This window comes from Phyllobates terribilis, unplaced genomic scaffold (genome assembly GCF_046119375.1).
Source record: "Phyllobates terribilis strain yellow unplaced genomic scaffold, ASM4611937v1 Scaffold_4__5_contigs__length_816908805, whole genome shotgun sequence".
Classification (NCBI taxonomy): domain Eukaryota; kingdom Metazoa; phylum Chordata; class Amphibia; order Anura; family Dendrobatidae; genus Phyllobates; species Phyllobates terribilis.
The window spans coordinates 380,573,269-380,717,447 of record NW_027362764.1 but is presented as its reverse complement, the minus strand read 5'-3'; the positions used below and the strand labels follow the sequence as shown (position 1 = coordinate 380,717,447).

The 144,179-nt window shown below is 47.1% G+C and overlaps 1 long non-coding RNA gene across 1 annotated transcript; it reads left to right on the top strand.

The window, feature by feature from the left end:
* The first annotated feature begins 53,532 nt into the window (after positions 1 to 53,532).
* Positions 53,533 to 128,285, top strand: LOC141264341 (uncharacterized). The gene is made up of 4 exons (XR_012319893.1): positions 53,533 to 53,634; positions 83,367 to 83,528; positions 84,372 to 84,508; positions 127,613 to 128,285. It is a non-coding gene; the product is annotated as an uncharacterized lncRNA (long non-coding RNA).
* The last annotated feature ends 15,894 nt before the right edge of the window (positions 128,286 to 144,179 follow it).

The following is a 144,179-nucleotide window of genomic DNA, read 5'->3' as shown; positions in this document are numbered from 1 at the left end:
TTACCATTGCCAACAAGGGTACCTTTGCACCTTTGCTAACAAAGCTCAGTAAGGAGCAGGGGAGAGGTTGCACTGGGTACCAGGGGCTTCACCATATAAATAATGCTTATTTTGTGATATTAAAGCAGAGGCACTGACAGCTTTGGCCCCAATTTTTCAAGGAGAATCTTTAAAGAAATAGACTCATAAACAGCATCTATCACTTACCCACATAGGGTCCTAAAGTCTTCTGTGTGTATGAAGCAATAGTGAACATGTGTGATCCCTGCTCTATTCACTGTCTGTAGAAGTAATGGTCACACATGCTCTCTGCTGCTTCAATAACACACGGTACTTTTCATAACCACTGGGTGTCTCAGCAGCACATCTGCACTGCTCATACAAGATAGGCAATTTGAGGTTTGGATTCTAGGCACCCATTAATCCATATTTTCAGATGTAAAAATCTACATATTAGATTTTACAATATAAAAACATTGCTGAAAAATATCAATGAATGCCTCTGTGATGACAATCTCAAGCTGCTGTGGTCACATGTGATGAGATGTCATCATAGCTGGATGAGTTTCGGTATGTGCACACGTTCAGGATTTGAAGCAAAAATTTCCTGAGCATTTTTGCCTCTCCCTGGCAGAAAAAGCGCATGTGGTTTTTACATGCGTCTTTTTAAGCGTTTTTGTACATCAATGAATGCTTTTTGGAGCTAAATAAAGCTATTTGGTGGGACATTGCTTAAACCCTTGGATTACCATAGAACTGGGGTGAGTATATTGGTTCATTTAAATGATTAAAGAATGTGTCTGCTGTAATTCAAATAAAGTGTTTACACTGTGTCTTTGTGTTTATTTAACTCTTTACTTTAAGATAGGTCATGAAAAGGTCTATTTGACACCTTGACATAATCAAAAAAAAGAGCTAGGTGTCAGCTAGTCCCATTCACCCAATCTTCTTTAGCATTTCTATTCAGGTAATTTATGCGACTGCTGTGAGCTGTTAATTTTAGCCTGGGAAGGTGCCATTAGGCAAACATTTTCCCTGGTCATAATTAACAGTTCACAGCTGGTTCGCTAGCCACTATAGCCCCCGATCAGCACTCAGCAGCGCTTTGGATACAACGTATTTATTTTGCGTCCAAAACGCGGTGTTCAAATGCCGCACTTTTGTTGTCGGTACATGTTAATCCACCGCATATAATGACACATCAATCGGTGAAATCTGCAGCAGAGACTAGCATGTCCGCTACAGAAATTGACACGCTGCGGGTGAGTTTGGGTTCATGGCCATGGTCAGGAGCCGCTGCACATTTGACGCTGCGTGTTTATACAGCGTCAAACCCACAGCATCCAGATGTTACAGCATAGTGGATGGGATCTCTAGAAATCCCATGTCCACTGTGCATGCATCAGGACCGCAGCATGTCAAATTCTCTTGCAGAGACGCTAGTCTGCGCAACAGAAATTTGACCACTAGAAAGCATTGAATGCTGTAAATACGCATGGTTCAGTGAACACATCTGGATTTACCTGCGTTCAATAGAATGCAATGTTTTGGACGCAGAAAAAAATTGCGTCCAAAGTGCTGCTATGTTCGGATCATGGGCACAGAGCCTAAAATTAAAAAAAAAAATGGCGTGGTCTTCCGCATCATTTTCATAACCAGCAGAGCGAAAGCCGACCGCTGAGGGCTGATATTAGTAGCCGCAGAAGGGGCCATTAGCACAAAATGTTCCCTGTCTATTAATATCAGCCCACAGCTGTTTGTTTAGCCTTTACTGGCTAGATTACAGGGGGACCCCAGAAAAAAATTGACGTGGGCTCCCTATAAAATCTAACCAGCAAAGGCTAGATAGCTGCGGGCTGATATTAATAGCCAGGGAAGGGGCCATGGATATGTAGCGCCCTGAGGGTTCGGTCGCTACAGAGCTATTGCATCTCACCCAGAGGTGTGATATCTCACTCTCAGGTAAGGATGGAGTATGGCTCAGGACCCTAACACCTGCATGCACTACACCACATTTCCGGGGGACAGGGCGACAATGCTCCCTGAGAGAGCACAACTGTCCCTGATCCCTGGCTGGAGTGGGGAGGGACCACCTAGGGTAAGGGGAACCAAGTAGTATGTGGGTGGAGAACATAGATCCTGGGTGCACTGATGAGAGAGGTATAAAAGGTGGGAACCATCTTAGAGACAGTGTTCAGTCAGAGGGAAGAAGTGACAGAGCAGGGCCTCTGTGGAGCTCTGCTCCGGAGGTGGGCCTAGCCTGTGAGGCCCTGCCAGGGCTGAGAGAGAAGAGGGAGAAGAGGGAGAAGAGAGAGAAGAAGACTGGGAGCAGGGGCTCTGTACGAGTTCTGCTCCGCGGGCAGGCCAAGTCACAAGGCCTGGGCCTGGAGGAGAAGAAAGGAGAGGAGAGGAACGGAGGAGGCTCCAGGAGTGGAGTGAAGGGACCCCAGGGGTGCGGACCGGCCAGTCGCCACCGTACGCCTGCCACTACCAGAGTAGAGGGGTCAGGCCAAGAAAGGGAAACGGATCCCTCATCTAGTGGAGGAGAGCAACTACCCTCAGCTAGTAACCGGAGGCCGTGGCATTGCAAGTGTTATGGCCCCTCACTACACCCGTTAGGAAGGCACCATATAGGGCCCAGGGAAACGGAACATACGTTTGCCCGCCAAGGCCCGAGGCAGCTGGATAGAAGCGTGGTCAATTGTGGGGTACGAAGGGCCAGAGAAAGGACACATGTAGGGGGTCCTGATAAGTACTCCAGAATTACTTGGGAGTCGGCCGAGCCCCTCACTTGGTGAACGCAGAGCGGCGCGGGAAGTTATGATCAGGTGAAGTAACGTGGATTAACAACTGTGAGTAAAGACCCTGGACTGCACCACAGGACTCTGTGTCGTTACTGCCGCTCCCGCGCACCATCACCACCAACATCCACACTCACTGCCCTGAGGCTATACTCCTCCCGTGGGGAGTTATACTACCCTTGCTGCACACACCATCAGCCTCAGTGGTTTGCTCCGCAGCGGCGGTTCCTAATAACCGCAATCCACGGGTGGCGTAGTCGGACATTTAATCCTAAAAACGACATAAACAGATCCGCCACTGGTTTGACCCCCCTGAGCCACGGGACCGGGTCGCCGCCACGGAGACTACAAACCCCCCAGCATTACACAGAGACCCGGCTCCGGGTATTCCCCCACACACGGCCCAGGGGGCGCGTCAACTTTGGCGTAGTCGGCAGGATTACGTGCCCGCTACCACCGGGTACTGCGTGCCTAAAGACTGTTTCACTGTATTAAATGTGGCGCCCCCCCCCAGGAGAACGGACGCCATTATGTGCGCGCAAAAAGACAACGAGAAGTTACCTCCCATCGTGGGCTGGGTCCCAGAATGGCGCCAAAAGCGGAGCCCGCCCCAAGCAGCAATGATCACGTATTTGGATGTGTCCATCAACATGGGGGGTCTGCCTCTGAGAGTGATCGGCAGCAGGCTGCCACGGGACCGCTCCCAACGAGGGAGGGGAAGAAAGAAAACTGGAGAACAGGGTGTGGCCTGGATCAGTCCTGGCAGACCGCACCCGGAGGGCAAGATGGAGGATGTCAGCCCTAGAGCCCCAGCCAGCGACCTGCTGCAGCCGGCAGCACCTTACACCGTGGAGGAGCTTGTGGCAAAGCTGCCCCAGGAGGATTTGGAATTCCTCCGCTCCGGGATGGAGGACCTAGGCCGGAGGATGGAGAAGGCCCAGCGTGACGCCATTGCCGGATGGAAGCGGGAAATGGAGAAGAGGCTGGCAGACCGGCAGCAGACTAAGCTGCCCAGCATCGGCAGTGCCCCAGCTGTCTCGGATCCCGACCAGCGCCAGGAGAAGACACGTGACGCAGGAGCAGTCGCGGGAGCAGGTAGGAGGAGTCTCCCTGTCCCGGACGCTGCCAGCATCAGACTGCTTCCGGGCCCCCTGGTGGAGCCGCCGATACTGGGCGTTACCGATACCGACCTGCTCCAGACCCCGCAGCAAGCCCCGCAGGCGAGCCCTCCAGCCCTGGGCACTACCACCACCAGCCCGCGCCCAGGCCCAAAGCCGCGTCCTCTGACCCCGGGCGTCATCAACAGCGGCCCTCTCCACGCCCCGCCACAAGGCCTACTGCACCGCGACGCAAGGGGCTCGTATGCCCTCAACATCCACAGGGTGGGATCACCGAGTCACCCTCCGCGCTGCTGCGCTGAAGACCCGGACGGGTCAGCCTATTATGGGCAAGAGCCTCCCCGGAGGGAGCACTCTTACTAAAGCATAGTAAGAGGGACTGAACTGTATATAGTTACCCGTAGGGTGAAGACAAAGTTGAAGAAAGAAAGCTGTACCCTGTTTAAAAAGGATTGTTACCTGTTCACCTAGTTACCCGTGAGGGTATAAAGACATTGGGGCAGAGGACAGTGATCTCCCTGAAAACTTTCCTTTGTAGATAGTTGCACTTCCTTAAGTGCCCCCCCCCATTGGTTCTATACATATACACCTCACCTTACCACAGAAGAAAAATCTGTCCGGCGTGGCCCCCTTGTGGTCCAAAGTAGTTAGTTGAGCCTTGCCGCCACGCCCAAGGCTAGGAACTTGGGGTTATGTTGGGACAGATCCCCGCAACGTTTGAAAGTTTGCACCTTGTTATGCTGCACTTTGTTATAGTAATGTGGACAACTGGTCGCAGCATGAACTGTGACCCGTTAGAGAGACTGCGTCGCAAGAATGCTGCTGAAAGAGTTTTATGTTTTCTACTTGAAAATCTGTTTTAAATTTGTATGCTGAAAGTCATATTGAAAGTGAAAAGTTTTCTATGATGACCGTAACTTCTAAAAGAAAAATTGCCTCCCATAAAGGGATGAGTTATTATGGTTTATAATCTTATATGTTGATGCATTCTAAAAATTTGCATGTTTTGAACTGTCTTTTACTCTGTTCCAGCCCGCGGACATGCTGTGATTTACCAAGGGAGAGTGTAGCACCCTGAGGGTTCGGTCGCTACAGAGCTATTGCATCTCACCCAGAGGTGTGATATCTCACTCTCAGGTAAGGATGGAGTATGGCTCAGGACCCTAACACCTGCATGCACTACACCACATTTCCGGGGGACAGGGCGACAATGCTCCCATGAGAGAGCACAACTGTCCCTGATCCCTGGCTGGAGTGGGGAGGGACCACCTAGGGTAAGGGGAACCAAGTAGTATGTGGGTGGAGAACATAGATCCTGGGTGCACTGATGAGAGAGGTATAAAAGGTGGGAACCATCTTAGAGACAGTGTTCAGTCAGAGGGAAGAAGTGACAGAGCAGGGCCTCTGTGGAGCTCTGCTCCGGAGGCGGGCCTAGCCTGTGAGGCCCTGCCAGGGCTGAGAGAGAAGAGGGAGAAGAGGGAGAAGAGAGAGAAGAAGACTGGGAGCAGGGGCTCTGTACGAGTTCTGCTCCGCGGGCAGGCCAAGTCACAAGGCCTGGGCCTGGAGGAGAAGAAAGGAGAGGAGAGGAACGGAGGAGGCTCCAGGAGTGGAGTGAAGGGACCCCAGGGGTGCGGACCGGCCAGTCGCCACCGTACGCCTGCCACTACCAGAGTAGAGGGGTCAGGCCAAGAAAGGGAAACGGATCCCTCATCTAGTGGAGGAGAGCAACTACCCTCAGCTAGTAACCGGAGGCCGTGGCATTGCACGTGTTACGGCCCCTCACTACACCCGTTAGGAAGGCACCATATAGGGCCCAGGGAAACGGAACATACGTTTGCCCGCCAAGGCCCGAGGCAGCTGGATAGAATCGTGGTCAATTGTGGGGTACGAAGGGCCAGAGAAAGGACACATGTAGGGGGTCCTGATAAGTACTCCAGAATTACTTGGGAGTCGGCCGAGCCCCTCACTTGGTGAACGCAGAGCGGCGCGGGAAGTTATGATCAGGTGAAGTAACGTGGATTAACAACTGTGAGTAAAGACCCTGGACTGCACCACAGGACTCTGTGTCGTTACTGCCGCTCCCGCGCACCATCACCACCAACATCCACACTCACTGCCCTGAGGCTATACTCCTCCCGTGGGGAGTTATACTACCCTTGCTGCACACACCATCAGCCTCAGTGGTTTGCTCCGCAGCGGCGGTTCCTAATAACCGCAATCCACGGGTGGCGTAGTCGGACATTTAATCCTAAAAACGACATAAACAGATCCGCCACTGGTTTGACCCCCCTGAGCCACGGGACCGGGTCGCCGCCACGGAGACTACAAACCCCCCAGCATTACACAGAGACCCGGCTCCGGGTATTCCCCCACACACGGCCCAGGGGGCGCGTCAACTTTGGCGTAGTCGGCAGGATTACGTGCCCGCTACCACCGGGTACTGCGTGCCTAAAGACTGTTTCACTGTATTAAATGTGGCGCCCCCCCCCAGGAGAACGGACGCCATTATGTGCGCGCAAAAAGACAACGAGAAGTTACCTCCCATCGTGGGCTGGGTCCCAGAATGGCGCCAAAAGCGGAGCCCGCCCCAAGCAGCAATGATCACGTATTTGGATGTGTCCATCAACATGGGGGGTCTGCCTCTGAGAGTGATCGGCAGCAGGCTGCCACGGGACCGCTCCCAACGAGGGAGGGGAAGAAAGAAAACTGGAGAACAGGGTGTGGCCTGGATCAGTCCTGGCAGACCGCACCCGGAGGGCAAGATGGAGGATGTCAGCCCTAGAGCCCCAGCCAGCGACCTGCTGCAGCCGGCAGCACCTTACACCGTGGAGGAGCTTGTGGCAAAGCTGCCCCAGGAGGATTTGGAATTCCTCCGCTCCGGGATGGAGGACCTAGGCCGGAGGATGGAGAAGGCCCAGCGTGACGCCATTGCCGGATGGAAGCGGGAAATGGAGAAGAGGCTGGCAGACCGGCAGCAGACTAAGCTGCCCAGCATCGGCAGTGCCCCAGCTGTCTCGGATCCCGACCAGCGCCAGGAGAAGACACGTGACGCAGGAGCAGTCGCGGGAGCAGGTAGGAGGAGTCTCCCTGTCCCGGACGCTGCCAGCATCAGACTGCTTCCGGGCCCCCTGGTGGAGCCGCCGATACTGGGCGTTACCGATACCGACCTGCTCCAGACCCCGCAGCAAGCCCCGCAGGCGAGCCCTCCAGCCCTGGGCACTACCACCACCAGCCCGCGCCCAGGCCCAAAGCCGCGTCCTCTGACCCCGGGCGTCATCAACAGCGGCCCTCTCCACGCCCCGCCACAAGGCCTACTGCACCGCGACGCAAGGGGCTCGTATGCCCTCAACATCCACAGGGTGGGATCACCGAGTCACCCTCCGCGCTGCTGCGCTGAAGACCCGGACGGGTCAGCCTATTATGGGCAAGAGCCTCCCCGGAGGGAGCACTCTTACTAAAGCATAGTAAGAGGGACTGAACTGTATATAGTTACCCGTAGGGTGAAGACAAAGTTGAAGAAAGAAAGCTGTACCCTGTTTAAAAAGGATTGTTACCTGTTCACCTAGTTACCCGTGAGGGTATAAAGACATTGGGGCAGAGGACAGTGATCTCCCTGAAAACTTTCCTTTGTAGATAGTTGCACTTCCTTAAGTGCCCCCCCCCATTGGTTCTATACATATACACCTCACCTTACCACAGAAGAAAAATCTGTCCGGCGTGGCCCCCTTGTGGTCCAAAGTAGTTAGTTGAGCCTTGCCGCCACGCCCAAGGCTAGGAACTTGGGGTTATGTTGGGACAGATCCCCGCAACGTTTGAAAGTTTGCACCTTGTTATGCTGCACTTTGTTATAGTAATGTGGACAACTGGTCGCAGCATGAACTGTGACCCGTTAGAGAGACTGCGTCGCAAGAATGCTGCTGAAAGAGTTTTATGTTTTCTACTTGAAAATCTGTTTTAAATTTGTATGCTGAAAGTCATATTGAAAGTGAAAAGTTTTCTATGATGACCGTAACTTCTAAAAGAAAAATTGCCTCCCATAAAGGGATGAGTTATTATGGTTTATAATCTTATATGTTGATGCATTCTAAAAATTTGCATGTTTTGAACTGTCTTTTACTCTGTTCCAGCCCGCGGACATGCTGTGATTTACCAAGGGAGAGTGTAGCACCCTGAGGGTTCGGTCGCTACAGAGCTATTGCATCTCACCCAGAGGTGTGATATCTCACTCTCAGGTAAGGATGGAGTATGGCTCAGGACCCTAACACCTGCATGCACTACACCACATTTCCGGGGGACAGGGCGACAATGCTCCCATGAGAGAGCACAACTGTCCCTGATCCCTGGCTGGAGTGGGGAGGGACCACCTAGGGTAAGGGGAACCAAGTAGTATGTGGGTGGAGAACATAGATCCTGGGTGCACTGATGAGAGAGGTATAAAAGGTGGGAACCATCTTAGAGACAGTGTTCAGTCAGAGGGAAGAAGTGACAGAGCAGGGCCTCTGTGGAGCTCTGCTCCGGAGGCGGGCCTAGCCTGTGAGGCCCTGCCAGGGCTGAGAGAGAAGAGGGAGAAGAGGGAGAAGAGAGAGAAGAAGACTGGGAGCAGGGGCTCTGTACGAGTTCTGCTCCGCGGGCAGGCCAAGTCACAAGGCCTGGGCCTGGAGGAGAAGAAAGGAGAGGAGAGGAACGGAGGAGGCTCCAGGAGTGGAGTGAAGGGACCCCAGGGGTGCGGACCGGCCAGTCGCCACCGTACGCCTGCCACTACCAGAGTAGAGGGGTCAGGCCAAGAAAGGGAAACGGATCCCTCATCTAGTGGAGGAGAGCAACTACCCTCAGCTAGTAACCGGAGGCCGTGGCATTGCACGTGTTACGGCCCCTCACTACACCCGTTAGGAAGGCACCATATAGGGCCCAGGGAAACGGAACATACGTTTGCCCGCCAAGGCCCGAGGCAGCTGGATAGAATCGTGGTCAATTGTGGGGTACGAAGGGCCAGAGAAAGGACACATGTAGGGGGTCCTGATAAGTACTCCAGAATTACTTGGGAGTCGGCCGAGCCCCTCACTTGGTGAACGCAGAGCGGCGCGGGAAGTTATGATCAGGTGAAGTAACGTGGATTAACAACTGTGAGTAAAGACCCTGGACTGCACCACAGGACTCTGTGTCGTTACTGCCGCTCCCGCGCACCATCACCACCAACATCCACACTCACTGCCCTGAGGCTATACTCCTCCCGTGGGGAGTTATACTACCCTTGCTGCACACACCATCAGCCTCAGTGGTTTGCTCCGCAGCGGCGGTTCCTAATAACCGCAATCCACGGGTGGCGTAGTCGGACATTTAATCCTAAAAACGACATAAACAGATCCGCCACTGGTTTGACCCCCCTGAGCCACGGGACCGGGTCGCCGCCACGGAGACTACAAACCCCCCAGCATTACACAGAGACCCGGCTCCGGGTATTCCCCCACACACGGCCCAGGGGGCGCGTCAACTTTGGCGTAGTCGGCAGGATTACGTGCCCGCTACCACCGGGTACTGCGTGCCTAAAGACTGTTTCACTGTATTAAATGTGGCGCCCCCCCCCCAGGAGAACGGACGCCATTATGTGCGCGCAAAAAGACAACGAGAAGTTACCTCCCATCGTGGGCTGGGTCCCAGAATGGCGCCAAAAGCGGAGCCCGCCCCAAGCAGCAATGATCACGTATTTGGATGTGTCCATCAACATGGGGGGTCTGCCTCTGAGAGTGATCGGCAGCAGGCTGCCACGGGACCGCTCCCAACGAGGGAGGGGAAGAAAGAAAACTGGAGAACAGGGTGTGGCCTGGATCAGTCCTGGCAGACCGCACCCGGAGGGCAAGATGGAGGATGTCAGCCCTAGAGCCCCAGCCAGCGACCTGCTGCAGCCGGCAGCACCTTACACCGTGGAGGAGCTTGTGGCAAAGCTGCCCCAGGAGGATTTGGAATTCCTCCGCTCCGGGATGGAGGACCTAGGCCGGAGGATGGAGAAGGCCCAGCGTGACGCCATTGCCGGATGGAAGCGGGAAATGGAGAAGAGGCTGGCAGACCGGCAGCAGACTAAGCTGCCCAGCATCGGCAGTGCCCCAGCTGTCTCGGATCCCGACCAGCGCCAGGAGAAGACACGTGACGCAGGAGCAGTCGCGGGAGCAGGTAGGAGGAGTCTCCCTGTCCCGGACGCTGCCAGCATCAGACTGCTTCCGGGCCCCCTGGTGGAGCCGCCGATACTGGGCGCTACCGACACCGACCTGCTCCAGACCCCGCAGCAAGCCCCGCAGCCGAGCCCTCCAGCCCTGGGCACTACCACCACCAGCCCGCGCCCAGGCCCAAAGCCGCGTCCTCTGACCCCGGGCGTCATCAACAGCGGCCCTCTCCACACCCCGCCACAAGGCCTACTGCACCGCGACGCAAGGGGCTCGTATGCCCTCAACATCCACAGGGTGGGATCACCGAGTCACCCTCCGCGCTGCTGCGCTGAAGACCCGGACGGGTCAGCCTATTATGGGCAAGAGCCTCCCCGGAGGGAGCACTCTTACTAAAGCATAGTAAGAGGGACTGAACTGTATATAGTTACCCGTAGGGTGAAGACAAAGTTGAAGAAAGAAAGCTGTACCCTGTTTAAAAAGGATTGTTACCTGTTCACCTAGTTACCCGTGAGGGTATAAAGACATTGGGGCAGAGGACAGTGATCTCCCTGAAAACTTTCCTTTGTAGATAGTTGCACTTCCTTAAGTGCCCCCCCCCCATTGGTTCTATACATATACACCTCACCTTACCACAGAAGAAAAATCTGTCCGGCGTGGCCCCCTTGTGGTCCAAAGTAGTTAGTTGAGCCTTGCCGCCACGCCCAAGGCTAGGAACTTGGGGTTATGTTGGGACAGATCCCCGCAACGTTTGAAAGTTTGCACCTTGTTATGCTGCACTTTGTTATAGTAATGTGGACAACTGGTCGCAGCATGAACTGTGACCCGTTAGAGAGACTGCGTCGCAAGAATGCTGCTGAAAGAGTTTTATGTTTTCTACTTGAAAATCTGTTTTAAATTTGTATGCTGAAAGTCATATTGAAAGTGAAAAGTTTTCTATGATGACCGTAACTTCTAAAAGAAAAATTGCCTCCCATAAAGGGATGAGTTATTATGGTTTATAATCTTATATGTTGATGCATTCTAAAAATTTGCATGTTTTGAACTGTCTTTTACTCTGTTCCAGCCCGCGGACATGCTGTGATTTACCAAGGGAGAGTGTAGCACCCTGAGGGTTCGGTCGCTACAGAGCTATTGCATCTCACCCAGAGGTGTGATATCTCACTCTCAGGTAAGGATGGAGTATGGCTCAGGACCCTAACACCTGCATGCACTACACCACATTTCCGGGGGACAGGGCGACAATGCTCCCATGAGAGAGCACAACTGTCCCTGATCCCTGGCTGGAGTGGGGAGGGACCACCTAGAGTAAGGGGAACCAAGTAGTATGTGGGTGGAGAACGTAGATCCTGGGTGCACTGATGAGAGAGGTATAAAAGGTGGGAGCCATCTTAGAGACAGTGTTCAGTCAGAGGGAAGAAGTGACAGAGCAGGGCCTCTGTGGAGCTCTGCTCCGGAGGCGGGCCTAGCCTGTGAGGCCCTGCCAGGGCTGAGAGAGAAGAGGGAGAAGAGAGAGAAGAAGACTGGGAGCAGGGGCTCTGTACGAGCTCTGCTCCGTGGGCAGGCCAAGTCACAAGGCCTGGGCCTGGAGGAGAAGAAAGGAGAGGAGAGGAATGGAGGAGGCTCCAGGAGTGGAGTGAAGGGACCCCAGGGGTGCGGACCGGCTAGTCGCCACCGTACGCCCGCCGCTACCAGAGTAGGGGGGTCGGGCCAAGAAAGGGAAACGGATCCCTCATCTAGTGGAGGAGAGCAACTACCCTCAGCTAGTAACCGGAGGCCGTGGCATTGCACGTGTTACGGCCCCTCACTACACCTGTTAGGAAGGCACCATATAGGGCCCAGGGAAACGGAACATATGTTTGCCCACCAAGGCCCGAGGCAGCTGGACAGAAACGTGGTCAATTGTGGGGTACGAAGGGCCAGAGAAAGGACACATGAAGGGGGTCCTGATAAGTACTCTAGAATTACTTGGGAGTCGGCCGAGCCCCTCACTTGGTGAACGCAGAGCGGCGCGGGAAGTTATGATCAGCTGAAGTAACGTGGATTAACAACTGTGAGCAAAGACCCTGGACTGCACCACAGAACTCTGTGTCGTTACTGCCGCTCCCGCGCACCATCACCACCAACATCCACACTCACTGCCCTGAGGCTATACTCCTCCCGTGGGGAGTTATACTACCCTTGCTGCACACACCATCAGCTTCAGTGGTCTGCTGTGCAGCGGCGGTTCCTAATAACCGCAATCCACGGGTGGCGTAGTCGGACATTTAATCATAAAAACCACATGAACAGATCCGCCACAGAGACTACAAACCCCCAGCATTGCACAGAGACCCGGCTCCGGGTATTCCCCAACACACGGCCCAGGGGGCGCGTCAGATACTAGTCCCCTCCACGGCTATTAATATCACTCCTCAACAGTCCCAGAAATGGCACATCCATAAGATGCGCCAAATCTGGCGCTTAGCCTCGCTCTTCCCACTGTCCTGTAGCGGTGGCAGTGGGGTAATGGGGTTGGGGTTCACGTCAGCCTTGTATTAGAGGCTGACGTGAAGCCAAAGTTAGTAATGGAGGGTGTCTATAAGACGCCCCCATTACTAGCCGCATAGTAAAATAGTCGGCACTTTTTCAATAAAAGACACAGCCAGAATAAATTATTTTAATTAAATAAAACACACACGGTTCTACAATTTTTTTTATTACACGTCTCCGCAAAGCCTTTGATCTCCTGAAAAAAACATAAAAAAACAAACAAACATATCCCTCAGCAATATTCACTGACAGGGGTGTGAAATCACCCCGTCAGTGTACATTGTTTCAGGAGGACACTGGGGTTGGTAATCAGCTGATAGTCACGTGACTATCAGCTGATGCTGTCGGCACTGATCACTGAGTTATGGTGGCACCACAGAAGGAAATTGCAAAGTCAGCCATAGGTAGGTTAGTAGAGAGAAGAAAAACAAGGAGGTCATTTTTGGAGAGATTCAGTTTTAGGTAGAGGGAGGACATGAAGTTAGAGACAGCAGAAAGACAAGCACTGGTATTTTGTATTAGAGTGGGGGTGATGTCAGGTGAAGAGGTGAATAGTTGGGTGTCCTCAGTATAGAGATGATACTGGAAACCAAATCTGTCAATGGTTTCTACAAAAAGGGGCAGTATACAAAGAGAAGAGGAAGGGACCTAGGACTTAGCCTTGTGGAACCCCGATAGTAAGGGGAAGGTTAGAGGAAGAAGAGCCAGCAAAAGATACTGTGAAAGAGCGGCCATAGAGATAGGAGGAGAATCAGGAGAAAACAGTGTCCTTGAGGCCTATAGAGTGAAGCATAGTGAGGAGGAGCTGCTGATCCACAGTGTCAAAAGTGGCAGAGAGATCCACTAGAAACAGCAGGGAGTAGTGACCATTAGATTTAGCTGTTAGTAGATCATTAGAGACTTTAGTGATGGCAGTTTTGGTAGAGTGTGAGGAGTAGAAACTGGATTGCAAAGGGTCAAGAAGAGAGTTATCTGAGAAATAGCAGATTAGAGAGGAGTGGACCAAGCGTTCCAGGAGTTTAGAGATGAAGGGAAGATTAGAGACCGGTCTGTAGTTAACAGCGCAGTTCTGGTCCAGGGATGGCTTTTTGACTAAAGGGGTTATGATGGCATGTTTGAATGAAGAGGGAAAGATACCCGAAGAAAGAGAGGTTAAATATTTTAGTTAGGTGTGTAGTGACAGCTGGGGAAAGGGACTGAAGGAGATGTGAGGGAAGAGGGTCACTGTTGCAGGTTGTAGGGTGAGAAGAAGCGAGGAGTCTGGTCACTTCTTCTGTGACCGGCTCAAAGATGGAAAGAGCACTACAGGTGCTGGAGGGAAGGGGATCCAGACTCTGAGGGGATTGTGCAAAAATGTCTTGACGGATACAATTGATTTTTTTGTAGGAAGTAAGTGGCCAGAACGTCAGCGCTTAGGTTGGTGACGGGGGTCTGTACTTTAGGGCTCAGGAGGGAGTGTAAGGTTTCAAAGAGTCATTTAGGATTGTTGGATAGAGATGTGATGAGGGGGTCAAGTAGACTTATTTAGCCAGATGGAGAGCATAGTTATACGTTTTGAGCGTGAACTTACAGTGGATGAAGTCTTCTGCTGAAAGTGACTTTCTCCACAGATGCTCAGCACACCTTGAGCAGCACTGGAGAAAACGTGTTTGCATCGTGTGCCAGGGTTGCTGTCGATGCCAGGTCATTCTGCATGTAGCATGTGCTACTTCATCAAGGGCACTCTGCAATGTGTTGTTATAGTGTGACAATGCTGAGTCTGGACAGGGGAGGGAGAGGATGGGAGCCAAGGATGACTGTACATTGTTCATAAGCTGCTGGATATTGAAGGCACGTAGATTTCTGTGTGTATAGTAAGTGGAGATGTCCAGGGTGAGGAGACAGTCCTTGACAGAGAAGGAAAGAAGGTTGTGGTCAGAGAGTGGTAGAGGGGAGTTAGTAAAGTCATGCAGCGAGCAGAGTCGTGAGAAGACCAGGTCCAAAGTATTCCCATCTTCATGTGTTAGTAAGCTGTGAGACGCCGAATGAGGTGGTTATAGAAAGAAGATGAGAGGCAGATGGGGAAAGTGGCTTATCAATTGATATGTTGAAGTCCCCCATGATGAGAGGGGGAATATCACAGGATAGGAAGTGTGGAAGCTAAGTGGCAAAGTGATCCAGAAACTGACTGGAGGAGCCTAGAGGGTGATACACAACCACCACTTGCAGGGAGAAGGGTTTGAAGAGACTAAGGCTATGTGCCCTCGATGCAGAAATGAAGCAGAACATTTCTGCAGCATTTCTGCATCTCCCTGGCAGAAAAAAAGCATGCAGATTGTGCATGCGTTTTTCCTGCAGAATACAAGCGGAATACATGCGGATTCACATGCGTATCCACATGCGTTAACGCATGTGTTTCCGCATGCGGACTGACAAGCACTTTCCAGGCGATAGCATCACTTGGAAAGTGCTTGACAACTAGGTCACACTGTATAAATCCATGCAAACGGCATGGATTTATATAGAGTGACCGTAAAAATAAAAAAATAAAGCTATACTTACCTCCGATGCCCTGCCGCGTGTGCTGTCGCGCTTGTCCTGGCTTCTTCCTGGTTGCCGGGCTCTCGTGAGACAGCCTGCGGTCACATGACCGCGACGTCATCTCAGGTCCTGGAAGCTAAGCGCTGCCGGCAAGCAGAGAGAAGCCGCCGGACAGGTGAATATAAACTTTATTTATTATTTTATTCTTTTTTTTACAGGTACAATGGTACCCAGGTCTGGATGAGAGTCTTCTCTCCTCCAGAACTGGGTACCATCCGCACATTGAGACGCATATAATCCGCGTGTACAAATGTACAGACACGGATTATATACGTCTCAATGCAAGTTAATGGCGGCGCTTCCGCAAAATTAATTAACATGCTGCGGATTTATGAGCGCTGCAGAAACGCTGCGGAAAAATCCGCAGCATGTGCATTGACATTGCGGTATGCCATTGGGGACCATGGGGTGCGGATTACCAAGCGTTTTTGATGCGTTTCTGCTGCGGAAATTCCGCAGCGGAAACGCATGAAAAACGCATCGTGGGCACACAACCTAATGGTGTGGACTTCGCAGGAAGGAAACACAAGTGAGGGAAATGGGTGGATGACCTGGAAAGCACATTGTGGTGAAAGGAGCAAACCAACACCTCCACCTTGTCTGCTCTCAGGTCTGGGGGTAAGTGAAAATTGTAGCCCGTCGCACAAGAGAGCAGCTGCGGCGGTTGTGTCAGAATGCTGGATCCATGTTTCAGTGATAGCCAGAAGGTTAAGGGAATTTGAAAGGAAAAAATCTTGGATGTAGAGGAGTTTATTGCATGGTGAGAGTGAGTTCCAAAAGGGCACAGTTAAAGAGACAAGAGAAGGCAAGCAGCGAATGTTTATAAGATTGGCAGGGCTTCTATGTGCAGCAGGATGAGAGTTATGTATACTAGTGTGTGGAGGCCCAGGGTTGAGAGAGATGTCGCTAGTGACTAGGAGGAGGAGGCAGAAGAGAAAGAGCAGGTGGTTCAGGGATTTGTGTGAGCGTTTTGTGCACTGTATGGTGATAGTGGATGGTTTTGAGTGATTGAGAAAACTCAGTAAGGCCGCAGTGTTGTACATGGGAGAGGGCAGGAGAGAGGGACTGATGTAGAGAGACTGTGTAGAATATGTCAAATGGCGGTAGAAATGAAAGGAAACAGCAGTCAGGACATATATGAAGCAAAGAGATATGGAAATTAGATATCGCAATGCAACTGAACAAAGACCATGTTTGTTTGAATATCTGGCATAGCTGACCCGTCTCCTGCTCTGTCCACTTGCCATGTTTATCTGGAGAGATGCTTTGAATATTTTGGACATAGAATCAGTTTCACAAGTGCCCCAGCACACATGTTCTCTTTAAGCCAGATCTGGATATATTGGAAGTGTGTGCTGGGATGTAGGACCAGTTTGCCTTCTTGAATAAGCAATTAGCAAGAGATCGCAGCAGGCATTACTATGCAAGACATACAAACATCCACACTGGACAGACAGACCAGAAATCATCAAGTGAAATAAAACTGAAAAGTTGCAAGCCTCTTAGTGAATAATCCCTTCTGGTCACTTCTGGGACATTTCCAGGATATTTCTATTAGCTACTTTGGAAACTGCTACTTAGGATAACTGGTCAGAGACCAGGACCTCTAAATTTATACCTCTTAACTAGTAATGAGCAAACATGCTCGTCACTGCTCGGTACTCTCCCAAGCATCATGGTGCTCGACAAGCTTGGCGCATATTTCCGGGTTGCTCGGGTGGGAACTCGGGTCCCCGCCCTGCATGTTTGGCACTCTTTAGAGAGCGAATGAACATGCAGGGATTGCTTGCCATGCACTGCAATGCTGTAGCCATGTTGGTTGTGGGCATTACAGTGATTGGCTGGCAGTACAGCGTCATCAGTTCTATATAAAACCTGACGCCGCTATGCTCATCACAGTCTACCCCGGAACCAGGCAGAGTAGGGAGAGCTGCTGCTGAGTTGGGGACAGATTTGCTTGTTTATAGTTAGTATAGGTATTCCACAACATATATATATACAGTTCTGCTCAAAAGTTTACATACCCCGGCAGAATGTTTCCTTTCTTGACCTTGTTTCAGAGAATATGAATGATAACAAAAAAACTTTTTCTCCACTCTAGGTTATTGGTTGGGTGAAGTCATTTATTGTCAAACTACTGTGTTTTCTCTTTTTAAATCTTAATGACAACCAAAGACATCCAAATGACCCTGATCAAAAGTTCACATACCCTGGTGATTTTGGCCTGATAACATGCACAGAATTTGACACAAATTGGTTTGAATGGCTACTAAAGGTAACATCCTCACCTGTGACCTGTTTTCTTGTAATCAGTGGGTGTGCATAAAAGCTGAGTGAGTTTCTGGGATCCAGAAAGACTCTTGCATGTTTCATCCAGCCACTGACGTTTCTGGATTGTAAGTCATGGGGAAAGCAAATGAATAGTCAACAGATCTACGAGAAAAGGTTGTTGAACTGTAAAACAGAGGAAAGGGATACAAAAAGATATCCAAGGAATTGATAATGCCAGTCAGCAGCGTTCAAACTGTGAATAACAAATGGAAAATCAGGGGCTCTGTAAAAACCAAATCACAGTCAGGTAGACCAACAAAAATTATGACCACAACTGCCAGGAAAATTGTTCGAGATGCAAAGAAAAAACCACAAATAACATCAGCTGAAATTCAGGACTCTCTGAAAACTAGCGGTGTGGCTGTTTCAAGATACACAATAAGGAGGCACTTGAAGAAAAATGGGCTGCATGGTCGAGTCGCCAGAAGAAAGCCATTACTACGCAAATGCCACAAAGTATCTCGCCTACAATACACCAAATAGCACAGAAACAAGCCTCAAAACTTCTGGAACAAGGTAATTTGGAGAAATGAGACCAAAATGTAACTTTTTGGCCACAACCATAAACGTTGCATTTGGAGAGAGGTCAACAAGGCCTATGATGAAAGGGACACCATTCCTACTGTAAAGCACGGAGGTGGATCGCTGATGTTTTGGGGACGTGTGAGCCACAAAGGCACAGGAAACTTGGTAAAAGTTGAAGGAAAGATGAATGCAGCACGTTATCAACAAATACTGGTGGCAAATTTGCACTCATCAGCCCGGAAGCTGCACATGAGACGAACTTGGACGTTCCAATATGACAACGATCCAAAACACAAGGCCAAGTCGACCTGTCATTGGCTACAGCGGAACAAAGTGAAGGTTCTGGAGTGGCCACCTCAGTCTTCTGACCTCAATATCATTGAGCCACTCTTGGGAGATCTCAAGCACATAGTTCATGCTAGACAGCCCTGGAATTTACAGGAACTGGAGGCTTTTTGCCAAGAAGAATGGGCAGTTTTGCCATCTGAGAAAATAAAGAACCTCATCCACAACTACCACAAAAGACTTCAAGCTGTCATTGATGTTAGAGGGGGCAATACACGGTATTAAGAATTGGGGTATGTGAACTTTTGATCAGGGTCATTTGGATGTTTTTGGTTAACATTAAGATTTAAAAAGAGAAAACACAGTAGTTTGACAATAAATGGCTTCACCCAACCAATAACCATGAGTGGAGAAAAAGTTTTTTTGTTATCATTCATATTCTCAGAAACAAGGTCAAGAAAGGAAAAATTCTGCCGGGGTATGTAAACTTTTAAGCACAACTGTATATCCATCTGAACTAACAGTCTTTCTGAGGACTAATCCAGCTGCATATATTCAGTGGTGATAGCAGGAGTTAGGCAGGCAGGCATTGTATATGGCAGACTGCAGTGCATGATACAGCACAAGAGGGTCCATTGAACGTTCTGTCTGCTGCTGCTGTTCTTACAGATATTTGTAGACATAGCCCCAGGTATCAGGGGCCAGGGCAATTTTTTTTTATCTTAATCTTGGCTAATTGCTTAAAAAGCAATCCAGAGTACACCATTTTCTGCTCCATTTGCTTGTTAGCATTGCAGAATACAGCCAGATCTTTTCCACATTACAGCGATAAAAATTCAGAAATTTGAACTGGACGTGGACTATATTGGCCTCCTTTTCCATTTTGTTGCAGTGTGTCGGACAAGCTATTCACACTAGGTCTGTGTGAAAAATAGTATTAGTAAACTACAGGCCTGCTATTTAAAACCGTGGTTCTCTGTCAGACGTATCACATATAACAGCATTCCAAAATCAGCCATTTCTGCTTTCCATTTCCATTTCGTTGCAGTGCGTCGGTCAAGCTATTCACACTAGGTCTCTGTGAAGAATAGTATTAGTAAACTATAAGCCTACTATTTAAAACCGTAGTTCTCTGTCAGATGTATCACATATAACAGCATTTCAAAATCAGCCATTTCTGCCTTCCATTTCTTTGTAGTGTGTCGGTCAAGCTATTCACAGTAGGTCTCTGTGAAAAATAGCATTTGTAAAATACAGGTCTGCTATTTAAAACCGTGGTTCTCTGTCAGACGTATCACATATAATTGTGTTCCAAAATCAGCTATTTTTCGAGAACGTGGAAAATATTGTCCTCCATTTAAAATTGGCAAGGGACAGGGAAGTGAAAGTGATGGTGCATGCAGAGGCCGAGGACGTGGGCAAGCTGAAATTGTGCCACAACAAACACCCACATCTTGTCGCTTGACCTTCCTGTCCCAATTACTAGGGGACCGCAGCACACCACTATTGAACCCAGAGCAGTGTGAAAAGGCTGTTGGTTGGATAGCAGATAATGCTTCCAGTCACTTTGCCACCACCACCACCACCCTGTCTTCCACACGGTCAAGTCTCAGTAGATGTGAATCTGGACCGCATATTCTCACCCTGATCCTCCTTCCTCCCACCATGCTAAGTGCCCAGAGACAAGTGATCCTACACTTGGACACTCAGAAGAGCTGATCACTTTTTCATTTGTACATTTGGGCCTCTCGCCCGGTCCAGCTTCAAGCGAGTCAAGAGGAGAACGTGTGTAGCGATGCCCAAATATTTGAGCAGTGAGCACACGAAGGCAATGGTGGGAAAGTGCAATTACTGTCGCAAGAGGTGGATGATGATGAGACACAACTGCCAGAAATTCAGGAGGAGGACCAGGGTGCAAAAGTGGAAGATGATGTGGTGGATGATATAGAAACTGACCCAACCTAGCAAAAGGACATGTAGAGCGAGGACAGCAGCACACAGGGGGAGGGAGGCATAGCACCACAACAGGCAGGAAGAAGCATTGTGGTGGTGGCAGAAACAAGGCAGGAAAGCGTTCCCAGTAAAACCAACAAGACGGAAGTTGCCAGTACAACTGTTAGGTCTTCCTGAGTCTGGTTGTTTTTTAAAGACTCTGCAGATAACCCCAAAAAGGCCATTTGCACCACCTGCCAGGCCAGCATAAGCAGGGTTAGCAAAACTAGCAGCCTAACCACCACCAGCATGATCAGGTGTGACACCCCAGGGGTCTGGTTGCCACAGTGATAGAGATATTATGTCTGAGAGCAGGTGGGAGGTCCTTTGGTCAGGGATCCTGTGCATGCCACACCTCCTGCCCAGTCTTGGGAGGGGAAGAACTTCCCCTGTATAAACCCGGGGCTGAGGCAGGATGAGTCAGACAAGGAGAGTGGAGAAGAGAAGCAGCATAGGAAACAGCAGAGTTACAAGGAGTCAGGGGCTGGCAGCTACAGAGCTCGCCCTGACTAAGAAGATTCTTTACCGGACCCGGAGTCCGAGGCTGTGGGGACTAACTCCTACCCAGCAGCAGAATCCGTCGGGCAGGGGATTTCAGGTCCTCTGGCCCAGAAGCCCGAAGGCACGGTCACACGCGTGGGACCAGCACCGCCATCGTGGAGCGGAAGCCATTAGAAGGCCCCGAGTCACCGGCCATACGGGTGAGCACCACACGGTACACTCAGGGACGTGGGCTACTTACATCAGCTTCTAGCAAGGTAGCCAGAAGAGTACAGTCAGTTTGGGAGGCCTACAACTACGCCTGGCCAGGGGAGATCCCATCTGCTCAAAGACTGACCAGGCCCCGTTTGCTAGCAAGTACTCCGGGAGGGTCTGTCGTTGTTACCAGTAAAGACCCTGAACTACACCGTACCGTCTCTGAGTGGTTCCTGCTACCCCCATCATCCACGTCGGCTGCCCTGAGGCCATACCCCTCCCGTTGGGGGTTATACTATCACGCTGCACAATCCTACCACCGGCCTCAGCGGTCTGCCCTGCAGCAGCAGCTTCCTGGCTGCACTCAACGGGTGGCGTAGTCATCAACTATTTACTACTAATAGACTGCCGTCTAGTTTGACTCCCTGGGCACGGACCGGGTCACCGCCACGAGATTACAACCCTCCACGGATCCGGCTCCGGGTAAGCTCCCGCGTGCGCACCGCAGCGCGACACAGGCCCAGGGGCGCGTCAACTTTGGCGTAGTCGGCAGGATTTCGTGCCCGCAACCACCGGGTACTGCGTGCCTGAAAAGCAAAGACTGTTCAAACTTACCAGTGGTGAAGGTTTCCCGCCATCCGGCGCCATCTTCTACCTTCTTCCCACCATCCGCGAAGTTTTCCCGCCATCCGGCGCCATCTTCGACCTTCTTCCCGCCATCCGTGGAGTTTTCCCGCCATTGGACGCCATCTTGAGGACGCCGCGCGGGAAGAAGAGGGGCGTGGACTCCGAAAGCGCGCGAGAACTGAAGCCCCGCCTCACGTCCGGACGTTGCGTAAGGTCCTGGAAGGAGCCCAGCAGACGCCGACGTCACAGGAGCGCGACGGAAGGTCCTCAACCCTGACGATCCACTGTGGAGCCGCGGCCTACGGAAGAGGATCATCGCAAGGTAGGCCACGGTCCACTAGGGGGGAGGAAGATGTCGGATACGGAGGAGAGCTTCACTGCCTCAACCCCCGCCAGCGCTACCGCTGCTGCAGTTATGCCCTTCACCATGCCCTATATCCCGGGAGCAGCTTGGCTACCCCAGTACTCAGGGGAGTCACATACCCTGCATGACTTTAGAGAAAAGCTGGATAGCCTCTTCCAGGTGTACCCCCTCACAGAAGAGCAAAAAGTGAGCATCCTGGTGGCCCAACTAACCGGGGCAGCCAAAAGGGAAGTAAAATCCTGGCCACCTGGGAGGAAGACTGTCGCAGGGATACTAACCCGGCTGAAGGACACCTTTGATACCCGCACCTCAGCCGAGATTAAGCTTAGATTCTACGGGTGCAAGCAGCGAGCGCATGAGAGTATAAGGGACTATGCACTAAACCTACAAGAGGCCCTGAGGGCCATAAAGCAGACCGACCCTGATGGGGTGGGAAACGAGGACAGGCTGTTGACTGAACAATTTATAGAGGGTTTATATTGCAATGCCCACCGAACCCAGTTGCGGGCAATGGCCTTACAGGATCCCCATCTGGACTTTGCACAGTTCAAGGACAGAGCCATCCGGGTGCTCCGAGAACCGGCACCAGGTGGCGTTGTGACCCACAGACGCCCCACTACCACTTACTACCAGGAGGCGGCGCCCTTGTCAGCAGGGCCTGTGGGAGCTGATGCGCAGGCTTTGGACAATGACCCGGCTCCAGACCTACACCATCAGGTCCAAGAGCTAGCTAAGAGCGTTGCTGCGCTAACCCGAACTGTGCAGTCTTTACAGGTTTCCACCCCAGGGAAGATCCAGCTGGCATCCGGACCGGAGGACATCCCGTGGCGTCGACCAAGGAGGACCCCACCGGCCAGAGGAAGACCCAGTGACCGATACAGTGAGGACGGACGACCCATCTGCCGCCGCTGCAATCAACCCGGACATATGGCAAGGTACTGTTCTTTAAACGGGCACAACCTGGGGTAGAGGGCCAACCCCCAGGAAAAAGATCACCAGGCCCATCGAACTGGCGCGACAGATATGTGGGAGGACGTCCAGTCTTGCCTGTGGTACTGGATGGCATTCCCATGAGTGCCCTACTGGACACCGGGTCACAGGTCACCACCATCCCGTACGTGCTCTTCAAGCAGTACTGGAATGACTCGGATATTACCCGCTACCCCGACGACGACTTGAGTATCATCGCCAGCAATGGTCAGCCCGTGCCACAGATCGGATTTAAAGAGGTGACCATCAAAATTGGTAGAGTCGAACTGGCCGCACAGGGACTGATCATTGTAGATATCGATAAACATGAGAGTCACCCAAAAATAACTCTAGGAACTAATGTAATTGAAAATTGTCTTGCAGAGGTGATTTTCCTTTTACAGCAGGTTGCCAAGAATGCCAGCTCCGGCGAGCAGCGGGTGCTCCAGAAAGAGATCCGGGCACTGATGCAACGGCAACAAGTGGAACTCTCCGGCGGTGAGATTGGTAGCGTAAGAATGTGTGACCCTTTTCCTATTGCCATGCCCCCAAAAAGTGAAATGATGATTTGGTGCCGGGCAGCTATTGGTCTGAGAGGTAGAGATTACCAGGCAATGGTAGAACCAGTTTACTCAGACAGTAGGCCCACCATTTTGACAGCACGGGGGGTGGTCAATGTACGCCATGGGAGGGTGCCCATTCGCATAATAAATATCGGGGAGAGGGAAGTGTACCTGCCCCGGTATGCCACGCTAGCCAAATTATATACCACTAATCAAAGTTCTATACAATCTGTGGAACCCTTGCCTCCATCTCACCCGGAGGAAGGTAACGGCTCTAAGAAAGACATGGAGGACTGGTGTCAGCAACTACATTTGGGTACTGACTCCACTCCCTCACATCAGAAACAAGGAGTCTATCGGGTGGTTCAAGAGTATGAGAGAGTGTTTAGTAAACACCCGTTAGACTTCGGGCGAGTCAAGGGGGTAGAACATCGCATCCCCACGGGAGATCATCCTCCCATAAAAGAGAGGTATCGACCCGTACCCCCTGCACATTACCAACACGCCAAGGGGATGCTTAGAGATATGAAGGAGGCTGGGGTAATCCGGGATAGTTGTAGCCCCTGGGCAGCCCCATTAGTTTTAGTCAAAAAGAAAGACAACACCATGAGGATGTGTGTAGATTACCGGAAAATCAACCGTATCACACACAAGGATGCGTACCCCTTACCAAGGATAGAGGAGTCATTGGCTGCTTTAAGATCTGCTAACTTCTTCTGTACCTTGGATCTCACTAGCGGGTACTGGCAGGTTCCTGTAGCAGAGGCGGACCGGGAGAAGACCGCATTCACCACCCCGATGGGACTTAGCGAGTTCACCTGCATGCCGTTCGGACTCTGCAACGCACCAGGAACCTTCCAACGCCTAATGGAGTGTTGTCTGGGCCACAGAAACTTCGAGACGGTCCTGTTGTACCTGGACGATGTCATCGTATATTCCAAGACGTATGAGGACCACCTGAAACACCTGGCGGAAGTGTTCGAGGCTCTGGCGAGTTACGGCCTAAAGGTGAAACCCTCCAAGTGTCACCTCCTGAAACCAAAGGTGCAGTACCTGGGACACGTGGTGAGCGCTGACGGAGTGGCTCCCGACCCCGATAAGATCACCGCAATTAAGGGATGGCCAAGCCCCTCCAGCGTAAAAGAAGTGCGGCAGTTCCTCGGGTTGGTAGGCTACTACCGAAGGTTTATTCCCGGTTTCACCAAAAAGGCAGCACCTATGCAGGACCTCCTGATAGGCCAGTCCCGGAAGGCCAAGAACCAGAAGCCGCCCTTCAAATGGGAAGAGCTGGAAGAAGAGTCCTTCCGCCAGCTGAAGACGGCCCTCACGGGGGACGAAATCCTGGCGTACCCGGATTATAGCCAGCCCTTTATCCTCTACACCGACGCCAGTAACATCGGGCTAGGAGCCGTACTGTCCCAGATCCAGCAGGGGAAGGAACGAGTAATCGCCTACGCCAGCCGAAAACTGCGACCCACCGAAAGGAACCCCGAGAATTACAGCTCATTTAAGTTAGAGTTCCTGGCCGTAGTATGGGCAATCACTGAGCGCTTTAAGCATTACCTCGCTTCTTCCCGGTTCACCGTGTACACGGATAACAACCCGCTGACACACCTGGACACGGCAAGACTCGGTGCCCTGGAGCAGAGGTGGATGGCCCGTCTGTCCAACTACGAGTTCACAATTAAATACCGGGCAGGACGCTCCAATACCAACGCGGACGCCCTGTCCAGGATGCCCAACCTGCCGGACGGAGGAGAAGATCCGGAGGGACTGGAAGAAGTTGAACTCCCTGCGTTCCACCGTCATGGGACTATTCAGTATTCCCACCGGGTAAGGAGTAAGCAGGCTGCTACGTTGAACCCCTTACCCCACTACAACTGGGCGGAAACGCAAGACAGCGACCCTGCCGTCCGACTGGTGAAGGAGATGCTGACTCGGCCGGAGGCTCGCCTTGAACCAGACGCTCCGGAGGAAGCCAAACAACTATGGGCAGAGAAGAGTCGACTGTTCCTTTACAAAGGGAAGTTGTGCCGCAGAATGGTTAACTCCCGGACGCATGAATTACTCTGGCAAGTAGTGGTGCCACGAAGAGACGCAGCCATGGTGATGGAGGCATACCACGACGGAGCTGGACACTTTGGGTGGAAAAAGCTGGAGTTCCTGCTGCGCGAGCGGTTCCACTGGGTAGGCATGAGGGGAACCATCGAGAAGTGGTGCAGAGATTGTGGCCCGTGCAACCTGAGAAGGAAGGACCGAGCCAGCCAGAAGACTCCCCTGCAGTCCATCGTCACCCGGCAACCGTTGGAACTGGTAGCCTTGGATCATGTAAAACTGACCCCAAGCAGAAGTGGCTACGTCTACGCGTTAACCATCGTGGATCATTACTCCCGGTTCTTGGTTGTCGTCCCCGTCAAGGACTTAACGGCTCAAACAGCAGCTAGAGCCTTCCAGCAGCACTTCTGCCGTCCACACGGGTACCCGGACCAAGTGCTGACGGACCAGGGACCTGCCTTTGAAGCGGAGGTCTTTCAGGAATTCTGCAATCTGTATGGCTGCCGGAAGATAAGGACGACACCCTACCATCCGCAGACTAATGGACTTTGTGAAAAAATGAACCAGGTGGTAATGGATCTTCTAAAAACGTTGCCCCTGGAAGAACGCAGTCTGTGGCCTGAAAAGTTGCCCGATCTGGTGGACCTATACAACCACATCCCGGTAGGTTCCACCAACTGTACCCCGGCTTACCTAATGAGGGCAAGACCTGGTAAGTTACCTGTTGACCTGGAAATGGGAGTCCTGACCCCCGAGGACACTTCACCAGAAACAGACTGGGACACAGAGAGGCAGCAGCAGTACCGGAGAGTACAGGAGAGCGTGGAGCGAAGTCTCTGTCAGGCTAGGGAAAGACAAGAGAAAACTTACAACCAGTATGCTCCCGCTGTTCCCCTGGTACCCGGAGAGCAGGTCTTGAAGAGGAAGAGACGGCTCCACAAGTTGGACGACCAGTGGGAGAAGGACCCGTACACCGTACTGCCCTCAAGCCACGAGAACCCGAAGGTCTGTACCATCAGTAAAGACGGAGGGGAAACCACAGCCATTGTATCCCGGGACCACCTGAAGAAGTGTCCCGAACAACTGAGGAACCCTGAAGAGGAACAAGAAGACCATCGACCCGTGGAAGAAAGGGAAGATATGGTTAGTACCGTGCTCGGGGACTTTCCTCAGTCTTGGACTCAAGTCAATGGTGCAGTTGTGGTACCCGTACTCATCTTCCTCCAACCATCATCCCAAGAACCTACGGAGCAACGGGTAGAGCTGGAAGAACAGCCGGTCCAGGAGGCAGAAGACCCCACACCAGCAGACCAGGAGGATCAACCCTCTGCTTATAGTGAGCCTGCCGTACCCCTAGTGAGACAAAGAGCCGGTAGACAGCTGCCCAGTTTACCCTTGACAGCTCCTACACCCTGTAGTTCAGGGCCAGACAGTCAGCTCCGTAGGTCCACTCGGGCCACTAGAGGCCAGTTACCCGCACGCTGGAGAATTTAAAGTGTATAAATTGTTTTATTTATGTTTTTCTGTGTCTTGTTGCTTGTGTATAATTTTGTGTTTCTAGTTATTTTTAGGAAACCTTGGTGGATTTACCGGGAATCCTTGTATATAGTTGGAGCGTAACCCAGGATGGACTAGAGACTGTTAAGGACTCGGGGTAGGACAGACCCCTACCTGGTTACGTCTCCCTGTGTTGGTGAAATGGACACCTTTGCTTTTCTTCAAAGACTGCATCCGGTTGCGGACACGCCGTAACCATCTTATGTGTTTTTCTTATAGTATTGTTATTGTTATACTTTGTTATGTTTTTCTAAATGTGTTTAGTCCCGGAGTACTAAATTTCACTAGGGGGGAATGTGACACCCCAGGGGTCTGGTTGCCACAGTGATAGAGATATTATGTCTGAGAGCAGGTGGGAGGTCCTTTGGTCAGGGATCCTGTGCATGCCACACCTCCTGCCCAGTCTTGGGAGGGGAAGAACTTCCCCTGTATAAACCCGGGGCTGAGGCAGGATGAGTCAGACAAGGAGAGTGGAGAAGAGAAGCAGCATAGGAAACAGCAGAGTTACAAGGAGTCAGGGGCTGGCAGCTACAGAGCTCGCCCTGACTAAGAAGATTCTTTACCGGACCCGGAGTCCGAGGCTGTGGGGACTAACTCCTACCCAGCAGCAGAATCCGTCGGGCAGGGGATTTCAGGTCCTCTGGCCCAGAAGCCCGAAGGCACGGTCACACGCGTGGGACCAGCACCGCCATCGTGGAGCGGAAGCCATTAGAAGGCCCCGAGTCACCGGCCATACGGGTGAGCACCACACGGTACACTCAGGGACGTGGGCTACTTACATCAGCTTCTAGCAAGGTAGCCAGAAGAGTACAGTCAGTTTGGGAGGCCTACAACTACGCCTGGCCAGGGGAGATCCCATCTGCTCAAAGACTGACCAGGCCCCGTTTGCTAGCAAGTACTCCGGGAGGGTCTGTCGTTGTTACCAGTAAAGACCCTGAACTACACCGTACCGTCTCTGAGTGGTTCCTGCTACCCCCATCATCCACGTCGGCTGCCCTGAGGCCATACCCCTCCCGTTGGGGGTTATACTATCACGCTGCACAATCCTACCACCGGCCTCAGCGGTCTGCCCTGCAGCAGCAGCTTCCTGGCTGCACTCAACGGGTGGCGTAGTCATCAACTATTTACTACTAATAGACTGCCGTCTAGTTTGACTCCCTGGGCACGGACCGGGTCACCGCCACGAGATTACAACCCTCCACGGATCCGGCTCCGGGTAAGCTCCCGCGTGCGCACCGCAGCGCGACACAGGCCCAGGGGCGCGTCACAGGCACATGGCAGCAAAGCACCCGACTAAGTGGGCCGAACCCCAGGGTCCAGGAACAGTGTCTACGGGTGACCGCACTGCTTCTTCCACTGTTGTGCGCGCATGCCAATCCCCTGACCATGGCACATTTGAAGATGCCTATTGCCCTGCACTTGTCATTGCACACTCTCAACTAGCACCATCAGAAAGCATGTCCACGTCCTTGTCCCAGCACAGCGTTCAGTTGTCCCTACCCCAGTCCCTGGAACGCAAGCGCAAATACGCAGCCAACGCCGCATACGCCACACTACTAAATTCACACATTTCGCGAATGCTTGCACTCAAAATGTTACCTTTTAAGGTCATGGAGACGGAATCTTTCTGCAACATGATGGTGGCGGCCGTCCCTCGGTACTTAATCATAGAATCATAGAATGGTAGAGTTGGAGGGGACCTCCTGGGTCATCTGGTCCAACCCCCTGCTCAAAGCAGGATTCACTAAATCATCTCAGACATATATCTGTCCAGCCTCTGTTTGAAGACGTCCATTGAAGGGGAACTCACCACCTCTCGTGGCAGCCTGTTCCACTCATTGATCACTCTAACTGTCAAAAAGTTTTTTCTAATATCTAATCTGTGTCTCCTCCCATTCAGTTTCATCCCATTGCTTCTAGTCTTTCCTTGTGCAAATGAGAATAAAGATGATCCTTCTACAATGTTACAGCTCTTGAGATATTTGTAGACAGCTATTAAGTCTCCTCTCAGTCTTCTTTTTTGCAAGCTAAACATTCCCAAATCCTGTAACCTTTCCTCATAGGACATGGTTTGCAGACCGGTCACCATTCTGGTCGCTCTTCTCTGAACTTGCTCCAGTTTGTCAATGTCTTTTTTAAAATGTGGTGCCCAAAACTGGACGCAGTATTCCAGATGAGGTCTGACCAAAGAGGAGTAAAGTCCAATAATGACTTCACGTGATCTAGACTGTATGCTTCTGTTAATACATCCCAGAATTGTATTTGCCTTTTTTGCTGCTGCATCACACTGTTGACTCATATTCAGTCTATGATCTATTAGTATACCTAAGTCTTTTTCACATGTACTGTTGCTTAGCTCTATTCCTCCCATTTTGTATATGCTTTTTTCATATTTATTGTCCAGATGTAGTACTTTGCATTTTCCCTGTTAAAAACCATTCTGTTAGTTACTGCCCACTGCTCCAGTTTATTTAGGTCTTTTTGAATCCCCTCTCTCTCTTCTCTAGTATTAGCTATCCCTCCTAGCTTTGTGTCATCAGCTAATTTAATCAGTTTACCCTCAATTCCTTCATCTAAATCATTGATAAAGATGTTGAACAATACAGGTCCCAGGACAGAGCCCTGTGGTACCCCACTTGAGACATTCATCCAACTGGATGTGAAGCCATTTACAGCCACTCTTTGAGTCCGACCACTAAGCCAGTTATGAATCCACCTAACAGTTGCCTTGTCCATTCCATACTTGGTAATTTTTTCAATAAGGATGGTGTGAGATACTTTGTCAAATGCTTTGCTGAAGTCAAGATATACTATATCTACAGCATTTCCCTGATCCACCCAGTCAGTGATTCTGTTATAGAAGGAAATTAAGTTAGTCTGACATAACTTGTTAGTTACAAACCCATGCTGACTCTGGTTAATCACTTCATTCTTATCCAGGTACTTACATACATGTTGTTTAATAATTTGTTCAAAGATCTTTCCTGGTATAGAAGTCAGACTCACCGGCCTATAGTTCCCTGGTATCCACCTTCTTCCCCTTTTTGATGTTAGGAACAACATTTGCTATTTTCCAGTCTTCTGGGACTTCTCCTGTTCTCCTAGAATTTTCAAAGATTATGGAGAGTGGCTCTAAAATTTCTTCTACGATCTCCTTCAGTACTCTGGGGTGTAATTCATCTGGACCTGGAGACTTGAACTCATTTATGTTAGCTAAATATTCCCTCACAATCTCTCTGTTTACAGATAACTTGGATTCTTCTATTCCTTTAATAGCACAGTGAAGATCAGTTGATGTTACATTTTCTTTCTGAGAGAAAACAGATGCAAAATAGGAATTAAAAAGTTCGGCCTTCTCAACATACTTTCTTACCATTTCACCATTTTCATCCTGTAAAAATCCTATAGCATCTTTGACTTTTGTTTTACTTTTGACATACCCCCAAAATCCTTTTTTATTGCTTTTGACATCTTTTGCAAGCCTTAATTCATTGTCAGCTTTAGCTAACCTGATACATGCCCTACAGGATCTGCAGACTGAATTATAATCTTCTTAAGATATGCCTCCCTCTTTCCATTTGATAAACATTTCTTTCTTTCTTTTTAGCATGTGTTTAAGTTCTGTGTTCATCCATCCTGGTTTCCTTAAATGCTTCCCATTCTTCCTACTTTTCGGGATTGTTAACGATTGTGCTTTGAGAATCTCATTTTTAAAAATTTCCCATCCTTCCTGGACATTTTTGTCCTTAAGGACATCCAGCCATTGGATCCCTCCTATACTCTTTCTGAGTCGCTTAAAATCTGCCTTTCTGAAATCTAACCTTGAAGTTTGAGTCTTCACATGTCTTTCTCCTCTAGTTATCCAAAATTCTATAATAGCATGATCGCTGCCTCCTAGAGTCCCAGCCACTTTTACCTCCTCAACCATTTCCTCCCTGTTTATAAGGATTAGATCCAAAGTAGCAGATCCCCTTGTTTTCTCCCCTACCTTTTGGAAGATAAAGTTGTCAGCAAGAGAGGATAAGAATTTGCTTGACCTGTTAGCTTTACTTGAGAGAGATTCCCAACAAATGTCTGGATAGTTGAAATCTCCCATGACCACTACATCATATTTTTTTGAGAACTTGGTCATTTGATACATAAAGAGTTCATCCATATCTTCAGCTTGCCCAGGTGGCCTGTAGTAAGTGCCTACAATGGTGTCCTTTCCGTTGTTCTCTCCTTGTATTCTTACCCAAACAGTTTCCACAGGACTCCCAGTCTCTGAAGCTTCAATCTCTGTGCAGATATACGCTTTTCTAACATACAATGCGACACCTCCTCCTCGTTTATCAAGTCTGTTTCTTGCAAATAAGTTGTATCCTTTTAGCCTTTTATTCCAATCATGTGTATCGTCCCACCAAGTTTCAGTGATTCCAGTGACATCATATTCCTTTTCCTGCGTTAGTAGTTCCAATTCTCCTTGTTTGTTGCCCATGCTTTGTGCATTTGTTTAAAAACATTTTAGTTTGTGATTGGTTTCTCTTCCTCCCATATTTTTATTATTTAAATTTTTTTGTCTTTGTTCTTCCTTTCCACTTCCAGTAGCAGAGATCTCAATAGTATCTGTCAGCTGTATATCTTTTTCTGGCCTTTTGCTTCCCTTCCCACATTGTTCTAGTTTAAATCTCTCCTGATGAGTGTAGCAAGGCGACTTCCAAATACATGTTTTCCAGTCTTCGTAAGGTGCACCCCATCTCTAGTAAGTAGTCCATCATATAGGTAATTCATTCCGTGATCCAGAAATCCAAATCCTTGTTGACGGCACCATCAATGTAGCCAGTTGTTCACCTGTAGAATCTTATTCCACCTCATTGTTCCATGGCCATCCACTGGGAGGATGGATGAGAAGACCACCTGCGCTCCCAATTCTTTCACTTTCTTAGTCCCCAGCCGCCACTATTTCTCCCGGTGTGCCATCCCTGCGTTACATGAGCACATGTCCCACACCATTAGCCGTGCCCTCAACAACGCAGTTACTGGGAAAGTACACCTAACCATGGAAACGTGGACAAGTGCTTGTGGGCAGGGAGGGTACTGTTACGGATCCGGGTGGTGGAACCTCTGTGCTGCGGTGCAAGGAGCGACCCGGAGGGGCATAACTAAGTATCAACTCGGACTGACCCTGGTCGTACGGCGGCTAACGCCTCCGTGACCAGGGAGGGCCCGAGCAGAGGGACCAGGTTCTACTCTGGGGACTACCTTGTAAGGGAGCAGATAACTCCCACGGTACAAATGGCAGGGACTGACCGAATTGCAGATGGGCACAGCAGGCAGGCTGGCGAGCAGAAGCCTCCAGGTAGGCTATCAGGCAGACACGGCAAGTGACGGCAGGAGTCTCTAGGTAGGCTGGCAGGTAACAAGTGGGTAACAGGCAGGTAACAGGCAAGTGCTCCCAGGTGAGCGGGCCGGCAGGCACAGCAGGTAACAAGCAGGTAACAGGAAGGTGCTCCCAGATGAGCGGGCTGGCAGGCACGGCAGGTAACAAGCAGGCAATAGGCAAGTGCTCCCAGGTGAGCGGGCTGGCAGGCATGGCAGGTAACAGGCAGGTAACAGGCAGGTAACAGGCAGGTTAAAGGCTGGCGGGCAGGACTGGTAGTCAGGCTAGCAGCGGCACCTGAGGGCTGAAGCAGAGGTAAGAAACACTGTGCAACAACTTTTGCTCGGGCACCTCCATTTTGGAGGAGGTGCCTTATATATGGGAGGGCCCTCGGCTATTGGCCGGGGACTCCTTAGGATGGTACGCGCGGCCCCTTTAAGAGGGAGGGAGCGCGCGCGCACCCTAAGCACAATGCCCGGGTTGCTGCGCGTGCCGGCAGTAGGAAGTGGAGCACTGGAGAACGCAGAGCGGGGAGCGAGGAGAGGAGGTGAGTGGGATGGCATCTCTGCCTGGCACGGGGCAGAGACGCCGATGCTACAGGTACATCTCACTGACGGCACACTGGGTTAAAATAGCGGAAGCCGGGACCCAATTGGACCTTGGGATGGAACACGTCCTCCCAATGCCAAGGATCGCGAGCCCTGGGTCAATCAAGGTTGCCCCCACATTTTACAACTCCTGCAACTCCTCCTCCTCCTCTTCAGACTCCATCTCCGAAATGACCACATTAGTCACAAACTGAAAGCAATGCAGCACTGCCTCGGCCAAGCGGCAACAGGCTGTGCTGAAGCTAATATGCTTAGATGACAAAACGCACAACACTGAAAAGTTGTAGACAGCTCTGAAAGGGCAGGCAGATCTGTGGCTGACACAGCTGACCCTACAGCCAGGCATGGTCATATGTGACAATGGCCGGAACCTGGTGGCGGCTCTGAAGCGAGGTGAACTCACACACGTACCATGCCTGGCCCATGTACTTAACCTCGTGGTTCAGTGGTTTATCAAAACCTACCCGGATCCGTCGGATCTGCTTGTCAAAGTACGCTGCCTGTGCGCCCAGCATCCTGCGCTGGGACAAGGACATGGACGTGCTTGCCGATGGTGCTAGTTGAAAGTGTGAAATGACAAGTGCAGGGCATTAGGCATCTTCGCACGTGCCATGGTCAGGGGATTGTCATGCATGCACAACAGCGGAAGAAGCAGTGGTGTCACCCGTAGACACTGTTCCTGGACCCTTGGGTTCAGCCCACTTGGTCGGGTACTTTGCTGCCATGTGCCTGATCATGCTGGTGGTGGTCAGGCTGGTAGCTTTGCTACCCCTGCTGATGCTGGCAGTTGGTGTAAATGGCCTTTTTGGGGTTATTGGCAGAGTATTTAAAAAACAACCAGACTCGGGAAGCCCTAACAGTTGTACTGGCAACTTCAGTCGTGTAGGTATTACTGGGAACAGTTGCCCGCCTTCTGTCTGCCACCACCACATGGCTTGTTCTTACCTGTTGTGGTGCTATGCCTCCATCCCCCTGTGTGCTGCTGTCCTTGCTCTGCATGTCACTTTGCCAGGTTGGGTCAGTGACTTCATCGTCTACCACCTCATCTTCCTCTTCCGCACCCCTCCTGACTTTCTGGCAATTGTGTCTCATCATCATCCACCTCTTGTGACAGTTTCCCACCGTCATCTTCGTACGACCATGGCTGCTCAAATATTTGGGCATCGCTACATGCGATCTCCTCTTTCCCCGCTTCAAGTGGACCGGGCGAGAGGCCCAAATCTATAAATAGAAAAGTGAACAGCTCTTCGGAGGGTCCAAGTGTGGGATCAGTTGTCTCCGGGCACTCGGCATGGTGGGAGGAAGGAGGATCAGGGTGAGGAATATGAAGTCCAGACTCACGGCTACTGAGACTTGACCGTGTGGAAGACAGGATGGTGGTGATGGTGGCTAAGTGACTGGAAGCATTATCTGCTATCCAACTAATAACCTTTTCACACTGCTCTGTGTTCAATAATGGTGTTCTGCGGTCCCCTAATAATTGGGACAGGAAGGTCGAGCAACAAGATGTGGGTGTTTGTGACTCGCCCCCTGGGCCGTGGGGCACTCGGATTCGGGCAATTAGGGAAACGGTGGGAGTAGTAGTGGCAACCCGGTTCCGTGGCTCAGGGTGGTCAGGCCAGTGGTAGTCCGTTATGTGCTATGGATAATGTCCGACTACGCCACCCGTGGATTTGCGGTCATTAGGTACCGCCGCTGCAAGACAGACCGCTGGGGCTGATGAGGTGTGCAGCTGGGATGGTGTGACTCCCCACGGAAAGAGTGCGGCCCCAGGGCAGTGTAGTGGATGGTGGGAGTGATGGTAGTGAGAGTCCCGGTGCTGATAGTGCTGGAGGAGCAAGGAGCACACAGAAAACAAGTTGCAGTCCAGGGTCTTTACTGAAACAGGTAAACTGACCCATAAACAGTCCCAGCTAGGAGGGGACCTGGATGTCTGAGAGCAACGGGGAAATTGGCCCTGGTCAGGGTGAGGGTGTAGGCCTACCGTGCTTTCTGCGCTCCTTCTGGCTATCTCCTCATTATAGGGTAACAGCCCACGTTTCCAAGCTTTCCGTGTATTCTCGCCTGTATGGCCTGCGACGTGGGTTCCTTTCTGCTCCCAGCCTTGTACTGCTTTACTGGTCCCTTCGGTTGTGGCAAGGCCTCCAGGCTTCTTAGGCCAAGGAATATACAGTCCCCTGCGAACTGGTTATCTGCTGGGGGATGTAGAATCCTCCCAGCCTCAGACACCAAAGTCTGGTAAAGTCAGTCTTATATCTGCCAAGACAGGCTCTCTTCGCCTCTTGTCTCTGGCTTGTGGCTCTCCTCCTGCCACACTTCCTCTTAGGTGCAGTGCAACTGTCTGTCCCTGCTCTGCTCTGGGACAAGTCTCAGTGCTGAGACAGGCCACCAAGTTCTCTCTAACCCTGCCCCCAGTACCAGCTTTTATAGGGGCAGCCAGCTCCCTCTACTGGCCTGAGACAGGAGGCATTGCATGCTAATGTTCCCCTGACTAGAGAACCTCCCCCTTGCTCTCAGACACAGCTTTAATTACACTTGTGGCATCCAGGCCAGGGTGACACATTCCCCCCTAGTGAAATTTAGTACTCCGGGACTAAACAATAAACAAAGACAATAGACATACCATAAAACATTAACAGACAGACGACGCACAGATTGAGTTCTTTAGGTCACAGTGTGGCCTGTGACCGGGTGTCCATATCACCAGCACAACGGGGAGCCTTAACCAGGTGGGGGTCTGTCCTACCCCAAGTCCTTTACAGTCTTAATTCATTCCTGGGTTAGGCTCCGAACGCAGTCCATACAAGGTCCCGGTTATAAAAAAGTCCATAACCTTTGAGTCCTTATGGTAGCTGCAAGAAACTGAAGCACAGAATTACCAAACATGCATGTAACTTGGCAAACAATTCAACATTTGGCAACAGGGTCATTTACAATCTTAGCGCGCTCTATATTCTCCAGCGAGCGGGTATCTGCCCTTTTGTGCTCCTGGTTGATCTACGTAGCCCACTGTCTGGTGGTGGACCGACTTGGCTTTCCCCACTAGCGTTAGGGGTACAGCTACCAGCTGGGTGTACAGGTAGGGCAGGCAGCTGTCTGCGGGTCCTTTGGCTTACCGCAGGCATGGCAGGCTCACTGTCAGCAGAGGGTTGACTCTCCTGGGCTGCTGATACAGGGTCTTCTGCCTCTGGAACCACTTGCTCCTCTTCACCTTCCGGCTCTGGTGTTGGTTGTTGCTGTGCCGGTTGCAGGAAATGCAGGACGGGTACCACTATGGCATCATTTATGCGAGTCCAGGACTGAGGGAACTCTCCGAGAACGGTGCTGATCATTTCTTCCTTGTCCTCTGCGGGTTCAAGGTCACTCTTATCTTCTTCTGCACTACGGAGTTGCTCGGGGCACCTTTTGAGGTGGTCTCTGGAGACGACACTAGTGGTTTCTCCTCCGTCCTTGGTGATTACACACACCTTTGGGTTGTCGTGGTCAGACTGCAGTACGGTGTAGGGTTCCCTTTCCCACTGGTCGTCCAACTTATGTAACCTTCTTTTTCGCTTTAGGACTTGCTCACCAGGTTCTAGGGGACCAGCAGGGGCGTGTTGATTGAAGAGTTTTTCTTGCCTATCTCTCACCTGGGCCAGGCTCTTCTCCACACTCTCCTGTACCTTCTTGTACTGCAGTTGCCTTTCCGTATCCCAGTCCGCATCCGGGGAGGTGTCCTCAGGTATTAGGACTCCCATCTCCAGGTCTACGGGCAGCTTACCTGGTCTAGCTCGCATCAGGTAAGCCGGGGTGCAGTTTGTAGCATTCACCGGGATATTGTTGTATAGGTCTATCAGGTCTGGCAGTTTTTCTGGCCACAGGCTACGTTCCTCCAGGGGCAACGTCTTCAGGAGATCAATAACTATATTGTTCATCTTCTCACACATCCCGTTGGTTTGGGGATGGTAAGGCGTTGTACGAATCTTCTTCCAGCCATAGAGGTTGCAGAACTCCTGGAAGATTTCAGCCTTGAACGCTGGACCCTGGTCTGTCAGGACCTGTTCCGGATACCCGTGTGGACGGCAGAAGTATTGCTGGAAGACTCTGGCCGCTGTTTGGGCTGTCAAGTCCTTTACCGGGACCACCACTAGAAAACGGGAATAGTGGTCCACGATTGTCAGGGCATATATGTATCCTGACCGGCTTGGAGCCAATTTGACGTGGTCCAGAGCTACCAGCTCAAGAGGCTGCGTGGTGACGATGGGCCTCAAGGGTGTCTTCTGACTGGTGCGGTCCTTCCTCCTTAGGTGACAAGGGCCACAGTCTCTGCACCACTTTTCTACAGCCCCTCTCATGCCAACCCAAAAGAACCATCCTCTTAGCAGGAACTCCAGTTTCTTCCAACCGAAGTGTCCCACTCTGTCATGGTAAGCCCCCAGGACCATGGCTGCATCCCGTCTTGGGACCACGACTTGCCAGGTCAGCTCGTGCGTCCGGTGGTTGACAATCCTTCTGCACAACTTGCCTTCGTAGAGGAACAGCTTGCTCTTCTCTTTCCATAGCTGCTTGGCTTCCTCTGGAGCATCCGGATCTATGCGGGCATCTTCCTGGGTCAGCAGATCTTTCACCAGGCGGATGGCAGGGCCACTATCTTGGGTCTCGGCCCAGCTGTGGTGAGGTAGGGGATTTATCATCACGGTTGTTAGATCCTCCTCCTTCACGCGGTGGGAGTATTGAGCAGCTCCATACTGGTGAAACGCGGGGAGTTCTACCTCCTCCAGCTCTTCTGGGTCTTCGTCACCTTCAGGTAAGTGAGGCATCCTTGATAGGGCGTCCGCGTTGGCATTGGTTTTGCCTGCCCGGTACTTGATCACGAAGTCATAGTTGGAGAGACGGGCCATCCACCGCTGTTCTAGGGCACCCAGTCTTGCATTGTCCAGGTGTGTCAACGGGTTGTTGTCCGTGTACACGGTGAACTTTGCGGAGGCCAGGTAATGCTTGAAGCGTTCCGTCACGGCCCACACCACCGCCAAGAATTCTAGCTTGAAGGAGCTGTAATTCTCCGGGTTCCTCTCGGTGGGTCTCAGCTTCCGGCTGGCGTACGCGATCACCCTTTCTCTGCCCTGTTGGTTTTGGGACAGTACGGCTCCCAGTCCCACATTACTGGCGTCTGTGTGGAGAATAAAAGGCTGGCCATAGTCAGGGTAGGCCAGGATCTCATCCCCCGTGAGGGCCATCTTCAACTGGCGGAAGGACTCCTCTTCCGGTTTATCCCACTTGAAGGGTGGCTTTTGACTTCTGGACTTAGACTGTCCGATCAGGAGGTCCTGCATAGGAGCTGCCATCTTAGTGAACCCGGCGATGAACCTTCGGTAGTAGCCTACCAACCCGAGAAACTGTCTCACCTCTTTGATGTTCGAGGGGCTTGGCCAGCTCTTGATTGCCGTGACCTTGTCAGGGTCGGGGGCCACTCCTTCGGCGCTTACCACGTGCCCTAGGTACTGGACCTTTGGTTTCAGCAGGTGACACTTCGATGGTTTTACCTTCAGGCCATAGCCTGCCAGGGCTTCGAACACCTCGGCCAGGTGCTTTAGGTGGTCCTCGTAGGTCTTTGAATAGACGATCACGTCGTCCAGGTAAAGGAGGACCGTCTCGAAGTTTCGGTGCCCTAGACAGCATTCCATCAGCCGCTGGAATGTCCCTGGTGCGTTGCAGAGCCCGAAAGGCATACAGTTGAACTCACTCAGTCCCATCGGGGTTGTGAAGGCGGTCTTCTCCTTGTCAGCCTCTGCCACAGGAACCTGCCAGTACCCGCTAGTAAGGTCCAAAGTAGAAAAGAAGTTAGCAGATTTTAGTGCGGCTAAAGACTCCTCTATTCTAGGCAGCAGATATGCGTCTTTGTGAGTGATACGGTTGATTTGTCTATAGTCGACGCACATTCTCATGGTGCCGTCTTTCTTTTTGACCAGAACCAAAGGGGCTGCCCAGGGGCTACAGCTGTCTCTAATAGCCCCAGCTTCTTTCATCGCTCTTAGCATGCCCTTTGCGTTCTGATAATGTGCAGGGGGTACAGGTCTGTGCCTCTCTTTTATTGGTGGGTGGCTCCCGGTGGGGATGTGGTGTTCTATCCCCTTTACTCTGCCGAAGTCTAGCGGGTGCTTACTAAAGACTCTCTCGTGCTCCTGTACCACCCGGTAGACTCCTTGTTTTTGGTGCAGGGGAGTGGAGTCAGCACCCACATGGAGTTTCTGGCACCTGTCCTCCTTTTGTTTCTGGGAGCCATTACCCTCCGCCTGTGGAGATGGAGGCAAAGGTTCCACGGCCCTGATAGCTTTGTGTTCGACGACAAACAGTTTGGCGAGTGTAGCATACCTGGGTAAGTGTACTTCCCTCTCCCCAATGTTGAGGATGCGGACAGGCACCCTCCCATGACGGACATCAACCACCCCCCGAGCTGTCAAAATGGTGGGCCTGCTGTCTGAGTACACGGGTTCTACCATGGCTTGGTAGTCTCTACCTCTCAACCCGATTGCAGTCCGACACCAGATCATCATTTCACTTTTGGGAGGCATGGAAATGGGGAATGGGTCACTCAGTCTTACGCTACCGATCTCACCACCAGACAGTTCTACCTGCTGCCGTCTCATCAGGGCTTTTATCTCCTTGTTGAGGACTCTCTGTTGGCTGGAACTAGCATTCACCGCCACCTGTTGTAAGATTACAATTACCTCTGAAAGACAATTTTCAATCACGTTAGTACCCACAGTTATTTTAGGGTGACTTTCACGACGGTCAATGTCCACAATAATCACTCCCTGTGCCGGCAGTTCAGCTTTACCAATTTTAATGGTCATCTCATTGAACCCCATCTGCGGCACGGATAAGCCATTACTGGCGATGATGCTCAAGTTACTGTCTGGATACCGTGTGATATCAGCATCAGTCCAATACTGCTTAAAAAGTACATAAGGGATAGTGGTTACTTGTGACCCAGTATCCAGCAAGGCGCTCATGGGGATACCGTCCAGCACCACGGGTAAAACCGGGCGCCCCCCAACGTACTTATCACGCCAATTATAAGGGCCTGGTGATCTTATGCCTGGGGGTTGTCCCTCTGCCCCAGGTTGGACCCGTTTAAATTACAGTACCTGGAAATGTGTCCGGGCTGGTTGCATCGACGGCAAATGGGCTGTCCATCCTCTGCGTAGCGGTCTGTGGGCCTCCCTCGGAATGACGGGATCCTCCTCTGTCGACGCCACGGGACATCCTCCGGACTTGAAGCCAGCTCGATGGGTCTTGCCGGGTCCACTTGCAATGCCTGGACGGTCCTGGTCAACGCCGCAACGCTCCTGGTCAGCTCCTGGACTTGGTGGTGCAGGTCTTTCGACGGGGCTTGGTTCAGGGCCTGTGCATCAGCCCCCACGGGGTCCATAGAGGAGGGCGCCGCCTCCTAGTGGTAGGTGAGAGTAGGGCGCCGGGGGTTTATAGCGCCACTGGTTGCAGATTCACGGAGCACCCTTATGGCCCTGTCCATAAATTGGGCAAAGGTCAGGTCGGGGTTCTGAAAGAACATGAGACGCAGTTGGGCCCTGTGGGTGCTAGACAGCAGACCTTCTATGAATTGTTCTGTTAGCAGCTTATCCGTTTCCTGCACACTGCCAGGGTCAGTCTGTTGAATAGCCCTCAAGGCTTCCTGCAGATTTAGGGCATAGTCTCTGATGCTGTCCTGTGCCCGCTGCTTACATCCATAGAACCTCATTTTAATCTCAGCGGAGGTACGTGTGTCAAAGGTATCCCGCAGCCGGGCCAGAATACCCTTCACAGTCCTTTTCTCCTCAGTGGGCCATGATTTTACCTCCCTTTGGGCTGCACCAGTTAACTGCCCTGTTAGTATGCTGACCTTCTGTTCCTCTGTCAGGGGGTAAACCTGGAACAAACTGTACAGCCTTTCCTTAAAGTCAGTTAGGGCATGGGGCTCCCCTGAGTACTTGGGCAGCCAGGCCGCTCCAGGGATGTAGGGCAGGGAAAAGGGCATCACCGCTGCTGCAGCTGCGTTGGTGGTAGTGGGGGCCTCTGTGTCCGACATCTTCCTCCCCCCTAGTCAAGCGTGGCCTACCTTCCAACTATCCTCTTCTGTAGGCCGCGGCTCCGCTGCTGCTGCTATGGACGAGGACCTGGCGTCGCGTCCTGATGACGTCAGCGTCGCTCTCTCTCCCTTCCAGGACCTTGCGCAGCGTCGGTGCGTGGGGCGGAGTTTCGGATCTCGCGCGGTTTTGACGTCCACGCCCCTCTTCTTCCCGCGCGGCGTCCTGAAGATGGCGTCCGATGGCGGGAAACAGCTGCGGATGGCGGGAAGACGGCAGAAGACGGCGGGAAACGGTCCAAGATGGCGTCTGATGGCGGGAATCGGCTCCGAATGGCGGGAAACTTCGCCACAGGTAAGTTACAAAAGTCTCTTTCAGGCACGCAGTACCCGGTGGTTGCGGGCACGAAATCCTGCCGACTACGCCAAAGCTGACTCGCCCCCTGGGCCGTGGGGCACTCGGATCCGGGCAATTAGGGAAACGGCGGGAGTAGTAGTGGCAACCCGGTTCCGTGGCTCAGGGTGGTCAGGCCAGTGGTAGTCTGTTATGTGCTATTGATAATGTCCGACTACGCCACCCGTGGATTTGCGGTCATTAGGTACCACCGCTGCAAGGCAGACCGCTGGGGCTGATGAGGTGTGCAGCTGGGATGGTGTGACTCCCCACGGGAAGAGTGCGGCCCCAGGGCAGTGTAGTGGATGGTGAGAGTGATGGTAGTGAGAGTCCCGGTGCTGATAGTGCTGGAGGAGCAAGGAGCACACAGACAACAAGTTGCAGTCCAGGGTCTTTACTGAAACAGGTAAACTGACCCATAAACAGTCCCAGCTAGGAGGGGACATTGGATGTCTGAGAGCAACGGGGAAATTGGCCCTGGTCAGGGTGAGGGTGTAGGCCTACCGTGCTTTCTGCGCTCCTTCTGGCTATCTCCTCATTATAGGGTAACAGCCCACGTTTCCAAGCTTTCCGTGTATTCTCGCCTGTATGGCCTGCGACGTGGGTTCCTTTCTGCTCCCAGCCTTGTACGGCTTTACTGGTCCCTTCGGTTGTGGCAGGGCCTCCAGGCTTCTTAGGCCAAGGAATATACAGTCCCCTGCGAACTGGTTATCTGCTGGGGGATGTAGAATCCTCCCAGCCTCAGACACCCAAGTCTGGTAAAGTCAGTCTTTTATCTGCCAAGACAGGCTCTCTTCGCCTCTTGTCTCTGGCTTGTGGCTCTCCTCCTCTCAGTGCTGAGACAGGCCATCAAGTTCTCTCTAACCCTGCCCCCAGTACCAGCTTTTATAGGATCAGTCAGCTCCCCCTACTGGCCTGAGACAGGAGGCATTGCATGCTAATGTTCCCCTGACTAGAGAACCTCCCCCTTGCTCTCAGACACAGCTTTAATTACACTTGTGGCATCCAGGCCAGGGTGACACATTTGTTGTGGCACAATTTCAGCTTGCCCACGGCCTCGGCCTCGTCCTCTGCATGCATCATCACGTCCAGTTCCCCGTCCCTTGCCACGCGCCTTGCCCATTTTAAATGGAGGACAATATTTTCCACGTTCACTACAAATGGCTGAATTTGGAGAGCACTTATATGTGATACTTGTGACGGAAAACCACAGTTTTAAATAGCTGGCCTGTAGGTTACTATTTTTCACAGCGACCGCGTGTCAATAACTTCACTCACACACTGCAGCAAAATTTAAATGGAGGCCAGAAATGGCTCAATTTGGTGCGCACTTATTTGTGATACGTGTGATGGAAAACCATGGTTTTAAATAGCTGGCCTGTAGGTTAGTATTTTTCACAGCGATCTGATGTCAATAACGTCACTGACACACTGCAACAAAATTTAAATGGAGGCCAGAAATGGCTCAATTTGGAGCGCACTTATATGTGATACGTGTGATGGAAAATCACAGTTTTAAATAGCTGGCCTGTAGGTTACTATATTTCACAGTGACCTCGTGTCAATAACTTCACTCACACACTGCAACAAAATTTAAATGGAGGACAATATTTTTCATGTTCACTACAAATTTCTGGATTTTTATCGCTGTAATATGGAAAGGATCTGGCTGTATTCTACAATGCCAACAAGCAAATGGAGCAGAAAAAATGCGTACTCTGGATTGATTTTTAAGGAAATAATCAGGATTAAGATAAAAAAAAATTTCCCTGGCCCCTGATACCTGGGGCTATGAGATCAGTCAGAACGTGCAGTGGATCCTCTTGCACTATATGCACTGCAGTCTGCCACATACACTGCCTGCATAATTCCTTCTATCACCACTGAATATTTGCAGCTGGATTAGTCCTCAGAAGGACTGTTAGTTCAGATGGATATATATATATATATATATATATATATATATATATATATATATATATATATATATATATATATATATATATTTATATATGTTGTGGAATACCTATACTAACAGGATGTTCAATGGACCCCCTTGCACTATATTCACTGCAGTCTGCCACATACACTGCCTGCCTGCCTAATTCCTGCTATCACCACTGAATATATGCACCTGGATTAGTCCTCAGAAGGACTGTTAGTTGAGATGGATATAAATATATGTTGTGGAATACCTATACTAACTATGAAAAAGCAAATCTCTCCCTGACACAGCAGCACTTCTCCCTACTCTGCCTGATTCCGGGGTAGACTGTGACGAGCATGGCGGTGCCCGGTCTTATATACACCTGATGATGTGAAGAGCGCCAAACATGCAGGGAGGAAACCCAAGCTCCTGCCCGAGCAACCTGGAAATGCTCGTCGATCTCCGAGCTCGTCTAGAAACAGTGATGCTCAGGTGAGTACAGAGCAGTGGCGAGCATGTTCGCTTATCACTATTATTATATTATTTTCAAAATCTCCCAGAGAGGCAGCACAGAAACCCATGTGAATTGGCTCCCAAAAATGTTATAATAATAATAATTTTTATTTATATAGCGTCAACATATTCCGCAGCACTTTACAATTAAGCGGGGACATGTACAGACAATAAATTCAATACAAGGTAAGACAGTTTAAACATTTACATTAGGATTGAGGTCCCTGCTTGCAAGCTTACAATCTACAAGTTACAGTATCATCATCCAAAAGATCTTGTCGCCTAAGTAGCACTAGTCTAGTGTAAAGTGTATGAGGGGAATACAAACAAGACAGATGGGGTAAAATGGAAGCACAATCAATCAGCACTCTCTCAGGGAAATACAAAAAAGGAATATAAAGTGTAAAGCCCCAAACAAATCAACAAAGTATTATAAAGACACTTAGTGAAAAAGGAAACTTAAAAACAAACCATCCTTATAACAACTTCGGAAATAGCTACTAATAACCAGGATGTGTCCACCTCTCCAGACCAGTATAGAGAAACTATTCCTGGCATCACTTTTGCAAAGCAGAGACAGCTTAAATAGAGAAACAGCAGACATGTCTGGTTCTCCCGCAGCATGTGACCAAAGCCAATCAACAACATCAGATCAGCAAATATTAACTCTTACTACCCTGCCTAGGAGATGCAGCTCTAAGGCTGTGTGCCCACGTAGCATTTTTCAAGCGTATATGCTGCGGAATTTCCGCAGCGTAAACGCTTGAAAAACGCATGTATATCCGCACCCCATGGTCCCCAATGGCATTCCGCAATGTCAATGCCCATGCTGCGGATTTTTCCGCAGCGTATATGCTGCGGTCAAAAATCCGCAGCATGTTCATTAATTTTGCGGAAGCGCAGCGGAATCAATGTGCGGATGGTACCCAAGTCTGGATGAGAGGAGACTCTCATCCAGACCTGGGTACCAAAGAACCTGTAAAAAAAAGAATAAAATAAAGTTTATACTTATCTTCTGATGTTTTCCCTCCGTCGCGCTGTTGTCTGAAGGACCTGCCACGTCATTGAGTCATGTGACCCACCACATGACTCAATGACGTCACCGCAGGTCCTGCACACAGCAGCGTGAGCCGCTCAAGCCTCCGGACGGGGCAGAGAATGCATCAGAAGGTGAGTATAAAGTTTATTTTTTTATTTTTTACCATTCTGAACAAGTTGTCAAGCACTTTTCCAAGTGATGCTTGGAGAAGTGCTTGATAACCCGCATGTGGAAATGCATGCAAAGACGCCTCACAAACGCTTCTACCTGGCGGGAAAACCGCATGTAATATCCGCATGCGATTTTCCCGCCAGGGAGAAGCGTAAAAAATATGCTTCAGGTCCGCAACGTGGGCACATAGCCTAAGAGTTGATGCCTGAGTCACCTTGTGCTCATGATAGCTATCAATGCAGTTACAAGCAAGAATTTAAGAATCTGTGGAATTCACAGATCCGCACGCCGCCATGATAGTTGGTGATTGAGAAAACCTCTTTGTGACAGAATAATTTCTACATGAACTGTTCTAAACTCAAGGCCAAACAGGGAAAGCTCTGACTTTAGGTGAAAGAGGAGTGATTGTATAAGGCCACGGCCCCACTATCAGTATTCGGTCTGTATTTTTTGTCAAGAGTGGGAGCCAAAGCCAGGAATGGATGATAAATCAGAATTGGTGCACTTGTTTCTATTATACCTTTTCTCTGATTGTTCCTCACGTGGTTTTGTCTCCCACTCCTGAATAAAAATACTGACCGAATACTGACCAAATACTGATAGCGTGGCCATGGCCTAAGAAGGAAACTCTTCAAGTTGGAGCATTACATGCTGAGGACATTTCTTTTTTAACTTTGCAACTTAGTGATGACAAGTCTACATGCTCCAATTATGATTGGTTGCTCGACCATAACACCCAGTGGGTATCCTCATGTTTTTAAAATTGCCTCAAAACTTTACCTCAACTACCTTTTGTAAAACCTTATTTTGCTTCCTATTCTTATAACCTGTCAATTCTCAGGACTTTGCAGACATCTTTTCCAAACAGAAAGCTGATACGCTACCATTGGCTGTTTGATTGTGCCATTCCCCTTATCCAAGGGACTAGTCCACTTTAAGGAACAATACGTTACTTATCTCTTCCAGAGACTGAAGCGATGCCTGACTACATTAAAGAGAATGTCGAGAGGTGATTCATCTTGAAGTCTACACCTCAGCCTGAGCAGATTTCTTCTTTGTATAAAACAAGAAGACTGGAACCTGCTTACCCACAATTAAAATTCAGTATACAATAGTTGAATAATAAAAAAAGATAAAATACATAAAATAGTAACCAAAATAAAATATATATATATATTTGGACAGAGACAACATTTTTCTAATTTTGGTTCTAGACATTATCGCAATGAATTTTAAACAAAACAATTCAGATGCAGTTGAAGTTCAGACTTTCAGCTTTCATTTAGGGTATCCACATTAAAATTGGATGAAGGGTGTAAAGGGAAGTGTCCTAGGTTGTACATGTATATATGTATCTGCATGCTAGCCATGTTTGCAGATACGTATACATGTATATATTGACCCCCATCTCCTTATGTGTTTCAGTCTGTTTGCTGCTGCTGTGGGAGGAACAACAAAATGTCCAGCCATGTACTAAAACAGGTTTTGCGAGTATGGTTGGACATGAACAAAGACCTTAGCCAGTGGGCGGGGAATAATACCTCATTTACTGTGCTGGACTTAAAACCCCAGAGCACTCATGTGCTAGCCTCTTTGACTGTTGGAGAGATGGACATAACAACACATGGCTGAGTATCTCTCTTCCCTTGTAACTTCTTTACTTACTAGCCCTACATACCCTGTACTAACCCTACTAGATATTGATATCTTTGTATCTATATATATATATATAGGGAAAGTTAGTATAGTTGGGTGGTCTAATATTGCATGATTGATTAGGAAACATGAGTGGAAAATTGGTAATTGGGAATTGAATATTGTTATTATTATTGTGTACTGTGTTAGTGGGATAAATAGTAGAATATTAACTGTAGACTTTTGTGTAATAAATACCTTTTAATAGCACACAGTTTTGTCTCAGTTGGTATATAGTATAAGGCACAGATAACGTTAGTGGATATTAATTATTAATAATCAAGTTTAATGTTAATAGTTAATATCGGACCTGAATAGAGGTGTAGGAGAGCTCCCCCATTAATAACTGATATGCTTGGAGGGAAACCTCGTCCTTTAACAATGGCGAGCCAGGCCCAACTGTTGTGATTTGGTTTTCGTGTTTCACTCTGTGAAGACCTGTGTCTGTGAGCTGATCAGGCCGGAGGGACGTGGACAGAGATAGCATTGATACACGGTGAAGTGTTGTGCTATTCTGTGCTTTCGGTGGCCTGATAGTTCGGATGAGTGACGCAGCTCTTCAGCCTGAGTGATACACAGTACAAAATCCACAACAGAAGAACCCAATCTTTTGTTTTCTTTTGAACTCGCCCTTTAACAATGGCGAGCCAGGCCCAACTGTTGTGATTTTGTTTTTCATGTTTTGCTCTGTAATTATCTGTGGTCATTGTTTGTGAAACTGATCAGGCCAGGGGGACATGGACAGATTACATTGATACAGAGTGAACTGTTGTGTAATTCTGTGTGTTCAGAGCGCTGAAAGTTCAGATGAATGACACAACTTTTCAGCATGAGCTGTACACGGGACAAAATCGATAACAGAGAACCCAATCTTTTGTTTTCTTCTGATTTTTTTTTAACGTTTTTCTGTTTGCTTTACAATCTTTGAGCATTTGGGGTGATCTATACCAAGGCATTCTTCTAAAGAGGCATAGTGTTCTCAAGAGAAAGTCCAGCTGGTCAGGAAAAGGCGTTCCGGAGGTAAAAGGACCTTTTTCAAGCTGCACAGAAGGGACAAGGAGGATGACCGTGATGGCTCCAGGAAGAGTGAGTATGGATTTATCCACCCTGAAATGCTTGGCAAAACACAGTAAATTTAACCCAGTGCACCCCAGTACACCCAAATCTGCAGAATTGCTGTGGTCTGCTCTATTGGAGCAAGCATGTGCTCATGATAGCATGTGTATAGACAGACGGTCTGTTTTGAATAAAACAAGCAAAAGGCTCCACATGCTAGCAAAACTGATTTGTGTATATGAGGACTCACTGTGTAAGGAAGATCCCCCAAAGTTTCACTGCCAGTGTTGTGTAACAAATTTGCAGAGAGTTTGTGCCTTACAGACACAACTGGCAGAGAATGGTAAATGTGATATGGATAGAGATAAGCAGATCTGCATGCTTGAATCGCAACTGCTTGAGATGAAAAATCATTGTTTTGATATTGGTGCACAGCTGACTCAGTCTGGGGCTGAGATCAAAGCTTTTAAGGACAAGGCAGCAGCTAGTGATGCCATAATCAATCAGTTGAGTGTTGATCTTGATACTAGATCCCAACTGATTAAACATTTGCAAAATATCATCAATGATTTTTCAAACATGGTGCCGGCCTTCTCTTTGTCTCTGAGACCAAGGTCAGATTCTCTACCAATTGTGCCCTGTGCAGGGCAAAAAGGGGGGAGTGATGGATCAAATATTTCATCAAATTTTGATCCAATCAATAAATGTAACGACAAGTGTAAATTAATGAGAAAATGCAAACGTAAAATTGTTAAAAGTGCATCCCTAGTGATGGAACAGTTTAAAAAATCCAGACAAAAGGAAGTATGTTCTGTTAGGGGCCCTGCATCAAACATGACATCCATTAGATGTTATGCCTGTGATGGCTCAGGTCATATTGCCAGGTACTGCAAATTGTCAGGTACAAGGAGAGAGAGGAAATATTGCTCTGTTAATGTTTTAAATGTGGTCAATTTGGACACATTGCAAGGAATTGTCATTGCACAATTAATTGTGAGAAGTCCAGCATGGAGAACAGACATTTACAGAGACAAAATAGTATTTTCTCTCAGTCTCATGTGCCCCACCATGTGCAGATGTGTCAAAATGGCCGACTACAAGCAAAGGATGAAAGGGTAAATTTTGCTCCCTAGTAAGGCCTTGATTTTAACTCCATCAGCAGAGTATCTAACAGACCTGTTCTGTTCTATATGTATACAGTTGTTTTGTCTTATTAGTTTATTTTAATGTTCTGTTGTTACTAGGTTTGTTCTTTTACAGTTTAAATATATCGTTAGACCTGTGAGGCTCAGACAGGTGGCAGAACGGCTTTATAGGAGTCTCAATGTGTATGCAATGTATATTTGTTAGTGTGCTGGTTGTTTTCTGTTTTCTATCAGACCCCCTGTCAAGTAAATGAGGTTTATTTGCTGGTACTTTTATTTTTAGCTCCAGTTTTTCCATAGGATTCATAAGGTTAAGAGTAGCACAGATCACAGGAATGTGTATTTTATTTTTTTGTTTTGTTTTCATTTGGTAATAGAGCCACATCCGTGGATGAGCTGGTTTTGCTGCATGGACTAAGATAGGTAGAGAGGTGTGGACAGGTGTACATTGTGCACCTAAGCCTTGAAGTTCAGGCGGATAATTTGTTAATGGTTTGTTTTTGTTTTTTTTCTGTGCATTTTGGATTGAATAAAGGGTGTATTACGTGAGCTAAGACAGGCAGAGAAGCATGGACAGGTAACTGACGTACACGATGGAGTGTCGTGTTATACTCTGTGCTTAGACCTTGAAGTTTGGACGGATAACCTGGTTTTGTTTAAATCTTGATGCATGATACAATTAAAATAGTGAACCTTAGTTTGACGTTTAGTCTTCCTAAGTGTATTAACATTTTCCCTTTGATAACAGAGCCGTATCCACGAGTGAGCTGGTTTTTCGGCATGGACTAAGATAGGTAGAAAGGTGTGAATAGGTATATATTGTGCACCTAGGCCTTGAAGTTCCAGCTGGTTGTGGTTGCCTACATATCTTAAAAGGTAGTATGTGGCAACGGGGAGTACCAAACCCAGGGATGGGCAGTTTCATGATGAGGCATGAGGCTGGCAAACTGGGATGTTACTCCAGAAATCCTGAATTAGTTCAAGCCAACTATACACGATGAGCCTTTGTCTCTGTGTAGTCTGTTTGAAGCTATGTATAGGAGAATAAGTAGCTGCGAGGGCTGTGTGTTACTCTTTTGTATTGTGAAAAACTGGAAGGGGTGTCTGTATGGGAATCAGAAGCAATTGACTAGGAGCATACTAAAGAAAAATTGCATTCACTTTGTGGGGTTCAAGAGAGTCAAGGCATTGCCTATGCAATAGGAACTTGCTAGGCAGCTGAGGAAGGTTAACAGGGGGAGGTCACCCTAAAGGAACAGGAGTTTGATGGGACAGGGAAGATATCCAGTGCCAGGATGTTGAATAACTGCACCGGGAGAACTCCCAGGAGCGTATTGTTCCCTTAATCCCATTTTAGGTATCGATGTAGCAGAGCATAGTGCTGAAGAACACCTATCACTCCTGAGAGAAGTCTTGACCTTCACCCAGATACCCCTGAGATATGCCAGAAGACCCCTCTTGTGTTTGTCACAGAGCTGAAACATCTCCACTTTGATTTCAGCCATGAGGAGGAGACTGTAATAAAGCCCCAAAGCTGCCTCTTCCGGTCATTGCCTCCTGGTTGTAATCTTATATATTGGACTGTTTCTGATTTGCAGGAGGGTCAAAAGACTGTCTGCCCAACTGCACAGAAGTCAGGCTGAGCACCATGAGCTCAGCCAGAGATGGGGGTTAAGGACATAAGACAAACACAGTCCTTTACCCCGAATCCAATATATATTGTGTATATATAATTTAATGTAAATTTGAGTTTTACTGTATACTGAAATTCCATATGTGTATGTAGCACCCCGAGGACTCGGCTGCTACAGGGGTATTGCACCTCAAACCAGAGGTGTGGTATTCCACTCCCGGGTAAGGATGGAGTGTGGGACCGAGCTCAGTTAGCTGCATGCACTACACTCATCCCATTTCCGGGGGACAGAACAACGGTACTCCCACTAGGTAGATGTGCAGGTACGACAGCGTCTGTCCCTGGCTGGAGTGGGAGGGGGGGAGGAACATCCCAGTAGTGTAGGAGCAGAGAGGGGAGGGACTCTGGGCATAGGAAGGAGCCCATTGGTGGCTAGTCACCTGGGCTCGGGTGTCAGAGGGAGTATAAAAGGTGGGCACCATCTTAGGAGTTCAGTTCAGTCAGACAGAAGAAGAGGAGAAGAGTAGTGACAGGGAGCAGCAGCCCTGTCTGGGTGCTGCTCCTGAAGGGAGCAAGAGAGAGAAAGACAAGAGGAAAGGAACAAGGAACAAGGAAGGAATGGAACCTGGAGAAAGGCCCAGAGACATGAAGGAAGGGGGAACCCGAACACGCTAGGAGTCAGCGGGTGAAGGGTTGGCAGATCAGGGTACCGGATCCCGAACTGGTGGAGGCCACTTATCCTCAGTCAGGAACCGGAGGTCGTGGCCAGGTCTTGGCGCGACCACTCACTACACTCACCACGAAGGCACGCCACATAGGGTCAGGGAAACCGGAGATAGGTTTCGCCACCAGAAGGCCCGAGGAAGCTGGACATGGGTGGGTCCCTAGTGGGGACGGCCAGAGAAAGGAACGGAGAAAGGAGTTCAAGGTCACCCTCTGGAACTGCCTGGGGGTTGGTCGAGCCCCATACCTGGTGGACGCAGCACGGCTCGGGTCGTCATCACCTGCAGGACTGACACTGATAACATCTGTGAGTAAAGCATTGAAAACTGCAATCAGTCTCTGTGTTCCATCGCACTACCAGCACTAAAGGTACCGGGACGCCCTTTCTATCACTCCCTTCACCCGCACCAGCTGCCCTGAGGCCATACCTCTCCCGTTGGGGGTTATACCACCATTGCTGCACACATACCACCGGCCTCAGCGGACTGTTCTGCAGCGGCGGCCTTGCGACCGCAAATCAACGGGTGGCGTAGTCGACACTTAAACAACATCTACAAAGACTGCCACACACTTAGTTTGACCACCCTGGGCACGGACCGGGTCCCCGCCACTCGGAGACTACTACCCCCATCGGATCCGGCTCCGGGTATTCCCCCGCGCACACGTGCGCCGCACTACAGCACTGGCCCAGGGGGCGCGTCATGTACATATAGACACTTTAGGTGTAAGTGCAGAACTACCTGTGCATGGACATACTCAGTCCACAGTAAGTGTGTTCATGCATTTGCAGATGGTAGTGAACTCCAATTGCACATGGGTCAATGATCTGCATGTGCTCTATGGATCAGTTAGTATACATGCTATTTTAGCTCAAGTCTCTATATGCATTCAAACCAAAAGCTTATTTTGGAATGGAATTGTAATGTGTGTTCTGTGTGAATGGGGAAATAGAGTTAGGTTCTCTAGGGACAGGTCCCCTCACTTTATAAGGTATTTGGCACTTCAACCCTAGCTATTGTGAAGTTCGTAAGGGATGGATTGAATGTCTGTTAGAATCAGACGGAGTTTCTTCCCGCAGTCAACTTAGGTATTGTGACATCATTCCCTACTCGAGAAATTCTGACCTGCCTAGTAAAGATCTGCGTATCTATTCATGGAGGAACCGCCTCAACGATCTTCTTTAATCAACACTCAAAGGCAAAGTCGTTCCTGAGCAAAGGCAAAGTCGTTCCTGAGCAAAGGCAAAGTCGTCCCTGAGCTAAGGCAAAATCGTCCCTGAAGGGAGTCATGCCTCCGCTGAAAGAATGCTGTGAGGCCCAACTACAGACTGTGACACCCAGCAGTCTCATCACGCCAGACATACTCAAAATCCAGCGGAAACAAGCTGTCGGAGAGTAACGGAAAGCAAGGTGAGGGGTGTACACGAGATGATGTTGGCCGACCTATGGACTGTGAGGGTGAAAGCCAGTCCAGAGTTTGACCAGTAGAATGATGGCTCTGGGATAGGCGGATACCTGAAGATTGCCAGAACCAAGGAAAGACTGAGACGAAAAAAAAAACAAGACTTTGATGACAAAGAAAAAACTTTGATTAAAGACCAAGAAAGAAGCCAGGTGTTTTCTATGGATGGAGATGTTAGATTACGGTGAACGGCAGGGAAGAACTGATGGCCACGTGGGTGATGTCTAAATACCTAAGTGCAGAATTAGACTTTATTCCATCCTGAACTGTTACCAGTTATTTTGGGTTTGAGTAGGCAAATAAATCCCAGTACAACACTTCCCTCAAATTTCATTGTCATGTTCTCGACAACAGGGGGATTGTAAAGGGAAGTGTCCTAGGTTGTACATGTATATATGTATCTGCATGCTAGCCATGTTTGCAGATACGTATACATGTATATATTGGCCTCACATCTCCCTATGTGTTTCAGTCTGTTTGCTGCTGCTGTGGGAGGAACAACAAAATGTCCAGTCATGAACTAAAACAGGTTTTGCGAGTATGGTTGGACATGAACAAAGACCTTAGCCAGTGGGCGGGGAATAATACCTCATTTACTGTGCTGGACTTAAAACCCCAGAGCACTCATGTGCTAGTCTCTTTGACTGTTGGAGAGATGGACATAACAACACATGGCTGAGTATCTCTCTTCCCTTGTAACTTCTTTACTTACTAGTCCTACATACCCTGTACTAACCCTACTAGATATTGATATCCTTGTATCTATCTATCTATCTATCTATCTATCTATCTATCTATCTATCTATCTATCTATCTATCTATCTATCTATCTATCTATCTATCTATATATATATATATATATATATATATATAGGGAAAGTTAGTATAGTTGGGTGGTCTGATATTGCATGATTGATTAGGAAACGTGCGTGGAAAATAGGTAATTGGGAATTGTATATTGTTATTATTATTGTGTACTGTGTTAGTGGGATAAATAGTAGTATATTAACTGTAGACTTTTGTGTAATAAATACCTTTTATTAGCACACGGTTTTGTCTCAGTTGGTGTATGGCATAAGGCACAGATAACGTTAGTGGATATTAATTATTAATAATCAAGTTTGATGTTAATAGTTAATATCGGATCTGAATAGAGGTGTAGGAGAGTTCCCCCATTAATAACTGATATTTTTGGAGGGAAACCTCGTCCTTTAACAAAGGGTTTAGGAGTTTCAGCTCCTTAACATGTGCCACCCTGTTTTTAAAGGGACCAAAAGTAATTGGACAGATTAAATAATTGTAAATAAAATGTTCATTTCTAGTACTTGGTTGAAAACCCTTTGTTGGCAATGACTGCCTGAAGTCTTGAACTCATGGATATCACCAGACGCTGTGTTTCCTCCTTTTTGATGCTCTGCCAGGCCTTCACTGCGGTGGTTTTCAGTTGCTGTTTGTTTGTGGGCCTTTCTGTCTGAAGTTTAGTCTTTAACAAGTGAAATGCATGCTCAATTGGGTTGAGATCAGGTGACTGACTTGGCCATTCAAGAATATTCCACTTCTTTGCTTTAATAAACTCCTGGGCTGCTTTGGCTTTATGTTTTGGGTCATTGTCCATCTGTAGTATGAAACGACGACCAATCAGTTTGGCTACATTTGGCTGGATCTGAGCACACAGTATGGTTCTGAATACATCAGAATTCATTCGGCTGCTTCTGTCCTGTGTCACATCATCAATAAACACTAGTGACCCAGTGCCACTGGCAGCCATGCATGCCCAAGCCATCACACTGCCTCCGCCGTGTTTTACAGATGATGTGGTATGCTTTGGATCATGAGCTGTACCACGCCTTCGCCATACTTTTCTCTTTCCATCATTCTGGTAGAGGTTGATCTTGGTTTCATCTGTCCAAAGAATGTTCTTCCAGAACTGTGCTGGCTTTTTTAGATGTTTTTTAGCAAAGTCCAGTCTAGCCTTTTTATTCTTGATGCTTATGAGTGGCTTGCACCGTTCAGTGAACCCTCTGTATTTACTTTCATGCAGTCTTCTCTTTATGGTAGATTTCGATATTGATACGCCTACCTCCTGGAGACTGTTGTTCACTTGGTTGGCTGTTGTGAAGGGGTTTCTCTTCACCATGGAGATTATTCTGCGATCATCCACCACTGTTGTTTTCCGTGGGTGCCCAGGTCTTTTTGCATTGATGAGTTCACCAGTGCTTTCTTTCTTTCTCAGGATGTACCAAACTGTAGATTTTGCCACTCTTAATATTGTAGCAATTTCTCGGATGGGTTTTTTCTGTTTTTGCAACTAAAGGATGGCTTGTTTCACCTGCATGGAGAGCTCCTTTGACCGCATGTTTACTTCACAGCAAAACCTTCCAAATGCAAGCACCACACCTCAAATCAACTCCAGGCCTTTTATCTGCTTAATTGAGAATGACGTAATGAAGGGATTGCCCACACCTGTCCATGAAATAGCCTTGGAGTCAATTGTACAATTACTTTTGGTCCCTTTAAAAACAGGGTGGCACATGTTAAGGAGCTGAAACTCCTAAACCCTTCATCCAATTTTAATGTGGATACCCTGAAATGAAAGCTGAAAGTCTGAAATTCAACTGCATCTGAATTGTTTTGTTTAAAATTCATTGTGGTAATGTCTAGAACCAAAATTAGAAAAATGTTGTCTCTGTCCAAATATATATGGACCTAACTGTATATAAATTAATATTACAAAAAACAATCTCCACAAGGCTCTCATGGAGAAAAATTAGGAATGCATGCAATAATATGCACAAGCAGATCATAAAGTTCAAGAGTAGAGATGAGCGAACATGTTCGAAAAAAGTTTGCCAATTTTAAATTCAGCATGAACATTGCACATTCGGATTCGTGATCGGACACACAAGCATTTTTACTTAAAATTTGCAAAATTCAGTAAAAGTGTGGGAAATGATTGCGTTTCCACTACATTATTTTTATCACTTTGGCTAGAATAATGGTGCTGTATGAGAAAGTGTTTGATGAGGGGAGGGGGTGAGGAGAGGTCAGAGGAGTGGCATGCTTGTAATCTAATTTTTTTCCCCTAACTTTATATGTGCAAATTACGGCTAGCCAATCAGTGCGCAAGAACCATCAACAATGTCCAAACACAAGAGCTTGTGTATTGGCTGCTGAAATTACATGTCTCTCTCTCTATATAAAGAGCAACCATGTTGTTTTAGCGCCGTTTTGTGACTATAACAGATCAGAGAGGCGGCTCCTGGTCTGTTCCTGGATACTGAGTGACTTTAGATAGTTTCTTCAAAATCAGATAGTTTAGATAGATAGGGTCCTGTGTGGCTGTCTAATCGACCTTCCAGCCATTAATAAGATCCAGACAAAACATTAGGGCACATTTCAGCATAGAACTCTGTTGTGCACTGCTTCTGTTGTACGCCATGCACGAGTACACCTTAAAAAATCTAATGTTGCCTGTTAGTAATGTAATACAGCATGCCACTGTCACAAGTGTGTCACAGGTGACAGACAGTCGCCCTGCAGTGGTTTGCAGGTGAGCTCCACGTTTGGCAATGCAGACAGCTGCCTAGACAGGAGGCTGTGTTTAGGACCCAGCGACTACCTCCCTTTAGTCTGGGAGTGTATATACCAGGTATGTCTAGGTGGCATCGCCAGTTATACTCATTTCTACTTGGAACTTGGCTGAAGCAGCACCACGTCCTCTCTGGAGTCTTGAGGCCGTCTGCCCTGTTGGAGTTCTTCTAAAGCTGAGTTGTTGTTCCCCTGTGTTGTCTTCCCCTTTTGTCTTTAGAGTGCTAGCGGAGGTTGACTAGTGCTCATCTCCTTCCACCCCCAGCTATAGCCTTATGCCAGGGATAGCAGCGAGAGGCACGTGATCGGCGACTGCTGCAGAGACTGTATAGGGACGTTAGGGGGAGACAGGGTGATGCTAGCCCAGATTAGGAGGTCACCTCTTCCCCTTTTCCTTAGTGTCTGGGCTCCCATTCCCTTTCCCCTCTGTGTTGCACTTACACCTGGTGTGACTCTCTGTGTTGCACTCACACCTGGTGTGACAGCCACATTTCAGCTTGTTATTTTATGGCAGGGAAATTCTTATGTATGAAGAGCTCATGGAGAGTAAAAAAAAAAATTTTATTCTGTTACTAACGTGATACAGCATGCCATATCTCAGCTTGTCATTTTGTGGCGGTGAAATTCAGCTATATGCAGAGCTCGTGAAGAGTAAAAAAAATCTATTTTTTTCTGTTACTAGCGTGATACATCATATCTTAGCTTGTCATTTTGTGGCGGTAATGTCACAAAATGCAGACCAGATGTCAGTTTGAAATTGTTTGGAGCATACAGGGGGTATGGAAAGTATTCAGACCCTTTTAAATGTTTCACTCTTTGTTTCATTGCAGCCATTTGGTAAATTCTAAAAAGTTATTTTTTTTTCTCATTAAAGTTCACTCTGCATTCCATCTTGACTGAAAAAAAACAGAAATGTAGAAATTTTTGCATATTTATTAAAAAAAGAAAAACTGAAATATCACATGGTCATAAGTATTCAGACTCTTTTCTCAGTATTGAGTAGAAGCACCCTTTTGAGCTAGTACAACCATGAGTCTTCTTGGGAATGATGCAAGTTTTTCACACCTGGATTTGGGGATTCCCTGCCATTCTTCCTTGCAAATCCTCTCCAGTTCCGTCTGGTTGCATGGTGAACGTTGGTGGACAGACATTTTCAGGTCTCTCCAGAGATGCTCAATTGGGTTTAGGTCAGGGCTCTGGCTGGGCCAGTCAAGAATGGTCACAGAGTTGTTCTGAAGCCACTCCTTTGTTATTTTAGCTGTGTGCTTAGGGTCATTGTCTTGTTGGAAGGTGAAGCCACTCCTTAGTTATTTTAGCTGTGTGCTTAGGGTCATTGTCTTGTTGGAAGGTGAACCTTCATCCAAGTCTGAGGTCCAGAGCACTCTGGAAGAGGTTTTCATCCAGGATATCTCTGCACTTGGCCGCATTCATGTTTCCTTCAACTGCAACCAGTCGTCCTGTCCCTGCAGCTGAGAAACACCCCCATAGCATGATGCTGCCACCACCATATTTCCCTGCTAGTATTGTATTGGGCAGGTGATGAGCAGTGACTGGTTTTCTCCACACATACCGCTTAGGATTGTCACCAAAAATTTCTATCTTCGTCTCATCAGACCAGAGAATCTTATTTCTCATAATCTGGGAGTCCTTCATGTCTTTTTGAGAAAACTATGCGGGCTTTCATATGTCTTGCACTGAGGAGAAGCTTCCGTCGGGCCACTCTGCCATAAAAGCCCGATTGGTGGAGGGCTGCAGTGATAGTTGACTTTATGGAACTTTCTCCCATCTCCCTACTGCATCTCTAGAGCTCAGCCACAGTGATCTTGGGGTTCTTCTTTACTTCTCTCACCAAGGCTCTTCTCCCACGATTGCTCAGTTTGGACTGCCAGGTCTAGGAAGACTTCTGGCAGTCCCTTCTTTCATTTAAGGATTATGGAGGCCACTGTGCTCTTAGGAACCTGGAGTACTGCAGAAATTCTTTTGTAACCTTGGCCAGATCTGTGGCTTGCCACAATTCTGTCTCTGAGCTCCTTGGGCAGTTCCTTTGAACTCATGATTCTCATTTGGTCTGACATGCACTGTGAGCTGTGAGGTCTTATATAGACAGGTGTGTGACTTTCCAAATCAAGTCCTATCAGTTTAATTAAACACAGTTGGACTCCAATGAAGGAGTAGAACCATCTGAAGGAGGATCACAAGGAAATGGACAGCATGTGACTTACTGTAAATATGAGTGTCTGAGCAAAGAGTCTGAATACTTAAGACCATGTGATATTTCAGTTTTTCTTTTTAATAAATTTGCAAAAATTTCTACATTTCTGTTTTTTTCAGTCAAGATGGGTTGCAGAGTGTACTTTAATGAGAAAAAAAATGAACTTTTTAGAATTTACCAAATGGCTGCAATGAAAAAAAAAGTAAACAATTTAAAGGGGTCTGAATACTTTCCATACCCACTGTATATTCTATTTTGTACAGGTCTCATCCACAGTAAAAAAAAAATTGTTCTTCTGTTAGTAAAGTGATACAGCAGGCCAGATGACAGTTTGAAATTGTTTGGAGCATATATTCTACTGTATAGAGGCCTCATCCACAGTAAAAAAAAAATTATTTCTTCTGTTACTAACGTGATACAGCAGGCCAGATGTCAGTTTGAAATTGTTTGGAGCATATATTCTATTGTAAACAGGCCTCATCCTCAGTGAAATAAATTATTTCTTCTGTTACTAACGTCATACAGCAGGCCAGATGTCAGTTTGAAATTGTTAGGAACATATATTCTATTTTGTACAGGCCTCATCCACAGAAAAAAAGATTACTTCTTCTGTTAGTAATGTGATACCGCAGGCCAGATGTCAGTTTGAAATTTTGGGTGCTGATATTGCTCTCCATACAGTAGTACACATGATAACATTGAAATTGGTTTTCTTACTACTGTGCTACCTATAGCAGGCTACATTAGATATTTCAAATTCTTTGGTGATGATATTGTTCTCCATACAGGGGTACACATGATAAAATCTAACTTTGTTGTCTTACTACCGTGATGTATACAGCAGACCACATTTGTGCTTGTAATTTTTAGATGCTGAGATTCTTCTGTATACAGGCCTCATCCACAGTAAAAAAAAAAATCTAATTTCTTCTGTTACTAACATGATACTGAAGGCCACATCGACGCTAGTAATTTTTTGTTGATGATATTGTTCTCCATCCAGGGGTTCACATTACTTAATCTCAATATTTGCTGGTACTACAGTGCTACACAAACTAGGCCACATTTGAGCTTCTTTGGTGCTGATATTCTTCTCCATATAGGGGTTGACATGATAAAATATAAATTTGTTCTGTTACTACAGTGCTACAAAAAGTAGGCCACATCTGAGGTTGTAATTCTTTTGAGCTGAGTTTCTGCTGAATCAAAGGCTCATCCACAGTAAAAAATCTATTTTTTTCTGTTAACACCGTGCTACATGAAGCAGGCCACATTTTGTCTTTTAATTATTTCGTGCTAGTATTATGCTCCAGCCAGGAGTCCACATTTCACAATATAAATTCTTAGTGCTAATATCATGGACCTGAAACCATACCACATTTAAGCATTGGACAGGGCTTGGAGCAGTATTTCAAGCTTAAAGTTTGATCAGTAACTGGTAGATGAATGAAAGGTGTAGGCCTGGTATTCTGAGAGCTCTGCCAAATTCAGGCAACACAAATAAAGGAGACCCAACTTGAAAACCAAAAATTTCCAATAATTATGTGCAGATAAAACTAAAGTGCCATCAATTTCTATTTATTTATTTATTTTACTCACTGATATAGTTCCATTAGTGTTGTTTGAGCACTAAAATGCTCGGGTGCTCGAAGCTCGGGCCGAGCTCACCGTGATACTCGGGTGCTCGACCCGAGCAACGAGCCCAATGTTAGTTTATGGGAGACCCGAGCATTTTTGCGGCGGCACCCCCGGCAGTCTGTAGAAAGCCTAAAATGTGCCTAAAACGATTGTGACAGTGCTCAAATGACATGGGGACAGCATGGGGATCGCCCCAGGAAGCATTTCTGACCCCCAGGTCACTGCTGTCAACAACATGGTCAGAGGTATTAAGCCACCTTTACGGGCTCACAATAAAACGTTTAAAAACTAAACTGAAACTGTTTTCCTGTGAAATATGTTAAGGAACATCCTTTCCAGGGTAAAGACTTGTGTATAAGGTAAAATAAATAACCCCAAAAAAATACTCCTCCACACCTTGGGCTATGTTCACAAGTAGCATTTTTTATGCGTTTTGGCACTTTTGTATTGCTTTCAACCGTGACAAATGCATTCACCCGGAAATGTCATTTTAACATTTTACAACCTTATCTGACCATGTACTGTGTGACACATGCATACTGTGCTGAAAAGACATGGGAACAGCATGGGGAAGACCCCTGGAAGCATCTCTGACACCCAGGTCACTGCCTAAAAGTGTGCCCATCAGAAGTGATCCTTGCCACATCAGAAGATGCTGACTTGCAACTATCCCTGTGCAAGTCCTTGTCCCAGGGCAGTGTTCAATTGTACCTCCCCCATTCCTTGCAATGCAAGCACAAGTATGCAGCCTGCCACCCACCCACCCCTAGGCTGCAATACCATAGTGCTTGCTTGCTTGCACTTTAAATTGGGCCTTTAAGGCATGTGGAGGCGGAATCTGGCCACCACGTCATGGCTGCGTCGGCGGCCTGGTATCCTTACTCAGTCCCCAGCCGCCCGGCGGCTGGGTGTCCACGCTTGGTCCCCAGTCCCCAGGGGGCGGCCGGGTGTCCATAAACGGTCCCCAGCCGCCCCACGGCCGGGTGCCCACACACGGTCCCCTGCCACCTGAGGGCGGCCGGGTGTCCATAAATGGTCCCCAGCCGCCCCTATTTGTCCCGGTGCGCCTTATACACAAGCGCGCATACCAAAACATTACCTGTGCCCTCGCCAGTGCATTTAGTGGGAAGGACAGCCTAACCACAAACACATGGACAAGTGAATGTGGCTAGGGATGGTCCATCTCACTGACGCCTTCACACTGGGTTAATATTGTGGAAGCCGGGACGCAGTTGGACACTGGGATGCAACACGTCCTACAGACATAGAGGATTGCGGGTCCTGGGTCAATCAGGCTTCAACACAAAGTTCAGAAGGTAAACAGCAGCAGTGGTCGGCCTCCTACACAACGAGTAAATTATTCATGATCATGAGGCCATCCATCTCCTTAGCTTTCTGTTCCTTGGAATGCAAGTGCATGTATGTAGTAGCGGCTATGCCTGAGGTGGTCAGTGTTTTGGCGCATATACTACATCCTCCGAGGATTGTTGGATGTTTTCCTGCTACTATCCCAGTTCTATGATTCCTGTTAAAACAAAGCTTCAGGTGATGAATGATGGATGAGGTGGCGGCAAAGGAGAAAGAGCAGGAGGAACAGGGACCATTCACATCAATATGAGGCCAGTCAACCACACTTGTCTTGTAGGATATGTTTCTGTATCAAAAGGAGAGGTTCGGCTACACAGTTATAGGGCATACAGTGAGTGCAATGCCTACCAAAAATTTTGAGGCACTGCAATGCCCCTTGGAAGTGACATGGAGGTCAGAGGGCCTTCACTAAACCATTTTTTCCATTTATAGCAACTGTGTCTCCTTTACACTTTTGGCCTAAGCAGTGAATGGAAGGCTTTCCAAAAATTATGAGGAACTGCAATGCCTCTTGAAACAGACGTGGATTTCAGCATACTAAAAACCTTCTACCTATTATTGGGGAGTGGGTCTCCCTTAGTGTTTGCCTATGCATTGAAAAGCAAAAGCTGACTAAAATTAGGAGGAAATGCAATGCCAGTTAGAAAAGTCGTGGAAGTTAAAGGTAATTAAAAACAACATTTCAATGCCCCTTGGAAGAGCTGTGGAGTTCAGAGTGGTTTAACAAGACGGTTTTAATGCCCCTTGGAAGAGACGTGGAGGTCACAGTAGCTTAACAAGATGGTTTTAATTCCCCTTGGAAGAGACGTGGAGTTCAGAGTGGTTTAACAAGACGGTTTTAATGCCCCTTGGAAGAGACGTGGAAGTCCCAGTGGAATAAAAAGACAATATCAATGCCCCTTGGAAGAGTGGTGGAGGTCGCAGTGGAATAAAAAGACAATATCAATGCCCCTTGGAAGAGTGGTGGAGGTCGCAGTGGAATAAAAAGACAATATCTATGTCCCTTGGAAGATTGGTGGAGGTCCCAGTGGAATAAAAATACAATTTCAATGACCCTTGAAAGAGACGTGGAGGTCACAGTAGCTTAACAAGATGATTTTAATGCCCCTTGGAAGAGACGTGGAGTTCTGAGTGTTTTAACAAGACGGTTTTAATGCCCCTTGGAAGAGACGTGGAGGTCCCAGTGGAATAAAAAGACAATATCAAAGCCCCTTGGAAGAGTGGTGGAGGTTACAGTGGAATAAAAAGACAATATCAATGCCCCTTGGAAGAGTGGTGGAGGTCGCAGTGGAATAAAAAGACAATATCAATGCCCCTTGGAAGAGTGGTGGAGGTCACAGTGGAATAAAAAGACAATATCAATGCCCCCTGGAAGAGATGTGGAGGTCCCAGTGGAATAAAAAGACAATATCAATGCCCCTTGGAAGAGTGGTGGAGATTACAGTGGAATAAAAAGACAATATCAATGCCCCTTGGAAGAGTGGTGGAGGTCGCAATGGAATAAAAAGACAATATCAATGCCCCTTGGAAGAGTGGTGGAGGTCCCAGTGGAATAAAAAGAAAATATCAATCACCCTTGGAAGAGACGTGGAGGTCACAGTATCTTAACAAGACAATTTTAATGCCCCTTGGAAGAGACGTGGAGTTCAGAGTGGTTTAACAAGACAGTTTTAAAGCCCCTTGGAAGAGACGTGTAGGTCACAGTGGAATAAAAAGACAATATCAATGACCCTTGGAAGAGACGTGGAGGTCACAGTAGCTTAACAAGACGACTTTAATGCCCCTTACAAGAGCCATGCAGTACAGCATATTAAAAACATTATTCCCATTATTGGGGAGTGGGTCTCCCATAGTCTTTGCCTATGCCTTCCAAGAAAAAGCTGCCAAAAATTAGGACAGAGGAACTTGCAATGCCCCTTACAAGAGCCATGCAGTACAGCATATTAAAAACATTATTCCCAATATTGGGGAGTGGGTCTCCCATAGTCTTTGCCTATGCCTTCCATGCAAAAGCTGCCAAAAATTAGGACGGAGGAACTTGCAATGCTGGCAACATGGACCACAGTCACCCTGGGGGTATAGTGGTGGTGGAGGCTGAGGATAAGGAGAAGAGCAAAAAACAGCTGAACTTAGGAAGCGTATACCCATGTGTGGGTGTGAAGCGGTGCATGGGAATACACCTCCCGAAATAACACAGTGGATTTGACTTTATGTTACTCTGCTGTCATTTGGTGGTGATCAGAAGTCTGGCCCAATCCAGCCCTTGTTCATTTTGATAAGGGTCAGCTTGTCAGCATTGTCAGTTGACAGACGAATGCGCTTATCAGTTATAATTCCCCTAGCGGCACTAAAAACACGCTCCGATAACACGCTAGCGGCAGGGCAGGCCAGGACCTCCAAGGTGTACAGAGCGAATTCATTCCAAGTATCCAGCTTGGATACCCAATAATTAAAAGGCACAGAGGAATCACAGAGGATGCTGGTACGGTGGGCAAGGTACTCCCTCACCATCTTTTGAAACTTTCCATTCCTTGTGAGAGTACCCCGCGCCTCAGGGCCTGTAAGCTGGGCGGGTCTCAGAAAACTGTCCCAGAACGTTGACAGTGTTCCCCTGCCTCTGCTGGATTGGAGTTGCGTCTCTCTCGCTTGTATGCCTTGGTTGGGTAACGAACTGTGACCTCTGCCGCTAGCATGTTCAGATGGGAATTTTTTTAACAGTTCTGCAGCAAGGGCCTTCTGGTACTGCCCCATTTTTGTAGACCTCTCCACCTCAGTAATAAGAGAGTGAAAGTTCTCCTTGTAGTGGGGGTCCAAAAGTGTCACCAACCAGCAATGACTGTCACCCAACATTTTGACAACGCGAGGGTCACGGTTAAGGCAGCGTAACATAAAGTCAGCCATGCGTGCCAGACTGGTAACGGGCAAAATTTCCATGTCCTCACCAAGATGACGACTGACCATGCTCTCCTCCTCCTCCTCCTCCCCCCTGTCCTCAGCCACCCACGCTGAACCAACGGTATGACAGTTGTACTGGTACTACCGTCTAGAGCGCATGATACCAGCTCCTGTTCTTCCTCCTCCTCCTCTCCCTCATTGTCCCCCAATGCACGTTGGGATGAGATGAGGCTGGGCAGTGTGTAATCGCCCGCTACGGCTTCTTGATGCATCTCATCATACTCTGGCTGCAATGCCTCCTCTTTAATTCTCTGCAGAGAGCTTTGCAAAAGACAGACAAGTGGGATGCTGACGCTAATGATGCCGTCATCGCCACTCACCATCTTGGTGGACTCCTCAAAGTTTGTCAGGATGGTACATATGTCAGACATCCAGGTCCACTCCTGAGGTCTGTGTGGAGTCTGACCTGAATATCGACGGCCTTGTTGCAGCTGGTACTCCATAACTGCTCTCTTCTGCTCACAGATCCTTTGCAACATGTGGAGGGTAGAGTTCCAACATGTGGGGACATAACACACCAGTCGGTGTGCCGGAAGCTGCAAACGCTGCTGCAACACAGCAAAGGCAGCGGAAGCTGTAGCCGACTTCCGAAAATGAGCTGACAGACGGCGTACTTTGACGAGCAAATCTGGCAACTTGGGGTACGATTTAAGAAACTGCTGAACCACGGAGTTAAGCACATGAGCCAGGCATGGTACGTGTGTGATCTTGCCTCGCCTCAGAGCCGCCACCAGGTTATGGCCATTGTAACACACGACCATGCCTGGATGTAGGTTCAGCGGTCTCAGACACAGATCTGCCTGCTCTTTCACAGCTGTCCACAACTCACAAGCAGTGTGATGTTTATCACCTAAGCTTATGAGTTTCAGCACAGCCTGTTGCCGCTTGGCTGAGGCAGTATTGCAGTGCTTCCAGCTTGTAACTGATGTGGTGATATCTGAGATGGAGGCTGAACATGAGGAGGAGGAGGATGATGCGCAGCAGCTGTAAACTGTGGGGGCAACTCTGACTGACATAGGGCCTGCAATCCTCGGTGTGGGGAGGATGTGTTCCGTCCCAATGTTCGACTGGGTCCCGGCTTCCACTATGTTTACCCAGTGTGCCGTCAGGGAGATGTACTGTCCCTGGCCAATAGCACTTGTCCACGTGTCCGTTGTCAGGTGGAATCTCCCAGTAACTGCGTTGTTGAGGGCACGGCAGATGTTTTGGGACACGTGCTTGTGTAGTGCGGGGATGGCACATCGGGCAAAATAGTGTCGGCTGGGGACCGAGTACCGAGGGACGGCCACCGCCATAAGGTTGCGGAAGTATTCCGTCTCCACCAGCCTAAAAGGCAGCATTTCCAACGCAAGCAGTCGTGAAATGTGCGAATTTAGGACTGTGGCCTGTGGAGCGTCGGCTGTGAATTTGTGCTTTCGTTCAAAGGTCTGGGATATGGACAATTGAATGCTGCGGTGGGACGTGGACGTGGACGTTGATGCTGTTTCTTGAGAAACTGCCATAACAAGTGAAGACTGAGAGGAGGGGGCATCTTTCCATGCAGTATGGACAGGGGATTGCCTTGCACGTACCACAGGGGGTTTTCTTACATGCACAACAGTGGAAGAAGCAGAGGTGACACCCGCTGACACTGGTCGTGGACCCTGGGGTTCGCCCCACAAAGTCAGGTGCTTTGCTGACATTTGCCTGATCATGCTGGTAGTGGTCAGGCTGGTAGTTTTGTCACCCCTGCTGATGCTGGCCTGGCAGGTGGTACAAATGGCATTTTTGGGGTTATCAGCAGAGTCTTTAAAAACATTCCAGACTCTGGAAGACCTACCAGTTGTACTGGCAATGTCCCTCGTGTTGGTGTTATGGTGAACGGTTGCCCGCCTTCTGTCTGCAGCCACCACACTGCTTCTTCCTGCCTGTTGGGGTACTCTGCCTCCCTCCCCCTGTATGCTGCTGGCCTTGTTCTGCGTGTCCTCCTGCCACGTTGTGTCAGTTACTATATCATCCACCACCTCCTCCTCTTCCACTTCCGCACCACGGTCCTCCTCCTCACTTCGTGGCAATTGTGTCTCGTCATCGTCCACCTCTTGTGGCAAATTGCCAGCGTCGCCTTCCTGTGGCCGTGGCTGTTCAAATATTTGGCCATCGCTACATGGGATTTCCTCTTCCACCACTTCAAGCGGAGCAGGCGAGGGGCCCAAATATGGAAATGGACCAGTGAACAGCTCTTCAGAGTGTCCAACTGTGGGATCAGTTGCTGTCTGACGACACTCGGCATGGTGGGAGGAAGGAGCATCAGGGTGAGGAGGAGTATGAGGTCGAGAATCACGGATACTAAGACTTGACCGTGTGGAAGACAGACCGGAGGTGGTGGTGCCCAGGTGACTGGAAGAATTATCTTCTATCCAATTAATAACCTGTTCACACTGATCAGTTGGCAATAGTGGTGTTGTTGTGTGCTTCCCTAGTAATTCAGTCAAGAACTGGAAGCGAGAGGATGTGGCTGTTGGTTGTGCCACCTTTTCACCTTGGCCACGGCTCCGTCGTCTGCATGCACCATCACCAGAACGTCCAGTTCCACGTCCCTAGCCACGCGCCTTGCCCATTGTAAATGAAGTAAAATAGCTTACACTCGCACTATCAATGGCAAAAGGGTAATATAAAGGAGACTAGAACCGTGGAAGAGGAAAACCACAGTTCTATTTCTCTGGCCTACACCAGAATCTTTTAAACAGATATATTTGTGTCTGAACAGTCAGCGAGACACTCAAACTGTTTTTTTTATGTAAAAAAGGCAAAAAGGTGGATTACACCCAGATTTGTACCATGGAAGAGGAAAACCACAGTTCTATTTCTATGGCCTACACCAGAATCTATTAAACAGATATATTTGTGTCTGAACAGTCAGCGAGACACTCAAACTGTTTTTTTTTATGTAAAAAAGGTAAAAAGGTGGATTACACCAAGATTTGTACCGTGGAAGAGGAAAACCACAGTTCTATTTCTCTGGCCTACACCAGAATATTTTAAACAGATATATTTGTGTCTGAACAGTCAGCGAGACACTGAAGCTGTTTTTTTTTATGCAAAAAGGTGGATTACACCCAGATTTGAACCGTGGAAGGGGTAAAATCCCAAGTACTAGTTATCTGGCCTATACCAGAATCTTTTAAACAGATATATTTGTGTCTGAACAGTCAGCGACACACTCAAACTGTTTTTTTTATGCAAAAAGGTGGATTACACCCAGATTTGAACCGGGGAAGAGGAAAACCTCAGTTCTAGCTCTCTGGCCTACACCAGAATCTTTTAAACAGATATATTTGTGTCTGAACAGTCAGCGAGACACTGAAACTGTTTTTTTTTATGTAAAAAGGGCAAAAAGGTGGATTACACCCAGATTTGTACCATGGAAGAGGAAAACCACAGTTCTATTTCTATGGCCTACACCAGAATCTTTTAAACAGATATATTTGTGTCTGAACAGTCAGCGAGACACTCAAACTGTTTTTTTTTATGCAAAAAAGGTAAAAAGGTGGATTACACCCAGATTTGTACCGTGGAAGAGGAAAACCACAGTTCTATTTCTCTGGCCTACACCAGAATCTTTTAAACAGATATATTTGTGTCTGAACAGTCAGCGAGACACTGAAGCTGTTTTTTTTTATGCAAAAAGGTGGATTACACCCAGATTTGAACCGGGGAAGAGGAAAACCTCAGTTCTAGCTCTCTGGCCTATACCAGAATCTTTTAAACAGATATATTTGTGTCTGAACAGTCAGCGAGACACTGAAGCTGTTTTTTTATGCAAAAAGGTGGATTACACCCAGATTTGAACTGTGGAAGAGGAAAACCACAGTTCTATTTTTCTGGCCTACACCAGAATCTTTTAAACAAATATATTTGTGTCTGAACAGTCAGCGAGACACTCAAACTGTTTTTTTTATGGATAAAAGGCAAAAAGGTGGATTACACCCAGATTTGAACCGTGGAAGAGGAAAACCACAGTTCTAGTTCTCTGGCCTACACCAGACTCTTTTAAACAGATATATTTGTGTCTGAACGCTCACAGACACACTCAATTTTTTTTTGTGGGGGGGGGGGGATACCAAAAGGTTAATAAGATGGGTATTTGTACAGTCTGACTGAGGGAAAAAAAAAAGAGGATTTAGATGAAAAAAAAGGATTTTTTCCTGGCCCCTGAGACCTGGGGCTAAGTGTAGTAATTTGAGCAGCAGCAGCAGCACACAGGACTGTAATGCAGTGTTTGTTGGTATAACCACTGCTTCTTCTATACAGCCTGCCTGCCTGACATCTGGGATGGATATTAGTCCTCAGAAGGTCTGTTTGTTTGATTTTTCCAGGCTTTAGAGACCCTACACTACCTATTTTGCAGTATAAATCTCTCCCTAGCTCAGCAGCACTCTCCCTACACCGTCTGATCCAGAGCGACTGTGTCCAAGATGGCGGCGCCCGGTTTTAAATACTCGAGGTGACGCTGTGCGGCCAGCCAATCACTGTAATGCCCACAAACATGGCTGCGGCATTACAGTGACTGGCTGGCAATCCCTGCATGTTCATTGGCTCTGTAAAGAGCACCAAACATGCAGGGCGGAGACCCGAGCTCCCGCCTGAGTAACCCGAAAATGCTTGGTGCTCACCGAACATCCCGAGTAGTGAGATGCTCGGGCGAGTACCTAGCAGTGTCGAGCATGCTCGCTCAACACTAGTGCCAATATTTCCACAGCGTTTTACAGACATTTACAGACATTAGTGGCACTGTCCCCATTGGGTCTCACAATCTAAATTTCTTGTCAGTATGTCTTTGGAGTGTGGGAATAAAAATGAGTACCCGGAGGAAACTCTCGCAAACACTGGGAGAACATACAAACTCCTTACAGATGTTGTCGCTGGTGGGATTGGAACCCAGGACCCCAGCACTGCAAGGCTGCCATTGTTTTTGTGTTGACGACTCAATGTTCCCGGGGTTGGAAGTCTATCACTACGATGCACACTGTCTGCCTCACTGCTGTCTTGGGGAAAACCACTCTCAAGATTGTCTTCAAGCATGTTTTGATACTGCAGCATGGGTGCGTCCATTTCCAGGGGGGTAAGCAACTGGCAAATTGTACTTTTGTACCGTGGATCGAACAGAGTGGCAATCCAATAGTCAGCACTATTTCTAATCCTAACAATACATGCAACAATCATGCTGCAGATAGTGCTGCAAGAAGGCACTCATCGGTCGGTCTCTTTCATGAGGTCCAAGTCCATAAGTGTGTTGGTGGCGGTATAACACTCAAGCTTGCTTCCTCCATCCCCTCCTGGCAAGCACGGACAACAGAGAGGGAATCATTATCCTCTTCATCTCCTAACTGTTGCGTGTCCATCGCCTCTTCCTCCCTGTCCTCCTCCATTTGTTCCTCCCATGGCAACCGCCTGTGAGACGACAGACTGGAACTTAGAGATATTGTTAACCCTTCCGCATCCTCCCCCCTTGATCACTGTAATCCATCCTCCCATGGCAACTTCCTGTGCAACGACAGTCCAGAACTTAGAGATATTGTTATTCTTCCACATCTTCTTCTGCTTTATCTTCTTCCTCTTTTTTCCCTGGGATGACCAACTCCTCCCGCAGATTACTCAAAGTGTGCTTCAGCATGTAGATGACCGGAATAGTGATGCTGATGATGGCATCGTCAGCGCTAACCATCTTAGTAGCCATTTTGAAAATATGCAGAAGGATGCAGAGGTCCTTCATCTGTGTCCACTCCGCAAGTGTGATTTTGAACCACGTCCGTACTGCGTTTGTCCAGGCTATACGACATGAGATACTGCATCAGGGGTCGTCGCTGCTGCCACAGTCGCTGCAACATGTGCAGAGTTGAATTACACCATGTCGGCACATCGCATATCAACCGGTTAACTGGTAGACCGAAAGATTTCTGTAGTGACGCATGTCGATGACCCGCGGGTTGCGAATGGTGGAGATGAGCACACAGAGATCGTGGTTTCCGCAGCAGCGCACCCAGGCCGGGATAGAAATTGCTGTACCATCAGTTTTAGGATGCGAGCCATGCAAGGCATGTGTGTGAGGCTGCCTCGACGTAGGGCCACCACTAGGTTTGCACCGTTATCGCACACGGTCTTCTCTGGCTGCAGGTTCAGTGGAGACAGCCATTGCTCAAACTCGGTATGGATGGCTGTCCACAACTCTTGATCTGTATGAGAGATGATGTAGGAGAGCCGTAGCTGCACAGTACGGAGGTGGGGAAATTCTCTCAGCACTGTTGGAATGCGTGTCTCATTAAGGCAGAAGTTGAGGGTGCAGGTGGAGGCCCTAGAGGAGGTGGAGGAGGCAGAAACACTGGAGGAAGTGTCAGATACAGAGTTGTCTTGGAAATGTTGGGGATTGCAAGACTTGGTGTCTAGTGACATAGTTACACCTTGGTGTCTAGTGGTTTAGCTCTCCATCCCATGGTGTGTAGTAGTTTAGTTCTTCAACCCTAGCTGTTTAATAGTTTCGTTTTCCAACCCATTTTGTCTATTAGTTTAGTTCTCCATCTTTTGGTGTGTATTTGTTTCGTTCTCCAACCCTAGCTATTTAGTAGTTTAGTTCTCAAACCCCTGTTGTATATTAGTTTGGTTCTCCATGTATTAGTGTGTATTTGTTTCATTCTCCAACTTTAGGTGTTTAGTAGTTTAGTTTTCCAACCCCTTTTGTCTACTAGGTTAGTTCTCCATCTGCTGGTGGGTAGTGGTTTAGTACTCCATCCTGAAGTGCCCTGTAAGCCTTGGGGATTCCAAGACTTTTGGAGCCGCCCATTCCCCACCTGCCCCCAAAGCCACCAGAGTCACCCAGTGCCCGTCAGCGAGATGTAACGCCCCTAGCCATACTCACTTGTCCAGGTGTCAGTGGTAAAATGCACTGTCAGACCTAGATTTTTTCAAGGAACGGGTGATGTTTTCTGCTACATGGTGGTGTAGCACAGGCACAGCTTTCTTAGAGAAGTAATGGCGACTGGGCAACTGATACTGGGGGACTTCGACAGCCATCAGCTTTCAGAAACCATCTGTAACCACCAGGCGGAGAGGCAGCATTTCCGTGGTCAACATATTGGAGATGGTGAAGTTCAAGCTCTTTGGTTTGGCATGTGTAGGAGGAATCTATCTTTTATATGACCACAACTGTGGGATTGAGGGCTGGCTGCTGTGCTTAGAGAAGGTGGAGTAGGGTAAAGACAAGCTGCTTGACTGTGAGAGAGGTGCAGATGGAGATGTTACGGTGGATTGAGAAAGATGGGGTGTGTTCGGTGTCTGAGATCAGTCAAAAACAGCAGGCATGTCCACTTCCGTAACAGCTGACAGGCTCTCACTCACACCGTCTGTAGTGGGTAAACAAGTAGAGGCTCTGCAGCTGGAAACCTGTGAGAGAACACTTGCCACTGTGACGGAGAAGGAAGAAGCAGAAGATGCATTTGATGGGGCGGCCGATGGTTGGCGAGATAAGCTAGTCTGCATTTTAGCACAGTGAGATTTCCAGATTAACGCATGTTGATCGCTCATGTGCCAGTTCATGCATGTAGTAGTCAAATTATTGCATTTTTTTTTTTACTCTACTCTGTCATTTTTAACAAAGTTGGCAGATAACTTGAGTTGTGTCATCTTTTGCAATCTCAAAAAAGACCCAGGCTAGGCAACTAAAGACCAAGAAACAATGCTGGCCACTGCCAGAGTTGGGGCTGAGGATGCAGTGCTTGTCATGGTTGTATAACTCTGTGTCTGTGCGGGAAGCTGCAACATAACCTCCTCGTCTTCCTCCTCCACCTATTCTGCTGAGCAAATTGGCTGCATGCCTCTAAGTTCACACCAAGTGGCATCTACAACCTTATTGTTATCCTATTTGTTCTCTGTTCTCGCCCTGAGAGTCACTCTCCTCCTCTTCCGGCTCTGACAGCACAGTACAGTCCGAGTGCGCCTCAAGTATCTGAGTCTCATCAGGATCGCCTCCACCCCCAGGGGATTAACATCTGGTGATGAGGGTTTGCATTCTGCTCGGACCCTAGTTTTTCCGGCCACGGATCAAACTGAAAAAAATTTGGGGATTTATTGCACATGCTTTCCTCTTGTGGAGTCTGTGAAGCGCTTTGGATCAGACCTCTGATGCCCCAGAATAGAATGTGTGAACAGCTCTGCAGACTCGCCCATCTGTGGTTCCCCACAGTCAGTTGGGTGGTTGGAGAGTTGTGAAGCGGGGGGAAGCAAGGGTAGTTAGGGTGCCACCTCTGAGGACTGTACTGTGTGTGATGTTAAGGTGGAGGAAGTGGAGCAGAGGCCTCTTGATGCAGCGCTTCCATCTACTGGAGCACATGTTCTTTCTGGCCCACATCTACAAAGCTGTGCGGCTGCCAAAGAAAGGGAGTGAAGTAGCCCGTCCAGTAAAAGAAGTTGTCAAGATGCTGCACAATTGCTCACGGCAGAAAAACAAACCTACTTCTCATTTTTCATATCATACCTGTCTCACAACCCTAAACAGCTATTCAGTACTTTCAATTCTCTCTTCTGTCCACCAGCTCCCCCTCCCTCTCCTCTCATCTCAGCTGAAGACTTTGCCTCATTCTTCAACCAGAAGATTGACAGCCTAAGGCAAAGCTTTTGCTTAAGGTCCCCACAGCCCCTCCTCATAACTAGTAAACTCTCCTCTTACAAAACCAGCTTCTCCGCCATCATGAAAGATCATCTTTAATCTACAAATCACATCTCTCCACCTGTGAACTTGACCCAATACCATCCCACCTCATTCCAAACCTTACCACAGTCTTTATCCCAAGCGTAACCCACCTCTTCAACCTTTCACTAACAACTGGTGTCTTCCTCTCATGATTCGATCACACCCATTCTCAAAAAGCCCTCCCTTGACCCATCCTCTGTGTTTAACTATCGCCGGGTGCAGTGGCGCGTCCCTGTAATCCCACCTACTTGGGAGGCTGAGGCTGGTGATATAAGATATAATTTGTGGTTTTTCAATCAAGGGATCAATTTTCTGCAATAAAGTCATTTTGCATCAATATTACTGGAGTGCCGAAGTTCTTTTTGCAATTGGAAAACTTCTTTTCTTTAGAGCACCCAAACAGAACAGTGAGCGACCCCTCTCTCTATTTCATTTAACTATCACCCCATCTCACTTCTCCCCTATGCATCCAAACTACTGGAACAACATGTCCATTTTTAACTGTCCTCCCACCTCTCCTCCTGCTCCCTCTTTGACCGCTTACAATACGGCATCTGACCGCAGCATTCCACTGAAACTGTCCTCAATAAAGTCACCAATGACCTACTAACCACCAAATCCAAGCGACACTAGTTTGTCCACCTCCTCCTGGACCTGACATCTGCCTTTGGCACAGTAGACCATTCCCTCTTACCACAGACTTTTGATTCTCTTGGCATTACAGACTTGGACTTTTGTTGGATCTCCTCATACCTAACAGACAGGGCATTTAGTGTCTCCCACTCACACACCATCTCCTCATCTCATCAGCCTGGGACAACTCATAGAGTCTCATGGCTTTCAGTATCACCTCTTTGCTGATGACACACAGATCTACCTCTCTGGACCAGATATTACCTCCTTACTAACCAGAATCCTACAATATTTGTCCGTTATATCATCTTTCTGCTAGATTTCTAAAACTTAACATGGATAAAACCGAATTCATCATCTTTCCACCATCTCATTCATCCCCGCCAAATGACCTATCCATCAGTCAATGGCAGCCCACTCTCCCCAGTCCCACAAGCTTTACTCTGATTTCTCCTTCAAACGCCAGATCCAAGCCCTTTCCACTTGCTGCTGACTCCAACTCCAAAATATCTCCGGGATCCGCACATTCCTCAACCATGAATCTACAAAAACACCAGTGCACGCCCTCATCATCTCCTGCCTCGACTACTGCAACCTCCTGTTCTGTGGCCTCCGTTCTACCACTCTTGCATCCCCCCAACCTATCCTAAACTCTGCTGGCCGATTAATCCACCTGTTTTCCGGCTTCCCCTCTTTGTGAATCCCTGCGCGGGCTCCCTGTTTCCCAGAGACTCTAGTTGAAAACCCTAACTTTGGCATACAAAGCCATTCAAAACTTGTCTCCACCATACATCTGTGACCTAGTCTCCTTGTACTTACCTGCGCACCTCCTTTGCTGACAAGATCTCCTTTTATACTTCCTTCTTATCTCCTTTTGCCACAGTCGCATACAAGATTTATCCCATGTATCTCCCCTTCTGTGGAACTCCCTACCCCAACACATCAGACTCTTGCCTACTGTGGACACCTTCAAAAGGAAGCTGAAGACCCACCTCCTCCGACAAGCGTACCACCTGCAGTAACCCTCGCTTCACCATACCGCTGCATGACCAGCTTTACCCTCACCTACTGTATCCTCACCCATCCTTTGTAGATTGTTTGTGAGCCCTCACAGGCAGGGTCCTCTCTCCTTCTGTACCAGTCAGTGACCCCTTTTCATATGTAAAGCGCCAAGGAATAAATGGCGCTATATTAATAAATAATAATAATAATTATAATACTTGTACTGTGGGTCAATTGATGCCACTTTCCTGGTGTCTGCCCCTAATTTGATCTGTTTTGGCAGCTTTTGGGCCTGTTTGAAGGTGTTGTGTATGTGTTTGGTATTGCCTCCCATTGAACCATTGAATCCAATGGGGTTCGGTATGTTCGACAAATTATTCGGCGAATTATTCGGCAAACATCGGGAAGTTTGCCAAACTGGAACGAACCGAACATTGAAACACTGAAAAATTCAAGAGTATTGCACAAGTAGGGATTGACTATACAGCTGGCAATCTATTGCAAATCAAAGTTAAGTGCATCTTTAGGGTATGTGCACACCGTCAGGAATGGTAGCGCTTTGAACGCAGCATACTTGATTCTGCGTTCAAAGCACTGCATGCAGGTGAAGCCGCATGTGTTCATTGAACATATGCGGCTTCACCGCATCCTTTCCATTGCACTGGTAGAATTTCTCTTGCGGAGACCAGCGTCTCCGCAAGAGAAAATGACATGCGGTGGTCTGTGAAGACGCACCGCATGTCCGTCTCCGCGGGTGAGTCGCAGGAGCACGGGAACGCATAGTGGGCATGGGATTTGTACAAATCCCATCCACTATGCTGTAACATCTGGCCGCTGCGGATTGCATGCAGCACAAGTGTGCTGCGTCCAATCCGCAGCATTTACTGATCGTCTGCACATACCCTTACTCTGGTTTCACTGCATTTTTTCATTTGGATGCATTATAGCAAAACTCAAAATGTTGCATATCATATGCACAAAAAGAACATATATTTAAATTAGTCTTTTGAATGAAAGAAATATATGTTCCTTGTTAGTAAAATGCTATATACCTGATAATGAGATGATCCTATAGACATACATAAAAAAGTTTTAAAAGATCTAAAAAAAAAAAAAATTTGAATTAGTCAGTCACTTTGAGCTCCATTAAAAATAAAGAAATTTAAAAACTATAAATTAATCACATCCATAAAAGTTTGGTCTATTAAAATACAAAATGCATTAACCTATACAGTAAACAGTAAAAAGAAAAAAATCGATATGCCAGAATTGAGATTTCTTATACACCACTCGTCCCTTAGAAAACACAATAAATAGCGATTAAAATGTCATATCTAAACCAAAACTGAAGTAATTAAACCCTCAGGTGACCAAACAAAAAATAAGTCTTCACACAGCGCAATCAACGGAAAAATAAAAACATTCCATGTCTTGTAAAAATGCTGATAGAACCAAATTTTTTTTACAAACCAGTTAAAAATAAAATAAAAAAATAAAACAAATAGCATAGAAAAAAGCTGTGGATTATACCATGTCTTACTCTCCTTTCAAAAGCCTTCTGAACCAAGTCGGTCACCAATGTGGCTGCTGAATAGCTGCAGCAGCCATGCAACAACCCCTCCAGAGGAGAAGGAGAGTGACTGGTGGGTTGACTGGGCAGTGGAGAGGAATGATGAGATATCAGTAAGTGAGTATTTTCTTTTTATTATTTTTAGATCCCAATTGGGCCTTTGGTAAAAATACAAGACAACCTATTTTACTTATAGGTAGTCTGCAACCAGGTCCGGACTGGCAATCTGTTGAGGCGGGCTTATGCCCGGTGGGCTGACTGCTCTGAACTGCAAAGTGGGCCGCCGGCCCTTTAAAACTTTTAAATGAAGCCCTGTGTGCCAACGCTGTCTCTCTTCCACGCCGCCTGTGCGCGCACGCGGTGACAAGGCCACACAGTGTCTGCGGAGGCCCTTTTCATCACGTCGGTGCCACCGCGGCCCTTGTCAGAGCGTGCAAGTGCACGCACTGGCCCTTGCCAGTGCGTGGAAGAGAGACAGAGCGGGCACACAGGGGCTTCATTTAAAAGTTTTTTTTTCAACTCACTGGTACCAGCGAACTGGGATCAGCTCCTCTTCATGTCAGATGCTGCATATGCTGCAGCTCCTCATCCATCTCCCCCTTCCATCTCAGGGACCTGTGTGAGTCCCAAGATAGAAACAGTGTAATGCAGTCTTAATATAGTGTGTAAGGTAGAGTTGTGTATATATAATATATAGCGTAGAGATGTTTATATAGTATGATTATATGTATATAGTGTGGAATCCACACTATATACACTGCTTTATCTCTACACTGTATAGTATATACACCGCGTCACTCTATATTCCTTAACACAGCATATATTTTGGAGCTGTGTATGTTGCGTATACTTCTTCTGTCCTGTATACATGGTGTAAATCTCAGTATCTGCTCTGATTATGAATGTATATGTTTGTACAGTACAGACCAAAAGTTTGGACACACCTTCTCATTTAAAGATTTTTCTGTATTTTCATGACTTTGAAAATTGTACATTCACACTGAAGGCATCAAAACTATGAATTAACACATATGGAATTATATACTTAAAAAAAAATTGTGAAACAACTGAAAATATGTCTTATATTCTAGGTTCTTCAAAGTAGCCACCTTTTGCTTTGATGACTGCTTTGCACACTCTTGGCATTCTCTTGATGAGCTTCAAGAGGTAGTCACCGGAAATGGTTTTCACTTCATAGGTGTGCCCTGTCAGGTTTAATAAGTGGGATTTCTTGCCTTATAAATGGGGTTGGGACCATCAGTTGTGTTGTGCAGAAGTCAGGTGCATACACAGCTGATAGTCCTACTGAATAGACTGTTAGAATTTGTATTATGGCAAGAAAAAAGCAGCGAAGTAAAGAAAAACGAGTGGCCATCATTACTTTAAGAAATGAAGGTCAGTCAGTCCGAAAAAATTGGGCAAACTTTGAAAGTGTCCCCAAGTGCAGTTGCAAAAACCATCAAGCGCTACAAAGAAACTGTCTCACATGAGGACCGCCCCAGGAAAGGAAGACCAAGAGTCACCTCTGCTTCTGAGGATAAGTTTATCCAAGTCACCAGCCTCAGAAATCGCAGGTTAACAGCAGCTCAGATTAGAGACCAGGTCAATGCCACACAGAGTTCTAGCAGCAGACACATCTCTTCAACAACTGTTATGAGGAGAATTTGTGCAGCAGGCCTTCTTTGGTTCCAACCACCGTGTCTTTGTGCGACGCAGAAAAGGTGAACAGATGGACTCTACATTCCTGGTTCCTACCGTGAAGCATGGAGGAGGAGGTGTGATGGTGTGGGGGTGCTTTGCTGGTGACACTGTTGGGGATTTATTCAAAATTGAAGGCATACTGAACCAGCATGGCTACCACAGCGTCTTGCAGCGGCATGCTATTCCATCCGGTTTGCGTTTAGTTAGACCATCATTTATTTTTCAACAGGACAATGACCCCAAACACACCTCCAGGCTGTGTAAGGGCTATTTGACCAAGAGGGAGAGTGATGGGGTGCTATGCCAGATGACCTGGCCTCCACAGTCACCAGACCTGAACCCAATCGAGATGGTTTGGGGTGAGCTGGACCGCAGAGTGAAAGCAAAAGGGCCAACAAGTGCTAAGCATCTCTGGGAACTCCTTCAAGATTGTTGGAAGACCATTTCCGGTGACTACCTCTTGAAGTTCATCAAGAGAATGCCAAGAGTGTGCAAGAGGTGGCTACTTTGAAGAACCTAGAATATAAGACATATTTTCAGTTGTTTCACACTTTTTTGTTAAGTATATAATTCCACATGTGTTAATTCATAGTTTTGATGCCTTCAGTGTGAATGTACAATTTTCATAGTCATGAAAATACATAAAAATCTTTAAATGAGAAGGTGTGTCCAAACTTTTGGTCTGTACTGATATATATATATATATATATATATATATATATATATATATATATATATATATATATATATATATATATACAGGGTGGGCCATTTATATGGATACACCTAAATTAAATGGGAATGGTTGGTGATATCAACTTCTTGCTTGTGGCACATCAGGGGGAAAACTTTTCCAGATGGGTAGTGACCATGGCAGCCATTTTGAAGGTGGCCATTTTGGATCAAACTTTATTTTTTTCAATGGGAAGAGGGTCATTACACATTTTATAAGTGGTCATAAACTTGTAAAAAACTCATGAAAGAATAAAGTTACATTAAAACCAAGCACACCATTGTTTTTCTTATGAAATTCTCAATAAGTTTGATGTGTCACATGACCCTCTTCCCATTGAAAAAAATAAAGTTGGATCCAAAATGTCTGACTTCAAAATGGCCGCCATGGTCACTACCCATCTGGAAAAGTTTTCTCCCTCCCATATACTAAGGTGTCACAAACAGGAAGTTGATATCACCAACCATTCCCATTTAATTTAGGTGTATCCATATAAATGGCCCACTCTGTAAATAAGCAGAACTCTGATTTAATTGTGGAAAAAGTGGAGGACTCTTTATTAGCCCTTGTGGCAAGGTTTCGGATCCATAACAGAACATTTCTCTGTTATGAAACCGAAACATCACCACAAGGGCTAGTAAAGAAGAGTCCTCCGCTTTTGTCTTATTTGATCGGTATGCTGCTTTTATTCTTTTTATAAATCCCTTTGTTTTAAGGGTATGTGTCCTGAAAGCATTTCACCCACTGCTTAACATTTGGTGGTGCTCAGTTATGACACATATATCAGGGCTGACTTCACCACCCGGCTCACCCGGGCAAGTGCCGGAGCCCTGGACAAATGGGGGGGTCCACTAGCCATCGGGGACTCGGCACGCTGTGGAGCTCATAAGTCGTGGCCCCACCAACCCCCGCGTCATACTTTCAACTGTTTCGGCATCCTGGATGCTAATATAGTTGAAAACAATGATGAGTGAGGGAGTTGTCCCCTGACTCTCCCGCTCCCATCATTCCCCCTCTGTGTCTGAGCTCTGTGAGTTCTCAGCACTGCAGGCACTATGATTTTCACTACAGTGCCCTCTGTGCCAAGCAGAGCAGAGGGTCGGAAGACGCGGAGGAGACCGGATCAGCGGGGAATAGGGTGAGGTGAGTAATTGATTTTATTTTTTTTATGTATGGAGCATTATATGGCACCCATTATACTGTATGGAGAAATATATGGGGTTCTTTATACTGTTTGGAAGAATATATGGGGCCCATTATATTGTATTGACCAATATATGGGGCCCATTATACTGTATGGAGAAATATATGGGGCCCATTATACTGTACAGAGCAATATATGGGTCCCATTATACTGTATGGAGCAATATATGGGGCCATTATACTGTATGGAGCATTATGTGGGTCCATTATACTGTATGGAGTAATATATGGGACCCATTATACCGTATGGAGAATTATGTGGGTCTGTTATACTGTATGGAGGGATATGCGCTGCCCATAATACTGTATGGAGGACTATGTGGTGTATATAATACTGTATGGAGAACTACGTGCTGCCCATAATACTGTATGGAGGACTACGTGCTGCCCATTAAACTGTATGGAGGACTATGTGGGGCCCATTATACTGTATGGAGGACTATGTTGGGCACATTATACTGTATGGAGGACTATGTGGGGCCCATAATTCTGTATGGAGGACTATGTGGGGCCCATTATACTGTATGGAGGACTATGTGGGGCCCATTATACTGTATGGAAGACTATGTAGGGCCCATTATAATGTATGGAGTACTATGTGGGGCCCATTATGCTGTATGGAGGACTATGTGGGGCCCTTTACACTGTATGGAGGACTATGTGGGGCCCTTTACACTGTATGGAGGACTATGTGGGGCCCTTTACACTGTATGGAGGACTATGTGGGGCCCTTTACACTGTATGGAGGACTATGTGGGGTCCATAATTCTGTATGGAGGACTATGTGGTGCCCATAATACTGTATGGAGGACTATGTGGGGTCCATAATACTGTATGGAGGACTATGTGGGGCCCATTATACTGTATGGAGGACTATGTGGGGCCCATTATACTGTATGGACGACTATGTGGGGCCCATTATGCTGTATGGAGGACTATGTGGGGCCCATTATGCTGTATGGAGGACTATGTGGGGTCCATAATTCTGTATGGAGGACTATGTGGTGCCCATAATACTGTATGGAGGACTATGTGGTGCCCATAATACTGTATGGAGGACTATGTGGTGTATATAATACTGTATGGAGAACTACGTGCTGCCCATAATACTGTATGGAGGACTACGTGCTGCCCATTAAACTGTATGGAGGACTATGTGGGGCCCATTATACTGTATGGAGGACTATGTTGGGCACATTATACTGTATGGAGGACTATGTGGGGCCCATAATTCTGTATGGAGGACTATGTGGGGCCCATTATACTGTATGGAGGACTATGTGGGGCCCATTATACTGTATGGAAGACTATGTAGGGCCCATTATAATGTATGGAGTACTATGTGGGGCCCATTATGCTGTATAGAGGACTATGTGGGGCCCTTTACACTGTATGGAGGACTATGTGGGGCCCTTTACACTGTATGGAGGACTATGTGGGGTCCATAATTCTGTATGGAGGACTATGTGGTGCCCATAATACTGTATGGAGGACTATGTGGTGCCCATAATACTGTATGGAGGACTATGTGGGGCCCATTATACTGTATGGAGGACTATGTGGGGCCCATTATACTGTATGGACGACTATGTGGGGCCCATTATACTGTATGGACGACTATGTGGGGCCCATTATGCTGTATGGAGGACTATGTGGGGCCCATTATGCTGTATGGAGGACTATGTGGGGCCCATTATGCTGTATGGAGGACTATGTGGGGCCCATTACACTGTAAGGAGGACTACATGGGGCCCATTATACTGTTTGGAGGACTATATGGGGCCCATTATACTGTTTGGAGGACTATGTGGTGCCCATAATACTGTATGGAGGACTATGTGGGGTCCATAATACTGTATGGAGGACTATGTGGGGCCCATAATACTGTATGGCGGACTATTTGGGCCCAATATACTGTATGCAGGACTATACTGTCCAGTCTAGAATGATAAGTCTGCAGTCATTGTGTGTGACTGCAGACTTTTGCGTCCCCCCCAGAACATGCACTGTGTGCTGTGAGGATTCGCAGGGTTTTGAGATATTGTAGAATTTACAACAGATATCTCTCATGTAATGTAAGAAGCAAATGAAATCTTTGGCCTTGTACTATACCTATATTTCTTATCCGTGCATCATATATAAGTATCTATTATTTTCATCCAGAAAAGTGGGATGATTTTCTTCTCACTTGTCATCCGTGTGCAGTCAGTTTTCTTTTTTTCTCAGCAGCTATTAATCTTTTACACGACCATTTACAGTTTCCTATGTTACAGTATTGTAATGTATCTGTACATATTGGATGATGTACTGTGGCATCCGATTTGTTTTTTTTCATACTCATAGACTTGAATGGGTGAGTCTCATCCAATTTCAAATCGCAGCATGATACAATTTTTTTCTCACACTGAATCAGTGTGAGAAAAAAAATGTTTCTCTCTACGGCCTCATTGCAGAACAATCGGTCAGTGTTTGATCTGATAAAACATTGGATAGCACACGCCTGATTTATAAGCTTGTTTGCACGAGCCCTTGGCTACATTGGACTTCTGGATTGTCATTATTGGTTTATTATTTTCTACATATAAAAATAAATCATGAAATACCTGTTTAAAAGCGCTATCCCAAATTTAGAAGTTATCCCCTATCTCCGACGATCCTGAGAAACTGAGCACTGAAGAGCAACATGTAAATGGAGCTGTGGTTGATCATACGCACTGCGGCACCATTCACATGTGGCTCTTCAAATAACTCCTTTAAGAGAATGTTGAGGGGCACGACAACGTAAAAGCAAAATTCACTGATCGGGGCGTGGAGGTGTTATAGTATCTGGGCTGGTGGGGTTTGTGTGGCAGGGCTGCTGCTTTGTCCCAGTCTGGCCCTGCCCGCAGCCCCCAAATTGCAAATGAAACTGATTAAACTGTTATATAGGAGACTTAGCCCATGTACAAATTATGTAACCTGTGTATATTTCATAGCTACAACTACTTTTAAAACTAGTTTTATTCTCTATGTAAATGAGGAGCTTTCAGTACTCTCTTGGCTTAGCCAAGAGCTTGGTGCACCTTTACGTTCCCTCAATTTGCATCTTTCTATTATTTTTAGATCACACTTGGTAAAATACAAGACATCCTCTTTTATTTTAAATATGTAAAAGGAAAGTTACAATGACTGTGAGAGTATGACCTGTGGAACTGTGAAGCTCTTGAGAATGGAATGGAAATCTAGAACCTAACATAAAGACTATGAAAACGTGGACATCAAAAGGTTATTATTGAAGTTATTAGCAAAGTAGAGTTGGTTAATTTGTTTTAAATTTCTTTTATTGTGTTCAATTCCAATCTGTTTTTGCAACCTAGCGAAATTTACAAAAAAAACAAAGACCCAAATTACAAGTACATAACAAAAGAAAAACAAGAATACTATTGATAATTGAAGAAGTGTGCTGAATAAGCTATTGAAAGCCTGAACCAAAGGTTGGAGAAAATGTTTCAATATACAGTCACCAAAGCTGAGAGTGACTGAATGAAAGGAAAAAAAAATCCACTTGTTTATAGTTTTCATTACTTCTATTGAATAACATAGATAGATGTTAAAGAAATGCTTTCTATATAATTATGAAGCTGTGAAACCATCTCATACTACCAACAGTGAAATAGCAGAAGGCAATGTTGAATGGTTGGTTTCTGTTTTTGTATGATAATATATTCCTTTACTCAATACACCAAGTTATAAATATGAAAAAGTAGATGAAAAGAATACATTTTAGTTCAGTTGCACCCCTGTGGTAATAATAGTAGGTTGCTATGTTAATATTTTGCTTTTCTTTTGTATCTAGCTTCCATCTCTGCTAAATAAGTACATGTATTTTCTCAAAATTGAAATAATTTGCATAATATGGATGGAGCAATTACGTTCAGAAATGAAAACTGGTGATTTCAGATTGCATTAGAAGATTATATTTAAAAATACATTAAGGGAAATAATAACTTTGCAAATATGCTGCTCAGTACTATTATACAAATAGTATCAGTGGTTATTCCCTATTATTTCTTTCATACCTCCCTTTATTATTCATAATATTCTAAAATTTGTTTTAAATAATTTCAGTGTTCACAGATGCTGGTTGACAAACATGGAAGGCAATCACTGTAGCACCTGGCAAGAATAACAAGTTAGCTGAGGTCTGCAATTAAAAGGAGCAATGGAGGGGAGTATGTGGTCTGTGGTCTGCAATTGCAAAGAAGGTAGATGTGGGGGGTTAACTGAGGTCCACTATTACAAGGGGGGATTAAAGGGGGTATGTGGACTGAGGTATGCAATTACAAGGGGGGAAAGATGGTGGGTGTGAACTGAAGTCTGCTATTATAAGGGGGTAGTGTATGTGGTCTGAGGTCTTCAATAAAAATAAGGGGAGGGAGGTGGGGTTATCAGATCAGATACCCCCTTCCTTGTAATTGCAGTACTCAGATCAGATGTCGGCAACTACAAGGGGGGAGAAGGGTAACTGATATCAGATCTGTAATTACACAGGTCCTCCATAACAGTACCTCATCATCAGATTCTCTCCTCCCACCCCCCATTGAAAGAATATTTTTTATTTTATTAAATGTTTTAGCACAATATTTGGCTAAAATATTTTTTCTTATTTTCCTTCTCAAAATCCTAGGTGCGTCTTATTATCAGGTGTGTCTTATAAAGAGAAAAATACGGTTTGTATTCTATGAAAAGGTGTATGGCAGACCTAAATGAGCACTACAAGGGCAGTAATTTAATTGTGTCATCTGGTATTAAAAAAAGCCTTACTATAAACCAAAGTAAAACATAACTGGCTAAAATCCCTTTTACACGGGCCAATAATTGCCAAAATAAAATTTGAAAGAATTTTCATTGTAGATCGTTAGCCTGTGTAAAAGTGTCTTAAAGGAGCACTGTTGTATTTGTTATATAGTCACTTATTATGGTCAGAAATCTAGCCATGTAAGCTGGCCTTGAACCAGAAAGAACTTTTTAAAATAATTAACATACGCAATTGATAAAACTCTAAAAACGTTTGTTTACCAATCTCGTTAATCTGGTAATGCACAGTTTTCCAACATTTTTGACTTAAACTACAGCTCTGTGAATCTTCAGAAAATCAAATTTGCCACATTTGCCAAATTTTCCCCCCAAATTTTATTCCATTTATGTACCACAAATCTCAATACTGTGAAACGTCTTATTGCCTGGAAAAGACGCGTTTGACACTCTGAGGTCTCCTACTAATGTTTTAATCCCCTCTTGATCTCTTTAGCACCAATGCAAAACAAGGACAGTCGAGTATTAATCTGCTCACCTTGTTTGCATTGCACAAAAAATAAAAAAAAATGTGTTATGAAGGTGCAGTATATCACACATTAAAAAATTCATAGTCAGATAGGTTCTGGAGATCGATTTACTCCATATCACTTGAATATTTGTATGATTATTCCAGACTGAGACAATCACACCCATTTTCAATGTTTTTCAGTGTTGCAATGGTACACCACAATCAGATTTTGGCTTTTGTATCCACTATCTGTAATAATAAGCTGTGTTCTCTGACCTCCTATCCATATGCTATAAATTCCTAAAATGGCCATTGTTTTCCCTGCCTTCATCTTTTATAGTCCCTGTGGTAGACCACCTCTCATTGGCTCCACTAGACCATGTAATGTTACAGTTACAAGGAATTGTGGGGAATCCCGCAAGACTGTGCCCAACGCCATGAGCCTGTTCTCTGTATGATGCAGTCTTCAACAGTGTGCGAAGATTTTTTTTCTTTCCTTTTTTTTATTTTTTTTTGTGATCCCCATGAATCGAATAGCAAATTGTTCAAATTTACGGGGACCTGTCACTTTCAGGACATTTGGATTGAAGTTCATTTGCAGTGGATTAATCTGCTCATTTCTAAGTTCAACCAGTTTTATTGTAAATTTTCCCTTTGATAATGTATAGTGTACACCAGGTAAATCTATAGTAGTGTAATACAGGAAAATTTAACCTTACAGAAAGACAGTACATCAAACGTACATCAAATTGTAGGTGATCTAAATGGATGACCATAAAGTCCAAGCTATTTTATGAAATAAAAGATGATGAGAGTAACTGCACTCTGAACTGCAAGGATGCCGAATGACACTTGATTGATATCGTGCATGTTTCCTAATTAGAGATGATTGAACCACTTGAAAATCAAATTTGCTGGCTTTTCTGATTTATTTCCCAAATAATTCTTTACAAGTCTCAAAACTGCAAACCCTCTAATTGTCTGAAAATAGAATTAGACATACCGGTAATTTGGTTTCTAAGAACCCTCCACGACAGCACCACAGGAGGATGTCACCCCATTCTATTAGGGACAGGAAGCACAAAGAGGTCAAACAGTGTAATGGGCTGGGTGGTGGAACCAATGTCCGAGAGCCAGGAGGGGCGTGACTAGGGACCTCACCAAGTCCAACCTCGGATGTGGTTTTGATGGCTTGAGAGACTTGGGAGGCGTCACCAGGTGCTACTCGGGGATTGACCCCGGGTGGAAGGCAGCTGACCTCCAAGAGACAGGGGCAGGCAGGGCCAGGCATGGTAGGGCCAGAAGGAATTGCTCGACACCGGAGGACTATAATATTGAGGCCAGAAACCTAACTTCTCACTTTCGTGAGCGTGGATATCCAAAATCAGTAATTTCTAAGGCTCATCAGAAGGTTCTGGCCAAACCACGGGAGGTGTTATTGCAATCACGGGGTAGTGTGGAGGACACACAGATCAGGTTTATCACCAGATTTAACAATCAGTGGAATGAATTGGGTAGTTTATTTCGTAAAAATTGGAGTACATTGAAGACGGATACAAACTTGTACGTAGCCATTACACACGCCCTACGTATAACACCACTTGTGGAAGGAAGTTTAAGGGCTCATACCCCTGTGGCGACTGTTCTGCCGTCAGTACCTCCCACCGGGTAAAACTTTCATGAATCTCACTGATAATCATCAGTATTTCCTGAGGGAATTTATTAACTGTAAGTCCACTAATGTTGTATATGCATTAGTGTGCCCCTGTCTGAAAGTTTCGGTGGGGCAAACGTCCCAGGAGCTTCGCAGGAGCATTCCAATTTACTCGACCCGAGCAACGAGTACCCAAGCATTTTAGTGCTCACTCATCACTAGTACGAGCAGCTTCCTAACCCTCGACTGTACTGTGCTGTCAAGGCAAGAAGAGGAGGGTGACTCTGAGGGCAAGGAATGGGATAACACATTGGATGATGATGAGGTTGTACATCCAACTTGATGTGAACCCAGAGGCACACAACTGAATAGCTCATCTGAGGAGGTGGAGGAGGGGGAATATGAGGAGGTTGCTTTGCATCCTATGGCGCAGACACAGAGTGATACAAGCACGAGGAGCACTGCATCCTTAGCAACAACTCTGGCAGTGACCAGCTGCGGTCATGTTTCTGCAGCTAGCTGGGGCAGCAAAGGTTGCCTAGCCTGGGCATTTTTTGAGACCGCAAAGGATGAGCCAGCTTACATTATCTGCAAATTTTGCAATAAAAAACTCAGTAGAGGGAAAAACTGCAGTAATTTGACTACTATATGCATGAACCTTCACATGCGCAATCAACATGCGTTACTCTGGCAATCTCACTGCGATAAAATGCGGACCAGCGGACCTCAACAACCATCAGCTGCCCCATCAGCCACATCTGCCGCTGCTTCCTCCTCCTCTGTTACTGTGCCAAGTATTGGAACGCAGGTCTCCCACCCCAGAACCTCTGCTTGTCTACCCGCTCCAGTCAGACTGAGTGAGAGCCCATCAGCTGTAACGGAAGTGGACATGCCTGCTGTGATTGTTTCACGGAGCACACCACATGTTTCTCAATCCACCATAACATGTCCCCCTGCACCTCACTCACGGTCCAGCAGTTTCTCAATTTCACTGTACTCCACCCTCTCTCAGCACTGCAGCCAGCTCTCTGTCCCACAGTTGAGGTCACGTACAAGATTGTTTCCTCCCACACATGACAAAGCTAAGAGGTGGAAATCCACCATATCCAATCTGTTGGCTATGGAAATGGTAGTGTCAGGCCCTAATTTTTTGAACTGTGAGCATTCCTGTCTGCTTTTTTACTGAGGAGGTAACCGGAGAACCTGGAGGAAACCCCCGCAAACACGGAGAGAACATACAAACTACTTGCAGATGTCGTCCTCTATCATCATAAAGGAGTTAGCTCGTTGTCTAGGAGACTGACCACTGCTGCTGTCTACCTTGTGAACATTGTGTTGAAGCTTGCAAGGTATCATGGGTTATTGTGACAGAGAGGAGCCAGAAGGCCGCAGCGTCTGATTCCTCGTACTCCTGCAGTCATTAGAAAGAAGCCTTTCACTTTCATATTATTCGGTGTAGGGGTTAATCTGCTCAGTTGTGAGCTCCTGGAAGTTTACCGTGATTTAGGCTCTCGGCAGATTTGTCCCGTGCATCTCCCCTACTGTGATAATGCTGTACCCCAACACATCAGACTGTCGCCTACTGTGGAAACCTTGAAAAGGAAGCTGAAGACCCACTTCTTGTGACTAGCATACAATCTGCGGTAAGCCTCGCTCCAGCATACTGCTGCACAACTAGCTGCACCCTGACCTACTGTACCCTCACCCATCCCTTGTGGATTGTTTGTGCGTCCTCGTGGGCAGGGTCTTCTCTCCTCTTGTATAGTGATGAGCGAATATGTTCGAAATTCGATCTCAAATGTTAAGTTTGACACGAATGTGGCACATTCGGATTCGTGATCGGGAAGGCGAGCAAAATTTGTTAAATTCGGGAAAATCTGTAACGTTCGTCAAGTTTACGTGATTGTGGGGCAACTACTGCTTTTTTTACCGTTTTGCTAGCATAGTGCTTGCGTATGATGAGCGGGGAGACATGGCAGATGAGTGGGGGGGCTGGTGAAAGCTCAGAACAGGTCAGATCAGCGGCGCACTGTTTTTTTTTTCTTCCTTTAGACAGTAACTTTAAGTCAGGAAAGCGCGGCTAGCCAATCAGAGCACAGAAAGCATCCACAGTGTCCCAGACACAAGGGCTTTTGCAATTGGCTGCTGAAATCACATGTCCTCTCCATAAAAAAAACGGCCATGTTCCCTCAGCGCCATTTTATGCATGTCACTTGTGTTAGACGCTGCTCCTGCACGGAGCTCCTGCGTAATGAGAGATATTAGCTAGATAGATGGGCAATTCTGTGGAAGTCAGATAGTGTAGATAAGTCCTGTGCTGTGTATCTATTCAAACGACCTTGCAGCCTTGTAACGACCAGAACGCCGGTCGAATGTGTACAAGGGATACAGTGCTGCTATGAATGACTCCGACCTCGTATAGTGGCAAATAACTTTCTTTATACTGGTCACACAAATGACAGGGTTAAACGATTCTACAAAATATGGACCACAACAGCTACTGACACAAAATACAAGTTATGCAGCCCGAGAGAGCCCAAGTGTGAATCTCGCGGGAATGAGCCAAACTACCCCTGGGCTATGCCGCTCCCACCCTTATTAAATACAGGGCCTACCCAGGATGTTACCTCGGATGTGCCACGTGGTCCTCCCAGGAATATTACCTTACATCCCCCTCCCACACTAATACAATGGGATCTGGGTACCCTTGTTTTCCCCTTAGAGAACACTCATATATATTTAGCCAACGCGTTACCTTACAGTTTATAGTTTCTCTTCCTACAAGAGCAAAGAGAAATCTCTCAAACAGTTAACAAACTAAACCTTTTATTAGACCCTGATCTCTGGCCACAGGGTTTGATCAGCTTCTCCTTCTCACCAAGCTCTTCAACACATTCGGGTGTAAGCAGGAATTAGAATCAATCTCAGTCTCAAAGTGTAGTTCCCAACAGGGCTCCTTTGTAGTATTCACAAACACAGAATATTAGTATGTCAGATACTTCACAATCTCTGGATCAAGCCTGATCAGTCCATCAGCAGTGATATACACCAGGCAGTTCTCAGCACTACTGGAATCACTAACTAGCTTTCCCTAACTGACTACACAGTTGGTGACCGGTCACATATCTCAGTTACTCACAAGGCACAGCTTCTTCTTGGACACACCATCTGGCTGCAGTCTGTACAAGTTCCCAAACGTCCCCTGGGCATCAGACACGGCTCGTCTCATCGGAGGACTTCCTGGTTCTGTGTTTCCCGGGCTTTTTTTTTATAGATCCCCAGGCTTTTTCTTTACTTGTTTCTTGCTGACCCCTAATGGCAGGACTAAGTCATTGCAGGAGAAATTTATACTGTCAGTAATATGAACTCATTACTAAAAAGACATGTCAACATGTTACAACCTTTTTTTTTTTGTGCAATTACTGAGATTTTCACAGAAAATGCAGGGTCTATGGCTCAGAACAGTGCTGTGCATTGGTTGTACATTGCTCCATGCAGACTTTCAATCTATTTTTGCACTTGCTAATGTGATAAAGCAAGCAAGCCCTTGTAGGCCACTTTTTGCTTTTGTGGGGTTGAAATTCAGATATCTGCAGAGCTTGTCAGTGCAGAGCACATAAAAACTTTTTTTCATTTGCTAATATGATAGTGCAAGCTAGCCCAGTTTGTCATTTTTTTGGTGGATGAACTTCAGCTTTATGCACAGTAAAACAAATATTTTTTTGCTATTTCTAGCCACAGTCAACAAAAGATTTTTTTGTGTCGCAGACATGTTACACTCTGCTATAAGCCACCTAGTACTTTTAGTGGTGGTGAAATTCAGCTGTTTTCAGAGTAAAAAAATAGATATTTTATGTAGCTAACCACAGTCCACCAAAGATTTTTATGCGTCGCAGAAAATAGCATTAGAATTACCCAGCCACCAACACTGCATGGGCTTGATCCTCAGGAAAGATACCGACATATGAGTGCGTTCTTGCCTCACTATCTGCAACATGATCCCCGTATAGTTATGATTCAAAATAGTGCTGACGACTGGGTTACCACTCTGTTAGATCCACGTTATAAGAGTAAATTTTGCCAGATCCTTCCCACCCTGGAAAGGGACCCACCAATGCTGGAGCATCGAAACACGCTTTTACACAACCTTAACATAGGTTTTCCCCAAGCCAGCAGTGAGGCACACCGGGTTCATCGCAGCTCTACACTTCCAACCTCCGGCATGTCAATTCGTCCACGCCAAATATTAGCAGCAGCAGTAGTGTAAGTGGCAGAAGCAATTTCTGTGAGTCCTTTCAGAGATTTTTTAGACCAGTTCGTACACCTGCACAACATGGTCCAAGTCTGACACGTGGTGAACAAATGCAGAGGATGGTGCACTCCTGATTGTGTCTCCATCTGCTGTGTTGGCTGTAGTGGAAGAGGTTTTGGTTCCTAATTCTACAATTTCTACTGTAGTGAAATTAATGCCACTTTGCTGGTGTCTGCCACTAATTTTTTGAAATGTGGAGAATCCTGATTGGGTCTCCATCTATTCGGTTGGCTGTAGTGGAAGCAGTGTGGGTTCCCATTATACTACTTAAACTCTAGTGAAATTCATGCCATTTTGGTGGTTTTAGGCCCTCATTTTTTTTAAATGTGAACACTCCCGATTGTGTCTCCATCTATTGGGTTTGGCTGTAATGGAAGAGGTTTCTGTCTTCATTAAACTACTTCTACTCTGGTGAAATTGATGCCACTTTGCTGGTTTCTGCCAGTAATTTTTGGAAATGTAGGGAATCCTGATTGGGTCTCCATCTATTGGGTTGGCTGTAGTGGAAGAGGTTTTGGTCTCCATTAAACTACTTCTACTCTGGTGAAATTGATGCAACTTTGCTGATGCCTGCCACTACTTTTTGGAAATGTGGAGAATCCTGATTGTGTCTCCATCTATTGGGTTTGGCTGTAGTGGAAGAGGTTTCTGTCTCCATTAAACTACTTCTACGCTGGTGGTGCTAGGCCCTAATTTAGGGAAATGTGAACACTTCTGATTGAGTCTCCTTCTATTGGATTGGCTTTAGGGGAAGAAGTGTCATTCCTAATTGTACAATTTCTACTGTACAGAAATTGATGCCACTTTGTTGGCGTGTGCCAGCAATTTTTGGAAATGGGCGGAATCCTGATTGGGTCTCCATCTATTGGGTTGGCTGTAGTGGAAGAGGTTTTTGTCTCCATTAAACTACTTCTACTTTGGTGAAATTGATGCCACTTTGGTGGGTTTAGGCCCTAATTTTTGGAAACGTGGAGAATCCTGATTGGGTCTCTCCATCTATTGGGTTGGCTGTAATGGAAGAGTTGTTGGTCACCATTATACTAGTGAAATTAATTCTTTGGTAATGATATTTTTGTTATAGGGGTACACAAGATCTAATCGAAATTGGTTTTCTTAGTACTGTGGTATATAAAGCAGGCTATATTTCATCTTTTAATTTTTCGGTGCTGATATTGTTCTCCATAAATGGGTCCACATTAGTAATGAGAGAGCACTAAATGTGCTCAACTTAGTGGTTCAGAGGTTTCTCAAAACCTACCCAGGTCTGCCAGAACTGCTTGTGAAAGTACAACGCGTGTCTGCCCATTTTAGAAAGTCAGCTATAGCTTCCGCCACCCTGGCAGTGTTTCAGCAGCATATGCATCTTCCAGCTCACCCACTGTTGTGCGATGTCACCACACATTCGAAATCAACATTGCAGATGTTGGGAAGGATTTGTGAGCAGCAGAAGGCAGTTGTTGAGTACCAGCTGCAACACGTCCATTGGCATTCATGTCAGCCTCCGCACATAAGAACTGATGAGTGGGCATGGATTTCTGACATCTGTGCCATCCTCAAAAACTTTGAGAACTCCACCAAGATGGTGAGCGGCGATGACGCCATAATTAGCATCACCATCCCGCTTCTCTGTCTACTGAAACGCTTGGTGCTCACAGTTAATGAGGATGCATTGCAGGTGGAGCAAGGAACTATACAACCCAGCCTCATCTCATCTCAATGTGGATTTGGTGATAATCAATAATAATAATAATAATAAGGAGGAGGAGGAGAACATGGACAGTCGTCCTCTTGGTGAGAGCAAGGAAGTCTTGGCTGTCTTGGAAGTCTTGATACCCCTCTTTCAGTCTGTGGGAAAGCTGTATGAGTTTTTCTTAATGACCTTCAGTGGCCCAAACCGTGGCTTTGCTTAGGCACATTATTTCTCTAAATGCATTGCAGATCAGGCCATTGTCCAACTCTGTAGTGATCAAATTCAAGGCGTAAAGAAAGATCTTTGTCTGTGACTAAGCACCACTGAGAAGTGTGAGCTGATGTTGAATGGGCTGCTATTGCTTATGCAACAAGCTGCATTAGAGGACTTCCTGGGAGAAATGACAGCCAGAGTAGATACGGTTTCCATCTATGCCAGTCCTTTCATCAAGCTAAAGAATATGGCTGAGGTGAAATACAACTGTCACAAGAAGCAGTGTAAGACTGAAGAACATTGGGCCCACCAGAGGATTTGATTGTGAGGGACCACCTTTCTCTTCCACTAGAAGAGCCCCATAGCAGCCTCAAGGTTTGCTCTATGAACTCTCCTGAAGAAGAAGCCAGGACCCACCGTAGGATTCTCCGGTTCTCTGGTGGGCCCGTCCAACCCTGCCGAGAAGAAGCCATGGCAAAGAAAAGTGTGTGGGAAGGTTCCTGGACACTCTATGGCTGCAATTTGTGCTGTGGCCTGGCTCCAGTGAGATGTACCATCCCTGGCCTCATTCACTTGTCCACGTGTTTGTGGTTAGGCGGTTCTTCCCACTAAGTGCACTGGGGAGGGCACGGGTAATGTTCTGGGACTCGTGCTTGTGGGAGGCGGCGACGACACCGGGAGAAATAGTGACGGCTGGGGACCGAGTATGGAGACCCGGCCGCAGCCATGAGGTTGTGTAAAGCTTCCGCCTCCATGAGCCTAAAAGTCAATATTTCAAGTGCAAGCAGCTGTCCAGAAATGTGGCAGTTTAGTATTGTGGCCTGTGGGTGGGTGGCTGCATACTTGCCTTTGCATTCCAAGTAATAGAAAACTAAGGAGATGGATGGCCTCATCATCATCACAACCTGCAAGGTTTGCACTATGAACTCTCCTGATCTAGAAGCCAGGGCCCACCAGAGGAGTATCCGGTTCTCTGGTGGGCCAGTCCAACCCTGCCGAGAAGCATCCCTGGCTAAGAAAAGTGTGTGGGAAGGTTCCCGGACACTCTATGGCTGCGTTTTTACTGTGGACTGGCTCCAGCTGCGCTTGGTATCACATATCCTAGAAGGGTGTATTGATGGATTCCTCCACAAGAGGCCCCCATAACCATTCACACATCTCCACCTTCCACCTCAGACCAGCAGAGGGAGCCCGTGAGGGATAGATAAATAGGGAAGGTGGAGCCAGGCAGCAAGTAGTCTAGACTGGAGTCGACAGAGAGCAAACCTGTTGAGAGAGTTCCTGCAGTAAAGAAGCCTGAGAGAGGTTAGTCTGCAGTGGAGCACAGTCCAGACTCAGTTGTAGCTCACAGCAGTGAGCTTTAGGTGTGCCGGCGCCATAAGATCGGTGAAGTGCAGCAAGCTGCCGCTAGTGTGAGTAGCCTAGTGAGGGCCCGAGTAGGCCGAAGGCGAGTGGAGAGTTAGTACATAGCGGGCAGAGGAGCTTAACTAGCTCACCCCGAAGCTTTTACCGGACACCGGGTCTGAAGTTTACCGGGATCTCTATGACCCAATAAGACATAACCGGAATCCCTGGAGAACTACAAGTCCCAGGATCGCTAAAGTGCTGATACGTAACAAAGCCAGGAGACACATAGGCCCCACGAGCTGAGGAGTGTGTACTCCAAGGAAAGGCCCTACCACAAGGTCAGCCAGCGCAGGACAGAGACAAAGTTAGGCCTAGCTCCAGGCAGGTCAGAAACTTACTATGCAGAGGCAAGTAACAGGAGGCCCAAAACCCGCTCATTGGGGAGGATCCTGATATGCACCCTTCACCCTACAGTGCTCCGGGACGTGCCTGAATTTCCATCAGTAAAAGGTACTGAAGTGACTATCGTGTCTGTCCCTGTTCTTGCTCTGACCAGGCTGGGTCTAGTCTGTCCTGCATACCCCTTCCAACACTGCCCTGAGGCCTAGCTCCACCTGTGGGGAGCTATACCATCCAGCTGCCTTATCATGGGCCTCAGCGGACTGCGCAGGGCTGGTGATCCTCACCAGAAGCCACAGGTGGCGTCACAAACTTTCTTAAAATGAATAAATAACCATCCACCCTTTTAAAGAGAGACCCCAGGGTACGGGCCCGGGAGCCGACCACCGCGACATCCCCAAGGCAAAGGCCCGGGTACCGAGTCATCCCCATCCCCTGGGCTAGTCATTAATACCAAGCCTTGGCGTGCCATTCACTGAATATTCCTGGCTGGTTGGAGGCAAGCTCATTTCCACAGAAAAGTACCAGCAAGCTAAGGAGATGAAGGCATTTGCTCGTTGTCTAGTAGGCTGGCTTTTATACTAAAGGTCCTCTATGCCCAGTAGGAATAACCGGTATACCAGGAGGATTCTAAACCCCTGGTCAACCTGAAGCTACAATCATTTAAAGAACTAGGAACCACGAAGGCCCCAGAGTCCAGGGATAGTGGTAGCCAGAAGAAAGTTCTTACCACCAAGCATGCAGGTGAGGAGAGAGAAAGCGTTTGCTTACTATCTTCTATGTGATGCATCTAAAAAAATTTGCATGTCTGTAATATACCGTGTTTTACTCTGTTCCAGCCCGTGGACGTGCTGTGTTTTGCCCGGGGGGAATGTGGCGCCCCTGAGGGTTCAGTCGTCACAGAGGTACAGCACCTCACCCAGAGGTGTGGCATCTCCTCTCTCAGGTAAGGATGGAGTACTGCCCGGGACCCCAACACATACACTCAACACTACACTACTCCAGGCCGGCTGGAAGGGCATTATGCACTTCTTCTGCTGCCCTGTCCCTGGCTGGAGTGGGGGTAACCAAAAGTGAAGGGGAACCAGTAGTGGGTGTGGATGGAGGATGCAGAACAGAGGAGCACTTAGAGAATATATATATAGGAAGCCATCTTAGAGTGAGTTAGTTGGTCGGTCAGTGAGTAGTAAGAGAGGAGGAGAGGAGGGGAGCAGATTCTCTTTAGGAGCTCTGCTCCAGAGTGGGGCCTAGTAAGAGAGGCCCAGGAGTGAGAGGGGAGTCAGGGAGGAAGGCTCCAGGAACAGAAGGGATCCCAGGGAGTACTGTGAGTGCAGGACGGCACCCGTATGCCCGAATCTGCCAAGTGTCAGAGGGATCAGGCCGCAAGAAGGGAACCGGTCCCTGGGCTAGCCGAGTTACTCCAGGTCTTGGGTGGATAACCGGAGGCTTCTGCACTTTCATGGTACAGTTGCCACAACCGCACCTAAGCTGCCATGAAGGGCACCAAGTAGGTCCGGGAACTTCAAGTTGCCCAGAGGGATCTCAGAGTACCCGATCGGGACTTTGTGTAGCGGGGCGCAGGGCAGGAGGGGGAAGACCCAGCGCAGGAAGTCGGCTAAGGAAGGAACATGAAGAAAGGGGGTCCTGTTAAGTGCTTCTGATATACTTCAGGGAGTGCTGAACCCCTGCCTGGCAAACATAGTGCGACGCGGGAGGCTGACACCTGGACAGTGTACCTGAGGAACCTAAAGAACTGTGACTAAACTCGGATGACTGCACCCCACTGTTTGTCAGTTATTTTTACCACGTTATCTCTCCCGCACTACAACGCCCAGCATCACCATCTGCACCTATACTGCCCCGGGGGCCCGCTCCGCCTGCGGGGAGCAGAAACATCACAGCTGCCATCCCATCACCCCCGGAGGTCTGCAGCAGCGCTGGTACCCATTACCTGGAGCCACAGGTGGCATCACGAGACAAAACTGTTATCAAAACCCCTTTTAAAGAGTGACCCCAAGGTACGGGCCCGGGAGCCGACTGCCGCGACATCCCACAGAAGGTCAAGGCCCTGGTACCGAGTAAACCCCGTATTCCCCTGGGCGCGTCATTGTCTTATTAGTTTAGCTCTCCAACCCCTGTTTTCTATTAGTTTAGTTCTCCATGTTCTGGTGTGTATTTATTTCATTCTCCAACCTTATCTGTTTATTATTTTAGCTCTCCAATTCCTGTTGTCTTATTAGTTTAGCTCTCCAACCCCTGTTTTCTTTTAGTTTAGTTCTCCATATTCTGGTGTGTATTTGTTTCATTCTCCAACCTTAGCTGTTTAGTAGTATAGTTCTCCAACCCCTGTTGTATATTAGTTTAGTTCTCCATGTTCTGGTGTGAATTTATTTCTTTTTCCAACCCTTCCATGCCCACCACCAGGGGTTAACGTCTTGTGACAAGGGTTTGGATTCTTCTCAGACAATACTTCATCTGGGCCCGGATTAACTGAAAAAAATTTTGGCATCGCTACACATGCTTTCTCCCTCTTGAGTCTGTGAAGCTTTGGATCAGACCTCTGATGCCCTGGAATAGAATGTGTGAACAGCTTTGCAGACTCGCCCATCTGTGCTTCTCCACAGTCAGTTGGCCATTTGAAGACTTGTGACATGGGTGAAAGCAAGGGTAATTGGGGTGCCACTTCTGAGGACTGTACTGTGTGTGATGTTAATGTGGATGAGGAGGAGCAGAGGCCATTTGATGCAGCGCTTGTCATCTACTGGAGCACATGTTATTCCTGCCCCTCATCTACAAGGCATACCGCTGTGCGACTGTCAAACAAAGGGAGTGGAGTCCAGTAACAGAAGTTTTCAAAATGCTGCACCATTGCTCACTGCAGCAAAACAAACCTACTTCTCATCTCTCATATCATACATGTCTCACAACCCTAAACTGCTATGCAGTACTTTCAAGTCCCTCCCTTGTCCACCAGCTCCCCCCCCTCTCCTCTCATCTCAGCTGAAGACTTAGCCTCATACTTCAAGCAGAAGATTGACAACATAGGGCAAAGCTTTTGCTTAAAGTTCCAAAAACCCCTTCTCTCTCATAATGACTCAACTCTCCTCCTCCAAAACCAGCTTCTCTGCCATCACGGAAGATCATCTTTACTCTCCAAATCACATCTCACTGCCTGTGAACTTGACCTAATACCATCCCACCTCATCCCAAACCGTACCACAGTCTTCATCCCAAGCGTAACCCTCCTCTTCTACCTGTCACTAACAACTGGCGTCTTTCCCTCGTGATTCAAACATACCTCGATCACGCCCATCCTCTAAAACCCCTCCCTTGACCCATCCTATGTTTAGCTATCGCCCCATCTCACTTCTCCCCTGTGCCTCCAAACTACTGGAACAATACGTCTATTTTGAACTGTCCTCCCACCTCTCCTCCTGCTCCCTCTTTGACCAGACCATTTACAATCAGGCTTCCGACCTCACCATTCCACTGAAACTGTTACAACCCTCCTGCTTTTTTTCCATCTTGTGTTTTGCGGTCACGTGACCATCTGCCTTTATATTCCAGCTCCGCCCTTTTGGCTGTGCTGGACTTCAGTGTTTGACTGTTTCTCTAGCCAGGTGCTTCTGTGCCTTTCTCTGTCAGTTCGCTTGGTCCTTCTGGGACCTCTAGTACTTTTTGTCAGTTTGTCTTTTTGTGTTCTACAACTACTTTTCTGTTTAGAAGGTGTCCCATTTTTGTCCCAGTCCTTAGTTCTTTTAGGGACCCCTCCCTAAATGCTATAGGTCTTCGTTCAGACTAGCCGAGGACTAAGGCGGGTCTGTTCGCTAGGAACAGGCAGCCCGCTACATCGTAGGGATTCAGCTTAGTCTTACTGTAGGGACAGCTTTCCCCTATCTTTCCTTAGTTCATGTTTAGATCATAACAGAAACTGCCCTGACTTAAATCATCGACGACCTACTAACTGCCAAATCCAAACCAGACTACTCTGTCTTCCTCCTAGACCTGTCATCTGCCTTCGACACAGTAGACCATACCCTCTTACTACAGACTCTCATCTCTCTGCATCACAGACTTGGCCCTGTCTTGGATCTTTTCATGCCTAACTGACAGGACATTCAGTGTTTCCCACTCACATACCACATCCTCATCTCACCCCCTATGTGTCAGTGTCCCCTAAGGTTCAGTTGTAGGACCCAGGCTCTTCTCCATCTACACCTGTGGCCTGGGACAGCTCATGGTCTCACGGCTTTCAGTATCACCTCTATACTGATAACACACAGATCTACCTATCTGGACCTGATATCACCTCCTTACTAACCAGAATCCCACAATGTGTGTCCTATATTTCTTCTCTGCTAGATTTGTAAAAATTAACATGGATAAAACAGAATGCATCTTCTTTCCACCATCTCATTCACCCCCCTCAACTGACCTATCTATCAAAGTGAATGGCTGCCCAATCTCCCTAGTCCCGCAAGCTTGACTCTGATCTGCCCTTCAAATGTCAGATCCAAGCCCTTTCCACTTGCTTCTGACTCCAAGTCCAAAGTATCTCGGGGATCCGCACATTCCTCAACAATGAATGCAGAAAAACACTAGTGCACACCCTTATCATCTCCCGCCTCGACTACTACAAGCTCCTGCTCTGCGATCGTAATCTGAACCGAATATTGAAACATTCGCTCATCTCTAGACAGGAGGAGTTGTTTTCCTGCATTACAGATGGTGCTACCCACAAACAGTAATACCGTTTGTTCAGCATGGATGGCCCAAGGAGAACAAGGAGGAGGACCATGAGGAGGATGAGGAGGAGAGCATGGACAGTTGTTCTCTTGGTCAGGAAAGGGAAGTCTTGTCTGTTTGCAGTCTGGCACACATGTCTGACTTTATGTTCCTCTGCCTTTCCCAAGACTCTCACGTTGTACGCATTTTTGGCCAACACTAATTACCGGTTGATCACATTTCTAGATCCCCTGCTACAAGGAGAACTTTCTATCTCTCCTTCTTGTGACGGAGAGGTCACAGTTCCTTGGACAACCAAGGAGTACAGGCAAGGGAGACACAAACCAGATGCAGGAGAAGCAGGGGAACACTGTCAAAGGTCTGGGACAGTTTTCTCAGACCCTCCCAGCACACAGGCCCTGATGCGCGGGGTTCTCTGACAAGGAGGGAAAAGTTTTGGAATATGCGGAAGGAGTACCTTGCCGACCATACTAACATCCTCTGTGATTCCTCCGTGCCTTATAATTATTGGGTATGCAAGCTGGACACATGGCATGAACTTGCTCTCTACGCCTTGGAGGTCCTGGCCTGCCCTGTCGCTAACGTTTTTTAGTACCACCAGGGGTATTATAACTGATAGGCGCATATGCCTGTCAACTGAAAATGCTAACAGGCTTACTCTTATCAAAATGAACAAGGGCTGGATTGGGCCAGACTTCTCAACACCCCTGGATGATAGCAGTGGAACATAAAGTCAAATCCAGTGTTTTTTTTGGAGGGGGGGGGTCTATTCTCATGCACCTATTCACACCCAGACATGGGTATGTGACTCGCCCCCTGGGCCGTGGGGCACTTGGATCTGGGCAATAGGGAACGATGGGAGTAGTAGTGGCTACCCGGTTCCGTGGCTCAGGGTGGTCAGGCCAGTGGTAGTCCGTTATGTGCTGTTGATTATGTCCGACTACGCCACCCGTGGATTTGCGGTCATTAGGAACCGCCGCTGCAAGGCAGACCGCTGGGGCTGATGATGTATGCAGCTGGGATGGTGTGACTCCCCACGGGAAGAGTGCGGCCCCAGGGCAGTGTAGTGGATGTTGGGAGTGATGGTAGTGAGAGTCCCAGTACTGATAGTGCTGGAGGAGCAAGGAGCACGCAGACAACAGGTTGCAGTCCAGGGTCTTTACTAGAACAGGTAAATTGACCCACAAACAGTCCCAGCTAGGAGGGGACCTGGATGTCTGAGAGCAACGGGGAAATTGGCCCTGGTCAGGGTGAGGGTGTAGGCCTACCGTGCTTTCTGCGCTCCTTCTGGCTATCTCCTCGTTATAGCGTAACAGCCCACTTTTCCGAGCTTTCCGTGTATTCTCGCCTGTATGGCCTGCGACGTGGGTTCCTTTCTGCTCCCAGCCTTGTACGGCTTTACTGGTCCCTTCGGTTGTGGCAGGGCCTCCAGGCTTCTTAGGCCAAGGAATATACAGTCCCCTGCGGACTGGTTATCTGCTGGGGGATGTGGAATCCTCCCAGCCTCAGACACCAAAGTCTGGTAAATTAAGTCCGTTATCTGCCAAGACAGGCTCTCTTCGCCTCTTGTCTCTGGCTTGTGGCTCTCCTCCTGCCACACTTCCTCTTAGGTGCAATACAACTTTCTGTCCCTGCTCTGCTCTGGGACAAGTCTCAGTCCTGAGACAGGCCTTCAAGTTCTCCCTAACCCTGCCCCCAGCACCAGCTTTTATAGGGGCAGCCTGCTCCCCCTACTGGCCTGAGACAGGAGGTACTGCATGCTAATGTTCCCCTGACTAGAGAACCTCCCCCTTGCTCTCAGACACAGCTTTAATTACACTTGTGGCATCCAGGCCAGGGTGACACATATGCGCTTCCTGATTTTGTCTATTTTATGTCACCCTCCTCCTTCTCCTCATCCTCTACCACCATATCAACAGGGTGACCGTGATGCAACATCCACATCATTTTTTTAAGGATGTTTATGAGGCTTGTAGGAAATCTTTTTAGAGGCTTACCTCTAACATGTACAGTATGTTATTCAGTATGTTCATGTATACCCCCCAGGGGGTATACTGGTGTTACCAGTATAGGAGACCCACTCCTTAATAATGGGAACATTTTTTTTACTGTAATGAGGCCCTTCTCTACGTCTCTTCAAAGGGGTATTGAAGTGCATCGAAATTTTTGGCAGCCCTTGAAATCACTGCATATGCAATAACAGTATAGGAGACCCACTCGTTAATAATGGGAACAACAAAACATAGCCGGCTGATGGGCCTCTAACAATAGTGAGGGACGACTGCTGGCCCTGTAACAATAGAAAGGGCCGCCTGATGTCCTTGTAAAAATAGGCTTTGTGACTTTCTGAGTCCTTACTTCATAAATGAAACTGGATGTGTCTGATTATGTCTCCGGGCGGCGCCGGAAAAATTCTTGAGTTTCCCATTGACTTACATTGGGCTCGTTGCTCAGGTCGAGCACCCGAGCATTATGATTTGCTCGCCCCGAGCAACGAGCACCCAAGCATTTTAGTGCTCGTTCATCACTAATAAGCACCATAACTATGAACTATTCTCCAAAATATGCTGGATATGCCAAATGACAAATTAATTTAATAAAGTATGATATGTGAAAATAAATGAAATAGGTTAGCTCTCTTAGAAATATTTTACTTTTTTTATTGCATGGGAGAGACAACAATACCAGACATAGTGCATGGAAACATCGTAGTACAGTTAATGTAAAAACAACAAATAAAACCAGCCCTCTTTCTTTCAACTCCTAGGCAACCCACATAAGGGAATAGCACTGTAATTTCACTGCAATAGGAAGAAAGACGTTTGTTTTCACTATTTCTCAACATTACCTGCCTGATTGCATTGTGTCAAATATAAGGTTTAGTGGAAGGGCAATAATGTTATGGGCTTGTTTTTCAGAAGAAAGCCTTGGTCCTATAGCTCCAGTGAAGGGAAATCTTAAAGTTAGCTGTTATTTTGGGTAACTTTTCAAAATGAGCTGTTTTGTATGTTAATGAAGAAATACACTATTTCTGGCCATTATGTATACTACATTGTTTAATTAGTTTTTTCTCTGCATACTCTGTTAGGCGTCGGTCTGGTGCTGGATTCAAAATGGGTCCAGGACCCTCTGTGGTCTCCCATTTCAGTCAAGCTAGTGCTGATGCTGCTCAGCATCACCATCAGCCCCAACGCCTAGCTTGTCCGCGAGCCCTGTTTGTCTCCCAGGTAGTTGTGCCTAGCAATGTTAAGCCTGGGTTGCAGAGTGAGACAGGGCTTGTGGAATCTAAGTCCAGGTTTTGCTGCACTGAGCATGTCTGTGACCTGGCGGCTCATGATTGGTGGGTTGGCACCCACCTGACCCTGTGACCTGGCACCGCCTGATTGGTTCACGGGTAACGTCACCAATAGCGCGTCGGTGGGCAGGGCTTAGTCTTTAAAAGGCCCGCCCACAAAGATGGCGATGCGCTCAGATCATTTGAGCTGGTAGTTTGTGGTGTGCACACTGAAACTCTTTGGCTCCTCTAAGAGCCATAGCTTTATGCAGGCAGGTAGCCATATAGAGCAGGTCTGCTCAGTCCGGTAGCACGCCGGCTGAGTGCACGAATACCCGGCGGGTATCACACCCACATACTAGCGCCGACTGCTATAGCGTAGTGCCTGTGCCGAAGACAGGGCTACTGCTCCTAGTCCGGTCACACGTCTCCCTGCGGTTCTTGGAGATTGTGTGAACTGCTTTAGCGCCAATCCCCATAGCGTAGCGCCTGTATCAAAGACAGGGCTACTGCTGTTCCCACGGTCGCACGTCTCCCTGCGGTTCTTGGAGATTGTGCGAACCGTCTTACCCTTCCGTGTGCCTTAACACGAAGGGTTAAGATAATTGTTAGGTGCGTCGCCGGTCGCTCTCTCCTCCGTGCAGTTAACGGAGATAGAGCGTACCGCTTTACACGGTCCGGTGTGCTGTTAACACGGACGGGTTCTGTGTTTAGTTGTCGCTTTTCCTTTCCACCCGGAAAGTGTTCGGCAGCAGTCCATTAGGCTGCATTGCGGACCCCGGGGTCGGTTGAGTTCCATTTAATTAAAGTTGTCTGCAACCGCCCTCCTAACATACTCTATTTCCAATTTTCAGTTTTTTTCTGATCTAGTAGGTAGAGACAATCCGATATGATGTCTTGAATACACAGGATTCAGAAGCAAAGGGATTCCTGCTCTTCTTTCTCTTTTTAGCACACGTTCAAAAGTAGCTGATGCATAGTGGAAATAATACAGCTGTAACGAGCACTGTAGCTGTGTATCCAGCACTGAAGTAAGCTAAATGGCTCACTAAATGCAGTCCAATCAGCCTGTGCTTATTTTCTGTCACTCTGCTTTTCCCTTCTCACCTGTCTTTTGCACAGAATAGAACCAGAATACCCAATGAGCTGGCAGTGAGATTTGAGAATGAATAGTAAGTTCAGGAGGCAGGAAGAATAATAAGTTGATCATAAGTGGAAAAAGAAACAGATTTTTCTGCTAAAGTACCGCATTTTGAGGATTATAAGACACCCCAAATTTTGGGGTGCAAAATAGGAAAAAATGTTTTTTTTTTAAATAAAATGGTGCACCTTATAATCCTTTTTACCTGGGGGGCAGCGGTGGTGGAGCAAGGGTCTCAGGAGCCAGGGTCACACATATAGGAGATTGGCAGCGGAAGTGACTGCGGCATGAGTCGGGCGATGCTGCTGGCTTCGCCAAGCTCGTGTATGTGTGAACCCGATCTGACGCTGCCCCCCAGGGAAAATACTGTACCTTCGCATTATAAGAGGCACCCCCTTTTTCCTCCCAAATTTGGGGGAAACAAGTGTGTCTTATAATCCGAAAAATATGGTATATTACAAAGTTTCTTTCATTCACTTGTGCTAGTGATTTATGCAAAGTTCGTTGAAATGACAGTGGTCATTTAACTCCTTTAAGACCTTTGACTTATCCACACGTCTAGGTTGGTAAGTACTTACCGACTTTGGATGTATGGATACATCATGGCAATTTTGGGCACACAGAGCCTGTGTGTGCACGATCACCTGATTCTGACAGCTGACACCCGATATCGATAGCCGCATTTTGCAGGTAGGCAGAGGGAGGACTCCCCTCTGCCCTCTGAACAATGATGTCATCGCTCAAGCCAGATCGTTGCCATGATGATACGATACTGTTATCCGGGTCACCAAACACTATCAAGTTAGCTAGATCATGCACACATTTGGTATCACTGCATCCAGAACAACCCAACTTATAAAAATGTCCCACTAGTTAACCCCTTTAGTTAACACTGTAAAAAAAAGGCAAAAAGGCAAAAAAGTGATGTTTTATCATACCGCCAAACAAAAAGTAAAATAACGTGATCAAAAAACAAAAGTAAATAAAAATGGTATCTCTGAAAACATCATCTTGTCCCGGAAAAAACAAGCTGCTATATAGCACCATCAGCCGAAAAATAAAAAAATTATAACTCTCAGAATAAAGCGATGCAAAAATAATTATTTTTTCTGTAAAATAGTTTATATTGTGTAAAAGCGCCAAAACATAAAAAAGATATCAATGTGGTATTGCTGTAATTGTACTGATCCGAAGATTAAAGCTGGCTTGTCAATTTTACCACAAGCGGAATGGCATAAAAAAAAAACACCACAATTCCTGAATTGCTGGTTTTTGTTCATTCTGCTTCCCAAAAATCTAAATAGAAAGAGATCAAAAAACACCCGAAAATGGTACCAATAAAAACATCAACGCCTTCCGCAAAAAAACAAACTGTCACATCACTGTTGGCAGAAATATGGAAAAATTATAGCTCTCAAAAAATAGGGCAATACAAAAAACTAGTTTTTGCAAAAAATAAGTGTCTTTTAGTGTGTGAAAACAGTCAAACAAAAAAAAACAATATAAACTTGCTGTTGATTTGTTCATTCTGCCTCCCAAAGATCGCAGTAAGGCTCGGCTCACATTTATCCTGAGTGCTACGCTGATCACTTACACCCGGGTTTCCATGTAAATCTCTGAAATGCATGATTCAGATGGAAACCATGGAGGAAGATTCCCTATAATGAGGCAGAGGGAGGTACTGTGGATGACATCTGGCCTGTGATTCGGCAGCGTCTGTCTTTTTAGGCATGCATAAAAGTGCCGTCGGCCACAGTTTTGGGTACTTTTGAAAAGGACAATGCTGAACATAGGCCAGATGAAGTCCAGAGTAACTCTGTTGCCTCATTAGAGTGAATGGATCCCTCAGGGGTTTCATCTGAATTACGTCACTCTGAGAAACACCGATGTAAGTGTTCAGCATAGAGCGCCGGATAAATGTGATCCTCAATGTTATGCAAAATGTTCCCGATAATATCTTCAACTCAATCCACAAAAAAAAAAAAACACTCAGGTCTGTCATCTGTCAATGGAAATATAGGGGCTTCCACATTACAGGTAGTACAAAGGCCCAAAAGAAGTTCAGCAAATTCTGCACTACCAAATCCAAATGCCCCCCTCCCTTTTGAGCCCCAGTGTGCTTAAACCACATTTAGCTTCCACATCTTTGGAATTTCTGTAGCGATGAGAGCCCGCCTAATTTACAGGTAATTTTGTATATCTTACAGTCATACAGCATGAATAATCAAATAGTATGTATGCAATTACATACAGCACACACAAGATTCAAAGTCCAAAAAAAAATGTGCATTGGGGTATTGTGGCGTACACTCTGGGATATGGGTAAGGTGTTTTAACTTTTTCTATATGTCATATCAGCTGTATATCAGCATGTGAAGTGCCTGTATTTACATTGGTTTTAAACACTGGAGGTGTGTATACTGTAGAGATTTGGTACTCACTCAGCCGCAGTTCAGGTAGAAACAGAAAACGTTTTCATAAAAATGTTCAGGCAGGTTTATTCAGACTTCATAAACCACTTAGCATAGGCAAACAAAAGACAGCCTTTTCCGGCACCAAGGGAAAACATAAAGCAAAATGTCCATGCAATGGTGTGGGTTCACCCGCTACAGGTCAGTGTCCAGTTCTCAAAGCCTTAGCACAGACCAACACACTGGAGATCCACACGTCTCCAGACACAGATACCAAATGGGACACTTGGCCTTCATTTTATTTACAACAAACCACGCCCCAGGGTGGGGTTATGTGAGCAGTCACTCCCACCCATTTCTTATGACTGCTCGTTAAAACCGGCCCTTATACGCCCTATTAACCCTCTCAACACTATACGTGCTGGAGCATACTTTTCCAGTTTCACATCATCGAAGCTACCAACCTTGGTGATACATATCTCCCGTTAAGGACCTGTCCGGCGGCCATCTTACATACATCTCTGCCCAAAGCCGAGGGGCTTGTCAACTTCTGCTAGCAAACAGTGAACCCCTGACAGCACATCAGCATTGCCACGCAGTTTCCTGGGCCTAAGCTCTACATGGAAGCTGAAATCCTGAAGGGCTAGGAACCATCTGGTCACTCGACCATTGTTCCCCTTCTTTTCGTGCATCTGACTCGCCCCCTGGGCCGTGGGGCACTCGGATCCGGGCAGTAGGGGAACGATGGGAGCAGTAGTGGCAACCCGGTTCCATGGCTCAGGGTGGTCAGGCCAGTGGTAGTCCGTTATGCGCTGATGATTATGTCCGACTACGCCACCCGTGGATTGCGGTTATTAGGAACCGCCGCTGCATGCAGACCTCTGGGGCTGATGAGGAGTGCAGCTAGGGTAGTGTGACTCCCCACGGGAAGAGTGCGGTCCCAGGGCAGTATAATGGATGGTGGGAGTGATGGTGGTGAGAGTCCCAGTACAGGTAGTGCTGGAGGCGCGAAGGAGCACACAGACAACAGATTGCAGTCCAGGGCCTTTACTAAAACAGGTAAACTGACCCATAAACAGTCCCGGCTAGGAGGGGACCTGGATGTCTGAGAGCAATGGGGAAATTGGCCCTGGTCAGGGTGAGGGTGTAGGCCTACCGTGCTTTCTGTGCTCGTTCTGGCTATCTCCTCCTTATAGGGTAACAGCCCACGTTTCCGAGCTTTCCGTGTACTCTTGCCTGTATGGCCTGCGACGTGGGTTCCTTTCTGCTCCCGGCCTGGTACGGCTTTACTGGTCCCTTCTGTTGTGGCTGAGCCTCCAGGTTTCTTAGGCCAAGGAACATACAGTCCCCTGCGGACTGGTTATCTGCTGTGGGATGTGGAATCCTCCCAGCCTCAGACACCAAAGTCTGGTAAATCAAGTCCTTTATCTGCTAAGACAGGCTCACTTCGCCTCTTGTCTCTGGCTTGTGGCTCTCCTCCTGCCGCACTTCCTCTTAGGTGCAATACAACTTTCTGTCACTGCTCTGCTCCGGGACAAGTCTCAGTACTGAGACAGGTCATCCAGTTCTCTCTAACCCTGCCCCCAGCACCAGCTTTTATAGGGGCAGTCTGCTCCCCCTACTGGCCTGAGACAGGAGGTACTGCATGCTAATGTTCCCCTGACTAGAGAACCTCCCCCTTGCTCTCAGACACAGCTTTAATATACTTGTGGCATCCAGGCCAGGGTGACACATTCCCCCCTAGTAAAATTTAGTACTCCGGGACTAAACAATAAACAAAGACAATATGCGTAACCATAAAACATTAGCAGACAGACGACGCACAGCTTGAGTTCTTAAGGTCACAGTGTGGTCTGTGACCGGTTGTCCATATCACCAATACAACGGGGAGCCTTAACCGGGTGAGGTCTGTCCTACCCCAAGTCCTTTACAGTCTTAGTTCATTCCTTGGTTAGGCTCCGAACGTAGTCCATTCAAAGTCCCGGTTATTAAAAGTCCATAACCTTTGGGTCCGTACGGTAACTGTAAGAAACTGAAACACACTATTAATAATCATGCAGGTAACTTGGCAAACATTTGAACATTTGGTAACAGGGTTATTTACAATTTTAGCGCATCCTATATTCTCCAGCGAGCGGGTATCTGCCCCTTTGTGCTCCTGGGTGATCTCCTTAACCCACTGTCTGGTGGTGGACCAACCTGGCTTTCCCCACTAGCGTTAGGGGTACAGCTACCAGCTGGGTGTACAGGTAGGGCAGGCAGCTGTCTGCAGGTTCTTTGGCTTACCGCAGGCATGGCAGGCTCACTGTCAGCAGAGGGTTGACTCTCCTGGGCTGCTGGTTCAGGCTCTTCTGCCTCTGGAACTGCTTGCTCTTCTTCACCTTTCGGCTCTGGTGTAGGTTGTTGTTGAGCCGGTTGCAGGAAATGCAGGACGGGTACCACTATAGCATCATTTATTCGAGTCCAGGACTGAGGGAACTCTCCGAGAACGGTGCTGATCATTTCTTCCTTGTCCTCTGCGGGTTCAAGGTCACTTTGATCCTCTTCTGCACTACGGAATTGCTCGGGGCATCTTTTGAGGTGGCCCCTGGAGACGGTGCTAGTGGTTTCTCCTCCGTCCTTGGTGATCACGCACACCTTCGGGTTGTCGTGATCAGACTGCAGTACGGTGTAGGGTTCCCTTTCCCACTGGTCGTCCAACTTGTGAAGCCTTCTCTTTCGCTTCAGGACCTGCTCACCAGGTTCTAGGGGACCAGCAGGGGCTTGTTGGTTGAAGAGCTTCTCTTGCCTCTCTCTCACCTGGGCCAGGCTCTTCTCCACACTCTCCTGTACCTTCTTGTACTGCAGTTGCCTTTCCGTATCCCAGTCCGCATCCGGGGAGGTGTCCTCAGGTGTTAGGACTCCCATCTCCAGGTCTATGGGCAGCCTACCTGGTCTAGCTCGCATCAGGTAAGCCGGGGTGCAGTTTGTAGCATTCACCAGGATATGATAGTATAAGTCTACCAGGTCCGGCAGTTTTTCTGGCCACAGGCTGCGTTCCTCCAGGAGCAACGTCTTCAGGAGATCAATGACCATATTGTTAATTTTCTCACACATCCCGTTGGTTTGTGGGTGGTAAGGCGTTGTCCGAATCTTCTTACAGCCATAGAGGTTGGAGAACTCTTGGAAGATTTCAGCTTCAAACGCTGGACCCTGGTCTGTCAGGACCTGTTCCGGATACCCGTGTGGATGGCAGAAGTATTGCTGGAAGACTCTGGCCGCTGTTTGGGCTGTAAAGTCCTTTACCGGGACCACCACTAGAAAACGGGAATAGTGGTCCACGATTGTCAGGGCATATATGTATCCTGACCGGCTTGGAGCCAATTTGACGTGGTCCAGAGCTACCAGCTCAAGAGGCTGCGTGGTGACGATGGGCCTCAAGGGTGTCTTCTGACTGGTGCGGTCCTTCCTCCTTAGGTGACAAGGGCCACAGTCTCTGCACCACTTTTCTACAGCCCCTCTCATGCCAACCCAAAAGAACCATCCTCTTAGCAGGAACTCCAGTTTCTTCCAACCGAAGTGCCCCGCTCTGTCATGGTAAGCCCCCAGGACCATAGCTGCAGCACGCCTTGGGACCACGACTTGCCAGGTCAGCTCGTGTGTCCGGTGGTTGACAATCCTTCTGCACAGCTTGCCTTCGTAGAGGAACAGCTTGCTCTTCTACTTCCACAGCTGCTTGGCTTCCTCTGGAGCATCCGGATCCATGCGGGCGTCCTCCTGGGCCAGCAGATCTTTCACCAGGCGGATGGCAGGGTCATTATCTTGGCTCTCGGCCCAGCTGTGGTGAGGTAGGGGATTGATCATCACGGTTGTTAGATCCTCCTCCTTCACGCGGTGGGAGTATTGAGCGGCTCCATACCGGTGAAACGCGGGGAATTCTACCTCCTCCAGCTCTTCTGGGTCTTCGTCACCTTCAAGTAAGTGAGGCATCCTCGATAGGGCGTCAGCGTTGGCATTGGTTTTGCCGGCCCGGTACTTGATCACGAAGTCATAGTTGGAGAGACGGGCCATCCACCGCTGTTCTAGGGCACCCAGTCTTGCATTGTCCAGGTGTGTCAACGGGTTGTTGTCCGTGTACATGGTGAACTTTGCGGAGGCCAGGTATTGCTTGAAGCGTTCTGTCATGGCCCACACCACCGCCAAGAATTCTAGCTTGAAGGAGCTGTAATTCTCCGGGTTCCTCTCGGTGGGCCTCAGCTTCCGGCTGGCGTACGCGATCACCCTTTCTCTGCCCTGTTGGTTTTGGGACAGTCCCACATTACTGGCGTCCGTGTGGAGAATAAAAGGCTGACCATAATCAGGGTAGGCCAGGATCTCATCCCCCAAGAGGGCCATCTTCAACTGGCGGAAGGACTCCTCTTCCGGTTTATCCCACTTGAAGGGTGGCTTTTGACTTCTGGACTTAGACTGTCCGATCAGGAGGTCCTGCATAGGAGCTGCCATCTTAGTGAACCCGGGGATGAACCTTCGGTAGTAGCCTACCAACCCGAGGAACTGTCTCACCTCTTTGATGTTCGAGGGGCTTGGCCAGCTCTTGATTGCCTTGACCTTGTCAGGGTCGGGGGCTACTCCTTCCGCACTTACCACGTGCCCTACGTACTGGACCTTTGGTTTCAGCACGTGACACTTCGATGGTTTCACCTTCAGGCCATAGCCTGCCAGGGCTTCGAACACCTCGGCCAGGTGCTTCAGATGGTCCTTGTAAGTCTACGAATAGACGATCACGTCGTCCAGGTAAAGGAGGACCGTCTCGAAGTTTCGGTGCCCTAGACAGCATTCCATCAGCCTCTGGAAGCTCCCGGGTGCGTTGCAGAGCCCGAAGGGCATACGGTTGAACTCACTCAGTCCCATCGGGGTGGTGAAGGCGGTCTTCTCCTTGTCAGCCTCTGCCACAGGAACCTGCCAGTACCCGCTAGTAAGATCCAAAATAGAAAAGAAGTTAGCTGTATTTAGTGCGGCTAAAGACTCCTCTATTCTAGGCAGCGGATATGCGTCTTTGTGGGTGATACGATTGATTTGTCTATAGTCCACGCACATTCTCATGGTGCCGTCTTTTTTTTTTACCAGAACCAGGGGGGCTGCCCAGGGGCTACAGCTATCTCTAATGACCCCAGCTTCTTTCATTTCCCGCAGCATACCCTTGGCGTTCTGATAATGTGCAGGGGGTACAGGCCTGTGTCTCTCTTTTATTGGTGGGTGGCTCCCCGTGGGGATATGGTGTTCTATCCCTTTTACTCTGCCGAAGTCTAGCGGGTGCTTACTAAAAATTCTCTCGTACTCCTGTACCACCCGGTAGACTCCTTGTTTTTGGTGCAGGGGAGTGGAGTCAGCACCCACATGGAGTTTCTGGCACCAGTCCTCCTTTTTTTTCTGGGAGCCATTACCCTCTGCCTGTGGAGATGGAGGCAAAGGTTCCACGGCCCTGATAGCTTTGTGTTCGACAACAAGCAGTTTGGCGAGTGTAACGTACCTGGGTAAGTGTACTTCCCTCTCCCCAATGTTGAGGATGCGGACGGGCACCCTCCCATGACGGACATCAACCACCCCCCGGGCTGTCAAAATGGTGGGCCTGCTGTCTGAGTACACGGGTTCTACCATGGCTTGGTAGTCTCTACCTCTCAACCCGATTGCAGTCCGACACCAGATCATCATTTCACTTTTGGGAGGCATGGAAATGGGGAATGGGTCACTCAGTCTTACGCTACCGATCTCACCACCAGACAGTTCTACCTGCTGCCGTCTCATCAGGGCTTTTATCTCCTTGTTGAGGACTCTCTGTTGGCTGGAACTAGCATTCACCGCCACCTGTTGTAGAATTACAATTACCTCTGAAAGACAATTTTCAATCACGTTAGTACCCACAGTTATTTTAGGGTGACTTTCACGACGGTCAATGTCCACAATAATTACTTCCTGTGCCGGCAGTTCAACTTTACCAATCTTAATGATCATCTCCTTGAACCCCATCTGCGGCACGGGTAAGCCATTACTGGCGATGATGCTCAAGTTACTGTCTGGATACCGTGTGATATCAGCATCAGTCCAATACTGCTTAAAAAGTACATAAGGGATAGTGGTTACTTGCGACCCAGTATCCAGCAAGGCACTCATGGGGATACCGTCCAGCACCACGAGTAAAACCGGGTGCCCCCCAACATACTTATTACGCCAATTGTAAGGGCCTGGTGATCTTATGCCAGGGGGTTGGCCCTCTGCCCCTGGTTGGACCCGTTTAAATTACAGTACCTGGAAATGTGTCCGGGCTGGTTGCATCGGCGGCAAATGGGCTGTCCATCCTCTGCGTAGCGGTCTGTGGGCCTCCCTCGGAACGACGGGATCCTCCTGTTATGTTCTGCTACCAAAGCTAAGGAAAGAGAGGAGATCTGTCCCTACTATGAGACTCAGCTGAATCCCTACGATGTAACAGGGAACCTGATCCTGCGATCAGACCTGCTAAAGTCCTAATCTAGTCTGTACGAAGACCTATAGATGTGGGGAGGGAATCCCTACAAGTACTAAGGACTGGGAGGAATATGGGACACCTCCTAACAGAAATAGTAGCAGACAGACGAACAAACAAAATAGATAGAACATAGAGGTCCGTAGACCAAGCAAACTAACAGAGTTAGATACAGAGCACAGGCTAGCTAGAAAGTAGATATACAATGAAGTCCAGCAAAGCCAGAAGGGCGGAGCAGGACTAAATAGGCCAACAAGGTCATGTGACCAGCAAAGGAAAAAAAACCTAACAGCAAGGTTCTAACAGTACCCCCCCTTCTAAGAGGATCCTCCGGATCCCCTAGGACCAGGCTTATCAGGAAATCTCCTGTGAAACGCTCTGATAAGTCTGGACGCGGAAACATCATCTGACCTCACCCAAGAGTTATCCTCGGGTCCGAAACCTTTCCAGGCCACAAGATACTGCAAACTACCTCTATACCGTCTAGAGTCAAGGATGCGAGAAATTTCATATTCCCCGTCCTCCACCACCGGAGGAACAGAGGCAGAGGCGTCACCATCCGACACAACAGCTTTTTTTAACAGAGAGACATGAAAGACCGGATTAATTCTCCAGGAGGTAGGAACCTCCAACCTAACAGCAGATTGGTTGACAACCTGAAGCACCTTAAAGGGCCCTACAAACTTGGGACCCAATTTCTTAGAAGGAATCCTCAACCGCAGATTCCTAGAGGACAACCAAACCATGTCACCAACAGCGAACAAAACCTCCTGTCGTTTCCTATCAAAGTAGTCTTTAGATTTTCTGTTGGCCTCCTGAAGATTACCACGCACATCCGTCCAAACTCTTTCCAAATCACCGGAAAAATTCTCCTCCTCAGGCACGGCAGATCCCAACTTGGAGAACGACCCAAACGACGGATGTCTCCCAGAACAACAAAAAAAAAGGCGAACAACCAGCAGAAGAAGATGTATGATTGTTCAGAGCAAATTCGGCAAGTGGCAGAAACTCAGACCACCCCTCTTGATTGTCTGCCACAAAACAACGCAAGAACTGCTCAACATCCTGGTTTTTCCTTTCTGTCTGGCCATTAGATTCAGGATGATATCCGGACGAAAACGACAAATGAATTCCCAACCTGTCACAAAAGGCACGCCAAAAACGAGCCACGAACTGAGGACCCCTATCAGAAACAATGTCAGTAGGAACGCCATGAAGTCTGACAATTTCCTTGACAAAGGCCTTAGCGAGAGTTTTAGCGCAGGGCAGTTTGACGAAGGGAACCAAGTGACACATCTTGCTAAAGCGGTCCACGACCACCCAGATGACAGTAAAACCCTCAGAGGGGGGAAGGTCAGTTATAAAGTCCATAGCCAAATGTGTCCAAGGAGCACTGGGGACCTCCAAAGGACAAAGCAACCCCGCAGCAGGAGTATGTGAGGACTTAGATCTAGCACATATAGTACATTGGCGCACCCACTTAATGACTTCCTTCTGCCATCCAGGCCACCAAAAACTGCGACCCACCAGTCTCTTGGTCTCAGAGATTCCGGGATGACCTGCCAACCGAGATTCGTGACACTCAACAAACAAATCTCTCCTAAAGATCTCAGGCACAAACAACCTCCCATGAGGAGTGTTAGATGGGGCATTCTCCTGAGCTTTAAGAATCTCATCTTCCAAAACGGAGTCTAAAGCAGCTATCACAACACCTTCTTGTAAAATGTTTTCCTCTTTCTCAGCACCGACTATGGGAGAAAAACTGCGAGACAAGGCATCCGCCTTAACATTCTTAGTACCAGGGATGTAAGTAACGGAGAAATTAAACCGCGAGAAAAACAGTGCCCACCTAGCCTGACGGGCATTCAGGCGCTTGGCAGCATCAAGATATATCAGATTTTTATGATCCGTAAGAACCTGAACGGGAAATTCCGCACCTTCCAAGAAGTGGCGCCAGTGTTCAAATGCGAGTTTAATAGCCAATAATTCCCGATTACCAATATCGTAATTCAATTCAGTCTCCGAAAATTTTTTTGAAAAAAAGGCACAGGGATGTAATCCATCCCCGTTATCCTGAGACAATACTGCGCCAACCCCCACAGAGGAAGCATCAACCTCAACCAAAAACGGCCTAGTAACATCAGGCTGCATAAGGATGGGAGCAGAGGTGAACCTCTCCTTGAGATACACAAAAGCTTCAATGGCCTCAGAGGACCACTGAACCGCATCAGCACCTTTCCTGGTGAGATCAGTCAGAGGTTTGACAATACTAGAAACATTTTTTATGAACTTTCTATAGTAATTGGCGAAACCCAAAAACCTCTGTATCGATTTCAAACCAATAGGCCTAGGCCATTCCTGCACAGCCTGAACCTTAACCGGATCCATCTCAAAACCTTTGCTGGAGATAATGTAGCCCAAAAAACTAATTCTCTGTACAGCGAACTCACATTTCTCCAGCTTAGCAAAAAGCGAATTGTCCATTAATAACTGTAATACCTCACGCACGCTCCGCCAATGAGACTCCAGATCTGGCGAATAAATCAAAATGTCATCCAAATACACAACCACATTTTTACCGATCAAAGGTCTAAGGATGTCATTAATCAGATTCTGAAAAAATGCAGGAGCATTAGTGAGACCAAAAGGCATAACCAGATTCTCAAAATGACCCACAGGAGTGTTAAAAGCAGTCTTCCATTCATCACCCTCCTTCATGCGCAACAGATTGTATGCCCCCTTAAGGTCAATTTTAGAGAACCACTTGGCCCCCAATAACTGGTTAAACAGATCAGGAATCAATGGCAGTGGGTAAGGATTGCGTACCGTAATTTTGTTAATCTCACGAAAATCCAGACAAGGACGTAAACCGCCGTCCTTTTTTTTTACAAAAAAAAATCCAACCGCCACAGGAGACTTAGAGGGCCTAATGTGACCGGCGGCCAAGCTTGTCTGTATGTATTCCTCCAAAGCCTTCCTCTCAGGAATAGTAAGGTTAAATAAACGACTCTTAGGAAGAGTCGCTCCAGGGACAAATTCAATAGAACAATCATAGTCTCTATGGGGAGGCAAAACCTGCGATTCCTTCTCAGAAAAAACACTCCAAAAATCCTGAATAGGAACAGGCAATTCTCCCCTATCCAAAGCTGCAATACGCCCGTTACAACACTTGTCATAACATTTATGGCTCCAGGATTTAATTTCACTGGTAGACCAATCCAGTACAGGATTGTGAAATTTTAACCAGGGCAAACCCAATATTACTGGAGAAGGCAAGTTATTCAACACTACCAAATCCAATTTCTCATGGTGAACACCATTAATAGTGAGAGGAAATTCACTGACCTTGAGAGTAATATTCTTCAAAGGGGAGCCATCCACAGAACCCACAGCAATGGGGGATGACAAAGGTTCAGGTTTTAAATTGAGTTTTTCCACGAATCCCCCATCAATTACATTCAGTGTAGACCCGCAATCAACAAACACCCGAAATTCCATTAATTTTTTCTGAGCAATCGTGGAAGCAGCTAAAAATATACCCTTGGAATTTAAACAGGCAATACGGGCGTGACTGACCATTTTTTTTTCTTTCTTCATACGAAGCTCACAGCCTTTAATCAAATGACCAGATTTTCCGCAGTAGAAACACAAGCCTTGCGAAAAACGACGGTCTTTTTCTTGAGAGCGAGGTGCCACCGATCCAATCTCCATCGGTTCACCACTGTTAGTACACACATTATCATAACCAGAAACTGACATAGCAGAGGATTTGCTCTCATTAACCCTAGCACGCAGTCTTCTATCCACCCGTATAGCTAATTGCATAGCCTGTTGCAAATCTTCAGGTGTAGGATAAGCAATTAGCAGGTCTTTAACCCTTTCACTGAGCCCAGCAAGAAATAGACTTTTCAGAGCAGAATCGTTCCACCCTGTTTGAGTGGACCAACGACGAAAATGTGTACAATATTTTTCCACATTACCCGATCCTTGTTTTAGACGTCTCAACTCAGTCTCAGCTGATGCGACACGGTCAGGATCATCATATAATAGTCCCAAAGCAGAAAAAAAACTATCCACTGATCTGAAGCATGAATCACTAGGTTGCAAAGAAAAGGCCCACTCCTGAGGCTATTTGCGCAAAAGTGACATTATGAACCCTACGCGCTGGGATTCATCCCCAGAGGACTTAGGTCTCAAACGAAAATACAATAAGCAAGCATTTTTAAATGAAAAAAATTCTCGGTGTTCACCAAAAAACAAATCCGGCAAACATACCTTAGGCTCCAAGAAATGTGCTCCAGGACAGTTACTCACGTGCTGACGGAGCTCGGCCACCTCCAGAGAGAGTCCCTGCAGGCGATGAGCCAAATCCTGAACCGACACCATGATGGAACAGAAAAATCTTTCCTTAGAGAATTTGCTGGCTGGACTTACTGTTATGTTCTGCTACCAAAGCTAAGGAAAGAGAGGAGATCTGTCCCTACTATGAGACTCAGCTGAATCCCTACGATGTAACAGGGAACCTGATCCTGCGATCAGACCTGCTAAAGTCCTAATCTAGTCTGTACGAAGACCTATAGATGTGGGGAGGGAATCCCTACAAGTACTAAGGACTGGGAGGAATATGGGACACCTCCTAACAGAAATAGTAGCAGACAGACGAACAAACAAAATAGATAGAACATAGAGGTCCGTAGACCAAGCAAACTAACAGAGTTAGATACAGAGCACAGGCTAGCTAGAAAGTAGATATACAATGAAGTCCAGCAAAGCCAGAAGGGCGGAGCAGGACTAAATAGGCCAACAAGGTCATGTGACCAGCAAAGGAAAAAAAACCTAACAGCAAGGTTCTAACACCTCCTCTGTTGACGCCACGGGACATCCTCCGGACTTGAAGCCAGCTCGATGGGTCTTGACGGGTCCACTTGTAACGCCTGGACGGTCCTGGTCAACGCCGCGACGCTCCTGGTCAGCTCCTGGACTTGGTGGTGCAGATCTTTCGACGGGGCTTGGTTCAGGGCCTGTGCATCAGCCCCCACGGAGTCCATAGAGGAGGGCGCCGCCTCCTGGTGGTAGGTGAGAGCAGGGCGCCGGGGGTTTATAGCGCCACTTGTTGCGGATTCACGGAGCACCCTTATGGCCCTGTCCTTGAATTGGGCAAAGGTCAGATCAGGGTTCTGAAAGAACATGAGGAGCAGCTGGGTCCTGTGGGCGCTAGACAGCAGACCTTCTATAAACTGTTCTGTTAGTAGCTAATCCGTTTCCTGCACGCTGCCAGGGTCAGCTTGTTGGATGGTCCTCAAGGCTTCCTGCAAATTTAGGGCATAGTCTCTGATGCTGTCCTGTGCCCGCTGCTTACATCCATAGAACCTCATTTTAATTTCAGCGGAGGTACGTGTGTCAAAGGTACCCCGCAGCCGGGCCAGAATATCCTTCACGGTCCTTTTCTCCTCAGTGGGCCATGATTTTACCTCCCTTTGGGCTGCACCAGTTAACTGCCCTGTTAATATGCTGACCTTCTGTTCCTCTGTCAGGGGGTAGACTTGGAACAAACTGTACAGCCTTTCCTTAAAGTCAGTTAGGGCATTGGGCTCCCCTGAGTACTTGGGCAGCCAGGCCGCTCCAGGAATGTAGGGTAGGGAAAATGGCATCACCGCTGCTGCAGCTGCGTTGGTGGTAGTGGGCGCCTCTGTATCCGACATCTTCCTCCCCCCTAGTTAAGCGTGGCCTACCTTCCGACGATCCTCTTCTGTAGGCCGCGGCTCCGCTGCTGCTGCTCTGGACGAGCACCTTGCGTCGCGTCCTGGTGACGTCAGCGTCGCTCTTTCTCCCTTCCAGGACCTTGCGCAGCGTCGGTGCGTGGGGCGGAGCTTCAGGTCTCGCGCGGTTTGGACGTCCACGCCCCTCTTCTTCCTGCGCGGCGTCCTGAAGATGGAGTCCGATGGCAGGAAAACGGCTGAAGATGGCGGGAACCGATGGAAGATGGCGGGAGACGGCTGGAAATTGCGGAAAACGGCTCCAGACGGCGGGAAACCCCTTTTCAGGTAAGTGCAAAGTCTTTTTCAGGCACGCAATACCCGTTTGTGGCGGGTTGGTTGCAATCCTGCTGACTACGCCAAAGCTGACTCGCCCCCTGGGCCGTGGGGCACTCGGATCCGGGCAGTAGGGGAACGATGGGAGTAGTAGTGGCAACCCGGTTCCGTGGCTCAGGGTGGTCAGGCCAGTGGTAGTCTGTTATGCGCTGATGATTATGTCCGACTACGCCACCCGTGGATTGCGGTTATTAGGAACTGCCGCTGCATGCAGACCGCTGGGGCTGATGAGATGTGCAGCTAGGGTAGTGTGACTCCCCACGGGAAGAGTGCGGCCCCAGGGCAATATAATGGATGGTGGGAGTGATGGTGGTGAGAGTCCCAGTACCGGTAGTGCTGGAGGCGCGAAGGAGCACACAGACAACAGGTTGCAGTCCAGGGCCTTTACTAAAACAGGTAAACTGACCCATAAACAGTCCCGGCTAGGAGGGGACCTGGATGTCTGAGAGCAATGGGGAAATTGGCCCTGGTCTGGGTGAGGGTGTAGGCCTACCGTGCTTTCTGTGCTCCTTCAGGCTATCTCCTCCTTATAGGGTAACAGCCCACGTTTCCGAGCTTTCCGTGTACTCTCGCCTGTATGGCCTGCGACGTGGGTTCCTTTCTGCTCCCGGCCTTGTACGGCTTTACTGGTCCCTTCTGTTGTGGCAGAGCCTCCAGGTTTCTTAGGCCAAGGAACATACAGTCCCCTGCGGACTGGTTATCTGCTGTGGGATGTGGAATCCTTCCAGCCTCAGACACCAAAGTCTGGTAAATTAAGTCCTTTATCTGCTAAGACAGGCTCACTTCGCCTCTTGTCTCTGGCTTGTGGCTCTCCTCCTGCCACACTTTCTCTTAGGTGCAATACAACTTTCTGTCCCTGCTCTGCTCCAGGACAAGTCTCAGTACTGAGACAGGTAATCCAGTTCTCTCTAACCCTGCCCCCAGCACCAGCTTTTATAGGGGCAGCCTGCTCCCCCTACTGGCCTGAGACAGGAGGTACTGCATGCTAATGTTCCCCTGACTAGAGAACCTCCCCCTTGCTCTCAGACACAGCTTTAATATACTTGTGGCATCCAGGCCAGGGTGATACACATCCATCTGAGTGGGCCATGGTCTGAGACCAGCCTGAACTTCCTGCCTAAGAGGTAGTATCTCAGGGTGTCCAACGCCCGCTTGATCGCCAAACATTCCTTCTCCACTATGGAGTAATTCTTTTGACAAGATGTCAGCTTCCGACTTAAATATATTATAGGGTGCTCTTCCCCGTTAATCTCTTGTGATAGGACAGCCCCCAACCCGACATCTGACGCATCCATCTGTACCACAAACTCCTTCGAGAAATACAGCGCCACCAACACTCGTTGTTTACACATGGCTTGCTTGAGTTCCAGGAAGGCCGTCTCAGCTTCTGGAGACCATTTAGCCATAGCCAATTTTTTCCCTTTAAGGAGGTCTGTCAAAGGGGCTGCTGTCATGGAGAAGTTAGGTATTAACCGACGGTAGTAGCTCACGATGCCCAGGAACACTCTGACCTGCTTCTTTGAGAGAGGCTGTAGCCACCCCTGGATCGCGCCGACTTCATTTATTTGGGGCTTTATTATACCTCAGCCTACGACATAGCCCAAGTATTTGGCTTCCTCCATGCCCATGGCACATTTCTTTGGTTTATGGAAAACCCCGCCTTCTGTAGAGCATCAAGTATCGCCTGGACTTTGCTCAGATGGCTTTCCAAATCCTAACTGTAGATCACAATGTTATCCAGGTAGGTAACTACGTACTTCTTGTGAGGAGCTAGGATCCGGTCCACGGCTCTCTGGAAGGTGGCTGGTGCTCCTTGTAACCCAAACGGCATCCTTGTATACTGGAAGCATCCGTCTGGCGTTGAGAAGGCTGTCTTCTCCTTGGCATCTTGGGACATAGGAATTTGCCAATACCCTTTGGTGAGGTCAAGCATGGTAATGTACCTGTCCGGTCCTAACCTTTCAATCAGTTTGTCTACCCTGGGCATTGGGTAGGTGTCGAACTTTGAGACCTCGTTGAGTTTCCTATAGTCATTGCAAAACTGCCATTCTACATCTGGTTTCGGCACCAAGACTATGGGACTGGACCAGCCACTCTTGGACTCCTCAATGACTCCCAGGCTCAGCATCCGCTTCACTTCCTTCGAGAATACCTCTCGGTGGGCTTCCAGAATCCGATACTGCTTCATGTTTACTCTGACTCTGTAAGAACCTCATGCTCTATCATTTGGGTACAACCTGGTAATTCAGAGAGCAGATCTCTGTTCTGATGTAGTAACTCTCGGCACTGTTGCTTCTGGGCACGTGACAGTGACTCTGCCACCTTGACTTCCTCCACTTTGACTTCAGTTTTCGCCACCAAACAAGGAGCTTCCACGGGCTCCCTATCTCACCAAGGCTTAATCAGGTTGACGTGGTACACCTGGTAGGGCTTCCTTCTCCCTGGTTGGTAGACTCTATAGTTGACGTCGCCAACCTTTCAGACTACTTCATAGGGGCCCTGCCACTTTGCCAGGAATTTGCTCTCCACCATAGGTACCAGTACCAGTACCAGATCCCCATGGTTGAAGTGTCTCTCCCTCGCTGATCTATTGTACACCCTAAACTGTGCCTCTTGTACTTTGAGGAGGTGTTCTTTCACTATGGGCATCACTTCTACAATCCTCTCTTGCATCTGGGCCACGTGTTCAATTACACTCTTGTAGGGTGTAGACTCCACCTCCCAGGTCTCCTTCACTACGTCCAGGAGTCTGCGGGAGTGTCGGCCATATAATAGCTCAAACGGGGAGAATCCAGTAGAGGCATGTGAGACTTCTCTAATGGTGAACAGAAGGTATGGCAGTAGACAGTCCCAGTCCCGGCCATCTTTCTCTATGTCTGAGAGGACCTGCCGTTGTCATGGCAGCCGGAGGTCAAATGACCACCCCCGGCTCCGCCATGTATGGTGTCCTGCTAGACTCAGCCTGCAGCTGAGTCTAGCAGGAGATAATGACAGTATTACACTGTCAGCAAAGCTCTTATGCAATGCAATATATGTCTATTGCATTGCATGAGAACAGTGATTAGAAAAAAAAATAATAATGTCCCATACAGGGACTAAGTAAAAATGTAAAAAAAAAGTCTAAAAAATGTTTTCAAACTGTTAAAAAAAATCACAAAATAAATAAAAATAAATAAATAAAATATTAAACCAATAAATCCGTATATTTATGAAAAACAAAATAAAGTACACATATTTGGTATCGCCGCGTCTGAAACAACCCGATCTATAAAAATGTCACACTAATTTACTCCTTCTGTGCACACCGTAATAAAAATAAATAAAAAACGGTGCAAAATACTATGCTTTTTCATCATATCACCAAACAAAAAGTGGAATAAAATGCGATCAAAAAGCAAAATGGTAATAAAAATGGTACCGCTGAAAACATCATCTTGTCCCACAATAAAACGCCACCATACAGCTCCATCAGCCGAAAAATAAAAAAGTTATAGCTCTCAGAATAAAGCGATGCAAAAAAATTATTTTTTCTATAAAATTGTTTTATTGTGTAAAAGCGCCAAAACATTAAAAAAATATATACGGTAAGTGTAGTATCGCTGTAAACGTACTGACCCGAAGAATAATACTGCCTTATCACTTTTACCACATGCAGAACGGCATAAAAAAAGCCTCAAAAAACAATTCCTGAATTGTTGGTTTTTGTTAGTTTTACATCCCAAAAAAATGAATGGAAAGCGATCAAAAAATGTCACGTACCCAAAAAAAGGTACCAATAAAAATGTTAACTCGTCCCGCAAAAAACAAGCCATCACATTCCTCTGTCGGCCGAAATATGGAAAAATTATAGCTCTCAAAATATGGCGATGCAAAAACTAGATTTTGCAAAAAAAAGTGTCTTTTAGTGTGTGACAGCTGTCAGTCATAAAAACCCGATATAAATCTGGTATCTCTGTAATCGCACCGACCCGAAGAATAAAGTAATCTCATCACTTATACCGCACGAGGAACGGCGTAAAAAATAAATAAAACCAATTCTTCACCTGCTACTGATTTGTTTATTATGTCTCCCAAAGATCGCAGTAAGGCTCTGCTCACATTTATCCTGTGCTCTGCACTGAGCACTTACACCAGAGTTTCCGTGTAAATCTCTGAAATACGTGATTCAGACGGAACCCATGACGGAAAATTCCCTGTAATGAAGCAGATATAGGTACTATGGATGCCGTCTGGCCTGTGATCCCACTGTGTCAGTTTTTTTAGGCGTGCATAAAAGTGCGCCCAAACAGTGGTTTTCCCTCACATATGGGGTATCAGCGTGCTCATGAGAAATTGCACTACAAATTATGTAGTCCATTTTTTTCTGCTACCCTTGTGAAAATAAAAAAATTTGGTCTGAAGTAAGATTTTTGTGAAAAAATGTTAAATCTTTTTTTAGGCGTGCATAAAAGTGCGGTTGGCCACAGTTTTGTGCACTTCTGAAAAAAAGGACACCGCTAAACAGAGGCCAGACGGAGTCCAGAGTAACTCTGCTGCCTCATTACAGTGAATGGATTCCGCAGGGGTTTCATCTGAATTACATCACTTGGAAATTTAGATGGAAAACCCGATGTAAGTGCTCAGCATAGAGCGCCGGATAAACAATATGTAAAATGTTCCCAATAAAAGCTTCAACTCAGTCCTCAAAAAAGCTAGTCCCCACTCAGGTCTGTTATCTGTTAAAAATATAAGGGACTTCCAAGTTACTGGTAGCAGAAAGGCTCTGGAAAAGCGAAATGGCCCTTGCCCCCCAAAAGAAATTCAGAAAATGTTGTGCTCCCAAATCCAAATGCTTATTCTACAATAATTTGTTCTCCAAGTGTCAAATAGCACTCCATCCCTCCCAGATCTCGCCGTATGGCTAAGCGATACGGTACAGCCACATATTGGGTATTGCCACGATTAGAAGAAATTGTGTGACACATTTCGGCACCATTGTTACCCATTGCCCTGTGTGAAAATGTAAAATCTGAGGGTAAAACATTTTTTTGTGGTAAAAATATAATCATGTTTTCTTCACTGCCCATTGGTATGAATGTAAAAGTTAAAAAATACTCACTACTTCCCTAGATGAATTCCTTGAGAGGAGTAGTTTACAAAATGGGGTCACTTGTGGGGGTTTCTGCTGTTTCGGCATGTCAGCGACTCTTCAAATGTGACATGGTGTCTGCAACCTATCCCAGCCAACATAGCGCTCCTTTCTCTTCCGAACCCTGCCGTACACCAAAGCAGTGGTTTTCCCCCACACATGGGGTATCAGAGTACTCAGGAGAAATTACACAACAAATTTCATGGTGCAATTTCTCCTGTTATCCTTATGATAATGCAAAATTAGGGGATGAAAAACATTTTTTGTGGGAAAAATGTGAAAATTTTATTTTTATGCCTCAATATTATAAACTTCTGTGAAGCACCTGGGGGTGCAAGGTGCTCAGCACACATCTAGATACGTTCCCTAAGGGGTCTAGTTTCCAAAATGGTGTCACTTGTGGGGGGTTTCCACTGTTTAGGCACATCAGGGGCTCCCCAAACGCGACATAGCGTCCGCTAATTATTCAAACAAATTTTACATTCAAAAAGTCAAATGGCGCGCATTCCCTTCCGAACCCTGCAGTGCACCCAAACAGTGGTTTTCCCCCACATATGGGGTATCGGCATACTCAGGAGAAATTGCACAGCAAATTTCATGGTGCAAGTTCTCCTGTTACCCTTATGATAATGCAAAATTAGGGGATGAAAATCATTTTTGTGGGAAAAATGTGAAAATGTTATTTTTATGCCTCAATATTACAAACTTCTGTGAAGCACCTGGGGGTGCAAGGTGCTCACCACATATCTAGATAAGTTGCCTAAGGGGTCTAGTTTCCAAAATGGTGTCACTTGTGGGGGGTTTCCACTGTTTAGGTACATCAGGAGCTCTCCAAACGCAACATGGTGTCCACTAACTATTGAAACAAATTTTACATTCAAAAAGTCTAATGGCGCTCCTTCCCTTCCGAACCCTGCAGTGCGCCCAAACAGTGGTTTTCCCTCACATATGGGGTATCAACGTGCTCATGAGAAATTGCACTACAAATTGTGTAGTCCATTTTTTTCTGTTACCCTTGTGAAAATAAAAAAATTGGGTCTAAATAACATTTTTGTGAAAAAAAGTTAAATCTTCATTGTTTTCTTCCACATTCCAAAAATTCCCGTGAAACACCTGAAGGGTTAATAAACTTCTTCAATGTGGTTTTGAGCTTCTTGAGGGGTGCAGTTTTTAGAATGGTGTCACTTTTGGGTATTTTCTGTCATAAAGGCCCCTCAAAGTCACTTCAAATAAGATGTGGTCCCTAAAAAAATGTTTTTGCAAATTTTGTTGGAAAAATGAGAAATCACTGGTCAACTTTTAACCTTTAGAACTTCCTAACAAAAAAAAAATGTTGGTTCCAAAATTGTGCTGATGCAAAGTAGACATGTGGGAAATGTTATTTATTAACTATTTTGTGTGACATATCTCTCTGATTTAAGGGCATGAAAATTCAAAGTTTGAAAATTGCAAAAATTTTCAAAATTGTCGCCAAATTTCTGATTTTTTCACAAATAAACGCAAGTGTTATCGAAGAAATTTTACCACTATCATGAAGTACAATATGTCATGAAAAAAGATTCTCAGAATTAGGGGAATCCGTTGAAGCGTTCCAGAGTAATTACCTCATAAAGTGACAGTGGTCAGAATTGAAAAAATTGGCCTGGTCACGAAGGCGAAAACAGGCTCTGGCACGAAGTGGTTAAGGGGTTAGTATAGAATGTCTTAAAAACTCCTGTAATTGTAATGTGTAGATGTTCCAATACATTCATCCATATAGTGTAGCTCAAAATATGCACATTAGAAAGATTTCAATCGCTGTACACTAAATGTACATCCTCAACCTATTGAAGGAAAGGTTTATATAATAACAGTAGGTGTAGTATACGAGTCAACAATAAACCTGTTTTATAAACCTTAATGAATATACATTTAAGTATGCACATTGTTTTCATTACTTGCTTATTATAAGAACACTTGCCACAATTATAGATTTTTCATTTTGGAACAATTTTATCCTGGAAATTTTTGTATATTAAATTTTAAAATAAACAGTGTTTACAAATGAAAATGAATAGCATAATATCCTTTGCATTTTCATCTCACTTGAGATGCTAAATAGTTTGCTGCACTTTTCTCTCACCTTCCTTTGTCATAAAATTAATTTTACAGCATAAATTTTAGAAAGAGAAAAAAAAACTAAAAGCAGACATTTCCCCTGAAGGTTTGAATCCAATTATACAAAGATTTTGTAGTAAAAGAAAAAAACAGAGTAAGTCCAAAATTATACTTTTGTGGATACTATGCATTGGTATGAAATGGAATTTCTGTGATTGATATTTCTACTTCAAAGTAAAGGTCATGTTTTAAAACTTCTTCATGGCTTGTACCATTTTAAAATGAAATAGGCTCACAAATGATTCTTACTATTTAAGTAGAGGTTTTCTCAGAATCTTGTTAAGATGTCTTGAGCATGAAAAGGTTACCTAACACTCCCAAAGTCATCCTAAAGGTCAGTGTGCATATAATTGTCCTTTGAAGGAATTTTAAACTGTACAGAAACAGTATATAATGCAACACCGAGCATTTCTTTATCATATATGTGAGTATAAGTGTTATTCTTGTATCACAATCTTATAAAAATGATTTTTCAAAGTCAATAGAAGTGGTGTTAGCCAATCGCTTTTAAGAACTTAAAGAAGCATGCCCATCAAAGTTTTTATCCTCTTAATATATTCAAATCATCATATTATATAGCACTGTGTTCTTACAATTTCTTCTAGTTTCTTCTAGTCTCTTTTCCCTGCATGAGTCATCCCTCTCTTCATCTTCTGACCTAGCTGCTCCGCTCCTCCACCCTGCCAGGGACACTTACAGTAATGACTCATGCAGGGAAAAGAGACTTCCTATTTCTACATAGAGGTTAGAAGTAGTGATGAGCCTGTGAGAGTGTGAAATGTGATAACAGCAGGAGAGCACTAGGACCCTGTGACTTTTGCCTGGCCTGGCTCAGAGGAGGGGCAGTGCTAGAAACTGTGTGTATTCTAAGAGCGTCTGATGTGTAAGTCTAGACAGGAAGTCTGTGAAAAGGAGCTGCAATAAGACGCTGTCTTTACACTCTTCTGTGTGGAGTTTGTTTACCCCTATCTCTGTTTAAGGACAAGTGCTGAGCTGGGAAGCTGTGTGGCTCTGTGGAGTTCTGTGGAGGTCCATGCTGAGTGGATTATAGACTTTGTGCTGGAGGAGTCACGTGTCGAGTGATGAAGGGACTGAGGAATCCATTTCTGTGACTGAGCATGCGGTTGGGTGTACTGGATAACAGTGAGAGACTTCGGGAGGAAAGAAGATTTCTGGTGCTATTTCCACTGAGAGGATATTGACAAGACTTTGTGAAGAGATCTTCCCAGATCTTAATCTGAGGCTACAGGACTAAAGTCCCTGGCGTGTGGGCTCGGCATCGGCCGACAAGACAAGGAATTTTTGCTGTTTTGTGAACTTTGTTTTTGTTTTGGCGCCAAAGTTTTCCGGGACTAGCAGCAGCCACCGCGATTCACAGGCCTGTGATAGACTGCTTCTGAGGTTAACGTTACCATAACTTTAAGATATCCGGATATCCTGATAATAAGGGTATAAGAGCCATTGATATAGTTTCATGCATTATTATTGTTCATAGTGGTAAGATTGTATGCAGTGTGCCATCTCAGGGGGTCCCCATAGACTGCCCTCACTAGACTGACACAGTGTTTAGGTAAAATTGTTCCAGATCTCTAGAATAATTCACACAAGCTGGAAACCTTGAGATTGGCACATTGATTTCAGCTTTTGCTGATTGTCTGTATCTAGTAGAGACAGTGTCCCAGGCAGAACCTGAGACTGATTCATGCAATACTGAGTTTTAGTATAATCCCTGTTTTAGTAAAGAAAGTGTTGTTTATTTCTGTCTCTGTCTCGGTTTGTGACTCACTGGATCTCTCTCGGACCTCCGGTCATTACAAGCGAACCTGTGGATGTTCGGGTTTGCCGGGGATTTGAACTTGACCCCGAACTTAACGACTGACAATGAACCCAATATAAGTCAATCGGGACTCGAACTTCAGTGCTGTAACATGACTGTAAAATGGTCAGAGTAAAGGCTACGGGGATTCAAAAGGAAGAAAAATGGGGGTAAGAGCAGAACAATTGCCCTGCAAACAAATATGGATAGAAAAATGACTTAAAGGGGTTCTGTCACTATAGCAATCATGGTAAAATAGGAAGTAAATGACATTTACCTGAAAACTTGGTTGTGATGTGATGTGGTGTTGTGGTGTTGAGATGCTCAGTGACACTGGTGGTGGTGGTGATGCTGTCATATCCTCTCTTTGCAGATAGACAGGTAGCCCTGTTGATCTTGAGCAGGAGGAAGAGGACAAGACCGAAGCAGAAGAGAGAGCAGGAAGAGGCTCACATTTGTCATGAATTTTAAGGTGTGTACTCCACTGCACCCCATGCTTGGAATTCAGATGCCCCGTCATACAGGTGGTGCTCAGGTTCAGAACATTTATGCCACGCTTCAAAGTCTGAGTGCAAACCACCTGTCAGTTGTCGGCAGCACAATCTTGAGGAAATGCCATGCCAGTGAGCTCTTTTGTGTTTGATGTGCTTATTTCAGTGGCACGGTGGGCAGTAGCAGCCAACTTACAGCTATGGGCTGCCCGCTGTGACTTAGCACCCTGCTCCCTCTTATGCTGTGCTGCTGTGGCAACGTGGCCTCATCCTCTTCCTCCAAACTACGTACATCACCAAGATGGCCTCCGCTCCATGTGACATATAGGACCTCATCGTCCCCCACATCATCTTCCACCAACTCCGCACCTCTGCCCTCCTTGCCGGTCTGCACACTGCAGAAAGATGCTGCAGTTGGCAGCTGAGTTTCATCATCATCTGACATGTCTTACTGTGGTCCTCTGACTGTGTGCACTAGCCCTCCCATGTACTCATCCTCCAACATAACAAGTGGCTGGGCATCTGTGTACCCAGTCTTTTCCACTTCTGGGGCAGGGCTAGGTACAGGGCCGGCTCCAGGTTTTTGTGGGCCCCGGGTGAAAGAGTCTCAGTGGGCCCCTTTAACACATACCATGATTCATGATGCACAGATACCGAAGAGAAATATATATATAGTACAATGCAAAGATTTCGCTTCATACATTACATGAGTGATATCTATTGTAAATTCCACAATAGCTCAGAAACCAGCGAATCGCTCCACACAGTATACTGGCCCCCATAAAATGTTCCATACAGGATACTGGTCCCCATATAACGCTCCATACAGGATACTGGCCCCCATATAACGCTCCATACAGAATACTGGCCCCCATATAACGCTCCATACAGAATACTGGCTCCCATATAACGCTCCATACAGGATACTGGCCCCCATATAATGCTCCATACAGAATACTGGCCCCCATATAACGCTCCATGCAGGATACTGGCCCCCATATAACGCTCCATGCAGGATACTGGCCCCCATATAATGCTCCATGCAGGATACTGGCCCCCATATAATGCTCCATACAGAATACTGGCCCCCATATAACGCTCCATGCAGGCTGTTCCCCACACATAATGCCTCATGCAGGCAGTTCCTCCCACATAATGCCCCACCCAGGCTGTTCCCCCCACATAATGCCCCATGCAGGCTGTTCCCCCCATATAATGCCCATGTAGGATGTCACCCCCCTTATAATGCCCCATGCAGGATGATACACACCGCCCCTTCCTTATAATGCCCCATGCAGGATTTCACACACACCCCCTCCCTTATAATGCCCCATGCAGGATGTCACCCCCCCTCCCTTATAATGCCCCATGCAGGATGTTACACCTCCCCCTCCCTTATAATGCCATATGCATGATGTCACACCCCCCCTCCCTTATAATGCCCCATGCAGGATGTCACACACCCCCCTCCCTTATAATGCCCCATGCAGGATGTCACACACACCTCCTCCCTTATAATGCCCCATGCAGGATGTCACCCCCCCTTATAATGCCCCATACAGGATGTCACACACCCCCCTCCCTTATAATGCCCCATGCAGGATGTCACACAACCACCCCATATAATGCCCCATGCAGGATGTCACACACCCCCACCTCACCCCCCTCCCTTATACTGCCACAGGCCTCCATACAATAAAAAAAAAATCAAATACTCACCTCACTTCTCACCTGCTGCAGCTGCTCCGGACTCCAGCGTCGCTGGCCTCATCCCGCTCTGCGCTGTGACTGCTCAGGAGAGAGCGCGGTGTAAATACGTCACCGTGCCCTCTGACCTGAGACGTCACAGTGCAGCAGCCGCGGAGGATGCAGGAGCTGCTGCGGAGGCACAGGGAGGGGTAAGTATTGTGCTGGGGCCCTGAGCAAGCAGTGGGGGAGTGGGCGCTGACACTGCTTTCCTCCGCTCATGGGTCCCATAGCGACCGGGGTGCCCGACGGTGAGGGGCCCCCCGCCTGCTCAGGGCCCCGCATTTGCCCGGGTGCGCCGGGTGCTGACGCCGGCCCTGGCTAGGTATATAGGCAAAGACACCACAGGAGTCAGCAAAAAGAAGAAGAGACTGCTGCATGACTTGGATCTCAGACTACTTGGCTTATTTGCAAGGGGGTGAGGTGGAATCCGGATGACCATGGTCCTCAGATGCCAACTGTGCACTTTCTGTAGTGAACAGGGTGGAAGAAAATGCAAAGGAACTGGAGGCAATCTCAGCCATCCAATCTAACACCTTTTCAACATCTTGTGGCTTCACCCTTTGTGCAGCAGTATTTTGGCGTATGAAAGGATCCTGTCGCCTTTGTACACCAGAGGAAGATGTTGTATTTGGGAACGTAACAGGTACAGAATGACCACTTCCTCTCCCTGCATCAGCTACATCATCATCACAATCAGCAGCTACACCAGCACCACCCCGGCCACGCCCCTATTTTAGGAATTGTTTTTTCTAACACTACTCGCAAAGAGATGGCGGAAGAGTAGATTTAATTATTTCCAAAACCACTAGAGAACACTCAGCAGTCCTGAAAAATTATTTCTTTGGCCTAGAAATGGCAACTAGATGGCTGAAGCCAATTACTTATTTCCCAGACTACTAAAAATCAAACATCAATCCAGAAAAAATAAATTTTTGGTTCTAGAATTGGCAACTAGATGTCTAATCGGATATACAGCTCTGGCAAAAATTAAGAGACCACTGCACAGTTTTCTAAAAATAACCATCTCTACATGTCTGACAGCCATTCCATTCCAGTGTCAGTTGAATTCCAACCAAAGTACACCTCATTCTACCTCATGTGCTGATTAGGTGATCACCTGAACCAAATCTTGTGTAATGAGGGAAAGTATAAAAAACACTGCTGTGGTCTTCACAATACTCTTGCAATAGGACAAGATGGATGGCAAAACAATTGCTAGGAATAGCCCAAAAGTAATTTGAATGAAAAAATAACTTTTAACCATGCCAAAGGAGTTGAAAAGAAAAGTCTTGAGTGAGGAAAAGAAGGGCTCAATTCTGGCTTTGCTAGCAGAGAGATACAGTGAGCGTCATGTTGCCTACATCCATAAAATTTCGAAGACTTCAGTCCAGTACAACAAGGTCAAGCAGCAGACATTGGGGACAACAAAGCTACAGACCGGCATAGTATGAAAGCGACTCTCCACTGACCGGGATGACCGTCATCTTATTCGAATGTCACTCAGCAACCGCAGGAGGATGACATCAAGTGACCTACAAAAGGAATGGCAAATGGCAGCTGGGGTGAAGTGCACAGCAAGGACAGTTCGTAACAGGCTCCTAGAGGCTGGCCTCAAGTCATGTAAAACTAGAAAAAAGCCTTTAATCAATGAGAAGCAAAGGAGAGCCAGGTTGAAGTTTGCCAAAGACCATAAGAATTGGACCATAGAGGACAGGAGTAAGGTAATCTTCTCTGATGAGCCTAATTTTCAGCTTTGCCCAACACCTGGTCATCTAATGGTTAGACGGAGACCTGGAGAGGCATACAAGCCACAATGTCTTGCATCCACTGTGAAATTTGGTGGAAGATCGGTGATGATCTGGGGATGCTTCAGCAAGGCTGGAATTGGGCAAGTTAATCTTTGCGAAGGACGTATGAATCAAGCCACATATTCTTGAAACACACTTGCTTCCTTCTGCTCAGGCAATGTTTCCCAACTCTGTGGACTGTTTTTTCCAGCAGGACAATGCCCTATGGCACACAGCTAGGTCAATCACTGTGTGGATGAAGGAGGACCACATCAAGACCCTGTCATGGCCAGCCCAATTTCCATACCTGAACCCCATTGAAAACCTCTGGAATGTAATCAAGAGGAAGATGGATAGTCACAAGCCATCAAACAAAGAAGAACTGTTTACATTTTTGTGCCAGGATTGGCATAAGGTCACCCAAAAGCAGTGCGAAAAACTGGTGGAAAGCATGCCAAAGCTGTGATTAAAAATCATGGTTATTCCACAAAATATTGATTTCGGAACTCTTCCTGAGTTAAAACATGAGTATTGTTGTTTCTAAATGAATACAAACTTGTTATCTTTGCATTATTTGAGCACTGTTTCTTTTTTATTATTTTGACGATTTCTCATTTGCTGCAAATAAATACAAAATTTTTAGCTTTGAATTTCAGAGACATGTTGTCAGTAGTTTATAGACTAAAACAACAATGTACATTTTACTCAAAAATATACCTATAAAGAGAAAAATCTAAGAAAATGAAAATTTTGCAGTGGTCTCTTAATTTTTGCCAGAGCTGTATTTATTTGAAAAAACACTAGAAAACACATAGCGGTCCTAAAAAAATGATTTCTTTGGCTTAGAAATAACAAGTAGATGACTGATGCCATTTATTTCCCAAATTACTAAACAATACACAGCAGTTCAGAAAAAAATAATTTTTGGGCCTGGAAATGCCAATGAGATGGCTGATGCGATATATTTATTTGCAAAACTACTAGAAAACACAGAGCGGTCCTGAAAACTCATTTCTTTGGCCTACTAAAGGCAATGAGACGGATGAGACCAATTATTTATTTCTCAAACTACTAGAAAACACACAGCGGCCTAAAGGCACAGTTCTCCCCCAGGTGGGAGGGGTGCAGAGTACACACAGCGGCTTAGAAGACTGTTCTCCCACAGGTGGGGGTTGAGGAGTACATACAGAGGCTTAAAGGAACACAGGTGGGAGTGTGCAGAGTACACAGGGCAACTTAAAGGACAGTGCTCCCACAGGCAGGGGGATGCAGAGTACACACATCAACTTTTAGTACAATACTCTCACAGATGAGTTTGCAGAGTACACACAGCAGCTTTTAGCACAGTACTACCACATATAGGGGTTGCAGAATACACACAACGTCTTTTTCTGCAGAGTGAACAGTCAGAATCTTTTCCTCATCCCAGCTGCATCCTATCCCTACACTAACTAGAGCAGAATCACGTCGGCACTCGTGATCCGGCCTTTATACAGGCTGGGTCACGTGGTGCGCCGGCCAATCACAGCTATACTAATACTTGGCATGGCTGTGATGGCTCCATAAGTGCCCACAGTCTAAAAGCAAGTTTATTGGCTGCGTTGCAGCCTTTCAACAAGCTTTATTAGACTGGTAAACTTAAACAGGAAACCGTACGTACAGTAAAAAGTCTGTGGTCAAGGTTCAGTACTAGTGATAAGCGAGCACTAAAATGCTCGGGTACTTGTTGTTCGAGTCGAGCAAATTGGAATGCTCGAGTGCTCGGTCCGAGTAACAAGCCCAATGTAAGTCTATGGGAAACTCGAGCATTTTTCAGGCGGCTCCCCCTCGGTCTGCAGACGGCCTAAAAATTGCCCATATCGATGGGAACAGTACTCAAATGACATTTGAACAGCATGGGGAAGACCCCTGGAAGCATTTCTGACTCTCAGGTCACTGCTGTCAACAATGTTGTCAGAGGTATTACGCCACTTTTACGGACTCACAATAAAACATACAAAAACGAAACCAAAATGCATTTTCCTGGGAAATATGTTGAAGAACATCCTTTCCAGGGTAATGACTTGTATATAAGGCAAAATAAATAACCAAAAACAAAAATGCTCCTCCACACCTTGGGCTATGTTTACACAGAGCGTTTTTGATGCGTTTTTGCACTTTTGCATTGCTTCAACCAAGACAAATGCATTCACTGGGAAATGTAATTTTAACATTTTACAACCTTATCTAGCCATGTGGTGTGTGACACATCATCAGACACATGCATGCAGTGCTGAAAAGACATGGGATCAGCATGGGGAAGACCCCTGGAAGCATCTCTGATTCCCAGGTCACTGCCTAAAAGTGTGCCCATCATAAGTGATCCTTGGTGCATGCGAAGATGCCTCCCACCATGCACCTGTCGTTGCAGACTTATAACAATCACCATCCACCTCCTTTTCCCAGCGCAGCATTCAGTTGTCCCTACCCCATTCCTTGTAATGCAAGCGCAAGTATGCAGCCAGCCACCCACACACAGGCTGCAATACTATACTGCCAAATTTTTGACAGCTGCTTGCACTTGAAATGTGGCCTTTTAAGCTCGTTGAGGCGGAAGCTGTTCACAACTTCATGGCAGCGGCAGCCGGGTGTCCATACTCGGTCTCCAGCCGCCACTATATGTCCCGGTGTCGTCTCCGCCACAAGCACGGGTCCCACAACATTATCCTTGCCCTCCCCAGTGCACTTAGGTGGAAAGTACCGCCTAACCACAAACACATAGACAGGTGAATGTGGCCAGGGACGGTAGGGAGCCAGTCCGCATTAAAAATTCAGCCATAGAGTGTCCGGGAACCTTCCCAAACACATTTAGTAAGGGCTGCTTCTCGGCAGGGTTGGACGAGCCCACCAGAGAATCCTCTGGTGGGCCCTGGCTTCTCCATCAGGAGAGTTCATGATAGGCGCAAACTTTGCAGCTGCTATGGGGCTCTTGAGCGGGGGAGAAAGTTGAGCCCTTAGAATCAAATCCTCTGGTGGGCCCAATGTTTTACAGTTTGAAACTGCTTCTCAGTGGGAGTTGTATTTCACCACAGCCATATTCTTTATCTCAGTGAAAGGACTGGCATAGAGGAAAACCGTATCTACTCCGTCACCACCAGGTTCCGCCCATTGTCACACATTACCATACCTGGCTGTATATTCAGCCGCGAGAGCCGCAGATCAGGCTGCTGTGTTACAGCTTTCAACAACTCTGCAGCGGTGGGCGGTTTGTCACATAAACATTATCTTCAGCACAGCCTGTTGCCGCTTGACCAAGGCAGTGCTGCAGTGATATCAGCTTCTGAATGATGTGGTCATTTCGGAGATGGAGGCCGAACTGGAGAAGGAGGTGCAGGAGCTAACTTACCAATTAGTGATTCAATGTTCACTGCCCTTTTTGATAACAACATACACCAGTGATGTTCCAGTGGTTTACTGGGCTAATGTGCCTGCCTTGTGAGTAGGGGGTCATGAGCTTGAATCCATGGAGTGCCTTTTTACATTTACTTACAATAAGCCTTTCTATCCAGCCATGGGAAATTTCCATTACCTTCGGGCTTCAGATAGGTCAATTGTGAGATATAGAATCTGTATTAAGCTTTCATAAAGAACAAAATGTCACCATACGCTGTATAGATTGGCCTTAGGAATGACACAGTAAAACCAATGGATTTCTGTTTGAACTGACCAATTAGTGATTCAATGTTCACTGCCCTTCTTGATAAGAATATGGACCAGTGATGTTCCAGTGGTTTACTGGGCTAATGCGCCTGCCTTGTGAATAGGGGGTCATGAGCTTGAATCCATGGAGTGCCTTTTTACATTTACTTACAGAAAGGCTTTCTATCCAGCCATGGGAAGTTTCCATTACCTTCGTGCTTAAGATAGTGCAATTGTGAGCTATAGAATCTGTATTAAGTTTTCATAAAGAACAAAATGGCATCATACGCTGTTTAGATTGGCATTAGGAATGACATAGTAAGACCAATAGATTTTTGTTTGAACTTACCAATTAGCGATTCAATGTTCACTGCCCTTCTTGATAAAAGCATGTATATGAGGTGTTCCAGTGGTTTACTAGACTAATGCGCCTGTCTTTGAAACAGGAGTTTATGAGTTCAAATCCATGGAGTACCTTTTCACATTTACTTACGATAAGGCTTTCTATCCAGCCATGGGAAATTTCCATTATCTTCCGGCTTGAGATAGGTCAATTGTGAGATATAAAATCTTTATTAAGTTTATATAAAGAACAAAATGTCATCATACGCTGTATAGATTGGCATTAGGAATGACATAGTAAAACCAATGGATTTCTTTTTGCACTTACCAATTAGCGATTCAATGTTCACTGCCCTTCTTGATAAGTAAAGGTATCTGTGATGTTCTACTGGCTTAGTGGGCTAATGTGTCTGTCTTGTAAACAGGAAGTCATGAGTTTGAATCAACGGAGTCCATTTTTATATTTCCTTACCAAAAGACTTTCTATCCAGCCATGGAAAATTTCCATTACTTTCGGGCTTGAGATAGTGCAATTGTGAGATATAGAATTTGTATTAAGTTTTCATAAAGAACAAAATGTCTTCATACGCTGTATAGATTGGCATTAGGAATCACACAGTAAAACCAATGGATTTCTTTTTGAACTTACCAATTAGCGATTCAATGCTAACTGCCCTTCTTGATAACAATGTGTATCTGTTATCTTCCAGTGGTTTACTGGGCTAATGCGCCTGTGTTGTAAACATGAGGTCATGAATTAGAATCCATGGAGTAACTTTTTACATTTACTTACAATAAGGCTTTCTATCCAGCCATGGGAAATTTCCATTACCTTCGGGCTTGAGATAGTGCAATTGTGAGATATAGAATCTGTATTAAGTTTTTATAAAGAACAAAATGTCATCATATGCTGTATAGATTGGCATTAGGAATGACATACAACCCCTATCAAAAATTATGGAATCACCGGGCTCGGAGGATGTTAATTTTGTTGTTTAATGTTGTTGAAAAAAAGTAGATCACAGACATGGCACAAAACTAAAGTCATTTCAAATGGCAACTTTAGGGCTTTAAGAAACACTAAAAGAAATCAAGATTAAAAATGTGGTACTCAGTAAGGGTCATTTTTTTCAGACCAAGCAGAGGTAAAAAAATTATGGAATCACTCAATTCTGAGGAAAAAATTATGGAATCATGAAAAACAAACACACAATACATCACTAGTAGTGTTGAGCGATACCTTCCGATATCAGGAAATATCGTATCGGATTGGATCGGGCCGATACCCAAAAAGTATCGGATATCGCCGATTCCGATACCGGAAACCAATGCAAGTCAATGGGACACAAATATCGGAATGAAAATAAACCCTTTCTTTCCTTGTAGGTTAATTCTACATGAAGGAAAACAACTAAGAATAATGTAGAATGACATGAAAAGCCGGCAATTCATCAGCGGCATACACCGGTACCCGACAATTTACAACAGAAAGAATAGAGCTTCACACATAGATTAGATAGATAGAAACATGTCAGTCACATATATATGAAGTACAGTGACAGTGTTGCTTACTGTACTTGTCATTTAGTGTAAAGGATTTATTAAAAAAAATATTAGTGTTTTCGTGCACCGTCTCTTTAAAAAAGCCGGCCGGCAATTCAGCATCTGTACCCGACAATTTATAACAGACAGAATAGAGCTTCACACATAGATTAGATAGATAGAAACATGCCAGCCACATATATAAGAAGTACAGTGACAGTGTTGCTTACTGTACTTGTCATTTAGTGTAAAGGATTTATTTAAAAAAATAATAGTGTTTTCATGCACCGTCTCTTTAAGAAAGGCGGCCGGCAATTCAGCAGCGGTACCCGACAATTTATAACAGACAGAATAGAGCTTCACACATAGATTAGATAGATAGAAACATGTCAGTCACATATATATGAAGTACTGTGACAGTGTTGCTTACTGTACTTGTCATTTACTGCAAAGTATTTATTAAAAAAAATAATAGTGTTTTCGTGCACCGTCTCTTTAAAAAAGCCGGCCGGCAATTCAGCAGCGGTACCCGACAATTTATAACAGACAGAATAGAGCTTCACACATAGATTAGATAGATAGAAACATGTCAGTCACATATATATGAAGTACAGTGACAGTGTTGCTTACTGTACTTGTCATTTAGTGTAAAGGATTTATTTAAAAAAATAATAGTGTTTTCATGCACCGTCTCTTTAAGAAAGCCGGCCAGCAATTCAGCATCTGTACCCGACAATTTAGAATAGAAAGAATAGAGAATCACACATAGATTAGATAGATAGAAACATGTCAGTCACATATATATGAAGTACAGTGACAGTGTTGATTACTGTACTTGTCATTTAGTGTTAAAATAAAGGATTTATTTAAAAAAAATTGGCGTGGGGTTCCCCTTAATTTTAGGCTCTAGCGGAGGTTAAGCAGACAGCTGGGGCAAATGTTTGAAGCCTGGGAAGGGGGTAATACCCACGGAGCTTCCCAGGCTACTAATATCAGCCCCCAGCTGAATACCTAGCCTTTACTAGCTATTAAAATGGGGGAACCCCCCCAAAAAAAATAACGTGGGGTCCCCCCTAATTTAATAGCTAGCACAGGCTAGGCAGACAGCTGGGGGCTGATATTAATAGCCCAGGAAGGGTGCCATGAACATTGGCCCCCTCCCAGGCTAGAAACACCAGCCGTCAGCCGCCCCAGAAATGGCGCATCCATAGGATGCGCCAATTCTGGCACTTAGCCTCGCTCTTCCACGCTGCCCTGGTGCGGTGGCAGGGGGTAATAGGGTTGGGGTTGATGTCAGCTTATAATGCCAGCTGACATCAAGCCCAGGTTAGTAATGGAGAGGCGTCTATAAGACACCCCCATTACTAACCCCATAGTCAAAGTTAAAAGAAAACACAAACACCCAGAATAAAGTCCTTTAATTGAAATAAAGACACAATTCTTTATTGTTCTAAATTAAACCATACTTACCATCACGCCCATTCCAGCTGAAGCCAACGATCTCCTGCAATAAAAGTAAAATAATAAAGCAACCTCATCCTTACCTTTCCATGGTTCCCACGACAGCTTCAGCTCTGCTACATCGAGATGACAGGCTGGACCGCAGCAGAACGCTGCCATCCAGCCTGTCATCCCGCAGACACTGAGAAGCGCAGGCATGCTTGCGCTCCTCAGTGTCTCTCTGTGACGTCATCCAGATGAGCCGAGTTCATGTCCAATGAACTCAGCTCACCTCATGCACGTCACTGACAGCGTGGGAAAATTCTCCTGCACTCAGCGCTTCAGCGTGAGAATTCTCCCACGCTGTCAGTGACATACATGAGGTGAGGTCATGTCCAATGAACTCAGCTCACCTCATGCACGTCACTGACAGCGTGGGAAAATTCTCACGCTGAAGTGCTGAGTGCAGGAGAATTTCCCCACGCTGTCAGTGACGTACATGAGGTGAGCTGAGTTCATTGGACATGACCTCGGCTCATCTGGATGCCGTCACAGCCAGACACTGAGGAGTGGAAGTATGCCTGCGCTTCTCAGTGTCTGCGGGATGACAGGATGGATGGCAGCGTTCTGCTGCGGTCCAGCCTGTCATCTCGATGTAGCAGAGCTGAAGCTGTCGTGGGAGCCATGGAAAGGTAAGGATGATGTTGCTTTATTATTTTACTTTTATTGCAGGAGATCGTTGGCTTCAGCTGGAATGGGCGTGATGGTAAGTATGGTTTAATTTAGAACAATAAAGAATTGTGTGTTTATTTCAATTAAAGGACTTTTTTCTGGGTGTTGTGTTTTTTTAAATACTTTACTAGAAATTCATGGTGGTCATGTCTAATATTGGCGTGACCCCATGAATTTCGGGCTTAGGGCCAGCTGATAATGCCAAGCTGGCCTTAACCCCTTTATTACCCAGTGAGCCACCGCACCAGGGCCCTGGATGAGTTGGGTACAGCGCCAGAAGATGGCGCTTCTATGAACGCGCCATTTTCTGGGGCGGCTGCGGACTGCAATTTGCAGCGGGTGGGGCCCAGAAAGCTTGGGTCTCCCTGCGCTGCAGATTCCAGCCCCCAGCTGCCTAGTTGTACCTGGCTGGGCACAAAAATAGGGCGAAGCCCCACGCATTTTTTTTTTTAATTATTTCATGAAATTCATGGAATAATTAAGAAAAAAAGGGCTTCCCTATATTGTTGTGTCCAACCAGGTACAAATAGGCAGCTGGTGGTTGGGGGCAGCCCATTCCTGCCTGCTGTACCTGGCTGGACACAAATATAGTGCGAAGCCCCACGTCAATTTTTTTTTAATTATTTCATGAAATAATTTTTTTAAAAAAGGGCTTCCCTATATTGTTGTGTCCAGCCAGGTACAAATAGGCAGCTGGTGGTTGGGGGCAGCCTGTTCCTGCCTGCTGTACCTGGCTGGACACAAATATAGGGCGAAGCCCCACGTCAATTTTTTTTTAAATAAATCCTTTATTTTAACACTAAATGACATTTGAGGAGTTAATAAAGATGCAGTCCCTAAATTATTATTTATTTTTTAATTAATTTTTCCCAAAACTTTTGACGTGGGCTTCGCCATATTTTTGTATGCCAGCCAGGTACAGCATCCAGCTTCTATGAACGCGCCATTTTCCGGGGTGGCTGCGGACTGCAATTTTCAGCGGGGGGGGGGGGGCAGAAAGCTTGGGCCTCCCTGCGCTGCAGATTCCATCCCCCAGCTGCCTAGTTGTACCTGGCTGGACACAAAAATAGGGAGAAGCTTCACGTATTTTTTTTTTTTAATTATTTCATGAAATTCATGAAATAATTAAGAAAAAAAGGGCTTCCATATATTGTTGTGTCCAACCAGGTACAAATAGGCAGCTGGTGGTTGGGGGCAGCCCGTTCCTGCCTGCTGTACCTGGCTGGACACAAATATAGGGCGAAGCCCCACATCAATTTTTTTTTAATTATCTCATGAATTTCCTGAAATAATTTAAAAAAAATTGACGTGGGGCTTTGCACTATATTTGGGTCCAGCCAGGTACAGCAGGCAGGAACGGGCTGCCCCCAACCACCAGCTGCCTATTTGTACCTGGTTGGACACAACAATATAGGGAAGCCCTTTTTTTCTTAATTATTCCATGAATTTCATGAAATAATTAAAAAAAAAAAAACGTGGAGCTTCTCCCTATTTTTGTGTCCAGCCAGGTACAACTAGGCAGCTGGGGGATGGAATCTGCAGCGCAGGGAGGCCCAAGCTTTCTGCCCCCCGCTGAAAATTGCAGTCCGCAGCCGCGCCGGAAAATGGCGCGTTCATAGAAGCTGGATGCTGTACCTGGCTGGCATACAAAAATATGGCGAAGCCCACGTCAAAAGTTTTGGGAAAAATTAATTAAAAAATAAATAATAATTTAGGGACTGCATCTTTATTAACTCCTCAAATGTCATTTAGTGTTAAAATAATGGATTTATTTAAAAAAAAAATGGCGTGGGATCCCCCATAATTTTAGTCTCTAGCGGAGGTTAAGCAGACGGCTGGGGCAGATGTTTGAAGCCTGGGAAGGGGGTAAAACCCACGGAGCTTCCCAGGCTACTAATATCAGCCCCCAGCTGAATACCTAGCCTTTACTAGCTATTAAAATGGGGGACCCCCCCAAAAAAATGACGTGGGGTCCCCCCTATTTTAATAGCTAGCAAAGGCTAGGCAGACAGCTGGGGGCTGATATTAATAGCCCAGGAAGGGTGCCATGAATATTGGCCCCCTCCCAGGCTAGAAACACCAGTCGTCAGCCGCCCCAGAAATGGCGCATCCATAGGATGCGCCAACTCTGGCACTTAGCCTCGCTCTTCCACGCTGCCCTGGTGCGGTGGCAGGGGGTAATAGTGGTGGGGTTCATGTCAGCGCCAGCTGCCATGAAGCCCAGGTTAGTAATGATGGGCGTCTATAAGACACCCCCATTACTAACCTACAAAGTGTTAAAAAGAAAAAACACACTACACCCAGAAAAAAATAATTTATTTGAAATAAAACACACAATTTTATTTAATTCTTAGTTTACTAAAAATAATAGTTACCTGTCCACGTTCCTGCGCTGATCTCCCATGCACAGCTGTCACATCTGGAGATGGTGACAGCTGTGCATGGGTGCTGTAAGCTCACGCTGCCGGGAACACGTCCGCTCCCGGCAGCGGGAGCCACTGACTGAGGTCACCGGAGTGCATTCAGGCAGCGCAGCTCCGGAGACCCCCTTTACGGCACTGCTGTACCGTGGGAATTTCTCACGATACAGCAGGGCCGTAAAGGAGCTAACCGGAGCAGCGCTGCCTGAACTCCGGTGAACCCTTACGGCCCCGTCATTCTAGCGGGGGCAGCGGTTCAGAGCGGTCACATTCTATGTGGCTGCTCTGAACTGGAGATCTTCGTGGGACACTCGTGGACTGCTACGGAGGGGTAAGGATAAGGTTGTGGTTTATTATTTTATATTTTATTACAGGAGATCGATGGCTTCGGGGAATTAGGTGTCTTGGTGAGTATAGGTGTAGTTTTTTATTTTTTACTTTATTTTAGGTGGCGATCGGCGGGGACAGGTAATGTATGAACTAATTTCTTTTAGGTAACCACTGGCCACCAATGACGTGTATTTAACATTTATTGGGGACACAGTAGGGCAATTTAAATAGCAGGATCAGTCTGATGGGAACTACTGCTCCCATCGAGCTGATCCTGCTGGCAGGAGTGGACGGGGGACAGACATAGGCCGATGGGAGTAGTAGTGTCACATCGGCCTATGTCTGCCTGCACGCACACACCCGCACACATCGCACAGACACCGCGCATACCCGCACAAACATCGCGCACACACCCCGCGCACACACCCCGCACACACACTAATCATGACGGTCTGATCGTCTGGGAGGTGAGGCTGACCTGTGCGGCCGTGGGAAAGTTCATGTGAGTTCATGCAGTCAAGCATGAACTCACATGAACCCTCTGAGGGCACCGCGGCTAATTCAAATGAACAGCTGATCGGCATCAGCTGATACCTCAGCTGTTCATTTGAAATAACCGGCGGGAAAGCGCAGCACAGAACGGGAAAGCCGGCGGTGAAGTCTTTTCACTGCCGGCTTCCCCGCCCGGGTCCTTCGCTCCCCGCTCCTTGGTGCTGCACTCCCCGCCCGGTCCTAACTTACGATCGGGATGGGAGGTGGCGAGGGGAGCGGAGGATCGGGGTGGGAGGCTGCGGGGAAGCAGTATGGGGCTGTGTGATTGTTTAAAAGCCGGCGGCTTTATACCGCCCGCCGGCTTTTAAACAATCAGGAGAATTCTCCCCCGCTGGGATGGCATTCTGATGACAGGCTGGATCGCGCTGCCATCCAACTTGTCATCCTTCACAGACACTGCAGAGCGCAGGCATTATGGGAACTTCCGATTCCGGTATCCGATATTGTAAAAGTATCGGAATTAAGTATCGGAATTCCGATACCTCGAATATCGGCCGATACCCGATATTACAGTATCGGAATGCTCAACACTAATCACTAGTATTTTGTTGCACCACCTCTGGCTTTAATAACAGCTTGCAGTCTCTGAGGCATTTACTTAATGAGTGACAAACAGTACTCTTCATCAATCTGGCTCCAACTTTCTCTGATTGCTGTTGCCAGATCAG